The sequence below is a fragment of the Gobio gobio genome (assembly GCF_949357685.1).
Source record: "Gobio gobio genome assembly, chromosome: 14".
Taxonomy (NCBI): domain Eukaryota; kingdom Metazoa; phylum Chordata; class Actinopteri; order Cypriniformes; family Gobionidae; genus Gobio; species Gobio gobio.
The window spans coordinates 6,568,382-6,712,560 of record NC_137107.1 but is presented as its reverse complement, the minus strand read 5'-3'; the positions used below and the strand labels follow the sequence as shown (position 1 = coordinate 6,712,560).

Genomic DNA, 144,179 nt, shown 5'->3' with positions numbered 1-144,179 from the left:
CTCACAAAAGCAATCTCGATGATCATCTGCGCCGTCACTCTGGAGTGAGATCGTTCAGCTGTGATCAGTGTGAGAAAGCATTTGTTGGGGCATCAGATTTAAGACAACACCTTAAAGTTCATACTGGTGTGAAGCCTCACGTTTGCTCTTTTTGTGGAAAGAGTTTTTCACAACTGACCACTTTAAAAGTGCATGAGCGCATTCATACTGGTGTGAGACCTTATATGTGCTTTGACTGTGAGAAGATCTTCAGAACATCAGGCAACTTAAAAAGACACCAGAGAGTTCACACTGGAGAGAAACCGTACAAGTGCTCTTCATGTGGGAAGAGTTTCAGCTGCTCCTCTAGTCTACTGACTCATGAGAAAAAGTGTTGCCCAAAGTTTCCTAAGTGATCAAAGTTCATGTTCAGATCACTTTCATGTAAATAGTTTGATATTCTGATAAATCAAAAGATGGAATTTATGTGTTTTTATTATTAATGGCGTTCATTATATCTATACTTGCATTGCATGTAGAATTTGTTACAAGAATAAAGAAACAAAACGTTGAGTGGCTTAAGTCATGCGCACCTTTATTAATTAACAGTCTGTAAGCCCACAGGTCCAATACCGGTCTCCAATAGCTCAGGGAAGGTGTATCTGCGTGTCACTGTCTTTCCTTTTACACAACTGTAGCGTGGTCGCCCAGGTTTTTCAAAGTTTTAGTTCGGGCGCCAGACAGTTTAAATTACTGTCGAAAAAAAAAAAAAAACCTGACCCCACCCAGCATTTCAACACATTAAATCACTCTCAAAAAGTTCCGAAAATAAGTGTTATTATTCTTTCAGTTCAGTTCAAAACATATATAGCACGAACTCTTTTAGAAAATTTGCAATTCAAAACTTAAATGTCCTGATATTCTAGAACACAGTTTTCATACGACCAAAATAATAAATAAATAATTAATTAACCAAAAAGACAAAACAAAACAAACTTCTCCAACCAAAAATATTCAATTTAAAGTGATATATTCGTTAGGGTTCTGTTTGTATTGGGGCAAGGGTCGAACTTTAGTGAAGATGAGTGAGAGATCGGATCGAAGGAAGCTTTAAAAGCGTGGAAACAGTTTGATTTGAGCTCTCCTCTTGAGAGTCACGGGGGAGTTTGTTCAAGAATAAATATGCCAGCAGTCAAGTAACAAAAAAGGGGTAGAAAATCAAAATCCCTCAAACCCGCTCGGCGTGTGTCGTTGAAACCTGGGTAGGTCCGATTCCGATTCCGTTTCGATTGCCGAAAATTCTTCCTTGTGCAGAGGACATCCGAAGATTTCAGCACGATCTTCCTGGTGTACCCACAAAGGTTTTGCAGTTCAATCGAATCTGGTTAAACTTCAACGACAACTAATTATTCTCGGCAACTGCTCAGCAACTCCATTCCACCATTTCCACCGGGCTCTCACTTCCGCGACGCGCCTCCACTTCCTTCCCTTCACGGATGTTCATTTTTTTCTCCATTAGCGGACCACACCCTTTTCTTCCTCATTTAATTTTTATTTTCGTTCAGATAAATCATGAAGATAATTATCATAATGATTTGGTTAAAAAATGAGTTATTAGCTTGGATTATTCGTTAGTTGAAATGGATATGTGAAAGAAAACGGAAGTAGCATCAACCGTGTAATGCTCCATTACACACTCTTCCCCCCTTGGGAAAGTCAACTCATGGTTGGCATCAAAATCCAGGGAAATCATCCTCATCTGAGGATTCCAGAAAGAGATCTATAATTTTCTGTTTTTCTTTTCTTTCCAGATCTTCAGCTGTAGGGTAGCAGGGTTTGAGATTACACACATGAACATTCCTGACATCTTCCCCAGTGCTTTCTGTCACCACCTGATAGTTCACAGGTCCCAGTTTATGTACGATTCGGTAAGGTCCTTTCCATTTCTTAGCCAGTTTAGCAGTGAAATGATGTCGTGCACTTGACTGTGGAAAGTTCCTTACCCAGACTCGATCTTGAAATTTGTAAGATACTTCCCTTCGATTTTTATTATAGTTTCTCAGCTGGCGAAGGCGTGCTTTCTTAGCGCAGATTTCCGCGTTTTCCTGAAACTGTTTCAGTCGGTGGATAGTCTCATAGGGATCAGTGTCGGGATGAACAGCAATATCTGACTGAAGAATTTTATCCATAGGGCTCTGAAGTTTCCTCCCAATGTGCAGTTCTGCAGGTGTTATTCCGATGGTTTCTTGTACCGCAGAGTTCAATGCAAACCTGAATTCTGGAAGATAAAGATCCCATTTTTTGTGATTTTCTTCGACATAAGATGCCATCATGCATTTTAAAGTGCGATTCACCCGTTCAGTCATATTAGTCTGGGGGTGATACGCAGTGGTGAGTTTTGGAATGACTGCCCACTGTCTACAGAGTTCTTGAAATATGGCCGAAATAAACTGGGAACCACGGTCTGAAAGGATGTATGTTGGGACTCCCCATCGCGTAAATATTTCTGCTCTGAGGATACGTGCAATGTTTGGAGATGTTGCCGCACGCATGGGAAAAATCTCTACCCATCGGGTATGATAGTCCACAGTCACCAACACATATTCATTCTGTTGAGAGCTTCGGGGAAAAGGACCCATGATGTCAACTCCTACCATCTCATTAGGACTGTTAACAATGTTTTGCTGCATTTTCCCTGCAAGTTTTTTGTTGTCGTGTTTCAGGACCTGGCACTTTTCACAACTTTTGGTGAGCTTTTTCACGTCCGACCACATCCCCGGCCAGAACGCAACAGCATGAAGTCTTTTATAGGTTTTAAAAATTCCCAGATGGCCACTGAGAGGATTCTTGTGGTAAGCTTCAAACATCTGGAAGGTAAGTGAAGATGGAATGTAAATGCGGTAGTGAATTTGCTTATCATTCACCTGTGTCTTTCTGTACAACTTATCCTCCAAGACCGTATATTTCTCCTCAGCTTCTTTGTCTCCCTCAGCTACTGCCTTAAGCAATTTCTCAATTGCAGGATCCTTGTGTTGTTCTTCCCAAATGAGGTCGGCAGTGAGAGGAAGGTCATCCTTCTCTTTTTGCGAAGAAAACAGGACACACCCAGTGGTGGTAGGAATCCGGGAAAGAGCATCAGGAATAACATTGAGCTTACCCTTTCGGTACTCTACTATGAAGTCAAATTTCTGTAACCTTAGGGCCCATCTTAAAAGACGATTGGTGGTTTTCTGGGAAGTAAGAACCCACTGCAGGGCAGAATGATCAGTAATCACTGTGAACAATTTTTGTTCTAAATAGTGTTGCCACTTTTCAAGGGCCCACACAACCGCTAGGCACTCTTTTTCGGTAGCAGAATAGTTTGTTTCTGCCTTAGTTAATGTTCTGCTAGCATATGCTATCACTTGTTCCGTGTCTGGGCCTGTTTTCTGTGCAAGAACAGCTCCAAGACCGGTCTCGCTCGCATCAGTATAGACAGTGAACGGAAGGTTCTGCTTTGGATGGCCAAGTACTGGATGTGAAATTAAACATGCTTTAAGTTGATCAAAAGCCTGTTGGCATTCAGAAGACCAAATGAAAGGATGCCCCTTCTTCTTCAAGTCATTCAAAGGTTCTGCAATCTTGGAGAACCCTGGAACAAAACGGTGGTACCATCCAGACAACCCAAGAAACCTTTGCACCTCTTTGAGGTTTCTTGGGGCTGGATAAGCTTGAATGCTCTGCACTTTTCCAGGGTCTGCAGTGACACCTTTGATACTCACAATGTGTCCCAGAAACTTTATTTCCTCCAAGCAGAATTTGCTTTTCTTCATGTTGATAGTGAGGCCTGCTTGATTTAGTTTGTTAAACACCTTCTGAATGTCTAAGAAATGTTGGGACACCGAAGAGGAGTAGATGATAATATCATCTAAATAGACAAGACAACAATGTCCCCGTAAGTTTCCCAAGACCAACTCCATTAGCCTCTGGAAAGTAGCTGGAGCATTTTTTAACCCAAAGGGCATCACATTGAAGTGATAGAGGCCTGACGGAGTTATAAAAGCAGTCTTGAACTTGCTTTCCGGGGCCATGGATACTTGCCAATACCCACTGTTTAAGTCAATGGTAGTAAAGATGACGGAACCAGCAAGGGACTCTAGAATTTCTGCAATTGAAGGAAGAGGGTAAGCATCATTTTCAGTGAATGAGTTAAGTTTTCTATAGTCCACACAGAATCTATGTCCACCATCCTTTTTAGGGACCAACACTACAGGAGAAGACCAACCAGAACGTGATGGTTCAATAATACCGGAGGACAACATCTCCTCAAGCTGTTCTTTGATTATGGCCTGTTTTGTTGGAGACATCCGGTAGGGTTTTTGTTTTATGGGAACATTGGCTGTGGAATATATTTGATGCTGTAGTACATTTGTTCTGCCAGTTGTGTGGGTACACACCTCAGGGTTTGATTGTAGTAGCTCCCGTAGATGTGGCTTTACAAACTCAGGTAGTTGGGCAGTAGAAACAGCCTGTTCTATATAATCTTGCACATTTAGTCGGACTTCTTCTAAAGAACACATAGGCGGTGGAATGGAGCTGATGAGGCCAAGCTGATGTTTTTGTTCATAACTCCTTTTGCTGTTCTTTTTTCCAGATCCCTTCCATCCAGCTACAGATGCATTACCAGGTTGGAAGGGATGGACAACAGAAGGTGTATTTTTGAACCCATATACTTGATCTGCTACATTTATTTGTAGTTGGCTGCAAGAAATGAAGTCAAGGCCTAGGACAATTCCATATGCCAGAGCTTTTGCTGGAAGTACAGCTGCTGGGATGTTGATAATATTGCCATGTAAACCAATCCCTAAAGCAGTCCAACCCAGAGGTGACTCTGATTCCCCATTGGCTAAATACAAAGGTCCATGGGTCCAAGGCCTAAGACCTTCTTTTGAACTATTTAGTTCAGCCCAGAGATGTTCATGTAGTAAGGTATAGCTGGCTCCTGTATCAAGAATAGCCTTTCCATACCAAGACTTGATATGTATTGGTACAAGAAGTTGTGGTGGAACAGCCATTGAAAAAGGAGAAATGTCTTTATGATCTTGCTTGGAGGTCGTCACTGATGACGCTGAGAATTTACCGGAGTGTCTACTCATTTGTGAATTATCAGATTTTTGCTTGTTTTGATTGACAACCTGGGAAGAGGCAGAAGTATATTGCGGACATGAGCCAGGAGGATGTGAACCTTTGCAGCGCCAACACATAGGTGTTTTTTCTCCTTGCTGACTTCCAGGATATAATCCTTTCTGCATTGGATTTACCTTTCTCACATGAGAGTTACGTTCATACTCAAGCTGCTGATCATGGTCTCTTTCCAATTGATGACCAAGACGTACAAGCTCGTCCACATCATTTACCCTTCCACGGAGCTGACTAGCAAGATAAGGTTTTATATGTTTCACAATTAGCTTCACAATGTCTAACTCAGTGAGTTCCGGGTTCCATCTTGTGCAGAGAGCTCTATAGGAATATGCGAAATCTCTGATGGGTTCATTTTCTCCCTGTTTTTTAGTCCGAACACGTTCAGCAAGTTCGTCCTTATAGTCTTCAGCCAGAAATGCTGACACGAAAGAGTTCTTGAATTCTTCCCAAGATGTTACTTTGGTGCGAGTTATCTCCCACCAATCTCGAGCCGTGCCATGGAAAACTGTTCTGAAAGTAGCAAGAATGTCAGTGTCTGATAAGGGATGCAGCGCAAGGAAATCATCACACTTTGATAAATAAAGTAATGGATCAGGATCATCTCCTGGCCTGCCATAGGTAGGGAAGGTTAGTCTGATGTGATCAGTTTTGGAAACTGGAGTAAAACCAGAAACAGCAGGCATTACTGTTGAACTGCTTTGTGGAAAAGATGATGCTGGCAGAGTTATGTGCTTAATTTTGTCGTGTATTCCTTCTATTTCACTCTTGTGAGTTGCAGCGATTGAATTCACTTTCTCACTTACATCATCCACTTTTGTAGACAGGATTTTTAACATTGAAGTACAGTCACCCACGCATTGGATCAGTTCAACATTCTTTTTGTCAAACATTTTCTGTGTAACTTGTAGCTCATCTTGAAATTCAATTTGCATCTGTTTAATCATAAATCCAAGATCAGACACAATTGCAGCTTTGGCTTGATCCAATTCACTTGAAATCACTGTTTTATTGGCTTTCAGGATGGTGTCCATTTCATGGTCAAACTTGTCTTTACTGGATGATACAAGTGTGTAGAGGTTCTGAAGACTTTGTTCTGTTTGTTCAGTGAATTTGTTCAGTTTTGATTCCAGATGAAATCGACTACGTTGAACTTGTTTGGTCAACTCATTGAGAACTTTATCCTGTTTCTGTTGAAATTTGTCCATATGGTCATGGGCCTGGTCAGTAAGCCTACCCAATTCCCTTCCAGGAGTAGGAAGCACAAATGGAAGTTCACACTGAACAGAGTCAACTGAAACACCTTCTCGTGTGGAGAGCACCTCAAGAGGTTCATTTTGGTCTTCCCAACTTGGTTTTGCAGATACTGGGGATACCAGATCCATGTCCAGTGACTGTGGCAAGGAAGTTGGGGACGGAATATTTGTATGGGGCCTTTGACTTATAGTATGGAATGGAGTCAAGGCAGGCACATATACAGGGGTAGAAATGTCAGGGGGAAAATGTTCCAAGTCTAAGGAGGCAGAGAAAGCCGGGGCTGGGGGACGTATAGGGGTAGACATGTCAATGAAAAAAAAATAAAAAAAAAATTACAAAATACAAAAAATACAATACAATACAGAGTTTTCCAGACACCAAAATCTACTCAATGCAATATACACTCAATTATAATCGATCAGCAGGTAAGGCAAAGATACAACATGTACAATGAAATTGTTCTCAATACACACTTTGTATATAACACTTATAATTGTTCATTTTCAGGCAGGTGTTTTTTTTTTTTTTTTTTTTTTACCTGTTATTTCAGTACCAGTGTTCATAAATTAAATCATAAACCAAAAATCAAGACAGTTTAAATTCCATGTCCCGAGGGAAAAAAAAAATGTCCAGTTCCAGTTTAAGTTCAAGTTCAAGTTCAAGTTCAAGTTCAAATCCAAGTTCAAATCCAAGTTCAAATCCAAGTTCAAATCCAAGTTCAAATCCAAGTCCAAATCCAAGTCCCTGTTCGGGCGCCACTCTGTAGCGTGGTCGCCCAGGTTTTTCAAAGTTTTAGTTCGGGCGCCAGACAGTTTAAATTACTGTCGAAAAAAAAAAAAAAACCTGACCCCACCCAGCATTTCAACACATTAAATCACTCTCAAAAAGTTCCGAAAATAAGTGTTATTATTCTTTCAGTTCAGTTCAAAACATATATAGCACGAACTCTTTTAGAAAATTTGCAATTCAAAACTTAAATGTCCTGATATTCTAGAACACAGTTTTCATACGACCAAAATAATAAATAAATAATTAATTAACCAAAAAGACAAAACAAAACAAACTTCTCCAACCAAAAATATTCAATTTAAAGTGATATATTCGTTAGGGTTCTGTTTGTATTGGGGCAAGGGTCGAACTTTAGTGAAGATGAGTGAGAGATCGGATCGAAGGAAGCTTTAAAAGCGTGGAAACAGTTTGATTTGAGCTCTCCTCTTGAGAGTCACGGGGGAGTTTGTTCAAGAATAAATATGCCAGCAGTCAAGTAACAAAAAAGGGGTAGAAAATCAAAATCCCTCAAACCCGCTCGGCGTGTGTCGTTGAAACCTGGGTAGGTCCGATTCCGATTCCGTTTCGATTGCCGAAAATTCTTCCTTGTGCAGAGGACATCCGAAGATTTCAGCACGATCTTCCTGGTGTACCCACAAAGGTTTTGCAGTTCAATCGAATCTGGTTAAACTTCAACGACAACTAATTATTCTCGGCAACTGCTCAGCAACTCCATTCCACCATTTCCACCGGGCTCTCACTTCCGCGACGCGCCTCCACTTCCTTCCCTTCACGGATGTTCATTTTTTTCTCCATTAGCGGACCACACCCTTTTCTTCCTCATTTAATTTTTATTTTCGTTCAGATAAATCATGAAGATAATTATCATAATGATTTGGTTAAAAAATGAGTTATTAGCTTGGATTATTCGTTAGTTGAAATGGATATGTGAAAGAAAACGGAAGTAGCATCAACCGTGTAATGCTCCATTACACAACAAAACAGGATTTAAATACATTTCTTTGTATGCATTTACCTCTTTGTTTCATCGGACTCCATTAATGAAAAATGTTTTAAATGATTTTGTTAATCATTAACTTTAGATTCATATTTTATCTTTCAATTTAAATCGTTTATATTGTGTTATACTCAGTAATCAAGATTCCGATAACATTTAGAGTCTCGCACCGGCCGGGTTTACGATCTCTTTCACAAACTGGTCAGTCTTGGTAAAATCTGACAGATGTGATTAACTGATATTCTGGACCAGGGCCGTGCAGAGAGTTCTTCAGAGGCAGAGGCTCAAATGTAAAAAAGGGCCAATATGTAAATATATATATATATATATGTAAATATATATATATATATATATATATATATATATATATATATATATATATATATATATATATATATATATATATATATATATATATATATATATATATATATATAAAATATATATATTAATCAAAGAATCTTGAAATAGTATCACAGTTTCCATCATTGACATTAAATCCTCATATTAGAATGATTTCTGAATGATCATGTGACACTGAAGATGATGACAGTAATGATGCTGAAAATCCAGCTGTGATCACAGGCATAAATTATATTTTAAAATACAAAACCATTATTTTAATAATATTTTACAATATTGCTGTTTTTTATCAAATAAATGCAGGCTTGATGAACATAAGAGACTTTCATAATGCTGCATAATATTCAAAAATGGTAATATAATAAAGTCCTTTCACGTAACCATTTCGCCAGCCTACACTTCACATAATAGGCCTGTAGGTGCCGGTGGCACTTGGGTTTTGTTAACTTTGATAGTTTCATGAAATAGTAAACGGTGTATCAATATACATAAATACAAGTGAATTTAACCATAGGCGTCGATTTCGGGGGGGACGGGGGGGGGACGCGTACCCACCAGATTTCGTCATGAGTCATGAGTTTTTGGTTTTTTTTTAAACCTCGAGTTCAATTTTGCGGTGAAGCATTGCTGACACACACATATTATTTTTTCCACTCAATTGTGTCGTAATAACGATATCTTATGTCGTTTTAACTACATCTTTTCTCATAATAACAAAATCTTACGTCGTTTTAACGACATCTTTTGTTGTAAAAACGTTTGAAAAGCAGAAGCAAGCTCCGTAAAATAGGCTCTTCCGCTGCCTTTATCAGTGGCAGTGCCCATAACACGAAATTGTTGTAATGGATTGATGTAGCCTATACAGTTCTTAACAGCCATGGGTAGCAGGTGCCATGGACCGCTCATGATTTAGCGTAATGACGGACCCCGGTGCAGCCACAAATATCATAATTATCTATAGGCTAGGCCTACTGTAATTGAGACATTCAAGAAATGTATTAAAAAGAAAGACGCTTTCAGCCTTACTCAAAGTAGAGCCCTACATTTCTGCCCGAGCCCGACGGGCCCCGACTTTTTTACGCCCTAGGGCCGGGCTTCGGGCCAATTTTCCAGTCATAGCCTACCTCAGACGCGGGCCGGGCTTCGGGCTTTTTTAGGCTATAGGACGGCGCTATGCAACACGCATCGCCGCAAATGAGTAAAGCAAGCCAACACGCAAACTGCCACAAGTGAAACTGAAAATAAGCTAAGTTTTAGATGCTCAAAAGCACAATCATCTTCATTAAAATTAATGAGACTAAATGCTCTTACCAGTGTTTAGGTCGCTCGTTCTCATAATGCGGTCTTTGATGTTGAAAAGAGCTGATGAATAAAATACTCATATCGGTTGATTTCGTTGACATGAACTCCGTTAAATGTACATATAGCACGGGAATTGAAGATCGGATATATATTCATTTCGCGGAGAGGTGTAGCCTAAGGTAAGACAACCAGCATGTTTTTTATTTTTAATTATTTGTTTAGATTGTGTAGCCCGTTTTGTTTGCGCGCGCCGTTGCGATCTGCCTGCCTCATCTTGTCAAAAATGCCTTTTTACTGTGATGGTGGTGATAATAGGCTAAATGTTTAAACGATGCTTTAAGTGTTTTTTATGGATTTAATAAGCAAGACAAGTCAAGTGTTGATTTCAGAGGCTAAAGTGTTGGGTTAACTCACTGTCGGCCGCTGGCCGCTTGGTCGTCACTTTAAAAAGCAAAAACTTTAGTTTAACAAACATTAAATGCTTTAAACATTTTTCTAAATTAACTTAATAAAGAAACAAAACGAAATATATCTACTTTGACATTAAAAACAAAACTGAACTATTTTAATGGCTGTAACTAATGTGTAATAGGGAGGATAAAAAAAACACGGGCTCCAGTGGGACTCTGATAATGAAGTGGTAAAAAAAATTGCAAAAATGAAAAATATTACAGAATTCGCGGGGCGCTTTCGTCGGCATGAGTAAGATAGGCTATAAGACCCGCAATATGTCTCTCATCTGACATTTTTATTTATTTACATTAGTAAGCTGCAGGACATAGTCTTTCAAAACATGACCTGCGCGAAAGAGAAAAAAAAATGTACCCAGCACTTCTGAAAATGCACTTCTGAATGCGTCTCTGTCCCCAGCACATTTCAAACCAAACTGACGCCCATGAATTTAACACTTACCATTAATGCGACTTTTGCTGCTGCTGCTGCATGGTTTTGTGCAGGGATTTGTTTGTTAAAATCCATTTTGTCAGTGATGCAATTTATAAAATGAGACAAACCGCAGGAAATCGTTCCACAAACGTTAGTTCGTCTGTCCATGTAATTTTCAACCTTTATGAATAAGAACAGAAAATTACCTCCACTTCACATGCCCAATGGAATTTGAACTTGCTTTGCCAGATCACGATTGGTTGGTGTAGCCTATATACATGACAAACTGGCATTGGTGAATTGTGTAATACTTTAAAATATATAATATATAGATTTGTAATTAAATCAACACATTAGCTCTGATTATGGATGAAAAAAAAATATTGGTATACTTTTTTCCCGTAAGGCCACACACTCTCTGAAAGGACCATATTTGGCTCGAGAGCCGTTTCCGAGCAGAGGAAAATCAGCAGTCAATCAAAACGCACGCAACCCATAGCAACGCGTTATGGCAACGCCTCAACAGAAATTGTCCGACTTTTGAGCCGTTCGTTACTATTGTATACATTGTCTTTGTCATGTTATAATAATCACATTTATTTAGTTTTATTGACCACGATATTATCATTGATATTTGTCTGAGAGGGGCACTTTTGATTCATTTTGAAAAAGGGCAGGGGCTCGAGCACCCAAAGCAAATCTTGCATCATCCCTTTGACAAATTCTTTCAGCAACTCCTCCTCCTCCTCCAAAGAAAACCTCAGAAAAAGTGATGCAATTTATTGATTTGTTTGGTTATTATTGATTGACATGCTGAACCACATATTGCTATCAGCATGTTTCGTGATGCTTCGTGAGTTCACGTCAAAGGCCCAGGCGGAGGACAAAACCTTGTTGAATAAAGTCGCTATTTTGATTTTTTGTTGACTACCAATGGAGGCCTTTCTGAGCCATCGGATTTCAACAAAAATATCTTAATTTGTGTTCCTTAATTTGTGTCCCAGTCACTATTCGGGAAACTTCACCGGATGCCACCAGGGAGGCCTGACCTGGTGCCGCTTCCATGGGACACTTCAGCTTGGCCACCCCTGTCTGTTTGAGAACAGAGCCTCCAGACTAAGGTCCTGCGGACTGGCAGTATCCTCCTCAGGCCGGATCTCAGAGACGGGTATCCTGGAGAGCAAGACTCAGCGTAGTTTAGCATCAACTGAGCGAACGAACAAACGCGCCCAAAGTTAAGTGTTTCTTAAAGGGGCAGTACACTTCATTACAACATATATAAACTCCAAAAATATACAGACCAGCATAATTAAATCAAAAGACAATACAATGAAAATCAAAACAATATATTAAAAATAAGAGAATCAGAGTTTTTAATAATAAAGAAAAGATTTTGAGTGAAAATAATAATGTTGATTTTACACTCGTTACAAGTGCATATTTTAATGTAATGTGTTCTCACATGGCGATTTAAAATGGTAGTCCATGTATATAGCAAATAACTTTCATAAAACATCAGATTTATATTTAAATCAGGTTTATGTTTTTGCAAGCAAAAATAATCAGTGGTGAAAATTGTGAGTTACTTGATTCTGATTTCTGAAGTGTATTCTTTTTACAGAGAAAACATCCAATGAAATTAAAGCAGTACAATGGATGCGTCTTGAAAAGAAAGAACTCTGCTTTTTTAACGTAAAATTGTTAATGTACAACACTTTGAACCTTTTTTAATTAACCGCAAGGAAACATCTACAGAATGGTTCTCATAAATGTTACCAGATTATTGGTTGCTTTCTGTAATGAAGGATTAAGTTGCTAGTTTAAAGTTATGATCACTGTGGGGCATCTGTTAGAATGCACGAGTCTTTGTTCTCCATTTGTATTCTTTTATTCCAGCTTGCTTCTTTCAAGTTACAGGTGGATAGAAATGTGGTTCTACATAAGGAAATAATAATAAATAATAGATTTTCTTAGTACAGTCACAACAAAGATTATTCAGTAACAAAATACAGCAAATAGTTATTAGATTATCTTAATAGAAATGTTCAATAGGCAATAATATGCTCTTAAGGAAAAAACTAGATACAAACAATCTGACTGAGCATCAAACTGTACCACACATCCTCACTTAAACAGTAAATAGTCCTCCTTCTAGAGTAAACAACGATTACTAAACAATACACAACACAAATGTTAATATTAACTGTATGCATCGCAAACCGGCGGTAAACAGAAAATGCTGCGTCATTCAGTCATCCAATGGTGAACAGTAAATGTCCTGAATGCACGATAAAGTTGCTACTCCTCACGATACATAAACATGGAATGTATAAATATAATGATACTTACAGTTTTCTACACGCACAAATCCACCAAAACAAGATTTAACTGTATGAACAACGAGCTGGTTTCTTTCTGCCTGCCGCTCCACTACAAACTAAAAACAACTTCCGTCTGAGAACGTGAATAAATCAGTCAGTTGTACAATAATACAGTCTGTTAGCGCCCTCTGCTGGGCAGTCTTGCACTTTGCTTTCCAACAGCCGCCCCCAAATTTGCGGTTATTGGGGCAACCCTTTGTCCTGATCATCTAAAACAGCGGGAAGGCGGATCAGACGGCTAACAGGTCTGATATAGGTTCGATCGTTCACCTTAACTTCTACTGTACGTATCCGCCCATCTGCTCCTGTAAACACTTTGGTTACCTGTCCGATTGGCCATAATGCTCTGGGCAACTGAGGGTCTACTATGAGCACCACTGTGCTTGGTTTGAGGGGATCTGTGTCGTTCCGCCATTTCTCCCGTATTTGCAATGCTGGTAGGTAGTTTTTTAGGAATTGTGCCCAGAATCTATCAGCAAGGACTTGACAGGCCCTCCAGCGCCGCCGACTGAGTAGATTGGAATCATGGTATATGGTTTGTGGCAATGATGGATCTAGCCGCCCCATCAAAAGGAGATTCGGGGTAACTGGGTCTGGGTCAGCCACATCGGAGGAAACATAACCTAGGGGCTTGGAATTTAGAATTCCTTCGATTTCGATGAGAATGGTGTTGAGCATTTCCTCAGTCACGGTCTGGGCATTGAGCGTGGCATTTAAGGCTGTCTTTATAGAACGGATTTCCCTTTCCCAGGTACCTCCAAAGTGCGGTGCATTAGGGGGGTTGAAGAGAAACTTGATCTGGTGCTCAGCCAGTTGAGCTTGCAATGAAGGGTGCATGGCTTTGAAAGTGTCATTGAGTTCTCGCTCACCTCCTTTAAAATTAGTCCCTTGGTCGGACAGTAATTCAGCAGGTTTGTCCCTGCGAGAAACGAACCTCCTCAGAGCCATTAGAAAGGAGTCTGTATCTAGGCTAGTCAAGACTTCAATGTGCACTGCTCTTGTAGTTAAACATTTAAATAGGATCCCCCATCTCTTTTCGTTGCGGCGACCTATTTTGACTAAGAAGGGGCCAAAGTAGTCCACTCCAGTAGAGAAGAATGCAGGGCACTGCAGGCGGAGGCGGGCAGGAGGTAGATCTGCCATCTGAGGAATAACTGGGTGGGCTCTCCATCTCTGACATTCCAGACAGGCACGCTGCTCTTTCCGAACAGCTTTGCGGCCCCGAAGTATCCAGTACTTGCGCCGTAATTCCCCAAAAAGTCGTTCAGAACCAGGGTGTTTTAAGTTATTGTCAACATGCCGAATGAGCATCCTAGTAACTGAGTGCTTTGGGTCCAGAACAATTGGATGAATTATTTCTGGTTCTAGCTGGTTACATCTACGTAATCTTCCACCGACACGAATGATGTACACTTCTTTATCAAGTTCAGGTGCCAGCAGTGCTAGGCGACTCGATGATGGTACTGGTTTACAAGCAGTAAGACACTGAATCTCTTCAGGGAAACTCTCTTTTTGTGCAGCTTTTAAGATCTCTAATTCTGCTTTCTGATAAGTTTCAGCTGTGGGCCCTTGTGAATCAGATGAGGTTGCTTTGTGTAGGTATTCTGCAGTGGCCTTCACTAAGTCTGTAAAACACTGGAACTCTTTGGGGTCAGGAGGGGAGGGGCAGGTGTCTGTGACAATATTAAGGCAAGAAAGAGGTTTTCGCATTTCTTTTGAATCATCCTTTCTGGGGATAGTTGGGGTCTTTGGCCAGTCTTTAGGTGAGAGCCACAAAAAGGAAGGTCCTTTCGTCCATCTATTTTCACTTGCCAGTTCCAGTAGGATCTTCCCTCTTGTGATGTCATCAGCTGGGTTGTTCAAAGAGTCAACATAACGCCAGTCTTCGTTATTAGTCAGCTCCTGAATTTCAGCAACCCGTGTCCCTACGAATACCTTGAAGCGGCAGGTATCAGACTGGAGCCAGTTAAGAACAGTAGTTGAGTCTGTCCACAGAATAACTTGAGTGATGTTCAATGTTAATTCCCTCTGCAACACTTGGGCAAGTTGAGCACCAGTGAGAGCGGCACACAGCTCCAACCTGGGCACCGATAGCTGTTTCTTGGGAGCTACTCGCGATCGGGCAGTCATGAATGACACTTCAACTTGACCATGTGGATGCTCCGTCCGTAAATATCCAACACACCCATAGGCCCGCTCTGAAGCATCACAGAAGATATGTACTTCTTGGGTGCAACTGGGGTGGTCTAATTTGAAGCTTACATAACAACGAGGCAAACTGAGCTTTTCAAGATGTTGAAGTTCGCTCTCCCATACTTTCCAAGCTTCAAGAATATCACCAGGGAGCAGGGGGTCATCCCATTCTCTCTTATTATTCCACAGCAGTTGAACAAGAATCTTGGCCCTAGTTGTGAAGGGAGTGATGAACCCAAGTGGGTCATACTGACTGGCCAGCACCCTGTAAATATTCCTCATTGTTGTAGGGCTTGCTTCCTGCAGATGGGACTTGTATGTCAATGTGTCAGATCCACACCTCCAGCGTAGTCCCAGAGCAGGTTCTTGCGGATCCATTTGACTCTGGTTGAGCCACTGGTCACTATCTTGAGACAGTATTTCTGGGGGAAGGTGCCTTATGACATCTGGGACGTTACTTGCCCATTGCCTTAATTCGAAGCCTCCACTAGCCAGTAGCTCCCTCAACTTGTTGACTGATGCTTTAGCTGCTTCAGAGGAAGAGAAGCTCTGGAGCCAATTGTCCACATAAAAGTGTCTTTCGACAGCATTACGCACCTCATCTCCTTCTTGACTGTGATCAGTGATGTGCCGCTGCAGTGCATATGTTGCACAGCATGGGGAGCAAGTTGTCCCAAATGGCAAGACTTGCCATTCATACACACTAGGAGAGTTGTCTCTCTGCATATCACGCCACAGGAACCGTAGGAGTGGTCTGTCCTCAGGGAGTAGCCTCACCTGTTGAAACATACCTTTAATGTCACTGCTGACGGCTGTGGAATGTTCTCTAAATCGCAGCAAGACACCTAGCAGTGAAGCGCTCAAATTGGGACCAGGCAGGAGCAGTTCGTTCAAATTATTTCCCTGATGTGTGAAGGAGCAGTTGAACACAATTCTGTTCTTCTCATTGTGAGTCACCATGTGATGTGGGATGAACCATGACTCTCTAGATGACTCCAACATTTCCTGACTCACTTTTGTGGCATATCCTGCCTGTTCAAGTTTCTGAATTTCTGAGATGTATGCTGTGGCACGGTCTGGATCCCGAATGAGGCGCTTTTCTGTACCCCTTAGGTTAGCAAGGACTGAAGTTGGTGAAGCAGACAAAGTGGGCATGGACTTCACCCTTAGTAAAGGTGTGGCATATCGCTGTACTCCACTTATGTTCACTCGAACTGTCTTCGTCTGCAAAAGTTCTATTGCAGTCTGATCCTGTCTAGATCTGGTCACCAACTTCTCATTCTTGTATGGCAAGTGGTCGAGCTGCCAAAGCTTTTCCACATTATGGTGCAGTTCATCTGATGGAGATAGTGTTGCAGTAAACAAGCATGTCTGTGTTCCATTTCGCAGTGGTAAGCACTTAGCAGGGCCTTGAAGTGTCCAGCCAAGTCTGGTCTTTACCGCCACGGGCCCTCCAGGTGGTCCTAATCTTACTGGTTGGATTGGAGTTATCAAGTGTGGAAAGTCTGATCCAATGAGAAGGAGAGGTTGGGCACCTTTGATCTCTGGCAAGGGCAATTTTCTCAGGTATCTGTATTTGCGCTGCAATCGCTCAACCGGATATGTATGCTCCGCTAGACCCAATTGAGATGCAGTGAAAGCTCCCCCGATCTTATAGACCCTCTCAGGTTGGCTGGCTGGTGAGATAGTGAAGGACACAGATGAACCTTGTATCACTCGTAGGTCTTGTCACACTGTTCTTAGTGTGAGGCGCTCTGAAGGACCCTGGAGTCTCAACTCCACTGCTGCCTCCTGGAGAAGAATGGTTCGCTCTGATCCATCATCTAGGATAGCGTACGTTTCGAGGGTATGACTGCCGTTACGCAGGAGAACTTTGCTGACTTTGAGAAGGACTTGGTTGCATCCAGCCTTTCTGTCCAGATAAAGAATGTCAGTGGAGGAATTCACAAGTCCACAAAGTGTTTCAGCACTTGATTTCTCCCCTTTTGTCTGTTCTCCTGTTCTGGTGTTTACATCATGAAGAGCTCTCAGATGTTTGCCTTTGCAGGTGCTACAGCTGACCCTCAGATGACACTGTACTGCTTGGTGGCTGCGACCACATCTCCAACAGCGGTTGTTGCTTATCACCCACTGTTTCTGCTGCTGCTTAGTAAGATGAGAGAAGTTAGAACAGTCATCAAGATTGTGCAGATTATTACAGCAGTAAGGGCAGTACAATCTGGACTTCTCAGGCAACTGCAAAGGGGGCTTCGCTTCAGAAGATGCTTCTGATGTAGCTTGAGTAGAACCCAAGAGCACGGTCATTGGTCTGTTTCTTCCTTTACCATCTTTCCTGTGGTCTCTTTGCCTTTTAGCTGCCTCTTTGTTAGCCTCTATCTGATCAAGTGTATCTCCACCTTCTTGGATCTGTAACTCATACTCCAACCACTCTGCAAAGTCTAAAAGAGAGGGAACTCCTCTCTTTAGTGGATGAAGGTATCGCCTAAAGTTAGCTCTGAGCTCCTGGGGCAACTTACTGCTTAATCTGGCCACATGTGATCCACACTGAAGTTCAATGAGTCCTTCTTGTTTTAGCTGTTCTAGCATTCCAACCAGCGCCCTAACTCTCAGTGCAAATTTACGGAATCCCATTGAATCTCCTGGCCTGATAGTGGGCCCATCCATCAACTCTGCGATTCTCCTTAAAGCCAGTTGGTGAGGCTGGCCATATTGCTGAATGAGAGAGGCCATGGTGTCTGAGTAAGGGTACAGAGAATTACTGTAAGAGTCAGCGATTAACAGAGCTTCTTCAAATTTAAGGTGGTCCAGCAGAATTTGGTATTTGAACCTCTCAGTTGCATCAGGAGGGAGAATATTCTCCAAAGATATTCGCAGTCTTGCAAATTCTCTGGGGTCATCACACGTGAAGTCTGGGATTGAAGGCTTGGGGCCTCTATACGATCTCTCCTGGCTACGTGGTAGTGCATCAGTGAAGCTGTAATCTCTCTGAGGTGGCAATGGAGGGGTAGCAGTATTACTAGGATTTGACCATGACTCTGACTGCCCTGTGTCATCAACTGGCTGTTGATAGTTTGGTGTGGATGGAGTAGATGATCGCTTCAATTCTAGTTTGGAAAGGCGTTCCTTTAGCTCCTCCAGGACATCTATGACTCTGTGTTCAGGATTGGGCTGTTTTGGTCCCTTATCTGATGTCACAGGGGGAGGTGGTGGTGGCCAGTCTTCCTCCTCTTCTTCAATAGCTGATTGATTGACATACTGAGGTACAGCTACAGTTTGCTTCATTCTGACACTGGGAGAATGTTCTGGTTCTAATTGCAGAGAATGATGAAGTGACAAAGCATTACTCTTGTCCATTCGACGTTGCATATCCAACACAGTCTGGTGTAACCTCCTGTTATCCTCCTGCAACTGCTGAAGAACTTCTAGCATGCGCGGGGTATTCTGGGATTGTGTTGGAGTGCTCTCATAGAGGGGAACATATGAAGTTGAGGGCATTCTTTCCATGTCTTCTCTGCTCCAGTTGTGGGGAATGGTGCTCTTGGGGAGAGGCGTCATCTCGGCGGATCTCTCATAATATCTTCCACTATCTTTCATTCCCAAATAATGTTGACTGGGTTGGTCAAATACTACTGGACGTGGAAAATCAACCTCATATTCCTTTAGCCAGCCAGGAGGATTCCTTTGGCGGCGGGGACGAACATCATCTGGTCTGAAGTCTCTGTCTAATGGAGCACGAGCCATCTTCATCCACAGTAATCACAAATCCGGCTCGAAGGACCAATTTGTAATGAAGGATTAAGTTGCTAGTTTAAAGTTATGATCACTGTGGGGCATCTGTTAGAATGCACGAGTCTTTGTTCTCCATTTGTATTCTTTTATTCCAGCTTGCTTCTTTCAAGTTACAGGTGGATAGAAATGTGGTTCTACATAAGGAAATAATAATAAATAATAAATTTTCTTAGTACAGTCACAACAAAGATTATTCAGTAACAAAATACAGCAAATAGTTATTAGATTATCTTAATAGAAATGTTCAATATGCAATAATATGCTCTTAAGGAAAAAACTAGATACAAACAATCTGACTGAGCATCAAACTGTACCACACATCCTCACTTAAACAGTAAATAGTCCTCCTTCTAGAGTAAACAACGATTACTAAACAATACACAACACAAATGTTAATATTAACTGTATGCATCGCAAACCGGCGGTAAACAGAAAATGCTGCGTCATTCAGTCATCCAATGGTGAACAGTGTCCTGAATGCACGATAAAGTTGCTACTCCTCACGATACATAAACATGGAATGTATAAATATAATGATACTTACAGTTTTCTACACGCACAAATCCACCAAAACAAGATTTAACTGTATGAACAACGAGCTGGTTTCTTTCTGCCTGCCGCTCCACTACAAACTAAAAACAACTTCCGTCTGAGAACGTGAATAAATCAGTCAGTTGTACAATAATACAGTCTGTTAGCGCCCTCTGCTGGGCAGTCTTGCACTTTGCTTTCCAACACTTTCTCTAATATTACATGGCTATATTTTTAATGCTAGTAGTCAAAAATAAAACTGAATTCTGAAATACTGTTGATCTCAGGTTTTTTTGATCTTAATGAGAATCATCCATTTAAAGTAAGCTACATTTTTAATTTGCAGGGTATATAAAGTGGAATAACATTCACAGCATAATACTCACTACTCTTGAGTGCTTTTAAAAGGGCTACTTTTTACTCCTACTTTGAGTAGTATTTAGGACAGGTACTTTTACTCTACTTGCACTACATTTTTTGACAAGAAACAGTACTTTTACTTGAGTATGCTTTTTCAGTACTCTCTCCACCACTGGGAAAATGTAAAATTCATGTGTTTTTTCTGTAAGGGTATAACATTGTTCTCAACATTGACCAAGTGTTTAAGTGCAGACTACACAAAACAGTGTCATTTGTTCAGTTTTGTTTGTTTGTTTTGCTCTCTTATAATCACTGTATTAAAGGACTGTTCATCATTTATACTGATGTCATATTTTTAATAATAGGACTGCCCAGAATACATTTAAGGGGTGTAACGATATTGATTTTAAAATCAGTTGTTAACTCAGGGATGTGTTCAGTACAACAGTGGAAAAAACAACATCAAATGGACAAAATTAATACATTTAAACTTGGATCCATAATTTTTATTCAGGTTATCTTATGCATGTATGAATAAAGTGACCTTGTTTAAAAGTATTGTTGTTTTATATCAATCCAAACAAAACTCCATTATGAAAACAGCTCATATAAAATAAAATGATTGTAGCAAAAGAAAAACTTCACAATAGTGCTCTCACAACTTTCAAAAGGAGTAAAAAACAGAGAGAGATTGATAACAGCAGTCAGAAGAGATAATGATAACAGCAGTCAGAAGAGATAAAGATAGCATTTTTACAGCTGGACTAGAAACACCCTCACAGAACCTTAACTATTTTTTTAAAGGTAATATTATACAAATTGTATTATTATAAATGTGCATACATTAAAAAAAAAAAGAAAATATAAAAAGCTTAGCAGGATTCATGATGGTGATGACCGTTAAAACACGTCATAGTCCAGACTCTATAAGCTCCGCCCCTCACTTCAGCGGCGGGAGTTCTGCAGCGCCACAGATGTTCCTCTAGATGTCGCCATTTGCTTTTCACTTCGAGAAGTTTCATCGTGTCTCCATCATAACTGTAAATCTGGTTTATCCGACTGTGAGTATATTTATTTCAGTTTTTATCAGGAGAAATCTAAATCTGACAACTTATATCCTACATGCATTGAACTAGCTCGACAAGAACTGGAGTTTTTCGTCAAATCTTCATCTCTGATTTGCGATCGTTGTCTGTAATTTGCACACATTCACGCGTTTAATCGATGTCTGATTACAGCGATCAACCCTCATCAATATTCTCTCAGCTTCTCTCTGAACTGCTCTGAGAACTGATAGTTTAATAGCTAATGTAGAAATATAGAGCTCATTTCTGATAATAACACCACTATTGAGAAAATAAACACTTAATACCATGAAGAAATAACAGCTATAGTAGACAAACACAACACTCGTTTGATGTTTGGCATTATTTAATCATATCACCTCAACATTAAAGTTAGTTAAATCATAGAACTGGTTCTAAACTATGGTAACATGGGGTAAGATGAACCCCAGTCCTGACACACAATCTCAGCACTTTTGATGAATGGCTACACTATTTTTTTAATGTTGTAATTTCACCATTTATGAGATTTAGTTAAAACAGTTTTGAAGTCTAATTTTGTGTCTCTGAAAAAATAGTGATTTATTACATTTTATTATGTTGAAATATAGGTTAGTTGAGTGAGATCATTACATTTGATTTCACTGTGTTTCTATTATGACACATCTTCAATTAAAATATGGGCAGTTAAATATGTAAATATTCACAAGCCTGTAAATAATTGTACCTTTCAGATGAATCTCTTTTACTGGGATTCTGCTTTGTCTGTCATCCGTTATTCAATTATTCAACTAAATTGTCAAAATAAAAAGTTAAATAGAACAGTTGATTTAGTATTTTGCATGAATGGTGCTTTAAAATGTATATACATATTAAAATAATCATATTAAAAGTAATTTATAAATTCTGTAAAAGTTTATTTGTGTGCTTCTGACACCAGGGGCCAACTTACCCTTTAATAATTAGACATTTTGTGTATAACACCTTTATTAACAAATGTTTCTGTTTATTTCCTATAATAACACATTGGCTGATGCATCATCATCCTGCACATGATACACTTATATCTGAATATATTATAGTTATAATCCACATTGTTCTTAAGGGGGCATCTTCCCCCATGTTACCCTACTATTAGAGTAGATCATTTGCACCTGAGTAATATTATATTAATAATAATAACGATATATTCCCATCTTCCAACAGGAGAAGAAGAATCAAGCAGGAGGAATTACTCCAGGAGAAACTACAGACAGTAAAGATGGAGTTTGAGGAAGAATCACAAGGTTGGTGAATCACAATACATCTAAAACTAGATCCTAAACTCAGCAAAAAAAGAAACGTCCCCCAACTTTCTACTGCTTTTCCCCAGCAAATTTCTAATTATGTGTAAATATCTGTATGAACACAGTGTTTCCCACAAATATCGATTTCGATATATACAAATATTGGGCACAAATATCGATCAAGATCTTGATTCAGTATCAATTCATATGTATATAGCCTACTGTACAATTATTGCACAAATAGTAGGCCTATTTAGTACCAAAAAAATATCCTCGAAATATTCAATAAATATTATTAAACTAAAATATAGAACATTTATTTAATTGAAAAAGGGTTAAGGTGTATGGTCACATTTGACCACCAATGAGTGAGTGTGACCAATTAGTAAGGAATACCTGAGGGCTAAATACAAGAAAAACATTAACAATGTTAACAATGTTGCATCTCCATCACTCTCCATAATAAAATTATGCTGTAAATAAGGTTGACGTAATAAAAAATTGCTGCAAATACCTGTATAGTGAAGCTGTTGTGTATCCGCTTAAGCCACTCAAACGTATTGGCAGAGCTGGTTTGTGTGGAACTATTGAGAGCTCTGTGAACCACGTGACCAGTCATTATGCTTTAAATGCTACAGTGCATCTCTTCTTAAAGGGATAGTTCACCCAAAAATAAAAACGATCCCATGATTTACTCACCCTCAAGCCATCCTTGGTGTATATGATGTTCTTCTCCCAGACAAATACAATCTGAGTTTAAACACGCTAGACATAGGCAGAAGTACCGCCCCGTGTTTACAAAGCACTCGTGTGAAGACTAAAGCCCTATTCGCACGGGATTAGTATTATCTGGGGTGATTTGTAATAATATCAGAGAATGTCTGTGATCTTAATCCCGTGCGAATCGGCCATGTCTGTAATTTGTAAAGTAAAAATTCCCCCGCAAATGACCTACCATATTTTAGGGCTGTGCAATTAATCGAATTTCGATTTCGATTTCGATTTTGCCTCCCAACGATCACCAAAATAGTACAATCGAGAAAAAACGATTATTTTGCCTTGCTTTCTGAATGAAACGCGCACGCGCACATCCGCCCCTCCCGAACCCACAAATCTCTTTCAGGTCGTGAGCCTCGTGTGCATATCATCCGCTGGAATTTAAAAACTAGGCGCGAGTAAAGATGGCAGAAGGAGGGCAGTTACAGCAGCGTTTGGTGAGCAAAAAAGACAAAACCAACTCCATTGTCTGGGAACAGTTTGGCTTCGAGGAATCAGACGACGAGCAGAAACATGCTAAGATCTGCTACATGGTAGTGGCTGCAACGCAAGGGAACATCACGAATTTGTTTAACCACTTGAAAATTAAACAGAGTGACCTATGACAATCTAATAAAGAAACAAAAACTGACGAGAGCAGGGGAGCCGTGTAAACGTCCTTTTTTTCCTTCATATTTTTCAAATAATTCTCTCTTTGTAAACTTTGTTCAATGCATGCGAGATTGCGAGTGCTTAGGTTTAGAATGAGAAGCCGCGCGCGCTGTGAGAAAATGTGTCTCTGTGCGTTCATCCGAGAGCGCGCACACGTCTCTCAGCGCGCAAATATTGAGTTCTCTTTCAAGTCTTGCTCTTAAACGGACAAACTCACACAAAACGTATGTCAACATGTCCATCTTGATGAGTATCTTAGCAGACATAGTCTGTATATGCCTTAAGTGAACTTTATACAGTCGATAAAGAAGACGCGAGGTCTTAAAGGGGCAGTAGCCTTTACTGCTGTCTGTTTAATGTCAAACAACAAAAGACAAGGACATCACTCACCGCTATTGATTGAATAGCTTTTGTAAGTTTAATAGGATTAATCTTTAATTTATGCACTCAAATATGCAATTATATTTTACATTTGATACATTTCTGTACCTGAAAACTAATGTTAGACGTACATGAAAAGCATATCTAGCCGAACCCTATTGTTGATCTTATTTATTTGTGGTTATCATTTTTACGTGAATACTTTTATACTTTGATTCGAATATGTTATATTATTTATTTTAATAGTTCAAAAAGTACAACAAATTTTACAATTTCAATTGAATTGTTGAAAGGTGTATTTTTAATAAATACAACACATTCCCAAAGTCATGTGAAATAATCGTGTTACATAATCGTGATTTCAATATTGACCAAAATAATCGTGATTATGATTTTTTCCATAATCGAGCAGCCCTACCATATTTCGCCAAACACCGAGGTCCTGTGATAATATTAGTCCCGTGCAAATCGGCATCTCTGTGATTTGGCCAGGATTAGGCGGATCGTATATCATTTTTGCAAGGTTTTTGTTTCCTGTGCGCATTTCTATCTTTGTCTGTTATGAATTATTATACTTTCACTTTAGAATGAGCACCAATTTGGGAGTAAATTGCTTGAATGGTGTGTTTAATATTATTCTTAATGAAAAACACAAAAACAGAACAGTACAATGACAAACTCGCTTAAATGGGCACTTTTACATTTAGCTTTGAAACTGAATCTTCCGCCGTATATTGCTCAGTTCAGTTTTTAATTGTAGCTTCTGTTCTCTAACTGAACTAAATTATTTATTTTACTATAAAACAATCAAAATGATATCGATACGACTGTTTATAATTTCATACAGCTATATCTATAACGAAAAAACATTTACAAGTCTTGACATCATATCCGGGAGATAAGTCAGTAAATTCAAGTAAAATCACAGGCTTGCTTATCCTGTGCGAATGCGCCACGCAAAATTCAGATGTGGGAGAGTAATTTCTAAATCACACAAGGTCCCCAGATAATACTAATCCCAAATGAATAGGGCTAAATACAAACGCCCTTTAGCAAAAAAAAGGTAAAACAACGATGTCGGACGATTTTGCAGTTGAAAATGGAGTGTTTTATGGCAGGGGTCTTCAACGTTTTTCAGGGCAAGGACCCCTTAGGCGATAGAGACATGGAGCAGGGACCCCCGATACAAAATGTGTAAAACAGAGCTACATATTACGCATTATTAAAGAAAGGCTTTCAACAAAACTTAATGAAGTGGTCAAAATCATGTCTGATCCATGTCTCCCGACACATTGCACATCTTATGATCTTACTCATGCTGTTCACTTAACATAGATGAAATTAAAAAATAATATCATAGGCTTCAGCCTATTTAAACATAAATATGAAACTAAATATGCAATGTTTTCTTTAACTCTCAATCTGGGGTGCGTTTCCCAAAAGCATCGTTACCCAACTATGGTCGCAAGTTCCGTCGTTATCAACATAGTTCAACGAGTCAGTGTTTCCCGAAACCATCGCTCCAACGAACATTCGCAAACAGCGTCGCAAACCTGACGACAGCTCTCGACCTGTGGTTAGAAGCAGAGTTTCTTGTTTGCATGACATGTGGACTTAATAAATCCTTATCTTGAGCAAAATAAGCAAGCTGACATTCAGTACAATCTATATCTTTAATTTAGAATACATACAAATGTAATTTATGTCTTTTAGTCTGTCAAGAGATTTAAAGCACCGTTTTTGAAGAGTGCGCATGTGCGGACGTGCTCTAGTACGTAAGAACGAGCCTGTGATTGAATCTGAAAATAAAGCTAAATATCTCTGCTCTCTGAAGCAGACGTCTCCAAACTCATCCTTTCCAATCATCCCACTACATGTCCGCTTGATCCTATCCCCACTCACCTCCTTCAGGCCATTTCTTCTTCTGTTACTCCTGCACTCACTCACATTGTCAACACCTCTCTTCACACCGGGACTTTCCCCACAGCATTTAAGCTGGCTCGGGTAACCCCACTGCTTAAAAAACCCTCTCTAAACCCAGCACTTTTAGAAAACTACAGACCGGTATCCCTTCTACCTTTCATTGCAAAGACACTTGAGCGGGCTGTGTTTAATCAGCTCTCTACGTTTCTTGAACAGAACAATCTCCTGGACATCAACCAATCCGGTTTCAAAAGCGGCCACTCAACTGAAACTGCCCTGCTCTCAGTTACGGAGACACTGAGACAGGCAAGAGCAGCTTCCAAATCCACAGTACTTATCTTACTGGATTTGTCTGCTGCTTTTGACACAGTTAACCACCAGATCCTCCTGTCAACTCTCATGAAGATGGGCATCTCAGGAACTGCTCTCCAGTGGTTCAAGTCTTATCTCTCAGGTAGGTCCTTCAGGGTGTCATGGAGCGGTGAAGTGTCTAAGTCACATCATCTAGCCACTGGTGTTCCCCAGGGCTCAGTGCTTGGACCACTTCTCTTCTCCATCTACATGTCATCATTGGGATCGGTAATTCAGAAACATGGCTTTTCCTATCACTGCTATGCCGACGACACTCAACTCTACTTCTCATTTCAACCTGATGATCCATCGGTTGGTGTTCGTATCGCTGCCTGCCTAACAGACATTTCAGCCTGGATGAAGGAACATCACCTGCAACTCAACCTTGCAAAGACAGAACTGCTTGTGGTCTCAGCCAACCCAGCACTTCACCCCAATCTCTCCATTCAGCTAGGATCATCAACCATAACTCCGTCCAGGACAGCCAGGAACCTTGGGGTTGTGATTGATGATCAGCTAAAATTCACTGACCACATCACTGCAACAACCCGGTCCTGCAGATTTGCACTATTCAACATTAGGAAGATTAGACCCTTCCTATCAGATCATGCCACACAACTACTGGTCCAAGCTCTTGTTCTCTCCAGACTGGACTACTGTAATGCTCATCTAGTGGGCCTTCCGGCATGCACTACCAAACCCTTGCAACTGATCCAGAATGCAGCGGCGAGGTTGGTCTTTAATGAGCCGAAGAGAGCGCACGTCACGCCTCTCCTCATCAGTCTGCACTGGCTACCAATAGCCGCTCGCATTAAATTCAAGGCACTGGTGCTCGCCTTCAAAACATCCACTGGCTCTGCACCAATATACCTAAACTCGCTCGTTCAGACTTACACACCCTCCAGGAACTTGCGTTCTGCCAGTGAACGACGCCTCGTGGTGCCATACCAGAGAGGCATGAAATCGCTGTCACGGACCTTTTCCTGGACCGTTCCCACCTGGTGGAATGACCTGCCTATCTCAATTCGTGCGGCCGAGTCTGTAGCCATTTTCAAAAAACGTCTAAAGACACATCTTTTCCAGCAACACCTGACCGATCGAGAATAGCACTTATCATTCTATTCATTGTCTGTCTGTCTAATTTATTTAAAAAAAAAAAAAAAAAAAAAAAACATTATATATATATTTCTGTGCTAGACTAACTGAGACTGGTTACAGCACTTGCATATTGCTGATATTGTTGCCCTTCGACTGCTCTAGCTGCTTCTATTGCCCCATTTGTAAGTCGCTTTGGATAAAAGCGTCTGCTAAATGACTAAATGTAAATGTAAATGTATCTGAGAAAAATAAGAATTTGTCCTCAGATGCCATGTCTGTAATTTATAGCAAAAAATCTAGCATTAATTTGATCTCAAACTAATTCAATAAAATAAGTTAATACTCCACCACCTGCGTGACACCATTAACCAACGTGGTTGAATGATTATAAACTATAAATAGTCAAAAAAATTTGTGAACACTCACAATAACAACAAAACTTTATGCTTTTGTAAAATAAAGAAAATAAACAGCGTTCACCTGTCTCTGCGAGAATCTTTCTGAAACACGTCTCAAAGATGAACTGAAACTCAGCAAAATACTTATCACACAAACAGGAAACACACGGCTAAAGAACGCTTGGAATCGTTACTTTTAAATAAAACAATTCACATTTTAGAGTGAATTGTGGAGCGCGCTGGCATAGAGCGGAATATCCCTCATATGTTCTGATTGGTCGACGGTTTGGGAACACTAACTTTTTCAACTAAACATCGAAATAAATCTAATTAATAAACTAAATTAACCATTTAAACTAAATTACTGATCGAATTATTGATCTAAAGCCCACACTGTCACTGTATGATAATTGAAATGAACTGGTGACATCAGCGTTTTTTCCAGAATGGCTATACAGCTGAATAAAATTATGCTGCATTATTTTCCTGTTTAACACTGTAAAGCTGCTTTGAAACAATCTACATTGTTAAAAGCGCTATATAAATAAAGTTGACTTGACTTGACTTGACTTATCACTTGTTACTTATTTTATGTAATTATAAAAATAAAAAAAATACTGTGTCGTTTACACATGTAAGTGGTTCTTATGTTCAGTAAAACACTCAGATCTCGTTTATAGAGGTTTTTGGACTTTTGGAAAAAGGCCACCTTGGTTCCAAATGCCATAACTTTTAATTGCTGTGAGATATCAACACAAAATGTGGCTCAGATGTAGTTAACATGATTTTGCAAAGTCCAAACTTGATAAAGACTTTATACTAGTCAGAATGTCAATCAATAATAACCAAACAAATCAATAAATTGCATCACTTTTTCTGAGGGTTTCTCAGCAGTGATGTAACATAAGAACTTCCAAACATGATCAACATATATATTTTATCAAAATTTGACAGGTTTTCTATCAAATGAGACCATGCACTTGTATATTTCTTGTTTTGTTTTTTGTAGAGCTACAAGCCTTTACTTTTAAGCATGTCACTTAGATGTGAAATTTAAAAAATACCTTCAGGGGTGTAAGTGGTTAAACACTGTCCAATAAGGATCTGTAAAGCTGGATTTTACAAAATTATCTTTTAAATACAGTATCCTGAAAAGGGGATGTTTCGCGTCGAGTTTATCAGACTCAGTAGTAAACTGGATTTGTGCTAAATTGAGATTGAACCAAATTTCTTTTTGTTTCTCATTTGTTCCTCTTTTATTGAATATGTTGATTTTAGACCCGGTCGAAGTGAATGAAGACAAACAGCAGAAACCTCATCATCTCACAAATGAAGATGGAAACACAGTCGCTTCAAAGACTGAAGAGAATTTCACACAGAAACAAGCTGGAAAATCTGGAGTCAAAGGATCTTTCACCTGCTCTCAGTGTGGAACGAGTTGCAGACGTAAAGATAACCTAAATGTGCACATGAGGATTCACACTGGAGAGAAACCGTTCACATGCTCTCAGTGTGGAAAGAGTTTCAGACGTAAAGATAACCTAAATGTGCACATGAGGATTCACACTGGAGAGAAACCGTTCACATGCTCTCAGTGTGGAAAGAGTTTCACTCTCAAAAGATCTCTCGATGATCATCTGCCCCGTCACTCTGGAGTGAGATCATTCAGCTGTGATCAGTGTGAGAAAACATTTGTTGTGGCATCAGACTTAAGTAAACACCTTAAAGTTCATACTGATGTAAAGCCTCACTTTTGTTCTTTTTGTGGAAAGAGTTTTTCACAACTGAAGACTTTAAAAGTGCATGAGCGCATTCATACTGGTGTGAGACCTTATATGTGCTTTGACTGTGAGAAGACCTTCAGTACATCAGGCCACTTAAATCAACACCAGAGAATTCACACTGGAGAGAAACCGTACAAGTGCTCACATTGTGGGAAGAGTTTCTCTCAGTCAGGAAACCTGAAAGCTCATGAGAGAGTTCACACTGGAGAGAAGCCGCACTAGTGCTCTTCATGTGGGAAGAGTTTCAGCTGCTCCTCTAATCTACTGAGACATGAGAAAAAGTGTTGCCCAAAGGCGTCTAAGTGATCAAAGTTCATGTTCGGATCATTTTCATGTAAATAGTTTGCTATTCTGATCAATCAAAAGATGCTATTTATTGTAACTTAGCGACATCATCAGAGAATAAGTGTTAAGATGTGTTTTTATTATTAATGTCATTCATTATATTGCATTGCATAGAGTTTGTTACAAGAATAAAGAAACAAAACTTTGAGTGGCTTAAGTCATGAGTAATTTTTTTTTTAAATTAAGTAATATCACATGAGCAATGAGAATCACACGAGTGCAGTTTTGTCCTGAATAGCAAGACTGTAAACGTGATATTGATTTTATACAATAGTTCAATAAATAAGAAGTTAATATTGTGTTATATTTTAGACACAGAAGTGTCTTTTTGCTCAGTTTTGCCAATTAAAATATTACCTATAAAGTCACAGCAGAACTGTTGTGCGTCTCAGAGCAACACACAGCGGTTTCATTTCTGAATGAATCCGCATTTTGAGTGAATCTTTCAGGTGAACTAACCATTGAGCTCTGATGACGACACAGCTGTTCCACGATTGGCCGGATTCTCTGATGACAACAAGTGTGTTTAGTGTTTACTCTGCTGTAAGCAGGGCTGTACAGTGCGACATATATGTTGCACGTGCTACAAAAAAATCGGTCTGTGCGATGAATATTTTTACCCCAGTAGCACGCGTGCAATAGCCTACAGTTTAGCATGCGAGACAGAGCTCGTTTGAGTGAAGGCAGAATTTGTTTTGTGCTCGTGTGAGGTTAATCTGGGGCTGCACGATTGACTGAAATTAAACCAAAATCGAGATTTGTCTTTGTGAAATTATGAAAATCGCTTAAATTTTTAAATAAATAAATATATGTGTAGATGATGCGCAGCACTGTTCAGGGCGATCGGTTCGCAATAAACGCTGCTCTATCTCTGCATGCACTGTGAGATGGAGTCACTGGCATTTTAGTTCGAAAAGGGGCACGGTTTGCATGAAAAATTGCTAATGTAAAAGCTGTCAATCGCGGGCTCGGTGCGCACCGGGGTACGCGAGACTATCTGAAGGAGGTGGACCTCGAACTGTCCCGCGATTCACGTGAATGTGAAAGCAACACGGACTCGGGTGCGCACTTGTTCAGGAAGAAACGTAACCTGCATATGTGTTTCAGCATATTGAATGTTTAGTTCAATAAAACACATGTAAGGGATGATGGTGTTTGTAACGGAACAGCTGCGGTGATGAAATACTGGCAGTATGTATACTGGCCTAATCCTCCGGTCAGAGAAGACGCAGCAACTTCTTTCCTTTAGATGAATTTATTGGTCTCGTTACAACTTTACAGGGCACTGTAATATGTGTATGTGTGGTTTGTGATGCCTGCAGAAAATAACAACAGTAAAACAATATTAATACTAATTAAAGTTCAGTGGCATCAATGGTAAATAATGATAAAATAACATGAATTACAACAGATATGAACAGTGTGTAATACTGCAAATCGCCACTAAGGGTCAGTGTCGGATCATTAATCAACACCAAAGCTTCGCGCCAGAGGTAGATCACGTGACCAAGCTAAACTGAGAAAGCTCCGTCAACTACCGATCTGTAATTTGACACATTAACATCAAAATAATAACGGCCTCTATAAACAAACTACACAGCTAAATAAACAGTAGAATAAGGAAATAAATGTGAGGTAATTAACTACATATCCGGCCGTCTGTTTCACGGGGCTCAGCAACACATGCTAAATAGAAAGTTAACAAATAACATATTACCCCGGTAATATTAATAGATCACGCCACATCCAAATATATAAACAACATCTACTCATCATGTAACTTACATCATCACCGACGCACACTGTTGTACAAAGTAACAATGAAGACCACGGACTGTCAGTGAAAGGCCAACTATTGACTACACAGGAAATTTTCCCCGAACACACTGCGCATGCGCAAACAGTCCCTCAGTCTCTGCATGAAGCGGCTTGCTGTGACGTGACCTCCTCACAGCAGGGAATTCACAACAGCCGCCCCCACATTCATGGATGAATGTGTAGGAGAAGTACAAGTCCCTGCTGTTGTTAAAGGTCCCTGTTGCACACGTGGTCCTCTGGCATTTTGGGGAGAGATACCAACTTGGTAACTGGACGAGTGTAAACTGCCCCCTTGATTTTGACATCCGCTGAACGAACTGTCCCATCTCCACTGGGATGAAGTTTAATGACCTTTCCTATGGGCCAAAGTGCCCTAGGAATCTGGGAATCTACTACCATAACCACTTGGTCTGCATTGAGGTCAACAGTAGGGGTCCTCCACTTCTGGCGGCGCTGAAGGTCAGGAAGGTACCGGCGGGTGAATTGGCTCCAGAACCGGTCTGCCAGGATTTGGCTATATCTCCAACGGCGGCGGCCTAGAAGATCACTGGAACCGTATGCAGCCTGTGGAAGCGATGCGTCGTGCCGCCCCATCAGCAGCAAGTTAGGCGTTATAGGATCGGGGTCAGCCAGGTCCGAAGAGGAGTATCCCAAAGGCTTTGAGTTAAGTATGCCCTCTACTTCCACGAGGACAGTCGCCAACACCTCCTCTGATACGACTTGATCCCGCAACACGACTTGGAGGGAAGCTTTCACTGACCTTACTTCCCTCTCCCACACGCCACCGAAATGGGGTGAAAGAGGAGGATTGAATTTGAATGTTATACTTTGGTCGGCCAACTGTTGCTTCAATGTGGGATCGAGATCTTCCAGTGATTCTTTGAGCTCTCTATCTCCCCCCCGGAAGTTGGTACCTCGGTCACATAAGATCTCGTATGGCTTGCCTCGTCTTGAGATGAATCGGCGCAAGGCCAGTAAGAACGAGTCTGTGTCCATGTGTGGCAACAGATCCAGGTGGACACATCTTGAAGTAAGACATTTAAATATAATGCCCCATCGTTTCTCATGCCTTCTTCCGATTTTCACTGTATAAGGCCCAAAACAGTCGACTCCGGTGGACCAGAACGGGGGTTTGTTGATCCGGAGCCGCGCAGCAGGCAGATCGGCCATCATTGGTGTTACTGGGTTCCTCCGCCACAAACAGCATTCCGCACAGTGTTTCTGGTGTTTCTTAATTACCTGTCGACCGCGTAAGATCCAGTAATTTCTCCGGATCTCTGCAAAAGTTCTCTCAGTACCAGCGTGGTGCAGACGGTTGTCGTAATCCTTCACCAACAGATGCGTGATAGGATGATCAGGACTAATTACAACAGGGTGAAGACTGCCTTCAATCAGATTCTCCGCTTTGCGTAGTCGACCACCAACCCGAATGAGGCCTAATGCTTGGTCGTATTCAGGGCTTAGAGCACTTAAACGGCTGCCTGAATGGACTGGTTTGCCCTGTTTAAGTGCCTTTAATTCTTCCGGGAAACTATCGGATTGTATCCTTCTTAGCAGAGTAGTCTCCATCTCAATACGGTCGACGGCAGACATAGCTGGAGCAGCCGCCCCATGAAGGAACTGATATGTAGCCTGCAGTAGTTCAGGCCATGTATCATATTTAGCAGGATCGGGCTCATCACTGCTAACAATAGACATGTGGCCACAGAAGGTTTGAGCTCTCAACTCATCTGGTTCCTCTATGTGCACTGAGGGGTTCACTGGCCAGTGATCTGAGGACTGGTACAGGAATGAAGGCCCTTGACTCCAACAGTTTGGCTGGGACAATTCAAGGAGAGTCTTCCCACGAGTGATATCATCAGCGGGGTTCAAGTCAGTGTTAATGTATCTCCATGACCCGGGCTTGGTAAGGTCAAGTATTTCAGTAACTCTTGTACCAACGAATACTTTGTACTGGTTGGACTCTGACTGTATCCAGCTCAGTACAGTTGTTGAATCTGACCACAGCACTACGGATTGGATGGACAAAGTCAGCTCGGTCTGGAGCACTTTGGCCAGTGCAGCACATAATTCCAGTCGCGGTATCGTCTGTTGTCGCTTGGGTGCAACCCGCGACCTGGCCATAATGAATGACACAGTGATGCGTCCCTCTGGATCCTCCACTCGCAGGTAGGCGACTGATCCGTACGCCTTCTCCGAGGCATCACAAAAAATGTGAATCTGCCTCACTGATGAATCATTGTCAGCAGCTTCTGGAACATAACAACGGGGAAGAACTATGTTCTGCAATTGAGGGAGCTCACCTTCCCAGGCCTGCCACACTGGAAGTAACTCATCTGCAATAGGCTCGTCCCACTGTCTTTCTGTAGCCCACAAAGCTTGAACCAGGACTTTAGCCCGGGTAGTGAAGGGGATTATGTATCCAAGCGGGTCGTATTGTGAGGCAAGTACCCTATATACATTTCTCATGGTGGGCTGTTTAGGTGTCACAGGCTGACATTTATAACCCAGTGTGTCTGACGTACAATGCCAAACCAGGCCGAGAGTGGACTCCCTCGGGTCATCTCCTTCAGTGGTTAGCCAGAGCTCAGATGTTGTTGATCGTGCCTCAGTTGGGAGGTGAGATATTACCTCTGTCCTGTTGGATGCCCACTGCCTTATTTCAAATCCACCCTTCGCTAGGAGGGCTCTCAGGCGGTCGAGAAGATCCTTTGCCTGCTGTGGCGTGCGGAGCGATTTCAGGCAGTTATCCACATAGAACGAGGTAATTACCGTCTCCAGCAGGTCTTCGTTGCCGCTCTGGTGATCACGAACGTGACGCTGCACAGCGTATATGGCGCAGCACGGACTGCAAACTGTGCCAAATGGCAGGACACGCCACTCATAGATATCAGGTGACCTGTCTCTCTCCATGTCGCGCCAGAGGAAGCGGAGGAGTGGGCAGTCCTCAGGAAGGAGTCTGATCTGATGGAACATAGCCCGTATGTCTCCGCTGATAGCGACGGCATGTTCTCGAAACCTGAGCAGAACTCCCAATAGTGACGGTCCAAGGGAAGGCCCTGGTAGTAGGTCATCATTCAGAGCACTCTCCTGGTAGCGAAAGGAGCAGTTAAATACCACCCTTGCCTTTCCGTTATGATGTACTAAGTGGTGTGGAATGTACCAGGATTCGGCAGAGCGACTGGCCTCCTCACTGGTGATCCGCTCAGCATATCCCGCCTTCACTAGCTTGTGTATTTCCTGGTTGTAAACTTTAGCAAACTCAGGATTGGTAGATAGACGGCGTTCTGTAGAGCGAAGGAGGGGCATCACAGCAACAGGTGATGCGCAGGGCAGAGCTACTTTTCTCTTCCGAAGGAGAGGCGTTGCGTATCTTGAGACACCATCCACTATTACAGTGGTGCTCTTCTCATCCAGCATGGTGAGGGCTGTTTGATCTTGCTTGGATCGCGTCACCTCCCTCTCGCTTTTATATGGCAAAATGTCAAGCTGCCACAAGCGTTGAACATCTTTGTGTAGGTTGGAGCAAGGTGTGTCTACTGACATGTGAAGGAAGGAACTCTCACCGGGTGGATGTTGAAGAAAGTTAGTGGGTCCTTGCACTGCCCAGCCGAGTCGGGTGCAGACTGCTACTGGTGCTCCTATCGGTCCTGCCCGTACTGAGTGGATCGAAGTTATTAAATGAGGGTGGTCAGATCCAATCAGTAGCATTGGTTGCACCTTAGTGAATGTGTGTAGGGGGACTCCTTTCAGGTGGTTGTATTTCCTTGCTAATTTGTCACCTGGACATGACTGCTCAGCCAGCTGGAGTTCGGTTGCAGTGAAAGCTTGATTAATGGAGTGATAAGTGCGTGGTTGTGTGTCAGCGGACACCTCAAATGACACTGCCATTCCCTGGAGCTGCAATACATCTTGTCTGATGGTCTTCAATTTGAGTGACTCCACTTCCCCACTCAACCCAAGGTGTTTGACCGCAGCAGCCAAAATCACAGTGCGCTCAGAGCCGTCATCCAACACTGCATGTGTTTTTAGTGTTCTCTTGCCATAACGGAGCAGCACTGGTACCACTTTTAACATGACACGCCCTGAATGGCTGGCGTGATCCAGATACACTGCATTTGTTGGGGTACTGACAGTGAGGATGTTTAGTTGCGGGTCTTGGGCCACAACTTCGTGAAGTATCAGCAGGTGTTGTTTGTTGCACATGGAGCAGAGTTTCTTTAGAGTGCAGCTCTCTGGAGAGTGTCCACGCCCACATCTCCAACATTTCCCTTTGTCCTTTATCCAGGTGGCTTTCTCTTCGGTAGTAATTCTTTCAAACTCTGCACAGCCATTGAGGTAATGATCCTGGGTGGTCCTACAATATGGACAATAGGGCTTAAAACGTTCTCTCCCTTTACTTGTGGGCTGATCTTTCTTTGAACCCAACTGGAGGTTGGTCCGTTGTCGCTGTGGAGAGGTCTGCTGATGTTTGACTATTGTAGAGTCACTGCTGAAGTAAACAGAGGCTGGTTTGACCCACTGTGATTTACTTGCTTTATTCTCTCTCGGTGTGATACGACTGGGATCAGATGTGTTGGATTCTGCTGCACGTCGAGACACCTGGAGCACCTGAACCTTCATATCCATCCATTCAGCGAGGTCAGGTAAGGTGTATGTCTGGTCGCTCCCGCTGCGGATGATGCCTCTTTTAATACAGAATTCGGCAAAGCTATCCCTGTAGTTACCAGGCAACTTACCAAGTCTACGTGTGTCTACGTGGGAGCCGCACTGCAGTTCAGACTGAGCAGGACCGTCCATGCGACTTAGCATCCCCACCAGAGTGTTTACAGCTGAAGAAAAATCTTCGAAAGCCTTTATGTCGCCGGGTTTCACGGGAGGAGAGCTCAATATGGTCTTTAATTCTCCCTGTACCAACTGTCTTGGCTGGCCATATCTATGCTGCAGAGCGTCCATTGCACTGGAGTATGGTGTGGGGTCATGTATGTATCTCTTTGCCATTTGGTAGGCGCTAGGCAGTTTGAGATGATCAAGTAATACCTGGTATTTATAATCTTCAGTCAAATGTCGGTGTGGACCAAGTAAACTATCCAGTCCCCTTTTCAGCATGATGAAATCACTCTCCCTTCCAGAACTGAAGAGAGGCAGTTTGGGCTTGGGAATACCATATGAGGCTGCAATAGCCATTTCTGTCATGGTGAGTGTTGCAGGATTGTTATAGGGAGAAATGTATCCTGGTGCTGTAGGTGAGGCAGCCCTTTGAGTAAGCTGTGGGTAGTGTGCAGCTGAATGAAGTCCAGACTGGTATGACTGTGATTGAACTACAGGGAGATATCCGGTCTTGGGAAGTGAATAGGCTGCCCCTAGCTCAGTAGGTGGCTGATAAGGAGGGATAGAACGGGATGGTGTTCTTATCTCTGGTTGTTTGAGTGAAGCAGGTTGAAATCCAAGCAGTGGTCCAGGTTGAGGAGTTTTTTGATGCTGGACATATCGAGGATAAGTCTGCTGTTGTACAGTGGTGAGTAAGGGCTGAGGTATACCTTGAGACTGTGTAGGTGCATATGTCCGCAGGGCTGCATGCTGGTTTGGCAGATACACTGACGAGGGTGTCTGTTGAGCTGGTTGGTACCCTGACTGGACGTGCTGACCTGCATGCTGGATGGGCAGAAAAGGTGAATATGTTCGCTGGGTAAGCGGGGTGTCGTGAGCAGACTGAACTGCAGGCAGTTGTGGAAACTCTGGCTCTGGTCCAGTTAGGGTAGCTGAATGGCGAATAGACTCACTGAGGTCTAGTGGTTGTGCTGCTACCTGGACGGATGGCTGCAGAGCTCTAGTAGCCGGAGTTGTTGAGCTGAGTTCTCCATGCTGTATGGGCTGTGCTGTAAGTGGGTAAGGTTCACTGTTGTCTAAGAGCTGACAATAACCTTCATTAGCTGATTTCCAAATCATCCGATGATCCATGAGGGGCGATACTCTGGGCCATATCTCTTCACTGTGGTGAATATGAGGAAGGCTTGAGCTCCTGAGAGGATATGATAATTTGGATGGATGCTGTTGAGGGTGAACTTTACATTTAACACTGTCCATGGCTGACTGTAGTTGTTTCATCTGCCTAGTTATGTCTTTCATGCGGGCTTCCATCTCTTCCAGCATGAGATGGTCTGGAGGCTCTTCCTCTTGCGCTTCTATCATTTGATGTGTGGCATCACGTCTATGCAAATGGCTAGGGTTATCAATGACAAAGTCGCGAAGGTGCCTGGGGAGTTGGTGAGACCGGCTTGGGCGGGACACAACTGAAGGTTGTTCATCTGTTTGGTTGCTAGAAGTTGCCATGGCGCAGTTATACACACAATCCGGCTCGAAGGACCACTTGTAACGGAACAGCTGCGGTGATGAAATACTGGCAGTATGTATACTGGCCTAATCCTCCGGTCAGAGAAGACGCAGCAACTTCTTTCCTTTAGATGAATTTATTGGTCTCGTTACAACTTTACAGGGCACTGTAATATGTGTATGTGTGGTTTGTGATGCCTGCAGAAAATAACAACAGTAAAACAATATTAATACTAAATATAGCTGCAAGCAGCAATACCGGGGCCAAGCGCAAAGAAGAAGACAATACATGCCAAAATGGCTGGCAGTGTCAGATCAACTGGAGCAATGAGCAATTAATCACGTTTTAAGATGATTTTAAGCAAAAGGCTGAAAATGCATTGTAGTCTGAGAGTGTCAGACCAACTGCAACAATTAACAATTATACAGTTTAAGAAGATTAGGCAAAATGGCTGAAATATCATATATTGAGTCACTGATAATGTAAGTTAATGGTTTATCACTTTTGACCAATAGGTGGCACAGTTACGAAATTGATGTGGTGTGGTCAGAATAAGGGAACAATGACACATGCAAAGTTTGATGCCAATATGTCAAAGCATTGCAGAGATACAGCCTCAAGAGTAATTTTGGCATAATGGCTCAACTTCGTCGCTGCGGTTTACAAAAACGGTTTCATCTATTGATGCAAAATCCCTAACTTTTTGTTGACACAGTCTGAAGATGATACGATTCGATTTTGGTGGAAATTGGACAAACGGTCTAGGATGAGTTTGAAAAAGTAGGTTTTGATCAAATAAGAACATTGAGGACAGGAAGTTTGACCAAATATGGAAAAATTAGTATCTCTGTTCTCGGCATGAGCCAATGACTGTATTATGACCAGTTTCATTAAACTAGGCTAATTTAATCAAAAGTTATTAGCATGTTTGTAAATTTTGTTATAACCTCTGACCACAAGGTGGCACTGCCCCAAAACGTTTTGAGTACCTTCAAAGCATGGTGCGGAAGACATGATTTTTGGACAAACAGTTCAAAAGTTATAAGCAAAAATAGCCATTTTTTGTATCTCCGGACCAGTAGGTGGCGCTGCGCCGAAACGCTGCATGTTGCTTCAGGTCATGCTTGTGATGACATATACCAAGATTGGTTTGAATACGATAAAGCGTTGTGGAGATATAGGCTTATGAGTGTTTTTGCAACCGCTACGCAAAATTTGTGTGCGCGTTTATCGAAAACGATTTGACAAATCAACTTGATTTGCAAGATTTTTTGTCAGCATGGTCTGAAGATGATCTGGTTCAATTTTCGTGCAAATCGGACAAACCGTCTAGGACGAGTTCGTAAAAGTAGGTTTTTTGGAAAATTAAAAATGGCGGGGAAATTATCATGACCGAAAATGACATCATAGGTTGCAATTGAATCGGCATGAGCCAATGACTCTATTATGACCAGTTTCAATATACTAGGCTAATTTATTCAAAAGTTATTAGCATTTTTGTCAAGTTTGTTATATCTTTTGACCACAAGGTGGCACTGCCCTAAAACTTTTTGAGTACCTTCAGGGCATAGCAAGGAAGTCACATACCGAGTTTAGTAACAATATACTAATGCATTTGTAAAATATAGCATTTTTTGACAAAATTCAAAATGGCCGACAGCCAAAATGGCCGATATGGTAAAATTGAATATCAGACGACTCGGCATGCCGTCCTGAATGTAACGAGACCACTTTTATGATTTTTGGACAAACAGTTCAGAAGTTATAAGCAAAAATAGCAATTTTTCGTATCTCCGGACCAGTAGGTGGCGCTACGCCGAAACGCTGTATGTTGCCTCAAGTCATGCTTGTGATGACATGTACCAAGTTTGGTTTGAATACGATAAAGCGTTGCGAAGATATTGCCTTAAGAGTGTTTTTGCAACCGTCCTACCAGTCTGTGCTTTCCTTCCTGCAACAGGGGTTGGAGCGTAGGCTGTCGCTCTCCACCCTCAAGGTTTATGTTGCTGCAATATCCGCCTATCACGACCATGTAGAAGGTAAGACGGTTGGGAAGCACGACCTGGTCGTCAGGTTCCTTAGGGGGGCGAGAAGGTTAAATCCTCCTCGCCCTCCCCTCCATACCCTCTTGGGATCTTGCTCTGGTGCTCAGAGCACTTCAAGAATGCCCCATTTGAGCCTTTGCAGTCGGCAGAGCTAAAGATTCTGTCTATGAAGACTTTGCTGTTGGCTGCATTGGCCTCCATCAAGAGGGTAGGGGACCTGCAGGCATTTTCGGTCGACGAATCGTGCCTAGAGTTCGGGCCGGGTTATACCCACGTGGTGTTGAGACCCCGGCCTGGCTATGTGCCCAAGGTTCCTACCACTCCCTTCAGGGACCAGGTGGTGAACCTGCAAGCGCTGCCCCCGGAGGAGGCAGACCCAGCCCTAGCTTTGCTCTGTCCCGTCCGCGCTCTGCGGGTTTACGTGGATAGAACTCAAAGCTTCAGAACCTCAGATCAGCTCTTTGTCTGTCACGGAGGCCAGCAGAAGGGAAAGGCTGTCTCCAAGCAGAGGATGGCCCACTGGATAGTGGATGCCATCATCTTGGCTTACCAAGCACAAGGTGTGCCCTGTCCGCTCAGGGTGCGAGCACACTCTACTAGAAGTGTTGTATCCTCCTGGGCGCTGGCACGTGGCGCCTCGCTGTCAGACATCTGTAGAGCTGCGGGCTGGGCGACACCCAACACGTTCGCTAGATTCTATAGCCTACGTGTAGAGCTGGTCTCCTCCTGTGTTCTCACCTCAAACGGGTAGAAGCACTGAGAGGCCCCGGCTCTTGTCGGCTTGCTGCGCTACGGCGCTTATATTCTCCAGAAGCAAACTCTGTGAGTCCTCCACCGCCCTCGGTGCCGGACGTGGCGGAACGTCTGGCATCAGGCCCCTTGCCGCTGAATCCTTGAGAACCGGTATTGGGCTTGGGCCATATGAGTGACCCTTCGGGGATCCCATATTTTCTTCCACGGTCGCTCCTACGGGAAGCCCGTGTCTTTCCCTTGGGAGAGCCTTCCCTGCAGTGGGACTGAGCCCCCTTCTCCTGGCGGGCTACGGCTCAGCATTGTACTCCACATAACTCCTTCGGGGTACGATGTGGGCTCCGCAGGGTTCCCTTCTCTAGGGCACGCTTCCCAGTGTTATCCAATAATCACTCAGCGGGTCATGCGGAACGGCAGTGATGGACTTCCCGGTGTGAGCCCCGTCTCATCAGGTAAGAGAGCTCAGGTGGCTCACACAGGGCACTGGAAGGGGGCAGAGGCCATGGCGCTTTGGTAGGGATTCCTATTCGTCGGTACTCCGATGTGGCGTCGAGAGTGACCGACTGAATGGGAACGTCTCGGTTACGTCTACCTACCCGGCTCCTCAGCAAAAGGCTGATTTGATGCAATCACCTGTGTCTCATTTATACCCGCACGGCGTGGCATGAGCACCTGGTGCAATCATTGCATGCCAATGTGCATTGGCTCGTTTAGTTACACTCGAAGTAGAATGGCTCTCGCGAGCGAGATTCCTATTCGTCGGTACTCCGACGTGGCGAGACGTTTATGTCAATTATATATCGACTATCTCATTGACTTTTTATCTCATACTAGTGACATAGTATGTCATAATTTCGACTTATCTCATGACTAATTTCAGTTTATGTCATATTTATGGATGCTATATTTGTGGAGGCCACTGTATGACTACTTTATCTCATAATAAAGTGTTTGTGGCATGACTGTGGTTCATCTTCAACACGTGTGTTTATCTCCTTCTCTCTCCTCTCTCTCTCCTCTCTCAGATATCCCGGATCAGGTGATCCGTGTGTTCAAGGCGGATCAGCAGAGCTGCTTCCTCATCATCAGTAAGGACTCCACCGCCAGAGATGTGGTGTGTCAGGTGGTCAGTGAGTTCGGCCTGATCGCGGCGTCTGAGGCCTATTCTCTGTGTGAGGTGTCCGTCAGCCCTGAGGGCGTCATCAAGCAGCGCCGGCTGCCGGACCAGCTCTCCAAACTGGCGGACCGCATCCAGCTCAACGGCAGGTGAGCAGAACCAGCTCTAGAAGGGGCGGGGCTAACTCTGCCTGCTTTACTCTGATCAAGAGCTCATACACATGGACTGCAAACACACTCCTTCAGGATTAGAAGACGTTTCAGAACGTTTTTTTCGAGTATGGCCCTGTGTAACGTCATATGGGCACTTCTCGCGGATGAGCTCACATACACACACTCAAAAACACACACACACACACACACACACACACAAACACACACACACACACACACACACACTCAAACACACACACTCATGTTGGTGCAACAGCATTATGAGGACTCTCCATAGAGTCCTCATAATGTTTTTATACCGTACAAACCGTATTTTCTATCCCCCTACACTGCCCCTACCCCTAAACCTACCCATCACACACACACACACACACACACACACACACACACTGCCCCTACCCCTAAACCTACCCATCACACACACACACACACACACACACTGCCCCTACCCCTAAACCTACCCATCACACACACACACACACACACACACACTGCCCCTACCCCTAAACCTACCCATCACACACACACACACACACACACACACACACACACACACACACACACACACACACACACACACTGCCCCTACCCCTAAACCTACCCATCACACACACACACACATACTGCCCCTGCCCCTAAACCTACCCATCACACACACACACACACACACACACACACACACACACACACACTGCCCCTGCCCCTAAACCTACCCATAACACACACACACACACACACACACACACACACACACACACACACACACACACACTGCCCCTGCCCCTAAACCTACCCATCACACACACACACACACACACACATACACACTGCCCCTAAACCTACCCATCACACACACACACACACACACAGCCCCTAAACCTACCCATCACACACACACACACACACTGCCCCTGCCCCTAAACCTACCCATCACACACACACACACACACACACACACTGCCCCTGCCCCTAAACCTACCAATCACACACACACACACACACACACACACACACACACACACACACACACTGCCCCTGCCCCTGCCCCTAAACCTACCCATCACACACACACACACACACACACACACACACACACACTGCCCCTGCCCCTAAACCTACACATCACAGGAGACTGTGCAGTTCACTTTCTGTGAAAAAAACCTCATTCTGTGATTTATAAGCATTTTGAAAAGTGAGGACATGGGGAACGTCCTCATATTTCACCCTCTTTTTGTAATACCCATGTCATTATACACATTTGTGTCCTGATATTTCACAAAAACATGCCCACTCAAACACACACACACACTTTCTTCGGGTTATGGGAGCCATGTGCAGCGCTGGCGTTGTGTTTTTAGACACGAGATCAACAATGTCACTGAAGAAGTGTGTGTGTGTGTGTGTGTGTGTTTGAGTGTGTGTTTGAGTGTGTGTTTTGTGTGTGTGTTTTGTGTGTGTGTGTGTGTGTGTGTGTGTGTGTGTGTGTGTGTGTGTGTGTGTGTGTGTGTGTGTGTGTGTGTGTGTGTGTGTGTGTGTGTGTGTGTGTGTGTGTGTTTGATTGAGTGTGTGTGTGTGTGTGTGTGTGTGTGTGTGTTTTGTGTGTGTGTGTGTGTGTGTGTGTGTGTGTGTGTGTGTGTGTGTGTGTGTTTCTGTGTGTGTGTGTGTGTCTGTGTGTGTGTGTGTGTGTGTGTGTGTGTGTGACTCTTTAGCTCCGCCCACTGCACTCAGCTGTTTTCAGAAAGAATCGGGGCATAGAGGAGCCACAATAATGTACAGCGTGTGTAAATAATGATTTTTTAACCTAAAACCATGTAAACGCATAACATTAAACCAAACACACACAATAATGTCCTTTTCAGAGCCGCTATATGAGCCCTTTAGATGAGTGGTGACACTGTTTCCTGAGCTAACGATGACAGTGATCTGCTCTGCTTGAGTGTGTGTGTCTTCACAGTAATCCATTTAATCAGCATAACAGTGTCAATCAAATGCATAGATGCTAATCCAATCACTCAGGCAGTATTGCTCTAAACTTGTCATGGTAAATAGTCAGGAAGTGCATAAAGACAAAAGACTTAATGTCTCAAACACTTACACGGCCTGACGTAATCTCCTTAGAATTTCCTCAAGTTTACTTCAAAATGTAAAACACAAATATAGATAATGTTTTCAGTTATATTCTATTACATTAGAACCTATATATAACAATGTATAAATTTGTAATCCCACAACAGTAATCGTGTAATGTGTGTGTTTGCGCAGGTACTACCTGAAGAACAACATGGAGACGGAGACGCTGTGCTCGGACGAGGACGCCCAGGACCTGCTGAGGGAGAGTCAGATCGGGCTTCTTCAGCTCAGCACGGTGGAGGTGGCGGCGCAGCTCTCCATGAGGGACTTCAGCCTGTTCCGCAACATCGAGTCCACAGAGTACGTGGACGACCTCTTCAAGCGCGAGCCAGGGGGCGGCGGCGGCCATCTTAAGCAGTTCGAGGACATCATCAACCAGGAGACCTTCTGGGTGGCCACCGAGATCCTCCGCGAGCCCAACGCCCTCAAGCGCATGAAGATCATCAAGCACTTCATCAAGATCGCCCTGCACTGCCGCGAGTGCAAGAACTTCAACTCCATGTTCGCCATCATCAGGTGAGAAGAGCTATGGTCATAATGATCTGCCGTTTAAAGGAACACACCGATTTTTGGCTTATCCACCGTATCCCCCAGAGTTAGGCAAGTCTACACACACCATTCTCATCACCATAACTCTGTCTGACACACTCACCGCTAGCCTAGCTTAGCATAAAGACTGGAGGTATATGGCTCCAGCTAGCCTAGCTTAGCACATCAGGTGAGAAAAGATGAGCTGCTTTCTCGATGGTCATAATGATCTGCCATTTAAATTAGAGACACACAGGGTTCCCACGGGGTCTTAAAAAGTCTTAAAATGTCTAAAATTAAATTTTTTCAATTTAAGGCCTTAAAACGTCTTAAAAACGGCCAGATTTTCACCTGAGGTCTTAAATTTAATTTAGTTAGGTCTTAAAAAAAGTGTTTTCCTCGTTCATTTCCAGAAATGCTGGCTGCAGAAAGTTATTAACGTTACACTGGTAGCCATTTTTTGTATCTCCGGACCAGTAGGTGGCGCTGCGCCGAAACGCTGTATGTTGCCTCAAGTCATGCTTGTGATGACATGTACCAAGTTTGGTTTGAATACGATAAAGCGTTGCGGAGATATTGCCTTAAGAGTGTTTTTGCAACCGCTACGTAAAATTTGTGTGCGCGTTTTTCGAAAACGATTTGACAAATCAACTTGATTTGCAAGATTTTTTGTCAGCATGGTCTGAAGATGATATGGTTCAATTTCTGTGCAAATCGGATGAACCGTCTAGGACGAGTTCGCAAAAGTAGGTTTTTCGGAAAATTAAAAATGGCGGGGAAATTATCATGACCGAAAATGACATCATAGGTTGCAATTGAATCGGCATGAGCCAATGACTCTATTATGACCAGTTTCAATATACTAGGCTAATTTAATCAAAAGTTATTAGCATTTTTGTCAAGTTTGTTATATCTTTTGACCACAAGGTGGCACTGCCCTAAAACTTTTTGAGTACCTTCAGGGCATAGCATGGAAGTCACATACCGAGTTTAGTAACAATATACTTATGCATTTGTAAAATATAGCATTTTTTGACAAAATTCAAAATGGCCGATATGGTAAAATTGAATATCAGACGACTCGGCATGCCATCCTGAATGTAACGAGACCACTTTTATGATTTTTGGACAAACAGTTCAGAAGTTATAAGCAAAAATAGCAATTTTTCGTATCTCCGGACCAGTAGGTGGCGCTGTGCCGAAACGCTGTATGTTGCCTCAAGTCATGCTTGTGATGACATGTACTAAGTTTGGTTTGATCACGATAAAGCGTTGCGGAGATATTGCCTTAAGTGTGTTTTTGCAACCGCTACGTAAAATTTGTTTGCGCGTTTATCGCAAATGATTTGACGAATCAACTTGATTTGCAAGATTTTTTGTCAGCATGGTCTGAAGATGATCTGGTTCAATTTTCGTGCAAATCGGATGAACCGTCTAGGACGAGTTTGTAAAAGTAGGTTTTTCGGAAAATTCAATATGGCGCGAAATTTTTTATGACGGAAAATGACGTCATAGGGTGCAATCGAATCGTCTTGAGCCAAGGAATCAGAGGAAAAAAGAATTTTGTTTCTAGCCCTTATGGTTCAAAAGTTATTAGCATAAACATGAGTCAAATTTTGGACTTATGGTGGCGCTAGAGGGATTGAGTTTGAGACTCCAAATTTGCTACGGTGACATTTCAGACTGTCCTCTATTAGTGTGCCAAATTTCACAACTTTTTACCATACGGTTCTATGGGCTGCCATAGACTTTGTGGCGGAAGAAGAAGAAGAAGAAGAAGAAGAAGAAGAAGAAGATGAATAATAATAATAAGAACGGGAACGGTTTCAATAGGTGCCTTCGCACCTTCGGTGCTTGGCCCCTAATAATAAGAACGGGAACGGTTTCAATAGGTGCCTTCGCACCTTCGGTGCTTGGCCCCTAAATATAGCTGCAAGCAGCAATACCGGGGCCAAGCGCAAAGAAGAAGACAAGACATGCCAAAATGGCTGGCAGTGTCAGATCAACTGGAGCAATGAGCAATTAATCACGTTTTAAGATGATTTTAAGCAAAAGGCTGAAAATGCATTGTAGTCTGAGAGTGTCAGACCAACTGCAACAATTAACAATTATACAGTTTAACAAGATTAGGCAAAATGGCTGAAATATCATATATTGAGTCACTGATAATGTAAGTTAATGGTTTATCACTTTTGACCAATACTTTGACCAGTTACGAAATGTATGTGGTGTGGTCAGAATAAGGGAACAATGACACATGCAAAGTTTGATGCCAATATGTCAAAGCATTGCAGAGATACAGCCTCAAGAGTCATTTTGGCATAATGGCTCAACTTCGTCACTGCGGTTTACAAAAATGGTTTCATCTATTGATGCAAAATCCATAACTTTTTGTTGACACAGTCTGAAGATGATACGATTCGATTTTGGTGGAAATTGGACAAACGGTCTAGGATGAGTTTGAAAAAGTAGGTTTTGATCAAATAAGAACATTGAGGACAGGATGTTTGACCAAATATGGAAAAATTAGTATCTCTGTTCTCGGCATGAGCCAATGACTGTATTATGACCAGTTTCATTAAACTAGGCTAATTTAATCAAAAGTTATTAGCATGTTTGTAAATTTTGTTATAACCTCTGACCACAAGGTGGCACTGCCCCAAAACGTTTTGAGTACCTTCAAAGCATGGTGCGGAAGACATGATTTTTGGACAAACAGTTCAAAAGTTATAAGCAAAAATAGCCATTTTTTGTATCTCCGGACCAGTAGGTGGCGCTGCGCCGAAACGCTGCATGTTGCTTCAGGTCATGCTTGTGATGACATATACCAAGATTGGTTTGAATACGATAAAGCGTTGTGGAGATATAGGCTTATGAGTGTTTTTGCAACCGCTACGCAAATTTTGTGTGCGCGTTTATCGAAAACGATTTGACAAATCAACTTGATTTGCAAGATTTTTTGTCAGCATGGTCTGAAGATGATCTGGTTCAATTTTCGTGCAAATCGGACAAACCGTCTAGGACGAGTTCGTAAAAGTAGGTTTTTTGGAAAATTCAAAATGGCGGGAAATTATCATGACCAAAAATGACATCATAGGTTGCAATTAAATCGGCATGAGCCAATGACTCTATTATGACCAGTTTCAATATACTAGGCTAATTTAATCAAAAGTTATTAGCATTTTTGTCAAGTTTGTTATATCTTTTGACCACAAGGTGGCACTGCCCTAAAACTTTTTGAGTACCTTCAGGGCATAGCAAGGAAGTCACATACCGAGTTTAGTAACAATATACTAATGCATTTGTAAAATATAGCATTTTTTGACAAAATTCAAAATGGCCGACAGCCAAAATGGCCGATATGGTAAAATTGAATATCAGACGACTCGGCATGCCGTCCTGAATGTATCGAGACCACTTTTATGATTTTTGGACAAACAGTTCAGAAGTTATAAGCAAAAATAGCAATTTTTCGTATCTCCGGACCAGTAGGTGGCGCTGCGCCGAAACGCTGTATGTTGCCTCAAGTCATGCTTGTGATGACATGTACCAAGTTTGGTTTGAATACGATAAAGCGTTGCGGAGATATTGCCTTAAGAGTGTTTTTGCAACCACTACGTAAAATTTGTTTGCGCGTTTATCGCAAATGATTTGACGAATCAACTTGATTTGCAAGATTTTTTGTCAGCATGGTCTGAAGATGATTTGGTTCAATTTTCGTGCAAATCGGATGAACCGTCTAGGACGAGTTCGTAAAAGTAGGTTTTTCGGAAAATTCAAAATGGCGGGAAAATTTTTATGACGGAAAATGACGTCATAGGGTGCAATGGAATCGTCTTGAGCCAAGGAATCAGAGGAAAAAAGAATTTTGTTTCTAGCCCTTATGGTTCAAAAGTTATTAGCATAAACATGAGTAAAATTTTGGACTGATGGTGGCGCTAGAGGGATTGAGTTTGAGACTCCAAATTTGCTACGGTGACATTTCAGACTGTCCTCTATTAGTGTGCCAAATTTCACAACTTTTTACCATACGGTTCTATGGGCTGCCATTGACTTCGTGGCGGAAGAAGAAGAAGAAGATGAAATATAGCTGCAAGCAGCAATACCGGGGCCAAGCGCAAAGAAGAAGACAAGACATGCCAAAATGGCTGGCAGTGTCAGATCAACTGGAGCAATGAGCAATTAATCACGTTTTAAGATGATTTTAAGCAAAAGGCTGAAAATGCATTGTAGTCTGAGAGTGTCAGACCAACTGCAACAATTAACAATTATACAGTTTAAGAAGATTAGGCAAAATGGCTGAAATATCATATATTGAGTCACTGATAATGTAAGTTAATGGTTTATCACTTTTGACCAATAGGTGGCACAGATACGAAATTGATGTGGTGTGGTCAGAATAAGGGAACAATGACACATGCAAAGTTTGATGCCAATATGTATAAGCATTGCAGAGATACAGCCTCAAGAGTAATTTTGGCATGATGGCTCAACTTCGTCGCTGCGGTTTACAAAAACGGTTTCATCTATTGATGCAAAATCCCTAACTTTTTGTTGACACTGTCTGAAGATGATACGATTCGATTTTGGTGGAAATTGGACAAACGGTCTAGGATGAGTTTGAAAAAGTAGGTTTTGATCAAATAAGAACATTGAGGACAGGATGTTTGACCAAATATGGAAAAATTAGTATCTCTGTTCTCGGCATGAGCCAATGACTGTATTATGACCAGTTTCATTAACTTCTTAACCCGCATCGGATCGTGGACGGGGGGGTTGACGGAAGTGGGGGGGTGTGTACTTTTATTTACTTTTGTTTTATACAAAATATTCAATCAACTATCACAAACTATGCATCATTTGAAAGCTAAAACACTCAAGATTCATGTTCTGAACTTGTTTTTGCAATAAATACACCAGAGAGGAAAGGGTTAAATGAAACGCTAAAGGACCATCCATGTAAACATTAGCATAATATCAGCGTTACTCATCTTTCATCTCCTGTCGTTCAGATCAGATCGGACGAATCCAATAAACACCCGCATACATCTCTGTGTAAGAGTCCATTCTTCAAAATGCATCCCACTTTTTAATCCAAAACAACGAAAAAATAGGGAAAAAACTAAAAATCCTCCGTTGTTTGCAAGAGAGTTTTGAGTTAGCGTGATCAATCATGTCCATTTTCAATGAAATATCGATTCTATTCCGTGTCTGGCAAACTCCCCCTGCAAGAATAGCTTCTCCCACGTATTTTAAGCCCTCCCTCGTCTCTCTCCTTCAATCAGAGACTCTTCTGGGATGCATCATATAGAGGAAGTGCCTTACAGGCTTGGTGAGCTGTCAATCATTGCGCCCATGGTTTTCGTTGGATAAAGGCACTCGGTGCCCAGCCAATGCCTTTCCAACAAAGGTTTGATTGATGGACTTAGTAACCAATCAAAAGGCATTATCTTGCGCAGTTTGCGTAAGTAGGCTTTGGTGAATACTGTTTTTGCGCGCTGGCTGCGCGTTCTCCATGGCCAGCTGCAGTGGAGCGCGCTGTCTCTCACAGACGCTTCCCATCAGCTAAATGAGTTTTTTACACTTTGTAATCTCTGTAAATAGTTGCTTTAGTTTTTCAGTAACTGTTTATCCATTATAATTAGTAGTATATTGCAGTTTATTGCAGATTTATTTGAATGAAAAACTACTCTTTACAATAGCAAATGTTCTGAAATAAATGGCCTTTTTGAAATGACGCCTAGACTTTTCTTGACATAAAAGCTCACAGAAGCCACATTACTGAGAGAATCATCCTCATATTTGAATCATGACATGATTAGACATTCAGTTTTATATTTAAGTTATTTTCAGGCTCTTAACATTAAATTATAATATTTTTTTCCCTAAGTGAAAACAAAAAACAAAAAACGTGAGTCACTTACATGTATATTTACATGTATATTACTCTGTTCCCATATTACTTTGAGTTATTATGACTCTTGGGTAGCAATATTTCAAGTGTCTAGTTTAAAATAAGACCAGGTTTATGAATATAGACCATAGGGTTTAAGAGCTGCAGACATTTTCATTTGGGTATATCGTTTTCAAAGAATTCCTAAAAAATGGGGCGCTTGTTAAGAGGTTAAACTAGGCTAATTTAATCAAAAGTTATTAGCATGTTTGTAAATTTTGTTATAACCTCTGACCACAAGGTGGCACTGCCCCAAAACGTTTTGAGTACCTTCAAAGCATGGTGCGGAAGACATGATTTTTGGACAAACAGTTCAAAAGTTATACGCAAAAATAGCCATTTTTTGTATCTCCGGACCAGTAGGTGGCGCTGCGCCGAAACGCTGCATGTTGCTTCAAGTCATGCTTTTGATGACATATACCAAGATTGGTTTGAATACGATAAAGCGTTGTGGAGATATAGGCTTATGAGTGTTTTTGCAACCGCTACGCAAAATTTGTGTGCGCGTTTATCGAAAACAATTTGACAAATCAACTTGATTTGCAAGATTTTTTGTCAGCATGGTCTGAAGATGATCTGGTTCAATTTTCGTGCAAATCGGACAAACCGTCTAGGACGAGTTCGTAAAAGTAGGTTTTTTGGAAAATTAAAAATGGCGGGGAAATTATCATGACCGAAAATGACATCATAGGTTGCAATTGAATCGGCATGAGCCAATGACTCTATTATGACCAGTTTCAATATACTAGGCTAATTTAATCAAAAGTTATTAGCATTTTTGTCAAGTTTGTTATATCTTTTGACCACAAGGTGGCACTGCCCTAAAACTTTTTGAGTACCTTCAGGGCATAGCAAGGAAGTCACATACCGAGTTTAGTAACAATATACTAATGCATTTGTAAAATATAGCATTTTTTGACAAAATTCAAAATGGCCGACAGCCAAAATGGCCGATATGGTAAAATTGAATATCAGACGACTCGGCATGCCGTCCTGAATGTAACGAGACCACTTTTATGATTTTTGGACAAACAGTTCAGAAGTTATAAGCAAAAATTGCAATTTTTCGTATCTCCGGACCAGTAGGTGGCACTGCGCCGAAACGCTGTATGTTGCCTCAAGTCATGCTTGTGATGACATGTACCAAGTTTGGTTTGAATACGATAAAGCGTTGCGGAGATATTGCCTTAAGAGTGTTTTTGCAACCGCTACGTAAAATTTGTTTGCGCGTTTATCGCAAATGATTTGACGAATCAACTTGATTTGCAAGATTTTTTGTCAGCATGGTCTGAAGATGATCTGGTTAAATTTTCGTGCAAATCGGATGAACCGTCTAGGACGAGTTCGTAAAAGTAGGTTTTTTGGTTAATTAAAAATGGCGGGAAAATTACCATGGCGGAAAATGACGTCATAGGTTGCAATCGAATCGTCTTGAGCCAAGGAATCAGAGGAAAAAAGAATTTTGTTTCTAGCCCTTATGGTTCAAAAGTTATTAGCATAAACATGAGTCAAATTTTGGACTGATGGTGGCGCTAGAGGGATTGAGTTTGAGACTCCAAATTTGCTACGGTGACATGTCAGACTGTCCTCTATTAGTGTGCCAAATTTCACAACTTTTTACCATACGGTTCTATGGGCTGCCATAGACTTCGTGGCGGAAGAAGAAGAAGAAGAAGAAGAAGAAGAAGAAGAAGATGAATAATAATAATAAGAACGGGAACGGTTTCAATAGGTGCCTTCGCACCTTCGGTGCTTGGCCCCTAATAAATATAGCTGCAAGCAGCAATACCGGGGCCAAGCGCAAAGAAGAAGACAAGACATGCCAAAATGGCTGGCAGTGTCAGATCAACTGGAGCAATGAGCAATTAATCACGTTTTAAGATGATTTTAGGCAAAAGGCTGAAAAATGCATTGTAGTCTGAGAGTGTCAGACCAACTGCAACAATTAACAATTATACAGTTTAAGAAGATTAGGCAAAATGGCTGAAATATCATATATAGAGTCACTGATAATATAAGTTAATGGTTTATCACTTTTGACCAATAGGTGGCACAGTTACGAAATTGATGTGGTGTAGTCAGAATAAGGGAACAATGACACATGCAAAGTTTGATGCCAATATGTCAAAGCATTGCAGAGATACAGCCTCAAGAGTCATTTTGGCATCATGGCTCAACTTCGTCACTGCGGTTTACAAAAACGGTTTCATCTATTGATGCAAAATCCCTAACTTTTTGTTGACATAGTCTGAAGATGATACGATTCGATTTTGGTGGAAATTGGATAAACGGTCTAGGATGAGTTTGAAAAAGTAGGTTTTGATCAAATAAGAACATTGAGGACAGGATGTTTGACCAAATATGGCAAAATTAGTATCTATGTTCTCGGCATGAGCCAATAAATGTATTATGACCAGTTTCATTAAACTAGGCTAATTTAATCAAAAGTTATTAGCATGTTTGTAAATTTTGTTATAACCTCTGACCACAAGGTGGCACTGCCCCAAAACGTTTTGAGTACCTTCAAAGCATGGTGTGGAAGACCCATACCAAGTTTCGTAACGATAGACTAATGCGTTTGTAAAATATAGTATTTTAGCACATAATTCAAAATGGCCGAGAGCCAAAATGGCCGATATGGTAAAATTGAATATCAGACAACTCTGAATACCGTCCTGAATCTAACGAGACAACTTTTATGATTTTTGGACAAACAGTTCAAAAGTTATAAGCAAAAATAGCCATTTTTTGTATCTCCGGGCCAGTAGGTGGCGCTGCGCCGAAACGCTGCAAGTTGCCTCAAGTCATGCTTGTGATGACATGTACCAAGTTTGGTTTGAATACGATAAAGCATTGTGGAGATATAGCCTTATGAGTGTTTTTGCAACCGCTACGTAAAATTTGTGTGCACGTTTATCAAAAACGATTTGACGAATCAACTTGATTTGCAAGAACTTTTGTCAGCAAGGTCTGAAGATGATCTGGTTCAATTTCTGTGCAAATCGGACAAACCGTCTAGGACGAGTTCGCAAAAGTAGGTTTTTTGGAAAATTAAATATGGCGGGGAAATTATCATGACCGAAAATGACGTCATAGGATGCAATTGAATCGGCATGAGCCAATGAATGTATTATGACAAGTTTCATTATACTAAGCTAATTAAATCAAAAGTTATTAGCATTTTTGTCAAGTTTGTTATAACTTTTGACCACAAGGTGGCACTGCCCCAAAACTTTTTGAGTACCTTCAGGGCATGGATTGGAAGTCACATACCGAGTTTAGTAACAATACACTAATGCATTTGTAAAATATAGCATTTTAGCACATAATTCAAAATGGCCGACAGCCAAAATGGCCGATATGGTAAAATTGAATATCAGACGACTCGGCATGCCGTCCTGAATCTAACGAGACCACTTTTATGATTTTTGGACAAACGGTTCAAAAGTTATAAGCAAAAACAGCCATTTTTTGTATCTCCGGACCAGTAGGTGGCGCTGCGCCGAAACACTGCATGTTGCCTCAAGTCATACTTGTGATGACATGTACCAAGTTTGGTTTGAATACGATAAAGCGTTGCGGAGATATTGCCTTAAGTGTGTTTTTGCAACCGCTACGTAAAATTTGTTTGCGCGTTTATCGCAAATGATTTGACGAATCAACTTGATTTGCAAGATTTTTTGTCAGCGTGGTCTGAAGATGATCTGGTTCAATTTTCGTGCAAATCGGATGAACCGTCTAGGACGAGTTTGTAAAAGTAGGTTTTTCGAAAAATTCAAAATGGCGGGAACATTTTTATGACGGAAAATGACGTCATAGGGTGCAATCGAATCGTCTTGAGCAAAGGAATCAGAGGAAAAAAGAATTTTGTTTCTAGCCCTTATGGTTCAAAAGTTATTAGCATAAACATGAGTCACATTTTGGACTGATGGTGGCGCTAGAGGGATTGAGTTTGAGACTCCAAATTTGCTACGGTGACATTTCAGACTGTCCTCTATTAGTGTGCCAAGTTTCACAACTTTTTACCATACGGTTCTATGGGCTTCCATAGACTTCGTGGCGGAAGAAGAAGAAGAAGATGAATAATAATAATAAGAACGGGAACGGTTTCAATAGGTGCCTTCGCACCTTCGGTGCTTGGCCCCTAAATATAGCTGCAAGCAGCAATACCGGGGCCAAGCGCAAAGAAGAAGACAAGACATGCCAAAATGGCTGGCAGTGTCAGATCAACTGGAGCAATGAGCAATTAATCACGTTTTAAGATGATTTTAGGCAAAAGGCTGACAAATGCATTGTAGTCTGACAGTGTCAGACCAACTGCAACAATGAACAATTATACAGTTTAAGAAGATTAGGCAAAATGGCTGAAATATCATATATAGAGTCACTGATAATATAAGTTGATGGTTTTTCACTTTTGACCAATAGGTGGCGCAGTTACGAAATTGATATGGTGTGGTCAGAATAAGGGAACAATGACACATGCAAAGTTTGATACCAATATGTCAAAGCATTGCAGAGATACAGCCTCAAGAGTCATTTTGGCATCATGTCTCAAATTCGTCGCTGCGGTTTACAAAAACGGTTTCATCTATTGATGCAAAATCCCTAACTTTTTGTTGACACAGTCTGAAGATGATACGATTCGATTTTGGTGGAAATCGGACAAACGGTCTAGGATGAGTTTGAAAAAGTAGATTTTGATCAAATAAGAACATTGAGGACAGGATGTTTGACCAAATATGGCAAAATTAGTATCTATCAGTTTAAGAAGATTAGGCAAAATGGCTGAAATATCATATATAGAGTCACTGATAATATAAGTTAATGGTTTATCACTTTTGACCAATAGGTGGCACAGTTACGAAATTTATGTGGTGTGGTCAGAATAAGGGAACAATGACACATGCAAAGTTTAATGCCAATATGTCAAAGCATTGCAGAGATACAGCCTCAAGAGTCATTTTGGCATCATGCCTCAACTTCGTCGCTGCGGTTTACAAAAACGGTTTCATCTATTGATGCAAAATCCCTAACTTTTTATTGACACAGTCTGAAGATGATACGATTTGATTTTGGTAGAAATTGGACAAACGGTCTAGGATGAGTTTGAAAAAGTAGGTTTTGATCAAATAAGAATATTGAGGACAGTATGTTTGACCAAATATGGTAAAATTAGTATCTATATTCTCGGCATAAGCCAATAAATGTATTATGACCAGTTTCATTAAACTAGGCTAATTTAATCAAAAGTTATTAGCATTTTTGTAAATTTTGTTATAACCTTTGACCACAAGGTGGCACTGCCCCAAAACTTTTTGAGTACCTTCAAAGCATGGTGCGGAAGACATACCACATTTCATAACGATAGACTAATGCGTTTGTATTTTAGCACATAATTCAAAATGGCCGACAGCCAAAATGGCCGATATGGTAAAATTGAATATCAGACGACTCGGCATGCCGTCCTGAATCTAATGAGACAACTTTTATGATTTTTGGACAAACGGTTAAAAAAATGATAAAAGCAAAAATATCCATTCTTTGTATCTCCGGACCAGTAGGTGGCACTGCGCCGAAACGCAGCATGTTGCCTCAGGTCATGCTTGTGATGACATGTACCAAGATTGGTTTGAATACGATAAAGCATTGCGGAGATATTGCCTTATGAGTGTTTTTGCAACCGCTACGCAAAATTTGTGTGCGCGTTTATCGAAAACGATTAGACAAATCAACTTGATTTGCAAGATTTTTTGTCAGCATGGTCTGAAGATGATATGGTTCAATTTCTGTGCAAATCGGACAAACCGTCTAGGACGAGTTCGCAAAAGTAGGTTTTTTGGAAAATTAAAAATGGCGGGGAAATTATCATGACCGAAAATGACGTCATAGGGTGCAATTGAATCGGTATGAGCCAATGAATGTATTATGACCAGTTTCATTAAACTAAGCTAATTTAATCAAAAGTTATTAGCATTTTTGTAAATTTTGTTATAACCTTTGACCACAAGGTGGCACTGCCCCAACACTTTTTGAGTACCTTCAAAGCATGGTGCGGAAGACACATACCAAGTTTCATAACGATAGACTAATGAGTTTGTAAAATATAGCATTTTAGCACATAATTCAAAATGGCCGAAAGCCAAAATGGCCGATATGGTAAAATTGAATATGCAAGTTGAATATGCAAGTGCAAATAATTGTGGTGGTGCAAACTTTTTTTTCATTTCTACAAATTGTAATTACTGTGCCTGCTGTGAGCTGATACACTGACTGAACCACCATTCTATAATTAACAAATTCAACTTCATCTTCACACTCTAAACTTTAAAGCAGGCTTTAGGTTGTTTAATTAGTTACTTCCTTTCACTGTGCTTTGTGCACATGACAGAGAGCTAAATGCAGCACGCAAAATGTAAATCCACATCTCGGCGGACATGTCGTGGACGACCAACACCTCCAGCCTGGTCAAGAAGGCTCACCAGCGCCTCTTCTTCCTGAGGACACTGAGGAAGAATCAGCTCTCCTCGGCTATCCTGGTGAACTTCTACCGCTGCGCAATAGAAAGCATCCTGACCAACTGTGTGGCAGTGTGGTATGGGAGCTGCTCTGTTGCGGAGCGCAAGGCACTGCAGCGGGTGGTGAAAACTGCCCAGCGCATCACAGGGACTCCACTGCCTGCCATCGAACACATCCAGAGGAAACGCTGTCTGCATCGAGCTCGCAGCATCCTCAAGGACTCCTCTCACCCAGCCCACAGACTGTTTTCTCTCCTGCCCTCCGGCAGGCGTTTCAGGATCCACCGGACCAGGACCAGCAGACTTAAGAACAGTTTTTTCCCCAGAGCTGTCTCTTTACTGAACTCAAACCCCAGCTGATCCACTTCCCTCATAAACTGCTAACTCTCCTACCTCACACCTACATTCACTTTGTTATTTGCACTACCGACTGTTTATTACAGTAACAACTGTTTACTTATGCATTTTGCACTAAAATACCTTAACTGGATTATGCTCATTTGCACTGCCGACTGTTATTTACAGTACCTACTGTTTACATTTGCATTTTGCACCATACTTCTAACTGTAATATGCAATCACTTTCCACTGCACTTTTACACTTTCTTGGATAGCTTCTGTCCATAATTTATTGCACTAACTTAATCCACTGCTATATTCCTCGTTTAGCCTAACATATCATTGTATAACTCTATCTGTAAAATTCTGTTTATAGTAATAGCCATCTGTATATTATATTCATAGTACATATTCACCTGTAAATTCTGTTTATAGCAATATAGCCATCTGTATATTTATTCACTGTACATATTCACCTGTAAATTCTGTTCTGTTTATAGTAATAACCATCTCTCTATTTATATATATTTATATATATTCAGTACATTTCCATGTCCTGCACTTATGCAACCTTTGTATATCCTGCACTTGCTGCTATTGCACTTCTGGTTAGACCTAAACTGCATTTCGTTGCCTTGTACTTGTGTAATGACAATAAAGTTGAATCTAATCTAAAGAGCTGAAAGAATTTTACTTGCCCGACCAGACATAAGTAGTCTGATTAACTGTTGAATAACAAACATAACTAAAGAATAACCAAAACGCAATAATGATTCAGATTGTATTTAATTTAGTGTAAGTGATAGTGGATAATAATGTATGTAGGGCCTACTATAATGTTACTGACGGTAACAAGGTTGCCCTGTTGAGGCTGGTGCAGCCTCTCAAGGAGAAATTAAAACAAATCAACAGCACACACAAAGATTGAAAATGTGATAGTTTCATATAGTGTTAATTTTGTCACCTATTTTTTATTCAGTCTTAGTCTTAGTCTTGTGCCAAATGTCCTTGTTAGTTTTAGTCATATTTAGTCATTTAGATATCTTTTTTTGTTAGTCAAGTTTTAGTCGACTAAAAGTCTCGTCATTTTAGTCTAGTTTTAGTCAAAAAACAACTCAAGGTATCTTAGTCAAGTTTTAGTCTACTAAAAGTCTCGTCATTTTAGTCTAGTTTTAGTCAAAGGAAAACTCTGCATACAACCTGCATAATGTATGTGCCACAACACCACAGCTAACTGGATGATTTACAGTGTAGATGCCTAAAATCAGCATTAGCTTATGAGACGATGGGCACAAATATTGATTTCGATCTTGATTCAGTATGAATTACATATGTATAGGCCTATAGCCTACTGTACATATAAGGAAAACAAGTTTGCCTTTTAGCACTATTTTAAACTTTTTTGGGGGTTATATTATATTTGCTTGCATTCACTATTCACTATTATTAACATCTTAAAATGTAACAAATAAGTAAGCAGTTATAATCTGCAATACTTTTTGGAGCAACTAGACTACATGTATATTTATTAAAGAGCCATACAGGCACCAGTAAAGGCATTACAAGTGAAACTTTTTATTGTTCCAGCCACAAAATGGCTCTAATTTGCCTCTTTGCATTGGAATTCTCTATTTTAACCTTGATTAATACACTAATTGTAATATAAATAATACAAATATTAGAAGAAAAATGTTTTAAGTGGTCATTAATGGACCATAAGTATTGCACAAATAGTATTTAGTACCAAAAGATCACCTCCAAATATTCAATAAATATTATTGAACTAAAATATAGGCTATTTATTTAAAAAAATTGTTAAGATGTACGGTCACATTTGACCATCAATGAGTATAAGTGTGACTTAATTAGAATACCTGAGGGCTAAATACAAGAAAAACATTAACATTAATGTTAACAATGTTGCATCTCCACTACCACTCTCCATAATAAAATGATACTGTAAATGTGGCTGACGTAATAATTAATGCACACTATATGCTGTAGGCTACTGTTTACCAAAAATTGATGCAAACACCTGTGTAGTGAAGCTGTTGTGTAACTTGCGCGGCTGTTGTGTAACTTGCGCAGAAGTATTGAGCGCTCCGTGAACCACGTGACTGACCGCGCGCGCCGCAGCTAGATGACAGGAGGAGAATGAGAGAGACCTGTAGCCTACTCGAGCAACAGCGCGAACTCTTTCGGAATATTTTGAACTGCTGAATTTTCATCTCATGATGAAAAAGTAGAGACGATTGTAGACGAAAATGAAGAGAGATTTTATCTTAGTTTTTATTTTATGCAAAACATTTTAGTCTCGTCCTTTTTCGTCAACAATAGTGCATGTTAATTTAGTCTTAGTCGGCGTTTTTGGACATTGATGCAGTCTCGTCATCGTCTCGTCTTCGTCAGGGAAAAAAAGGTTGTTGACGAACATATTTAGTCTCGTCTCGTCTGACGAAATTAACACTAGTTTCATACAACAGTTTAATAAACAGTTCAAATGAAGTGAATTACATTTTAGACACAATATGTACTTGTTCTTTTTCAGCAGAAAAAAATAGTTAGAAACAAATCACAGCAGCATGTCATGACAGCACCTTATCATTAGTGATTACCCTTTCATAAACAACTGCCTCATTCAATGAATCAGCCGTTTGAACAAATCGTTTGAATAAATGACTCAATGACTCACCCATTAAGATGGTCACCTTCCGCCACCTACTGGATGTTTATGTTCATGTGTAAATTATTTAATTTGATTGGCAACAGCCCTATAGTTAATAATTATTCTAATAGACACTTTTATTCTAATTCTTTTAATGTATTGATTAAATTAAAGAATTGAAAATAAAAATGCATTTAATAACATTAGAGGGGAATGGCCTTCATAAAAAATGGTGAGAATATTGATTAAAAAAATGGTATTTATAAAATAAACATTATATTTTCATCACACACAGACACACACAAACACACAATATATATATATAAACATGTTAGTTGTGGTAATCCTACATTTTTGCTGGTGCTCCTAAATTTTTAATTGGGAGCACTAATGCTACCAAGTAAAAAAAAAAATATTTCAAACACTGACTAATATTAATTATACATGTATTAATATACAATACTAACACAAAAGTGTTTGACATGCTTAATGAAATATAATAACAATCTAAATGAAACATATTAGTCGAGAAGACAAAGTCTTCTTGACTAATATGAAAAATGCATTGTATGTGTCAATATGTCATTGCAAAAATTTAGCCTCAAGAGGCCTTTTCAATATAAGAATGGACCACATGCGGTGCTGTTTTGAAACCGTTTAAGCAGCTTAAAGGCATGGTGCTGATGGCATATACCAAGTTTCGTAATGATACACCAATTCATTTGTAAAGCATAGCATTTTATATCATAATACTGCATTGTAGTCAATGGGAATTTCATGTTTTGTTCTATTATAGCGCCACCAAGTGGCACAATCCTACCATTTTTTTTACGTGTCCTCGTAGTGAGCCCATACATGTCTGTATCAATTTTGGTGAAAATATCTCATTTGGTTTTGGAGTTATAGACATTTATATGAAAAAACACATGAAAAATGACTGACACCTGACTTTGATTGGATTTTACACCCCCTTACTATCAATATTTTGACATTTGGGCATTATTGTATATTTATCGACCTATGTTTTCGAACTTCTGATGCTGGTTTCGTCTCGATCGGACTAGCGGTTTCGAAGATATCAGCTAATGTTTTTAAAGTGCTAAATTACAACGCTGCACAAATAATACGCCGAAACCTGGCAAGTCTGGTATCGTTGGACTCGGCAAGGATTCAGGAGACAAAAAAAGTTACTCTCATGAAAATAAGTCAATCTCACCTAAAGTTATAAGCATTTGAAAAAAAAAAATCTCCACTAGGTGGCGCTGTTTCGAAACTTCTTGGGCTCATTCAGGGCACCGTGTTGATGACCCATACCGAGTTTCGTAACAATCCGTTCATGTGTTCATAAAATACAGCATTTTAGCACATAATTCAAAATGGCCGACAGCCAAAATGGCCGATATGGTAAAATTGAATATCAGACGACTCGGCATGCCGTCCTGAATGTAACGAGACCACTTTTATGATTTTTGGACAAACAGTTCAGAAGTTATAAGCAAAAATTACAAATTTTCGTATCTCCGGACCAGTAGGTGGCGCTGCGCCGAAACGCTGTATGTTGCCTCAAGTTATGCTTGTGATGACATGTACCAAGTTTGGTTTGAATACAATAAAGCGTTGCGGAGATATTGCCTTAAGTGTGTTTTTGCAACCGCTACGTAAAATTTGTTTGCGCGTTTATCGCAAATGATTTGACGAATCAACTCGATTTGCAAGTTTTTTTGTCAGCATGGTCTGAAGATGATCTGGTTCAATTTTCGTGCAAATCGGATGAACCGTCTAGGACGAGTTCGTAAAAGTAGGTTTTTCGGAAAATTAAAAATGGCGGGAAAATTTTTATGACGGAAAATGACGTCATATGGTGCAATCGAATCGTCTTGAGCCAAGGAATCAGGGGAAAAAAGAATTTTGTTTGTAGCCCTTATGGTTCAAAAGTTATTAGCATAAACATGAGTCACATTTTGGACTGATGGTGGCGCTATAGGGATTGAGTTAGAGACTCCAAACTTGCTATGGAAACACTTGAGACCGTCCTCTATAAGTGAGCCAAATTTCATAACTTTTTACCATACGGTTCTATGGGCTGCCATAGACTTCGTGGCGGAAGAAGAAGAAGAAGAAGATGAATAATAAATATAGCTGCAAGCAGCAATACCGGGGCCAAGCGCAAAGAAGAAGACAAGACATGCCAAAATGGCTGGCAGTGTCAGATCAACTGGAGCAATGAGCAATTAATCACGTTTTAAGATGATTTTAAGCAAAAGGCTGAAAATGCATTGTAGTCTGAGAGTGTCAGACCAACTGCAACAATTAACAATTATACAGTTTAAGAAGATTAGGCAAAATGGCTGAAATATCATATATTGAGTCACTGATAATGTAAGTTAATGGTTTATCACTTTTGACCAATAGGTGGCACAGATACGAAATTGATGCGGTGTGGTCAGAATAAGGGAACAATGACACATGCAAAGTTTGATGCCAATATGTCAAAGCATTGCAGAGATACAGCCTCAAGAGTAATTTTGGCATAATGACTCAACTTCGTCGCTGCGGTTTACAAAAACGGTTTCATCTATTGATGCAAAATCCCTAACTTTTTGTTGACACAGTCTGAAGATGATACGATTCAAATTTGGTGGAAATTGGACAAACGGTCTAGGATGAGTTTGAAAAAGTAGGTTTTGATCAAATAAGAACATTGAGGACAGGATGTTTGACCAAATATGGAAAAATTAGTATCTCTGTTCTCGGCATGAGCCAATGACTGTATTATGACCAGTTTCATTAAACTAGGCTAATTTAATCAAAAGTTATTAGCATGTTTGTAAATTTAGTTATAACCTCTGACCACAAGGTGGCACTGCCCCAAAACGTTTTGAGTACCTTCAAAGCATGGTGCGGAAGACATGATTTTTGGACAAACAGTTCAAAAGTTATAAGCAAAAATAGCCATTTTTTGTATCTCCGGACCAGTAGGTGGCGCTGCGCCGAAACGCTGCATGTTGCTTCAGGTCATGCTTGTGATGACATATACCAAGATTGGTTTGAATACGATAAAGCGTTGTGGAGATATAGGCTTATGAGTGTTTTTGCAACCGCTACGCAAAATTTGTGTGCGCGTTTATCGAAAACGATTTGACAAATCAACTTGATTTGCAAGATTTTTTGTCAGCATGGTCTGAAGATGATCTGGTTCAATTTTCGTGCAAATCGGACAAACCGTCTAGGACGAGTTCGTAAAAGTAGGTTTTTTGGAAAATTAAAAATGGCGGGGAAATTATCATGACCGAAAATGACATCATAGGTTGCAATTGAATCGGCATGAGCCAATGACTCTATTATGACCAGTTTCAATATACTAGGCTAATTTATTCAAAAGTTATTAGCATTTTTGTCAAGTTTGTTATATCTTTTGACCACAAGGTGGCACTGCCCTAAAACTTTTTGAGTACCTTCAGGGCATAGCAAGGAAGTCACATACTGAGTTTAGTAACAATATACTAATGCATTTGTAAAATATAGCATTTTTTGACAAAATTCAAAATGGCCGACAGCCAAAATGGCCGATATGGTAAAATTGAATATCAAACGACTCGGCATGCGGTCCTGAATGTAACGAGACCACTTTTATGATTTTTGGACAAACAGTTCAGAAGTTATAAGCAAAAATAGCAATTTTTCGTATCTCCGGACCAGTAGGTGGCGCTGCGCCGAAACGCTGTATGTTGCCTCAAGTCATGCTTGTGATGACATGTACCAAGTTTGGTTTAAATACGATAAAGCGTTGCGGAGATATTGCCTTAAGTGTGTTTTTGCAACCGCTACGTAAAATTTGTTTGCGCGTTTATCGCAAATGATTTGACGAATCAACTTGATTTGCAAGATTTTTTGTCAGCATGGTCTGAAGATGATCTGGTTCAATTTTCGTGCAAATCGGACGAACCGTCTAGGACGAGTTCGTAAAAGTAGGTTTTTCGGAAAATTCAAAATGGCGGGAAAATTTTTATGACGGAAAATGACGTCATATGGTGCAATCGAATCGTCTTGAGCCAAGGAATCAGAGGAAAAAAGAATTTTGTTTCTAGCCCTTATGGTTCAAAAGTTATTAGCATAAACATGAGTCAACTTTTGGACTGATGGTGGCGCTAGAGGGATTGAGTTTGAGACTCCAAATTTGCTATGGAGACACTTCAGACCGTCCTCTATACGTGTGCCAAATTTCATAACTTTTTACCATACGGTTCTATGGGCTGCCATAGACTTCGTGGCGGAAGAAGAAGAAGAAGATGAAATATAGCTGCAAGCAGCAATACCGGGGCCAAGCGCAAAGAAGAAGACAAGACATGCCAAAATGGCTGGCAGTGTCAGATCAACTGGAGCAATGAGCAATTAATCACGTTTTAAGATGATTTTAAGCAAAAGGCTGAAAATGCATTGTAGTCTGAGAGTGTCAGACCAACTGCAACAATTAACAATTATACAGTTTAACAAGATTAGGCAAAATGGCTGAAATATCATATATTGAGTCACTGATAATGTAAGTTAATGGTTTATCACTTTTGACCAATACTTTGACCAGTTACGAAATGTATGTGGTGTGGTCAGAATAAGGGAACAATGACACATGCAAAGTTTGATGCCAATATGTCAAAGCATTGCAGAGATACAGCCTCAAGAGTCATTTTGGCATAATGGCTCAACTTCGTCACTGCGGTTTACAAAAATGGTTTCATCTATTGATGCAAAATCCCTAACTTTTTTTTGACACAGTCTGAAGATGATACGATTCGATTTTGGTGGAAATTGGACAAACGGTCTAGGATGAGTTTGAAAAAGTAGGTTTTGATCAAATAAGAACATTGAGGACAGGATGTTTGACCAAATATGGAAAAATTAGTATCTCTGTTCTCGGCATGAGCCAATGACTGTATTATGACCAGTTTCATTAAACTAGGCTAATTTAATCAAAAGTTATTAGCATGTTTGTAAATTTTGTTATAACCTCTGACCACAAGGTGGCACTGCCCCAAAACGTTTTGAGTACCTTCAAAGCATGGTGCGGAAGACATGATTTTTGGACAAACAGTTCAAAAGTTATAAGCAAAAATAGCCATTTTTTGTATCTCCGGACCAGTAGGTGGCGCTGCGCCGAAACGCTGCATGTTGCTTCAGGTCATGCTTGTGATGACATATACCAAGATTGGTTTGAATACGATAAAGCGTTGTGGAGATATAGGCTTATGAGTGTTTTTGCAACCGCTACGCAAATTTTGTGTGCGCGTTTATCGAAAACGATTTGACAAATCAACTTGATTTGCAAGATTTTTTGTCAGCATGGTCTGAAGATGATCTGGTTCAATTTTCGTGCAAATCGGACAAACCGTCTAGGACGAGTTCGTAAAAGTAGGTTTTTTGGAAAATTAAAAATGGCGGGGAAATTATCAAGACCAAAAATGACATCATAGGTTGCAATTAAATCGGCATGAGCCAATGACTCTATTATGACCAGTTTCAATATACTAGGCTAATTTAATCAAAAGTTATTAGCATTTTTGTCAAGTTTGTTATATCTTTTGACCACAAGGTGGCACTGCCCTAAAACTTTTTGAGTACCTTCAGGGCATAGCAAGGAAGTCACATACCGAGTTTAGTAACAATATACTAATGCATTTGTAAAATATAGCATTTTTTGACAAAATTCAAAATGGCCGACAGCCAAAATGGCCGATATGGTAAAATTGAATATCAGACGACTCGGCATGCCGTCCTGAATGTATCGAGACCACTTTTATGATTTTTGGACAAACAGTTCAGAAGTTATAAGCAAAAATAGCAATTTTTCGTATCTCCGGACCAGTAGGTGGCGCTGCGCCGAAACGCTGTATGTTGCCTCAAGTCATGCTTGTGATGACATGTACCAAGTTTGGTTTGAATACGATAAAGCGTTGCGGAGATATTGCCTTAAGAGTGTTTTTGCAACCACTACGTAAAATTTGTTTGCGCGTTTATCGCAAATGATTTGACGAATCAACTTGATTTGCAAGATTTTTTGTCAGCATGGTCTGAAGATGATCTGGTTCAATTTTCGTGCAAATCGGATGAACCGTCTAGGACGAGTTCGTAAAAGTAGGTTTTTCGGAAAATTCAAAATGGCGGGAAAATTTTTATGACGGAAAATGACGTCATAGGGTGCAATGGAATCGTCTTGAGCCAAGGAATCAGAGGAAAAAAGAATTTTGTTTCTAGCCCTTATGGTTCAAAAGTTATTAGCATAAACATGAGTAAAATTTTGGACTGATGGTGGCGCTAGAGGGATTGAGTTTGAGACTCCAAATTTGCTACGGTGACATTTCAGACTGTCCTCTATTAGTGTGCCAAATTTCACAACTTTTTACCATACGGTTCTATGGGCTGCCATTGACTTCGTGGCGGAAGAAGAAGAAGAAGATGAATAATAATAATAAGAACGGGAACGGTTTCAATAGGTGCCTTCGCACCTTCGGTGCTTGGCCCCTAAATATAGCTGCAAGCAGCAATACCGGGGCCAAGCGCAAAGAAGAAGACAAGACATGCCAAAATGGCTGGCAGTGTCAGATCAACTGGAGCAATGAGCAATTAATCACATTTTAAGATGATTTTAGGCAAAAGGCTGAAAAACGCATTGTAGTCTGAGAGTGTCAGACCAACTGCAACAATTAACAATTATACAGTTTAAGAAGATTAGGCAAAATGGCTGAAATATCATATATTGAGTCACTGATAATGTAAGTTAATGGTTTATCACTTTTGACCAATAGGTGGCACAGATACGAAATTGATGTGGTGTGGTCAGAATAAGGGAACAATGACACATGCAAAGTTTGATGCCAATATGTCAAAGCATTGCAGAGATACAGCCTCAAGAGTAATTTTGGCATAATGGCTCAACTTCGTCGCTGCGGTTTACAAAAACGGTTTCATCTATTGATGCAAAATCCCTAACTTTTTGTTGACACAGTCTGAAGATGATACGATTCGATTTTGGTGGAAATTGGACAAACGGTCTAGGATGAGTTTGAAAAAGTAGGTTTTGATCAAATAAGAACATTGAGGACAGGATGTTTGACCAAATATGGAAAAATTTGTATCTCTGTTCTCGGCATGAGCCAATGACTGTATTATGACCAGTTTCATTAAACTAGGCTAATTTAATCAAAAGTTATTAGCATGTTTGTAAATTTTGTTATAACCTCTGACCACAAGGTGGCACTGCCCCAAAACGTTTTGAGTACCTTCAAAGCATGGTGCGGAAGACATGATTTTTGGACAAACAGTTCAAAAGTTATAAGCAAAAATAGCCATTTTTTGTATCTCCGGACCAGTAGGTGGCGCTGCGCCGAAACGCTGCATGTTGCTTCAGGTCATGCTTGTGATGACATATACCAAGATTGGTTTGAATACGATAAAGCGTTGTGGAGATATAGGCTTATGAGTGTTTTTGCAACCGCTACGCAAAATTTGTGTGCGCGTTTATCGAAAACGATTTGACAAATCAACTTGATTTGCAAGATTTTTTGTCAGCATGGTCTGAAGATGATCTGGTTCAATTTTCGTGCAAATCGGACAAACCGTCTAGGACGAGTTCGTAAAAGTAGGTTTTTTGGAAAATTAAAAATGGCGGGGAAATTATCATGACCGAAAATGACATCATAGGTTGCAATTGAATCGGCATGAGCCAATGACTCTATTATGACCAGTTTCAATATACTAGGCTAATTTAATTAAAAGTTATTAGCATTTTTGTCAAGTTTGTTATATCTTTTGACCACAAGGTGGCACTGCCCTAAAACTTTTTGAGTACCTTCAGGGCATAGCAAGGAAGTCACATACCGAGTTTAGTAACAATATACTAATGCATTTGTAAAATATCGCATTTTTTGACAAAATTCAAAATGGCCGACAGCCAAAATGGCCGATATGGTAAAATTGAATATCAGACGACTCGGCATGCCGTCCTGAATGTAACGAGACCACTTTTATGATTTTTGGACAAACAGTTCAGAAGTTATAAGCAAAAATAGCAATTTTTCGTATCTCCGGACCAGTAGGTGGCGCTGCGCCGAAACGCTGTATGTTGCCTCAAGTCATGCTTGTGATGACATGTACCAAGTTTGGTTTAAATACGATAAAGCGTTGCGGAGATATTGCCTTAAGAGTGTTTTTGCAACCGCTACGTAAAATTTGTTTGCGCGTTTATCGCAAATGATTTGACGAATCAACTTGATTTGCAAGATTTTTTGTCAGCATGGTCTGAAGATGATCTGGATCAATTTTCGTGCAAATCGGATGAACCGTCTAGGACGAGTTCGTAAAAGTAGGTTTTTCGGAAAATTAAAAATGGCGGGAAAATTTTTATGACGGAAAATGACGTCATAGGGTGCAATCGAATCGCCTTGAGCCAAGGAATCAGAGGAAAAAAGAATTTTGTTTCTAGCCCTTATGGTTCAAAAGTTATTAGCATAAACATGAGTCAAATTTTGGACTGATGGTGGCGCTAGAGGGATTGAGTTTGAGACTCCAAATTTGCTACGGTGACATTTCAGACTGTCCTCTATTAGTGTGCCAAATTTCACAACTTTTTACCATACGGTTCTATGGGCTGCCATAGACTTCGTGGCGGAAGAAGAAGAAGAAGAAGATGAATAAATATAGCTGCAAGCAGCAATACCGGGGCCAAGCGCAAAGAAGAAGACAAGACATGCCAAACTGGCTGGCAGTGTCAGATCAACTGGAGCAATGAGCAATTAATCACGTTTTAAGATGATTTTAGGCAAAAGGCTGAAAAATGCATTGTAGTCTGAGAGTGTCAGACCAACTGCAACAATTAACAATTATACAGTTTAAGAAGATTAGGCAAAATGGCTGAAATATCATATATAGAGTCACTGATAATATAAGTTAATGGTTTATCACTTTTGACCAATAGGTGGCACAGTTACGAAATTGATGTGGTGTGGTCAGAATAAGGGAACAATGACACATGCAAAGTTTGATGCCAATATGTCAAAGCATTGCAGAGATACAGCCTCAAGAGTAATTTTGGCATAATGGCTCAACTTCGTCGCTGCGGTTTACAAAAACGGTTTCATCTATTGATGCAAAATCCCTAACTTTTTGTTGACACAGTCTGAAGATGATACGATTCGATTTTGGTGGAAATTGGACAAACGGTCTAGGATGAGTTTGAAAAAGTAGGTTTTGATCAAATAAGAACATTGAGGACAGGATGTTTGACCAAATATGGAAAAATTTGTATCTCTGTTCTCGGCATGAGCCAATGACTGTATTATGACCAGTTTCATTAAACTAGGCTAATTTAATCAAAAGTTATTAGCATGTTTGTAAATTTTGTTATAACCTCTGACCACAAGGTGGCACTGCCCCAAAACGTTTTGAGTACCTTCAAAGCATGGTGCGGAAGACATGATTTTTGGACAAACAGTTCAAAAGTTATAAGCAAAAATAGCCATTTTTTGTATCTCCGGACCAGTAGGTGGCGCTGCGCCGAAACGCTGCATGTTGCTTCAGGTCATGCTTGTGATGACATATACCAAGATTGGTTTGAATACGATAAAGCGTTGTGGAGATATAGGCTTATGAGTGTTTTTGCAACCGCTACGCAAAATTTGTGTGCGCGTTTATCGAAAACGATTTGACAAATCAACTTGATTTGCAAGATTTTTTGTCAGCATGGTCTGAAGATGATCTGGTTCAATTTTCGTGCAAATCAGACAAACCGTCTAGGACGAGTTCGTAAAAGTAGGTTTTTTGGAAAATTAAAAATGGCGGGGAAATTATCATGACCGAAAATGACATCATAGGTTGCAATTGAATCGGCATGAGCCAATGACTCTATTATGACCAGTTTCAATATACTAGGCTAATTTAATTAAAAGTTATTAGCATTTTTGTCAAGTTTGTTATATCTTTTGACCACAAGGTGGCACTGCCCTAAAACTTTTTGAGTACCTTCAGGGCATAGCAAGGAAGTCACATACCGAGTTTAGTAACAATATACTAATGCATTTGTAAAATATCGCATTTTTTGACAAAATTCAAAATGGCCGACAGCCAAAATGGCCGATATGGTAAAATTGAATATCAGACGACTCGGCATGCCGTCCTGAATGTAACGAGACCACTTTTATGATTTTTGGACAAACAGTTCAGAAGTTATAAGCAAAAATAGCAATTTTTCGTATCTCCGGACCAGTAGGTGGCGCTGCGCCGAAACGCTGTATGTTGCCTCAAGTCATGCTTGTGATGACATGTACCAAGTTTGGTTTAAATACGATAAAGCGTTGCGGAGATATTGCCTTAAGAGTGTTTTTGCAACCGCTACGTAAAATTTGTTTGCGCGTTTATCGCAAATGATTTGACGAATCAACTTGATTTGCAAGATTTTTTGTCAGCATGGTCTGAAGATGATCTGGATCAATTTTCGTGCAAATCGGATGAACCGTCTAGGACGAGTTCGTAAAAGTAGGTTTTTCGGAAAATTAAAAATGGCGGGAAAATTTTTATGACGGAAAATGACGTCATAGGGTGCAATGGAATCGTCTTGAGCCAAGGAATCAGAGGAAAAAAGAATTTTGTTTCTAGCCCTTATGGTTCAAAAGTTATTAGCATAAACATGAGTCAAATTTTGGACTGATGGTGGCGCTAGAGGGATTGAGTTTGAGACTCCAAATTTGCTACGGTGACATTTCAGACTGTCCTCTATTAGTGTGCCAAATTTCACAACTTTTTACCATACGGTTCTATGGGCTGCCATAGACTTCGTGGCGGAAGAAGAAGAAGAAGAAGATGAATAAATATAGCTGCAAGCAGCAATACCGGGGCCAAGCGCAAAGAAGAAGACAAGACATGCCAAACTGGCTGGCAGTGTCAGATCAACTGGAGCAATGAGCAATTAATCACGTTTTAAGATGATTTTAGGCAAAAGGCTGAAAAATGCATTGTAGTCTGAGAGTGTCAGACCAACTGCAACAATTAACAATTATACAGTTTAAGAAGATTAGGCAAAATGGCTGAAATATCATATATAGAGTCACTGATAATATAAGTTAATGGTTTATCACTTTTGACCAATAGGTGGCACAGTTACGAAATTGATGTGGTGTAGTCAGAATAAGGGAACAATGACACATGCAAAGTTTGATGCCAATATGTCAAAGCATTGCAGAGATACAGCCTCAAGAGTCATTTTGGCATCATGGCTCAACTTCGTCACTGCGGTTTACAAAAACGGTTTCATCTATTGATGCAAAATCCCTAACTTTTTGTTGACATAGTCTGAAGATGATACGATTCGATTTTGGTGGAAATTGGATAAACGGTCTAGGATGAGTTTGAAAAAGTAGGTTTTGATCAAATAAGAACATTGAGGACAGGATGTTTGACCAAATATGGCAAAATTAGTATCTATGTTCTCGGCATGAGCCAATAAATGTATTATGACCAGTTTCATTAAACTAGGCTAATTTAATCAAACGTTATTAGCATGTTTGTAAATTTTGTTATAACCTCTGACCACAAGGTGGCACTGCCCCAAAACTTTTTGAGTACCTTCAAAGCATGGTGCGGAAGACCCATACCAAGTTTCGTAACGATAGACTAATGCGTTTGTAAAATATAGTATTTTAGCACATAATTCAAAATGGCCGAGAGCCAAAATGGCCGATATGGTAAAATTGAATATCAGACAACTCTGAATACCGTCCTGAATCTAACGAGACAACTTTTATGATTTTTGGACAAACAGTTCAAAAGTTATAAGCAAAAATAGCCATTTTTTGTATCTCCGGACCAGTAGGTGGCGCTGCGCCGAAACGCTGCAAGTTGCCTCAAGTCATGCTTGTGATGACATGTACCAAGTTTGGATTGAACACGATAAAGCATTGCGGAGATATAGCCTTATGAGTGTTTTTGCAACCGCTACGTAAAATTTGTGTGCACGTTTATCAAAAACGATTTGACGAATCAACTTGATTTGCAAGATTTTTTGTCAGCATGGTCTGAAGATGATCTGGTTCAATTTTCGTGCAAATCGGACAAACCGTCTAGGACGAGTTCGCAAAAGTAGGTTTTTTGGAAAATTAAATATGGCGGGGAAATTATCATGACCGAAAATGACGTCATAGGATGCAATTGAATCGGCATGAGCCAATGAATGTATTATGACCAGTTTCATTATACTAAGCTAATTAAATCAAAAGTTATTCGCATTTTTGTCAAGTTTGTTATAACTTTTGACCACAAGGTGGCACTGCCCCAAAACTTTTTGAGTACCTTCAGGGCATGGAGTGGAAGTCACATACCGAGTTTAGTAACAATACACTAATGCATTTGTAAAATATAGCATTTTAGCACATAATTCAAAATGGCCGACAGCCAAAATGGCCGATATGGCAAAATTGAATATCAGACGACTCGGCATGCCGTCCTGAATCTAACGAGACCACTTTTATGATTTTTGGACAAACGGTTCAAAAGTTAAAAGCAAAAACAGCCATTTTTTGTATCTCCGGACCAGTAGGTGGCGCTGCGCCGAAACACTGCATGTTGCCTCAAGTCATGCTTGTGATGACATGTACCAAGTTTGGTTTGAATACGATAAAGCGTTGTGGAGATATAGGCTTATGAGTGTTTTTGCAACCGCTACGCAAAATTTGTGTGCGCGTTTTTCGAAAACGATTTGACAAATCAACTTGATTTGCAAGATTTTTTGTCAGCATGGTCTGAAGATGATATGGTTCAATTTCTGTGCAAATCGGACAAACCGTCTAGGACGAGTTCGCAAAAGTAGGTTTTTTGGAAAATTAAAAATGGCGGGGAAATTATCATGACCGAAAATGACATCATAGGTTGCAATTGAATCGGCATGAGCCAATGACTCTATTATGACCAGTTTCAATATACTAGGCTAATTTAATCAAAAGTTATTAGCATTTTTGTCAAGTTTGTTATATCTTTTGACCACAAGGTGGCACTGCCCTAAAACTTTTTGAGTACCTTCAGGGCATAGCATGGAAGTCACATACCGAGTTTAGTAACAATACACTAATGCATTTGTAAAATATAGCATTTTTTGACAAAATTCAAAATGGCCGACAGCCAAAATGGCCGATATGGTAAAATTGAATATCAAACGACTCGGCATGCCGTCCTGAATGTAACGAGACCACTTTTATGATTTTTGGACAAACAGTTCAGAAGTTATAAGCAAAAATAGCAATTTTTCGTATCTCCGGACCAGTAGGTGGCGCTGCGCCGAAACGCTGTATGTTGCCTCAAGTCATGCTTGTGATGACATGTACCAAGTTTGGTTTAAATACGATAAAGCGTTGCGGAGATATTGCCTTAAGAGTGTTTTTGCAACCGCTACGTAAAATTTGTTTGCGCGTTTATCGCAAATGATTTGACGAATCAACTTGATTTGCAAGATTTTTTGTCAGCATGGTCTGAAGATGATCTGGATCAATTTTCGTGCAAATCAGATGAACCGTCTAGGACGAGTTCGTAAAAGTAGGTTTTTCGGAAAATTAAAAATGGCGGGAAAATTTTTATGACGGAAAATGACGTCATAGGGTGCAATCGAATCGCCTTGAGCCAAGGAATCAGAGGAAAAAAGAATTTTGTTTCTAGCCCTTATGGTTCAAAAGTTATTAGCATAAACATGAGTCAAAATTTGGACTGATGGTGGCGCTAGAGGGATTGAGTTTGAGACTCCAAATTTGCTACGGTGACATTTCAGACTGTCCTCTATTAGTGTGCCAAATTTCACAACTTTTTACCATACGGTTCTATGGGCTGCCATAGACTTCGTGGCGGAAGAAGAAGAAGAAGATGAATAATAATAATAAGAACGGGAACGGTTTCAATAGGTGCCTTCGCACCTTCGGTGCTTGGCCCCTAAATATAGCTGCAAGCAGCAATACCGGGGCCAAGCGCAAAGAAGAAGACAAGACATGCCAAAATGGCTGGCAGTGTCAGATCAACTGGAGCAATGAGCAATTAATCACGTTTTAAGATGATTTTAAGCAAAAGGCTGAAAATGCATTGTAGTCTGAGAGTGTCAGACCAACTGCAACAATTAACAATTATACAGTTTAACAAGATTAGGCAAAATGGCTGAAATATCATATATTGAGTCACTGATAATGTAAGTTAATGGTTTATCACTTTTGACCAATACTTTGACCAGTTACGAAATGTATGTGGTGTGGTCAGAATAAGGGAACAATGACACATGCAAAGTTTGATGCCAATATGTCAAAGCATTGCAGAGATACAGCCTCAAGAGTCATTTTGGCATAATGGCTCAACTTCGTCACTGCGGTTTACAAAAATGGTTTCATCTATTGATGCAAAATCCATAACTTTTTGTTGACACAGTCTGAAGATGATACGATTCGATTTTGGTGGAAATTGGACAAACGGTCTAGGATGAGTTTGAAAAAGTAGGTTTTGATCAAATAAGAACATTGAGGACAGGATGTTTGACCAAATATGGAAAAATTAGTATCTCTGTTCTCGGCATGAGCCAATGACTGTATTATGACCAGTTTCATTAAACTAGGCTAATTTAATCAAAAGTTATTAGCATGTTTGTAAATTTTGTTATAACCTCTGACCACAAGGTGGCACTGCCCCAAAACGTTTTGAGTACCTTCAAAGCATGGTGCGGAAGACATGATTTTTGGACAAACAGTTCAAAAGTTATAAGCAAAAATAGCCATTTTTTGTATCTCCGGACCAGTAGGTGGCGCTGCGCCGAAACGCTGCATGTTGCTTCAGGTCATGCTTGTGATGACATATACCAAGATTGGTTTGAATACGATAAAGCGTTGTGGAGATATAGGCTTATGAGTGTTTTTGCAACCGCTACGCAAAATTTGTGTGCGCGTTTATCGAAAACGATTTGACAAATCAACTTGATTTGCAAGATTTTTTGTCAGCATGGTCTGAAGATGATCTGGTTCAATTTTCGTGCAAATCGGACAAACCGTCTAGGACGAGTTCGTAAAAGTAGGTTTTTTGGAAAATTAAAAATGGCGGGGAAATTATCATGACCGAAAATGACATCATAGGTTGCAATTGAATCGGCATGAGCCAATGACTCTATTATGACCAGTTTCAATATACTAGGCTAATTTAATTAAAAGTTATTAGCATTTTTGTCAAGTTTGTTATATCTTTTGACCACAAGGTGGCACTGCCCTAAAACTTTTTGAGTACCTTCAGGGCATAGCAAGGAAGTCACATACCGAGTTTAGTAACAATATACTAATGCATTTGTAAAATATCGCATTTTTTGACAAAATTCAAAATGGCCGACAGCCAAAATGGCCGATATGGTAAAATTGAATATCAGACGACTCGGCATGCCGTCCTGAATGTAACGAGACCACTTTTATGATTTTTGGACAAACAGTTCAGAAGTTATAAGCAAAAATAGCAATTTTTCGTATCTCCGGACCAGTAGGTGGCGCTGCGCCGAAACGCTGTATGTTGCCTCAAGTCATGCTTGTGATGACATGTACCAAGTTTGGTTTAAATACGATAAAGCGTTGCGGAGATATTGCCTTAAGAGTGTTTTTGCAACCGCTACGTAAAATTTGTTTGCGCGTTTATCGCAAATGATTTGACGAATCAACTTGATTTGCAAGATTTTTTGTCAGCATGGTCTGAAGATGATCTGGATCAATTTTCGTGCAAATCGGATGAACCGTCTAGGACGAGTTCGTAAAAGTAGGTTTTTCGGAAAATTAAAAATGGCGGGAAAATTTTTATGACGGAAAATGACGTCATAGGGTGCAATCGAATCGCCTTGAGCCAAGGAATCAGAGGAAAAAAGAATTTTGTTTCTAGCCCTTATGGTTCAAAAGTTATTAGCATAAACATGAGTCAAATTTTGGACTGATGGTGGCGCTAGAGGGATTGAGTTTGAGACTCCAAATTTGCTACGGTGACATTTCAGACTGTCCTCTATTAGTGTGCCAAATTTCACAACTTTTTACCATACGGTTCTATGGGCTGCCATAGACTTCGTGGCGGAAGAAGAAGAAGAAGAAGATGAATAAATATAGCTGCAAGCAGCAATACCGGGGCCAAGCGCAAAGAAGAAGACAAGACATGCCAAACTGGCTGGCAGTGTCAGATCAACTGGAGCAATGAGCAATTAATCACGTTTTAAGATGATTTTAGGCAAAAGGCTGAAAAATGCATTGTAGTCTGAGAGTGTCAGACCAACTGCAACAATTAACAATTATACAGTTTAAGAAGATTAGGCAAAATGGCTGAAATATCATATATAGAGTCACTGATAATATAAGTTAATGGTTTATCACTTTTGACCAATAGGTGGCACAGTTACGAAATTGATGTGGTGTGGTCAGAATAAGGGAACAATGACACATGCAAAGTTTGATGCCAATATGTCAAAGCATTGCAGAGATACAGCCTCAAGAGTAATTTTGGCATAATGGCTCAACTTCGTCGCTGCGGTTTACAAAAACGGTTTCATCTATTGATGCAAAATCCCTAACTTTTTGTTGACACAGTCTGAAGATGATACGATTCGATTTTGGTGGAAATTGGACAAACGGTCTAGGATGAGTTTGAAAAAGTAGGTTTTGATCAAATAAGAACATTGAGGACAGGATGTTTGACCAAATATGGAAAAATTTGTATCTCTGTTCTCGGCATGAGCCAATGACTGTATTATGACCAGTTTCATTAAACTAGGCTAATTTAATCAAAAGTTATTAGCATGTTTGTAAATTTTGTTATAACCTCTGACCACAAGGTGGCACTGCCCCAAAACGTTTTGAGTACCTTCAAAGCATGGTGCGGAAGACATGATTTTTGGACAAACAGTTCAAAAGTTATAAGCAAAAATAGCCATTTTTTGTATCTCCGGACCAGTAGGTGGCGCTGCGCCGAAACGCTGCATGTTGCTTCAGGTCATGCTTGTGATGACATATACCAAGATTGGTTTGAATACGATAAAGCGTTGTGGAGATATAGGCTTATGAGTGTTTTTGCAACCGCTACGCAAAATTTGTGTGCGCGTTTATCGAAAACGATTTGACAAATCAACTTGATTTGCAAGATTTTTTGTCAGCATGGTCTGAAGATGATCTGGTTCAATTTTCGTGCAAATCGGACAAACCGTCTAGGACGAGTTCGTAAAAGTAGGTTTTTTGGAAAATTAAAAATGGCGGGGAAATTATCATGACCGAAAATGACATCATAGGTTGCAATTGAATCGGCATGAGCCAATGACTCTATTATGACCAGTTTCAATATACTAGGCTAATTTAATTAAAAGTTATTAGCATTTTTGTCAAGTTTGTTATATCTTTTGACCACAAGGTGGCACTGCCCTAAAACTTTTTGAGTACCTTCAGGGCATAGCAAGGAAGTCACATACCGAGTTTAGTAACAATATACTAATGCATTTGTAAAATATCGCATTTTTTGACAAAATTCAAAATGGCCGACAGCCAAAATGGCCGATATGGTAAAATTGAATATCAGACGACTCGGCATGCCGTCCTGAATGTAACGAGACCACTTTTATGATTTTTGGACAAACAGTTCAGAAGTTATAAGCAAAAATAGCAATTTTTCGTATCTCCGGACCAGTAGGTGGCGCTGCGCCGAAACGCTGTATGTTGCCTCAAGTCATGCTTGTGATGACATGTACCAAGTTTGGTTTAAATACGATAAAGCGTTGCGGAGATATTGCCTTAAGAGTGTTTTTGCAACCGCTACGTAAAATTTGTTTGCGCGTTTATCGCAAATGATTTGACGAATCAACTTGATTTGCAAGATTTTTTGTCAGCATGGTCTGAAGATGATCTGGATCAATTTTCGTGCAAATCGGATGAACCGTCTAGGACGAGTTCGTAAAAGTAGGTTTTTCGGAAAATTAAAAATGGCGGGAAAATTTTTATGACGGAAAATGACGTCATATGGTGCAATGGAATCGTCTTGAGCCAAGGAATCAGAGGAAAAAAAGAATTTTGTTTCTAGCCCTTATGGTTCAAAAGTTATTAGCATAAACATGAGTCAAATTTTGGACTGATGGTGGCGCTAGAGGGATTGAGTTTGAGACTCCAAATTTGCTACGGTGACATTTCAGACTGTCCTCTATTAGTGTGCCAAATTTCACAACTTTTTACCATACGGTTCTATGGGCTGCCATAGACTTCGTGGCGGAAGAAGAAGAAGAAGAAGATGAATAAATATAGCTGCAAGCAGCAATACCGGGGCCAAGCGCAAAGAAGAAGACAAGACATGCCAAACTGGCTGGCAGTGTCAGATCAACTGGAGCAATGAGCAATTAATCACGTTTTAAGATGATTTTAGGCAAAAGGCTGAAAAATGCATTGTAGTCTGAGAGTGTCAGACCAACTGCAACAATTAACAATTATACAGTTTAAGAAGATTAGGCAAAATGGCTGAAATATCATATATAGAGTCACTGATAATATAAGTTAATGGTTTATCACTTTTGACCAATAGGTGGCACAGTTACGAAATTGATGTGGTGTAGTCAGAATAAGGGAACAATGACACATGCAAAGTTTGATGCCAATATGTCAAAGCATTGCAGAGATACAGCCTCAAGAGTCATTTTGGCATCATGGCTCAACTTCGTCACTGCGGTTTACAAAAACGGTTTCATCTATTGATGCAAAATCCCTAACTTTTTGTTGACATAGTCTGAAGATGATACGATTCGATTTTGGTGGAAATTGGATAAACGGTCTAGGATGAGTTTGAAAAAGTAGGTTTTGATCAAATAAGAACATTGAGGACAGGATGTTTGACCAAATATGGCAAAATTAGTATCTATGTTCTCGGCATGAGCCAATAAATGTATTATGACCAGTTTCATTAAACTAGGCTAATTTAATCAAACGTTATTAGCATGTTTGTAAATTTTGTTATAACCTCTGACCACAAGGTGGCACTGCCCCAAAACTTTTTGAGTACCTTCAAAGCATGGTGCGGAAGACCCATACCAAGTTTCGTAACGATAGACTAATGCGTTTGTAAAATATAGTATTTTAGCACATAATTCAAAATGGCCGAGAGCCAAAATGGCCGATATGGTAAAATTGAATATCAGACAACTCTGAATACCGTCCTGAATCTAACGAGACAACTTTTATGATTTTTGGACAAACAGTTCAAAAGTTATAAGCAAAAATAGCCATTTTTTGTATCTCCGGACCAGTAGGTGGCGCTGCGCCGAAACGCTGCAAGTTGCCTCAAGTCATGCTTGTGATGACATGTACCAAGTTTGGATTGAACACGATAAAGCATTGCGGAGATATAGCCTTATGAGTGTTTTTGCAACCGCTACGTAAAATTTGTGTGCACGTTTATCAAAAACGATTTGACGAATCAACTTGATTTGCAAGATTTTTTGTCAGCATGGTCTGAAGATGATCTGGTTCAATTTTCGTGCAAATCGGACAAACCGTCTAGGACGAGTTCGCAAAAGTAGGTTTTTTGGAAAATTAAATATGGCGGGGAAATTATCATGACCGAAAATGACGTCATAGGATGCAATTGAATCGGCATGAGCCAATGAATGTATTATGACCAGTTTCATTATACTAAGCTAATTAAATCAAAAGTTATTCGCATTTTTGTCAAGTTTGTTATAACTTTTGACCACAAGGTGGCACTGCCCCAAAACTTTTTGAGTACCTTCAGGGCATGGAGTGGAAGTCACATACCGAGTTTAGTAACAATACACTAATGCATTTGTAAAATATAGCATTTTAGCACATAATTCAAAATGGCCGACAGCCAAAATGGCCGATATGGCAAAATTGAATATCAGACGACTCGGCATGCCGTCCTGAATCTAACGAGACCACTTTTATGATTTTTGGACAAACGGTTCAAAAGTTAAAAGCAAAAACAGCCATTTTTTGTATCTCCGGACCAGTAGGTGGCGCTGCGCCGAAACACTGCATGTTGCCTCAAGTCATGCTTGTGATGACATGTACCAAGTTTGGTTTGAATACGATAAAGCGTTGTGGAGATATAGGCTTATGAGTGTTTTTGCAACCGCTACGCAAAATTTGTGTGCGCGTTTTTCGAAAACGATTTGACAAATCAACTTGATTTGCAAGATTTTTTGTCAGCATGGTCTGAAGATGATATGGTTCAATTTCTGTGCAAATCGGACAAACCGTCTAGGACGAGTTCGCAAAAGTAGGTTTTTTGGAAAATTAAAAATGGCGGGGAAATTATCATGACCGAAAATGACATCATAGGTTGCAATTGAATCGGCATGAGCCAATGACTCTATTATGACCAGTTTCAATATACTAGGCTAATTTAATCAAAAGTTATTAGCATTTTTGTCAAGTTTGTTATATCTTTTGACCACAAGGTGGCACTGCCCTAAAACTTTTTGAGTACCTTCAGGGCATAGCATGGAAGTCACATACCGAGTTTAGTAACAATACACTAATGCATTTGTAAAATATAGCATTTTTTGACAAAATTCAAAATGGCCGACAGCCAAAATGGCCGATATGGTAAAATTGAATATCAAACGACTCGGCATGCCGTCCTGAATGTAACGAGACCACTTTTATGATTTTTGGACAAACAGTTCAGAAGTTATAAGCAAAAATAGCAATTTTTCGTATCTCCGGACCAGTAGGTGGCGCTGCGCCGAAACGCTGTATGTTGCCTCAAGTCATGCTTGTGATGACATGTACCAAGTTTGGTTTAAATACGATAAAGCGTTGCGGAGATATTGCCTTAAGAGTGTTTTTGCAACCGCTACGTAAAATTTGTTTGCGCGTTTATCGCAAATGATTTGACGAATCAACTTGATTTGCAAGATTTTTTGTCAGCATGGTCTGAAGATGATCTGGATCAATTTTCGTGCAAATCAGATGAACCGTCTAGGACGAGTTCGTAAAAGTAGGTTTTTCGGAAAATTAAAAATGGCGGGAAAATTTTTATGACGGAAAATGACGTCATAGGGTGCAATCGAATCGCCTTGAGCCAAGGAATCAGAGGAAAAAAGAATTTTGTTTCTAGCCCTTATGGTTCAAAAGTTATTAGCATAAACATGAGTCAAAATTTGGACTGATGGTGGCGCTAGAGGGATTGAGTTTGAGACTCCAAATTTGCTACGGTGACATTTCAGACTGTCCTCTATTAGTGTGCCAAATTTCACAACTTTTTACCATACGGTTCTATGGGCTGCCATAGACTTCGTGGCGGAAGAAGAAGAAGAAGATGAATAATAATAATAAGAACGGGAACGGTTTCAATAGGTGCCTTCGCACCTTCGGTGCTTGGCCCCTAAATATAGCTGCAAGCAGCAATACCGGGGCCAAGCGCAAAGAAGAAGACAAGACATGCCAAAATGGCTGGCAGTGTCAGATCAACTGGAGCAATGAGCAATTAATCACGTTTTAAGATGATTTTAAGCAAAAGGCTGAAAATGCATTGTAGTCTGAGAGTGTCAGACCAACTGCAACAATTAACAATTATACAGTTTAACAAGATTAGGCAAAATGGCTGAAATATCATATATTGAGTCACTGATAATGTAAGTTAATGGTTTATCACTTTTGACCAATACTTTGACCAGTTACGAAATGTATGTGGTGTGGTCAGAATAAGGGAACAATGACACATGCAAAGTTTGATGCCAATATGTCAAAGCATTGCAGAGATACAGCCTCAAGAGTCATTTTGGCATAATGGCTCAACTTCGTCACTGCGGTTTACAAAAATGGTTTCATCTATTGATGCAAAATCCATAACTTTTTGTTGACACAGTCTGAAGATGATACGATTCGATTTTGGTGGAAATTGGACAAACGGTCTAGGATGAGTTTGAAAAAGTAGGTTTTGATCAAATAAGAACATTGAGGACAGGATGTTTGACCAAATATGGAAAAATTAGTATCTCTGTTCTCGGCATGAGCCAATGACTGTATTATGACCAGTTTCATTAAACTAGGCTAATTTAATCAAAAGTTATTAGCATGTTTGTAAATTTTGTTATAACCTCTGACCACAAGGTGGCACTGCCCCAAAACGTTTTGAGTACCTTCAAAGCATGGTGCGGAAGACATGATTTTTGGACAAACAGTTCAAAAGTTATAAGCAAAAATAGCCATTTTTTGTATCTCCGGACCAGTAGGTGGCGCTGCGCCGAAACGCTGCATGTTGCTTCAGGTCATGCTTGTGATGACATATACCAAGATTGGTTTGAATACGATAAAGCGTTGTGGAGATATAGGCTTATGAGTGTTTTTGCAACCGCTACGCAAATTTTGTGTGCGCGTTTATCGAAAACGATTTGCAAGATTTTTTGTCAGCATGGTCTGAAGATGATCTGGTTCAATTTTTGTGCAAATCGGACAAACCGTCTAGGACGAGTTCGTAAAAGTAGGTTTTTTGGAAAATTAAAAATGGCGGGGAAATTATCATGACCAAAAATGACATCATAGGTTGCAATTGAATCGGCATGAGCCAATGACTCTATTATGACCAGTTTCAATATACTAGGCTAATTTAATCAAAAGTTATTAGCATTTTTGTCAAGTTTGTTATATCTTTTGACCACAAGGTGGCACTGCCCTAAAACTTTTTGAGTACCTTCAGGGCATAGCAAGGAAGTCACATACCGAGTTTAGTAACAATATACTAATGCATTTGTAAAATATAGCATTTTTTGACAAAATTCAAAATGGCCGACAGCCAAAATGGCCGATATGGTAAAATTGAATATCAGACGACTCGGCATGCCGTCCTGAATGTATCGAGACCACTTTTATGATTTTTGGACAAACAGTTCAGAAGTTATAAGCAAAAATAGCAATTTTTCGTATCTCCGGACCAGTAGGTGGCGCTGCGCCGAAACGCTGTATGTTGCCTCAAGTCATGCTTGTGATGACATGTACCAAGTTTGGTTTGAATACGATAAAGCGTTGCGGAGATATTGCCTTAAGAGTGTTTTTGCAACCACTACGTAAAATTTGTTTGCGCGTTTATCGCAAATGATTTGACGAATCAACTTGATTTGCAAGATTTTTTGTCAGCATGGTCTGAAGATGATCTGGTTCAATTTTCGTGCAAATCGGATGAACCGTCTAGGACGAGTTCGTAAAAGTAGGTTTTTCGGAAAATTCAAAATGGCGGGAAAATTTTTATGACGGAAAATGACGTCATAGGGTGCAATGGAATCGTCTTGAGCCAAGGAATCAGAGGAAAAAAGAATTTTGTTTCTAGCCCTTATGGTTCAAAAGTTATTAGCATAAACATGAGTAAAATTTTGGACTGATGGTGGCGCTAGAGGGATTGAGTTTGAGACTCCAAATTTGCTACGGTGACATTTCAGACTGTCCTCTATTAGTGTGCCAAATTTCACAACTTTTTACCATACGGTTCTATGGGCTGCCATTGACTTTGTGGCGGAAGAAGAAGAAGAAGATGAATAATAAATATAGCTGCAAGCAGCAATACCGGGGCCAAGCGCAAAGAAGAAGACAAGACATGCCAAAATGGCTGGCAGTGTCAGATCAACTGGAGCAATGAGCAATTAATCACGTTTTAAGATGATTTTAGGCAAAAGGCTGAAAAATGCATTGTAGTCTGAGAGTGTCAGACCAACTGCAACAATTAACAATTATACAGTTTAAGAAGATTAGGCAAAATGGCTGAAATATCATTTATAGAGTCACTGATAATATAAGTTAATGGTTTATCACTTTTGACCAATAGGTGGCACAGTTACGAAATTGATGTGGTGTAGTCAGAATAAGGGAACAATGACATGCAAAGTTTGATGCCAATATGTCAAAGCATTGCAGAGATACAGCCTCAAGAGTCATTTTGGTATCATGGCTCAACTTCGTCACTGCGGTTTACAAAAACGGTTTCATCTATTGATGCAAAATCCCTAACTTTTTGTTGACATAGTCTGAAGATGATACGATTCGATTTTGGTGGAAATTGGATAAACGGTCTAGGATGAGTTTGAAAAAGTAGGTTTTGATCAAATAAGAACATTGAGGACAGGATGTTTGACCAAATATGGCAAAATTAGTATCTATGTTCTCGGCATGAGCCAATAAATGTATTATGACCAGTTTCATTAAACTAGGCTAATTTAATCAAAAGTTATTAGCATGTTTGTAAATTTTGTTATAACCTCTGACCACAAGGTGGCACTGCCCCAAAACTTTTTGAGTACCTTCAAAGCATGGTGCGGAAGACCCATACCAAGTTTCGTAACGATAGACTAATGCGTTTGTAAAATATAGTATTTTAGCACATAATTCAAAATGGCCGAGAGCCAAAATGGCCGATATGGTAAAATTGAATATCAGACAACTCTGAATACCGTCCTGAATCTAACGAGATAACTTTTATGATTTTTGGACAAACAGTTCAAAAGTTATAAGCAAAAATAGCCATTTTTTGTATCTCCGGACCAGTAGGTGGCGCTGCGCAGAAACGCTGCAAGTTGCCTCAAGTCATGCTTGTGATGACATGTACCAAGTTTGGATTGAACACGATAAAGCATTGTGGAGATATAGCCTTATGAGTGTTTTTGCAACCGCTACGTAAAATTTGTGTGCACGTTTATCAAAAACGATTTGACGAATCAACTTGATTTGCAAGATTTTTTGTCAGCATGGTCTGAAGATGATCTGGTTCAATTTTCGTGCAAATCGGACAAACCGTCTAGGACGAGTTCGCAAAAGTAGGTTTTTTGGAAAATTAAATATGGCGGGGAAATTATCATGACCGAAAATGACGTCATAGGATGCAATTGAATCGGCATGAGCCAATGAATGTATTATGACCAGTTTCATTATACTAAGCTAATTAAATCAAAAGTTATTAGCATTTTTGTCAAGTTTGTTATAACTTTTGACCACAAGGTGGCACTGCCCCAAAACTTTTTGAGTACCTTCAGGGCATGGAGTGGAAGTCACATACCGAGTTTAGTAACAATACACTAATGCATTTGTAAAATATAGCATTTTAGCACATAATTCAAAATGGCCGACAGCCAAAATGGCCGATATGGAAAAATTGAATATCAGACGACTCGGCATGCCGTCCTGAATCTAACGAGACAACTTTTATGATTTTTGGACAAACGGTTCAAAAGTTATAAGCAAAAACAGCCATTTTTTGTATCTCCGGACCAGTAGGTGGCGCTGTGCCGAGACACTGCATGTTGCCTCAAGTCATGCTTGTGATGACATGTACCAAGTTTGGTTTGAATACGATAAAGCGTTGCGGAGATATTGCCTTAAGAGTGCTTTTGCAACCGCTACGTAAAATTTGTTTGCGTGTTTATCGCAAATGATTTGACGAATCAACTTGATTTGCAAGATTTTTTGTCAGCATGGTCTGAAGATGATCTGGTTCAATTTTCGTGCAAATCGGATGAACCGTCTAGGACGAGTTCGCAAAAGTAGGTTTTTCGGTTAATTAAAAATGGCGGGAAAATTATTATGACGGAAAATGACCTCATAGGGTGCAATCGAATTGTCTTGAGCCAAGGAATCAGAGGAAAAAAGAATTTCGTTTCTAGCCCTTATGGTTCAAAAGTTATTAGCATAAACATGAGTCTAATTTTGGACTGATGGTGGCGCTAGAGGGATTGAGTTAGAGACTCAAAATTTGCTAAGGAGACATTTCAGACTGTCCTCTATTAGTGTGCCAAATTTCATAACTTTTTACCATACGGTTCTATGGGCTGCCATAGACTTCGTGGCGGAAGAAGAAGAAGATGAAATATAGCTGCAAGCAGCAATACCGGGGCCAAGCGCAAAGAAGAAGACAAGACATGCCAAAATGGTTGGCAGTGTCAGATCAACTGGAGCAATGAGCAATTAATCACGTTTTAAGATGATTTTAGGCAAAAGGCTGAAAAATGCATTGTAGTCTGAGAGTGTCAGACCAACTGCAACAATTAACAATTATACAGTTTAAGAAGATTAGGCAAAATGGCTGAAATATCATATATAGAGTCACTGATAATATAAGTTAATGGTTTATCACTTTTGACCAATAGGTGGCACAGTTACGAAATTGATGTGGTGTAGTCAGAATAAGGGAACAATGACACATGCAAAGTTTGATGCCAATATGTCAAAGCATTGCAGAGATACAGCCTCAAGAGTCATTTTGGCATCATGGCTCAACTTCGTCACTGCGGTTTACAAAAACGGTTTCATCTATTGATGCAAAATCCCTAACTTTTTGTTGACATAGTCTGAAGATGATACGATTCGATTTTGGTGGAAATTGGATAAACGGTCTAGGATGAGTTTGAAAAAGTAGGTTTTGATCAAATAAGAACATTGAGGACAGGATGTTTGACCAAATATGGCAAAATTAGTATCTATGTTCTCGGCATGAGCCAATAAATGTATTATGACCAGTTTCATTAAACTAGGCTAATTTAATCAAAAGTTATTAGCATGTTTGTAAATTTTGTTATAACCTCTGACCACAAGGTGGCACTGCCCCAAAACTTTTTGAGTACCTTCAAAGCATGGTGCGGAAGACCCATACCAAGTTTCGTAACGATAGACTAATGCGTTTGTAAAATATAGTATTTTAGCACATAATTCAAAATGGCCGAGAGCCAAAATGGCCGATATGGTAAAATTGAATATCAGACAACTCTGAATACCGTCCTGAATCTAACGAGACAACTTTTATGATTTTTGGACAAACAGTTCAAAAGTTATAAGCAAAAATAGCCATTTTTTGTATCTCCGGGCCAGTAGGTGGCGCTGCGCCGAAACGCTGCAAGTTGCCTCAAGTCATGCTTGTGATGACATGTACCAAGTTTGGTTTGAATACGATAAAGCATTGTGGAGATATAGCCTTATGAGTGTTTTTGCAACCGCTACGTAAAATTTGTGTGCACGTTTATCAAAAACGATTTGACAAATCAACTTGATTTGCAAGATTTTTTGTCAGCAAGGTCTGAAGATGATCTGGTTCAATTTCTGTGCAAATCGGACAAACCGTCTAGGACGAGTTCGCAAAAGTAGGTTTTTTGGAAAATTAAATATGGCGGGGAAATTATCATGACCGAAAATGACGTCATAGGATGCAATTGAATCGGCATGAGCCAATGAATGTATTATGACAAGTTTCATTATACTAAGCTAATTAAATCAAAAGTTATTAGCATTTTTGTCAAGTTTGTTATAACTTTTGACCACAAGGTGGCACTGCCCCAAAACTTTTTGAGTACCTTCAGGGCATGGAGTGGAAGTCACATACCGAGTTTAGTAACAATACACTAATGCATTTGTAAAATATAGCATTTTAGCACATAATTCAAAATGGCCGACAGCCAAAATGGCCGATATGGTAAAATTGAATATCAGACGACTCGGCATGCCGTCCTGAATCTAACGAGACCACTTTTATGATTTTTGGACAAACGGTTCAAAAGTTATAAGCAAAAACAGCCATTTTTTGTATCTCCGGACCAGTAGGTGGCGCTGCGCCGAAACACTGCATGTTGCCTCAAGTCATGCTTGTGATGACATGTACCAAGTTTGGTTTGAATACGATAAAGCGTTGCGGAGATATTGCCTTAAGTGTGTTTTTGCAACCGCTACGTAAAATTTGTTTGCGCGTTTATCGCAAATGATTTGACGAATCAACTTGATTTGCAAGATTTTTTGTCAGCATGGTCTGAAGATGATCTGGTTCAATTTTCGTGCAAATCGGATGAACCGTCTAGGACGAGTTCGTAAAAGTAGGTTTTTCGAAAAATTCAAAATGGCGGGAAAATTTTTATGACGGAAAATGACGTCATAGGGTGCAATCGAATCGTCTTGAGCAAAGGAATCAGAGGAAAAAAGAATTTTGTTTCTAGCCCTTATGGTTCAAAAGTTATTAGCATAAACATGAGTCACATTTTGGACTGATGGTGGCGCTAGAGGGATTGAGTTTGAGACTCCAAATTTGCTACGGTGACATTTCAGACTGTCCTCTATTAGTGTGCCAAGTTTCACAACTTTTTACCATACGGTTCTATGGGCTGCCATAGACTTCGTGGCGGAAGAAGAAGAAGAAGATGAATAATAATAATAAGAACGGGAACGGTTTCAATAGGTGCCTTCGCACCTTCGGTGCTTGGCCCCTAATAATAAGAACGGGAACGGTTTCAATAGGTGCCTTCGCACCTTCGGTGCTTGGCCCCTAATAATAATAGGAACGGGAACGGTTTCAATAGGTGCCTTCGCACCTTCGGTGCTTGGCCCCTAATAATAAGAACGGGAACGGTTTCAATAGGTGCCTTCGCACCTTCGGTGCTTGGCCCCTAATAATAATAGGAACGGGAACGGTTTCAATAGGTGCCTTCGCACCTTCGGTGCTTGGCCCCTAATAATAAGAACGGGAACAGTTTCAATAGGTGCCTTCGCACCTTCGGTGCTTGGCCCCTAATTAAAGTTCAGTGGCATCAATGGTAAATAATGATAAAATAACATGAATTACAACAGATATGAACAGTGTGTAATACTGCAAATCGCCACTAAGGGTCAGTGTCGGATCATTAATCAACACCAAAGCTTCGCGCCAGAGGTAGATCACGTGACCAAGCTAAACTGAGAAAGCTCCGTCAACTACCGATCTGTAATTTGACACATTAACATCAAAACAATAACGGCCTCTATAAACAAACCACACAGCTAAATAAACAGTAGAATAAGGAAATAAATGTGAGGTAATTAACTACATATCCGGCCGTCTGTTTCACGGGGCTCAGCAACACATGCTAAATAGAAAGTTAACAAATAACATATTACCCCGGTAATATTAATAGATCACGCCACATCCAAATATATAAACAACATCTACTCATCATGTAACTTACATCATCACCGACGCACACTGTTGTACAAAGTAACAATGAAGACCACGGACTGTCAGTGAAAGGCCAACTATTGACTACACAGGAAATTTTCCCCGAACACACTGCGCATGCGCAAACAGTCCCTCAGTCTCTGCATGAAGCGGCTTGCTGTGACGTGACCTCCTCACAGCAGGGAATTCACAACAGTGTTGATGATTTACCTTGGATACGCGTGTCTTCGTGCATATGCGTGCAATCAGGGCAACAAATGAACTTCATGCGACGCACATACAGTAAACCCAAGAGTCGTTTACTCAGCTGCGCATAATAGCACCAAATTAATAAAAACACAATATATTTACGGCAGTGTGTTTTCTATCATCCGCCGTGCACATTTTTGATGACGTAAGATGAACAAGTGCACCAGGGTTCGATAGAATCAAGTTGAGTGTGAAACCAGACCAGCGCTGCGGGGGACACCGGGAACAATCGCGTTTGGACATGACCACAGCAAACGTGCCCAGTGTTAAAGCCCCCTTAATGTGCATTAGAAAAAAGCATCAACCTCTTTCCAAACTTGTAATGAGAAGCGTTTACAAACCTGTTGTCCAACAAAAGAGAACACTTAATCGAGTGTTTGAAATAAGCTACTTTTGTAATCTGACAGGCTTCACATCACAGAATGAGACAGAAATTATATTGGGGGGGGGGGGGGGGTTATTTTAACTGTTCAAGAGGGAAATGGCCTGTGGGAAGAAACTGTTCCTGTGCCTAGATGTTCTAGTGGCCAGTGATCGGAGTCGCCGTCCTGATGGTAAACAGGCGGTGTCCAGGTTGAGCGGAGTCTGTGATGATTTTCCCTGCTCTCTTCCTCACTCTGGAAGAGTACAGGTCCTGGAGGGTTGGCAGGGAGGCACCAATAATCCTCTCCGCAGTCTGGATTGTGCGTTGTAGTCTCCTGATGTCAGATTTGGTAACTGAACCAAACCCGACAGTGATGGAAGTGCATAAAACAGACTCAATGACAGCCGAGTAGAACTGAATCAGAAGCTCCTGTGGGAGTTTGAACTTCCTCAGCTGACGAAGGAAGTACAGTCTCTGCTGGGCCTTTTTCACAATGGAGTCAATGCGATTGTCCCACTTCAGGTCCTGAGAGATGGTGGTGCCCAGGAACCTGAATGACTCCACTGCTTCCACAGTGCTGTTCATGATGGTGAGTGGGGGAGAGCTGGTCTGTTCCTCCTGATGTCCACTATCATCTCCACCGTTTTGAGCGTGGGTCTTTAGAACTGCAGTCATTGGTGTACAGGGAGAAGAGCAGTGGGGAGAGAACGCACCCCTGGGGGACGCCAGTGATGGGAGTGTGAGTTTCCCCAGCTCGTTTCACGAGCTGTTGTCGGTCTGTCAGGAAGCTGGAGATCCACTGACAGATTGAGGATGGCATGGAGAGCTGGGTCAGTTTAGCTGAGAGAAGATCAGGCATGATGGTATTGAAGGCCGAACTGAAGTCCACAAATAAGATCATTGCATAAGTCCCAGGTCTGTCGAGATGTTGCAGGATATAATGCACTCCCATGTTGACTGCATCATCCACAGACCTGTTTGCTCTGTAGGCAAATTGAAGAGGATCCAGCAAGGGTCCAGTGATGTCCTTCAGGTGGGCCAGAACCAGTCTTTCAAACGACTTCATGACCACAGACGTGAGAGCGACAGGTCTGTAGTCATTAAGTCCAGTGATTTTGGGATTTTTGGGGACGGAAATGATAGTGGAGCGTTTGAAGCAACAGGGAACTTCACACTGCTCCAATGATCTGTTGAAGATCTGCGTAAAGACTGGGGCCAGTTGGTCAGCGCAGGCTTTCAAACAGGCAGATGAGATGCTGTCTGGGCCTGAAGCTTTCCTAGTTTCCACACAGACCTTAAGCTCAGATTGGATGGCGGTTGCAGGAGGTGATGGGGGACGTGTGAAGTGCAGATCAGAGCGGGTGTGTGGTGTGAGACTGGGCTTTTCAAACCTGCAGTAGAATGCATTCAGATCCTCAGCCAGTTGTTGATTCTCTACAGATCGGGGGGCTTGTGTTCCTCAGGCCTGCAGCAGATCAATCCGATCACGTATAAACTCCAGTTACCTCCTCAATACCGGATTCACCCCACTTTCCACGTGTCCCTTCTGAAACCTCACTTCCCTTCTGTTTCTGTTTCCCCAGAGCCTGGCGTTACCCCTGAGCCTCCTCCTCTCCTCGTTGACGACGGCGCAGCATACCAGGTCCAGGACATCTTGGACTCCCGGCGTCGTGGTGGTCAACTCCAATACCTAGTGGATTGGGAGGGGTACGGCCCAGAGGAACGATCTTGGGTACCCAGGCATGACATCCTTGACCCGAACCTACTGGAGACATTCCACGCTACCCGCCCTGACCGGCCGGCACCTCGGGGTAGAGGTCGACCACCACGGCGTCGGGGTCCTCGTCCCTCAGGAGATGGCCGTGGAGGGGGGGGGGGTAATGTTACAAGCACGCCAGGCTCCACCCTCTCACAACCACAACGATCCCAATCACCTGAGTACTGAGCACACACACCTGCACGTCATCATCACAGCAATCACCACCTGCACTTAAGCCCCACGCTCACACTCCGTCACTGTCCGGTATCGTTTGCACATGCTACTACTCATGCTTGCTTCCTCGGACTCACCTGACAACTTACCTGATCTCCTTCGTCTCCTGAGCGTCTCCTCGTCTCGTCCTGTCTCCTGGTCCTCGTCTCCTTCGATTCATTGTCCCGCTGTTCTACTATCAAGAAACGTATCGTATCACCTTCATATCCAGCAATCACCTGAACTGCCATATCTGACTCTCACCTCATCTGCTCACATCATGGTTCTGCAAATAAACTCTGCTTTCACCCGCCTCTGTTATCCGTGTCACCTCTGTTTGTAACATGCATAGAGTCATTTTTTTTAATTATCAAAGTCATAAAAAGGTTTCAATAAGCAATATCACATGAGAAACGAGAATCACACGAGTGCGGTTTTGTCCTGAATAGCAAGAGTGCAAATGTGATATTGATTTTATACAACAGTTCAATAAATAAGAAGTTAATATTGTGTTATATTTTAGACAGTACTGTCTGTTTTTGCTCAGTTTTGCCAATGAAAATATTACCTATAAAGTCACAGCAGAACTGTTGTGCGTCTCAGAGCAACACACAGCGGTGTTTTTAGTTTTCTCATAGTGTTTTTGGAGTTGTGAGATCCTTCTGACGTTTGCCGCTGGCTCTGATGTCTCTGCAGTGGTTAAACACGAGATATGATTCGTCTTGTTTATATCTAATGGCCGATCTTTGGTCTCATGAATCTATAATTTGTTTCCTGCCAAAAAAATTTGTCTGGGGGCAAAATTAAATTTCATAACTTTATTTTTTAGGCTATTTGAGCTATTTTTAAGCCATTGTAGCCTAGCCTACTAGCGCTGACTTTGTTTGACTGAATTGTTTGCTTTATTTATTGTATAGCTTCTTATACCTTTTACTTATACTTTTATAGTGGCTATTATTGATCACACATAAACTGACATTTACCAAAAAGAGACTGGGTTCTGTTTTATGTCATATTTAATTTTATTACATTGATAATCATATATATGCACACTTATTGTCTGAACCACATATTAATGTTTAATAATTGTTTTAATGTAAACGAAAATAGGCAGGGTTGTGTTTTATTTCGTTTTGTTATAAATATCCATGCAGTTAAGATAATCATTATAGGCTATGCGTTGCCTGAACCACATTTGTGTGGCTATAATATGTTTAATATATATTTTTTATGAAAATGAACAGAGCCAGAGTGGCTAAAAAACACACCAGAGAATTCATACTGGAGAGAAACCGTACAAATGCTAAAAAGGTGAAGTCTGATCATTTAAGGTCAAAATAATAGTTCAGAAATGGCAACAATTTATGAAAGGATGTGTTTTGTTTATTTTGAGGAGTTAATCTCATTAATTGTGCATATATGATGCATTAAGAACATGTTGAAAAGCATGAAATCAATCAGTTGTGATGTGAAGCCATCTGTGGGCATCACTGCCTGCTGCTGTGCCAGCTACATTAAACATGTTTTGTGTGCCCATTTGCTTGAATAGCAAAAGAAAAACGCCACAATAGTGATTTCACAACTTTCAAAAAGAGGGAAAAAATAGAGTGAGATTGATAACGGCAGTGAAAAGAGAGAAATATGTAAATTTTTACCCTCACTCCCATAGACACTATTAGAAACACCCTCACAGCAGCGGTAACTTGTTTTTGTAATTTGATACAAAGTATTGGTGTTATAAATGTACATAACATTTTTTTTAAATGAAAATACAAAATACGTTGCAGGGTTTACAATATTGATGACCTTAAAAGTGTCATCACGGTCTGTGAAAAGGGAAACACACTCACAGCAGTATTTAACTATTTTATTTTTATTTTTTTAAAGATCATACAAAGTCTATTGCTATAAATTTGCATAATGACATTATTTTCACACAAATGAAAAATATAAAAAAAACTTTGCAATGCTGATAACCGTTAAAACACGTCATCACAGTCCAGACTCTATAAGCTCCGCCCCTCACTTCAGCGGCGGGAGTTCTGCAGTGCCACAGATGTTCCTCTAGATGTCGCCATTTGCTTTTACCTCGTGAAGTTTCATCGTGTCTCCATCATAACTGTAAATCTGGTTTATCCGACTGTGAGTACATTTATTTCAGTTTTTATCAGGAGAAATCTAAATCTGACAACTTATATCCTACATGCATTGAACTAGCTCGACAAGAACTGGAGTTTTTCGTTAAATCTTCATCTCTGATTTGCGATTGTTGTCTGTAATTTGCACACATTCACGCGTTTAATCGATGTCTGATTACAGCATGTAGAAATGTAGAAATATAGAGCTCATTTCTGATAATAACACCACTATTGAGAAAATAAACACTTAATACCATGAAGAAATAACAGCTATAGTAGACAAACACAACACTCGTTTGATGTTTGGCATCATTTAATCATATCACCTCAACATTAAAGTTAGTAAAATCATATAACTGGTTCTAAACAATGGTGACATGGGGTAAGATGAACCCCCGTCCTGACACACAATCTCAGCACTTTTGATGAATAACTATTTTTTAATTTAGTAATTTCACCATTTATGACATTTAGTTGAAACAATTTTGAAGTTTTGAAGATCTAATTTTGTGTCTCTGGAAAATAGTGAAAAACATTTATGTTGATTATCAAAGTTGAATGAGGGATTTGTGGACACATTAATGTTCTTTTTATTCGTAGAGTAAAAGTTATAGCTTTTATTTTGAAGTAAAAAGATAAAAGTTGACCCTTGGGGTAAGATGAGCAACCCAGAATTAGCATAGTAGACTAGACGCCAAGTGGCCTGTTGTTACTAGTGTTATTATTTTTTAAATGTAAACAATATAATTAATGGAGTTATTATTCAGTATTCCATGAATTAGATGTACATTTCAGACATCGTCACTTTCATTAAAACCTTTAGTTTAGTTGAGTGAAATTAGGGCTGCACGATTATGACAAAAATCATAATTGTCGATTATTTCCTTTGAAATTGTACAATTATTAGTTACGATTATATAGCATTAAGCCTCAAAAGTCAAAAATAAATACAAGTAAAAATGCATGGTATTATGATGTTTTACTAAAGATAAAAACAATAGGGAATAAACTTGTGTTTTTTTTCTTTCTACAGGTTATCTTAAGTACACAGAATAATATACAGTAAGTGGACTTTTTTTGTAATTGCGATTACATTTTATTGAACAATTACATAACTGTGGCACCCGTAATTGTAATCACGTTTACAAATTCAATTAATTGTGAAATTAAGAATTAAGTATCATTACATTTGATTTCACTGTGTAAATATTATGACATATCTTAAATTAAAATATGGATTAAATTAACATGCATAAGTCTGTACATAATTTTACCTTTCAGATGAAACTCTTTTACTGGGATTCTGCTTTGTCTGTCATCAGTTATTCAATTATTCAACTAAATTGTTTAAATAATATGTTAAATAGAACAGTTGATTTAGTATTTTACATTAATGATGCTTTTAAATATATATAAATATTACAATAATTTTATCAAAAGTAATTGATAAATTCTGTAAAGTTTATTTGTGTGCTTCTGACACCAGGGGCCATCTTACCCTTTAATAATTAGACATTTTGTGCTATAACACCTTTATTAACAAATGTTTCTTATTTCCTATAATAACACTTTGGCTGATGCATCATCATCCTGCACATGATACACTTATATCTGAATATGTTATGGTTTAAAAGTAAATCCACATTGTTCATGAGGGGGCATCTTCCCCCATTTTACCATACTATTAGAGTAAAACATCTGCACCTGAGTAATATTATATTAATAATAATAACAATATATTCTCATCTTCCCACAGGAGAAGAAGAATCAAGCAGGAGGAATTACTCCAGGAGAAACTACAGACAGTAAAGATGGAGTTTGAGGAAGAATCACAAGGTTGGTGTATCACAATACATCTAAAACTAGATCCCATGATTTACTCACCCTCAAGCCATCCTAGATGTATATGACGTTCTTCTTCCAGACAAATACAATCGTAGTTCTATTAAAAAATGTTCTGGCTAATCCAAGCATTATAATGGCAATGAATGACCACCTTCCGTATTCAACTTACGCAGAAAGTGTAACGCCTCCCGCAGTTCAAAACACTTGCGTTAGGGCTGGACGATTAATCGAAAAGTAATCGAAACCGAAATGTATAACCTCTAACCCACGTAATTTCCCCATGTCGGTTATTTCGGTTTTAGTCACGTGACTCCGCCCCGTCAGTCACATCAAGTGCAGTTTGCAGGCACACAGAAAAATTCAGGAGTATTTATCTTTGATTATACAATCTGGATGCTCAGAATTACTATGGTAATTGTATGTTTTACACAGTTTATACAGATAAGTTAATAGTTGTTCTTATATGCGCTGATACACACACACAGACGGCTGAAGCTGTGACACAGAGCCGAGGTGTGTCGAGTCTCTGACAGCACACACCCTGAGGCCAGATCACTTTCACTTGCGTCCTCACAAAACTTTGTCAATTGTATGTGTTTTAATGCCTGCCCGTTTGAACATTGAAGCGATTTTAGACCATCGGATGCGTGTCATTATATTGAGCTATACTGCGCTGATATATTGTGACACACTCGCAGGCAGTAGCTCACACATCACGTGAAGATCGCGCGCAGAGAGGAGCAGAAACTCATTGTCAACGCTGTCCTGTGATTCATCACTAAAGTAGCTTAGAAACTCAACCGTTATAGCATAGATTTTTATCTACCTTTGAAGTAACTACACACCACAGCTTCATAATTAATAGAGACGCTAATTCACACACACAATCACATTCAAATAAATGTAGGCTAATGTAGGCCTACTGTGCTAATTGATCTATCTGATGTAACAGTTATAACAAACAGAAATCTGTAAGAAATGTTACAACCCATGGACAATAACTGCTGAAGCTGTTTCCTTCAAGTATTTTAAAATCAACAAGAAATGCACTTTTTCTTTAGAAAAAAAATATCCCACCTCTAATAGTTAAACATATTTATGGTACAAACCTTAGCAGTGAACTATAAGGGCAAAAAAAAGGAAAGCAAAAAAGAGAAGCAAAATAATCGTTTAATAAAAACACACGGCCTACAGGCTCATCCCCAATCCAGCGCTCCAGAGCGCCTCACAATCAATGAATAGCGCACATTTATGCCAGGATATTGTTTATGAACTAATGCTGATGAATAATGACAATGTTTACTTTACGATGTTTATATAGTAATATGTTTTAGACGGTTGTAACAATGCATATTTTATCTCCTGAACTTGAATGAGCTCCTGCAACTGCAATAGTAAGGCACAGACATTTCAAAATAAGAGTCAATGTGTATTTCGAGCTTGTTTATCATTAAAAGTCACGCATTATATATTCGTTTTTGCTTACACAATAAATTGTATTTAATTTCATTCCCATTTAATTCATAGTCAGGGGGAAAGACCAGTATTAGACACACATTCAATAAAGTATCAGGGTTATAATAGTTCACTAAAACCATTTAAAAAAACTTAATTACTTGAAATTAAATAATTAAAAAAATAAAAAAATTACTTATTTGAAGCTTTGGCTTAACCTGATATGGCCTACTAACTAAAACAGAAATACAAAGTCATAAAAACTATATAGATGTTTTTAAAAAACAGACAAAAAAGTGATTTGGGAGCTCTCTTTCGTGTATTTTTAATGTCAAAAACAAAATGAGGTCAATGTCAGTTCAAGTGACAGTCGGTTATGTAATGCTTAAATCAGTGTTTCCCAACCACGATCCTGGAGGCACACCAACACTGCACATTTTGCATGTGTCCCTAATCAAACACACCTGATTCAAATGATGATCTTATTAGTGGAGACTCAAAGACCTGAAATGGGCGTGGCAGATAAGGGGGAGGGAGGGGGGGGGCAATGATTTTGTCTGAGCTATGAATAAAAAAATTAAAAATAATATAATTAATATTTTCTCATTTAATTTGTCTTATCCTTTTAGTGTAGCATGAGTAAAGCCGATTGTTTTAAGGATGACTAAAAGGATGATTAATTTTCTTAGGCTGCTCTACCTCAGTTGTCTAACAGTGCTCGTCAATGTCATAATGATCGAGATGGCCAATCAAATTAAAGAAGGCGGGGCTTACTGTCACACTGTCACTGTCACACGCAACGAGAGTTTGTGGAAGATGTAATCAGATGCAAGTCTCAGACAACTGTTTTATGATAGAAATGTTCAGCTACCGACAGTAATAGACTGCAAACTACTCAACTTTTTGTGATATTTCGCTATTTTGAATTGAAAAAATGCAATCATGATTAATGTAATTAATAAATGAATGTGACGACGAGTCAAACATTTTTGCATTTTCTACATAGCCCTATTAGACATACGAATAAGAGTGAACTCTTTTAAAATAAAATATTTGAAAATAGTTTAAATTGATTACTTCAAAAACTAGGCTACAATTAGACCTAGAACTTTAACATTCATATTTATTTATTTATTCCCTTAAATCCCTTTAATCCTTTAATTATTAAATTCCTTTATTATTATTATTATTATCAGGGTGCGATTTGTGAAGAAAAAAAAACGAAGGGGGATGCTTTTTACACACCTGAAAACTTGTCGCTTTTCGGCGACAATCTGCGTTTTCTTGGGCAATTGGGTCATTTACGTGAATTGCGTAGAACCAGAGAGTTTTTGTTTTGGGGGGGGGGGGGGGGGGGGGCGGGGGGTTCGGTGAACGTGTGTAACGTTACCGGACGGTTTCCGGGTGCAATCTTTAACAGTTCACAGTCGGCTTGTTTTAAGCGCGGAACACACTTCATTCCGATTTCCCACACGAACATAAAGTATTCAGTCCATTTTATCACGAAATTCAAAAATAAATGCCGTTTTGACGCTCTATGTGGCGTGACTGGTCACTGATCAAGCGCACGCACGTGAACGCGATCATCTGTGAAGGTGATCGATCATCTCTTACTAAAGAATAAACATGAATGACCATCTGAAAGTATGTTGAGGATACATTACAACGCTTCGTTTACTAACGTAACCTTGGTTCCCTGAGAAGAGGGAACGAGTATTGCGTTTAGCTAAACGCTAGGGGAATTCTCTTTCCTCGAGATTTTGAAGGAAATTTTTATCCTAAAAATACCATGTAAAACGCAGTGCTGTCAGCAGGAAGCAGCTGCGTGCTGATTGGCTGTGCCGCTGCAACTGCAGGAACCTATGGCGAGCCCGCTAGGCGGGAAGGACCAATCAGGTCCCTCTAATATTCCCGCCACAAGGGGCAGTAGAATTTGCATAGCCGAGGGTATAAAAGACCCTGTCTCGCCAGGTTCGTCAGGTTAATCGACTGAAGCGACTCCCTGAGCAAGCGAAGCACGGCAAGCAAACGCAATACTCGTTCCCTCTTCTCAGGGAACCGAGGTTACATTAGTAACCGAAGCGTTCCCTTTTGAGAGTACTCCCGTATTGCGTTTAGCTAAACGCTAGGGGACCTAATGCAAAACGCTGTGCTCGCTTAACGGCTCTGAAAGCCTGGAGACACCATACCCAGGCCGACCTAAGTGGGCCTGTAAATATGATATTATAGAAGTCCCCAATATGAGCCAGACCATTTAGTATTTTAGTATTTTATGCATTTGGCAGACGCTTTTATCCAAAGCGACTTACAGTGCCAATCCCCCTGGAGCAACATGGAGTAAAGTGCCTTGCTCAAGGACACACTAGTTCCATGGTTTAACCCACTGGACCACCATCTCTCATTTAATGAGAATAACACGCAAAGATACGTGTAGTATATATATATGTATAGACCAGACATAGTCGGGCCAAAGAATATTGAATGACCAGACAATTTGAGTCATATAAGGAATGTGCTTATGACTTATACAAATACTTAACCCAGACCAGACTGTCGAGCCTTAAGGGGTTAATATGTATTACACAGCGAGAAGCCCAGCCTGTAAGGCAGGGACATCCAAATTATAAAACCTGATAAAAGTGGACGGGGAGGCCCAGCCTGCCGCCGCACAGATATCATTCAGAGAAATGCCAGTGGACCAGTATGCCTCTAGTAGAATGGGCTTTGATGCCTATAGGGCAGCTGAGATCTTTGGACTCATAAGCCAGCGAGATAGCATCCACTATCCATCGTGACAAGGTCTGCTTTGTAACCGTGCACCAAAGCACACAAAGAGCTGTTCAGTTTGCCTGAAAGCAGCGGAACGCTCTATGTATATTCTCAGCGCTCTGACAGGACAGAGCAAATTAGCATCTTCCTCATCTAACGATGATGAGAGTGCTGAAAGTGAAATGACCTGTGCTCTGAATGAAGTTGAAAGCACCTTAGGTACATATCCATGTCTTGGTTTGAGGACGACTTTAGAGTCGTTTGGCCCAAATTCCAGACAAGAGGCGCTCACTGAGAGCGCGTGCAGATCACCCACTCGCTTAACTGATGCGATCGCTAGCAGAAAAGCGGTCTTTAGTGATAGGAGCTTTAAGCTCACCGAATGCAGAGGCTCGAATGTTGAGCCTTTCATAGCATCCAGGACCGTGGACAGGTCCCATATAGGGACTGAAGGGGGGTGAGGTGGGTGAAGCCTTCTAGCCCCTTTAAGGAAGCGTACGATAAGATCGTTCTTCCCCAGTGACAGTCCGTTCACTTGAATGTGATATGCTGCTATAGCAGCCACATAAACTTTGAGCGTGGAGGGGGAACGACCCGCGTCCAGTAGCTCTTGTAAAAAAGTGAGCACTTCTGACACTTCACAATAATGTGGGGTCAGGCTTCGTGCTTTACACCAGTCCGAAAAGACTGACCATTTGCCTGAATAGAGCCGCCTGGTCGCGGGGGCTCTAGCTTCAGAAATAGTGTTTAATACATTTTCAGAGAGGTTCTCATGTACCCGTTGATGGGCCAGACAGTAAGCGCCCATAGATTGGGACGGGGATGCCAGATCTGCCGTTTCGCCTGCATGAGGAGGTTTCTCCTCAGCGGAATTGGCCACAGGGCTGTATCTGACATCCGACTTAGCAGTGACTTAGCAACTTAGCGACTTAGCAACCCGTCAAAATAAAAGTTCGGTTTAACGTGAAGAGATTGACTTCAGATTGTAGCCTACAGTAAATTTAGCTACATCTCTATATAATAATAATCAATACGTCTCTACTAATAATAATAATTATGAAATAAATAATACTAATTATATAATTATTAATGGTTGCTTATTTTTCACTTGATCTTTCATTTATAAACAATGTTTACTTTTAAACAGCATACAGCCTTTACATGTTTATGTATTATTTACTTATGATTATCATCATATATAATAAAACATTTATTTAAAAAAAAAAATAGTGGTATTGTACCGACTACTGGAACTACTACTATACTCTTTCAGGTGTAAAACAGTTTGGATAGTTGTTAATATGAGAATTATGATGCATTATTTAAGAGTTTTAAGAATTATATAACATGAGTAGCTCTCTTTGACTTTCTTTTTTAAAAAGTAGCTCTCAAATGAAAAAAGGTTGGAGACCCTTGACTTAGACAAAGCATCGCGGTTGGTTTGCAAGCTGTGTGACACAAACGTGAAATACTCTGGAAATACTACCAAATGTCAGTGTCAAGCTAAAAAAGCTGTCAAAGAAACTGTTCAGAACAGGCCACTTGCTGCAATTTTTAAAACTCCATTGTTAATTGCAATACTGCACTTTATTTGCTTTTCAAAGGCTTGTAAGCTTGTTTCGATAAATGGAACTAATTTTCTCAACACATCTTTGATTCATTTTGTCCAGCATTTGCAAGCTGTAGACTCTCTGTCCCGTCAGAGACATATATTGTGTAATTGATGATTTTAGTTTTCAGTTCAGTTAATTCAATCCAAGTAAATGAAACACTCACAAGATGTCACAAAAATCACTCTGTCCCCTTTAAATCTTTCAGAAAATTATGTAAGTGTATCGAATTATATCGAATCGAATCGTATCACTGGCTGAATATCGTGATATATATCATATCGTGAGCTAAATATCGTGTATCGTATCGTATCGTGAGATTAGTGTATCGCTACAGTCCTAGCTATTTGTATGTGGAAATAGGCATCCTCTAGATCTACGGTGAAAAACCAATCTCCTGGGTGAATGTGCGCAAGGATTTGTTTCATTTACAACATTTTGAACGGGCGCTTCTTAAGGGCCTTGTTCAGATGTCTGAGATCTAGAATGGGCCTGAGACCACTGAGTCCTTTTTTTGGTACAAGGAAGTAACGACTGTAAAAGCCTGACTCGCTCTGTGAGGGGTGTACGGCTTCCACCGCCCCTTTCATTAACAGTTTTGATATTTCGGTTCGAAGCACATGACTTGTGTCGCTTCTCACCGTTGTCTCTTCCACGGCGCGAAAGCGCGGTGATCTGCGAGCAAACTGTAGCGAGTAACCTTGTTCTATTATGTTCAATACCCATTTTGAAATGCCGGGAATGGCCTGCCAGGCCTCGGCCTTCGAAGCCAGGGGCTGAATTCATTTTTGGGTCCTGTCGCTGAGTAACAGGGACTCGGTGGCCCAATAATTTTGTGTTAAAGTGGCACTCATCGGAGCGCGTTTGTTCATGGGCTCTCTGATTGCGAGAGAATTGTTTCCCGCCGCCTGAGTGCAGGGGGCCGGGGGACATAGAATATTGGTGTTTGTGTACAGGCGAGCGCGTTTGTTTGCGGGCTCGTTGGCTGTGTATGTAATGTGCCCAGCCACCTGATTGAAGGGAGCTGGGGAACGTTTTGGAAGAGAGCGAGGTGGTATTATCCACCTTCTCTTTGTGCCTCTGGCTAGGACGGCTTCGGCGGCTCGGGTTTCGACACATTGCTGGGTCGGGACCTCAACGCTCCGGCGGTCTGCTGCGGCTCGTAGAGCGGGAACGCTGTCCAGGCTTAGAAGCCTTGCGAGGCTGGGCTCCTGGGGCTGAGACCAGTCAATACCGAGGTCGTCCACGGCCTTAATGAGCAGGCGCATAAGCTCAGCATCCACTGAGGTTTTAACGCCCATGGCAGTCCGCGTCGAAGTGTCGTGCTCCGAGACGGTGTCCGACCACCTGCTTTCAGATGCAGCAAGCGAAAGGCTGTCATCCTCCTCCTCTTCTGGTCCGCCGAAGGAAACAGTAGCAGCCGCCAGACGAGGGAAATGGCCGGCGCGTGGTCTCGTCCGAGACATGAGACGCAGATGATGTGCCGATCCTCGTCCGGGAGAAAACCTCTACACGAGGCACAGGAGGAACGAGACATTTGAAACAGCGTCTCAGCTCTTTTCGTGAGTGTGTAGCAACGGCAAAAACACAGATTGGTATTAAAGGATATGTGCCGGATGGCGCAGCTGGAAGGCAGGCTGAAGGCGGAGAGTCCGACGTCCTCAAGGCTGCAGGGAGTTCTGCTGGATGCGTGTCAAAGGCAGGCTTCAATCCAGAGCTCAGCGAGGTGAGTCGCTGAAGAAGAAATAATCTGACGAACCTGGCGAGACAGGGTCTTTTATACCCTTGGCTATACAAATTCTGCTGCCCCTTGTGGCGAGAATATTAGAGGGACCTGATTGGTCCTTCCCGCCTAGCGGGCTCGGCATAGGTTCCTGCAGTTGCAGCGGCACAGCCAATTAGCACGCAGCTGCTTCCTGCTGACAGCTGTGCAGTTGCACTGCGTTTTACATGGTATTTTTAGGATAAAAATGTGCTTCAAAATCTCGAGGAAAGGAAATTCCCCTAGCATTTAGCTAAACGCAATACGAGAGTACTCTCGAAAGGGAACTTACTGTCATGTAAATATGTGGTGTAATCGCTAAATCAGTGTTTCAACGGCGGAAAGACGTCAATTTAACTGCTTGTAAACTAAACAATGTCATGTAACGTTAGCATCACATTTACCTCAGGCAGTCATTCAGTGTCCACAGAATTGTATTCATTAGAGAGATGAACTCTTTCACTATGCTCTATATTAGCGTATATATTCATTATATTCTACTTAACCTGTTAGTGATGTCTTGATTATTTCATTCATGTTAAATAAACCTGTCATGAAAATGACAGACACTGTGTATAAATTATTATATTTCAACAACGAATTGGAGAAAAAACTATTTTATAATTAGATTTAGAAGTTAATGCAAAAACTGCCTAATGTGAAGTTTACATGTTTGCATACAATGTGTTATTTGAGTGTTGATTATTATACCTAAAAATAAATTGCAACTGAATTTAAGCTAATAGTTTGGGCTCTATTTTGTTGCTAATAGTTTGGGCTCTATTTTGTTGCTAATAGTTTGGGCTCTATTTTGTTAACCTTTAATATTAATGTGCAAGTAAGGGCTCCCTATATAGTTCACAGAAATATCTTCAATAAACTTTTAGATATAATTAAATTCATTCAAGGACAGACACTTTTATTCTTCTTCAGTAAACCACTGTTAAATTTAGTAATTTTGTAAAACTGCTGTACCGAACTCGTACCGAACCGTGATTTCAAAACCGAGGTACCGAACCGTCAGTTTTGTGTACAGTTACACCCCTAGTGTCAGTCTTTTATTTTTTGTCATGCGTCACAACAGTTCCTTGAGTTCCAGGCGTTTCCGTGTTGTAAATAAAATAATTTTTTAAATATTAAATGTGTCATTCTCTTTAAGTCACGCTCAGAAATGTGTCATTTGCATATTAACCCCACCCCCCCACCCCGCGACACTGTCACCTTTTTTACTCTGAGGAGTTTGCAGGTCTGTTTTTTCTCCCTTTTAAATAAGTTTCAGCCGATCCCTTACGTATTCAATTTATGGAAAAAGTGTTGAAAGTACCTTTGCCTATCGAAAGATTTTTTAAATTTTACTCAGATTTTATTGGTCTGAAAGAAGAAAGACGTATACACATAGGATGACTTGAGGGTGAGTAAATCATGGGCTAATTTTCATTTTTGGGTGAACTATCCCTTTAACCCAGAATGCAAGCACAGGCATTTAAGCTCATGCAGTTGTGCTCTAGTCTAGTCAAGTCGACTTTATTTATATAGCGCTTTTTACAATGCAGATTGTTTCAGAGCAGCTTCACAGTGTTAAACAGGAAAATAATGCAACAGAATTTGATTCGGCCGTATAGCCGCTCCGGAGAAAACGGTGATGTCATCAGCTCATTTCAACTATCATACAGTGACAATGCGGGCAGATCAGTAATTTAGTTTATATGGTTAATTTAGTTTAGTTAATTTCTCCTCCATGGACTGCCACCTTAACGTGGTGGAGGGGTTTGAGTACCCGAATGACCCTAGGAGCTATGTTGTCCGGGGCTATATGCCCCTGGTAGGGTCTCCCAAGGCAAACAGGTCCTAGGTGACGGGTCAGACTAAGAGCAGTTCAAAAACCCCTTATGATGACAAAAAGAAGGAGGACCGTGACGTCGCCCGGTATGGCGCAGCCGGGGCCCCACCCTGGAGCCAGGCCTGGGGTTGAGGCTCGTATGCGAGCGCCTGGTGGCCGGGCCTTCCCCCACGGGGTCCGGCCGGGCTCAGCCCGAAGGAGCGACGTGGGGACACCTTCCCGTGGGCCCACCACTCACGGGAGGGACCGTAAGGGGCCGGTGCAAAGCGAATCGGGCAGCAGTCGAAGGCGGGGGCCTAGACGACCCGATCCCTGGACACGGAAACTGGCTCTTGGGACATGGAATGTCACCTCGCTGGCGGGGAAAGAGCCTGAGCTTGTGCGTGAGGTTGAGAGGTAGAGATAGTCGGAATCACCTCCACGCATGGCTTGGGCTCTGGAACCACACTCCTCGATAGGGGATGGACTCTTTACCACTCTGGAGTTGCCCATGGTGAGAGGCGGCGGGCTGTTTACCCCGGTGAACGAGAGGGTCGTTTCCCTGCGGCTTCGGCTCGGGGATAGGTCTCTCACTGTTGTGTGTGCCTACGGGCCGAACGGCAGTGCAGAGTACCCGACCTTCTTGGGGTCTCTGGGAGGGGTGCTGGAGAGTGCTCCGACTGGGGACTCCGTCGTTCTACTGGGGGACTTCAACGCCCACGTGGGCAATGACAGTGAAACCTGGAGGGGCGTGATTGGGAGGAACGGCCCCCCTGATCTGAACCCGAGTGGTGTTCAGTTATTGGACTTCTGTGCTAGTTACAGTTTGTCCATAACGAACACCATGTTCAAGCATAAGGGTGTCCATCAGTGCACATGGCACCAGGACACCCTAGGTCGTAGGTCAATGATCGACTTTGTGGTCGTTTCATCTGATCTGCGGCCGTATGTCTTGGACACTCGGGTGAAGAGAGGGGCGGAGCTGTCAACTGATCACCACCTGGTGGTGAGTTGGATCCGATGGCGGGGGAGGAAGCTGGATAGACTCGGTAGACCCAAACGTACTGTGAGGGTCTGCTGGGAATGTTTGGCCGAGTCTCCTGTCAGAGAGATCTTCAACTCCTGCCTCCGGCAGAGCTTCGACCGGATCCCGAGGGAGGCTGGAGATATTGAGTCCGAGTGGACCATGTTCTCCACCTCCATTGTCAAAGCGGCTGCTCGGAGCTGTGGACGCAAGGTCTCCGGTGCCTGTCGAGGCGGCAATCCCCGAACCCGGTGGTGGACACCGGAAGTAAGGGATGCCGTCAAGCTGAAGAAGGAGTCCTATCGGGCCTGGCTGGCTTGTGGGACTCCTGAGGCAGCTGACAGGTACCGACAGGCTAAACGGACTGCAGCCCGGGTGGTCGTGGAGGCAAAAACTCGGGCCTGGGAGGAGTTCGGTGAGGCCATGGAAAAAGACTATCGGCTGGCCTCGAAGAGATTCTGGCAAACCGTCCGGCGCCTCAGGAGGGGGAAGCAGTGCCCTACCAACGCTGTTTACAGTGGCGATGGGCGGCTGTTGACCTCGACTGGGGATGTTGTCGGACGGTGGAAGGAATACTTCGAGGATCTCCTCAATCCCGCCGTCACGTCTTCCATTGTGGAAGCAGAGGCTGGGGGCTCAGAGGAGGACTCGTCCATCACCCGGGCTGAAGTCACAGAGGTGGTCAAGAAACTCCTCGGTGGCAAGGCACCGGGGGTGGATGAGATCCGCCCTGAGTACCTCAAGTCTCTGGATGTTGTGGGGCTGTCTTGGCTGACACGCCTCTGCAGCATCGCGTGGCGGTCGGGGACAGTGCCTCTGGGATGGCAGACCGGGGTGGTGGTCCCTCTTTTTAAGAAGGGGGACCGGAGGGTGTGTTCCAACTATAGGGGGATCACACTTCTCAGCCTCCCCGGGAAAGTCTATGCCAGGGTACTGGAGAGGAGAATCCGGCCGATAGTGGAACCTCGGATTCAGGAGGAACAGTGTGGTTTTCGTCCTGGTCGCGGAACACTGGACCAGCTCTATACTCTCTACAGGGTGCTGGAGGGTTCATGGGAGTTTGCCCAACCAGTCCACATTTGTTTTGTGGATTTGGAGAAGGCATTCGACTGTGTCCCTCGCGGCGTCCTGTGGAGGGTGCTGGGGGAATATGGGGTCCGGGGTCCTTTACTGAGGGCTGTCCGGTCCCTGTATGACCGAAGCAGGAGTTTGGTCCGCATTGCCGGCAGTAAGTCAGACTTGTTCCCGGTGCATGTTGGACTCCGGCAGGGCTGCCCTTTGTCGCCGGTTCTGTTCATAATTTTTATGGACAGAATTTCTAGGCGCAGCCAAGGGCCGGAGGGTGTCAGGTTTGGGGACCACACGGTTTCGTCTCTGCTCTTTGCGGATGACGTTGTCGTGTTTGCCCCTTCTAACCAGGACCTTCAGCATGCATTGGGACGGTTTGCAGCCGAGTGTGAAGCGGCTGGGATGGGGATCAGCACCTCCAAATCCGAGGCCATGGTCCTCAGTCGGAAAAGGGTGGCTTGCCCACTCCAGGTTGGTGGAGAGTTCCTGCCCCAAGTGGAGGAGTTTAAGTATCTAGGGGTCTTGTTCACGAGTGAGGGGAGGATGGAACGGGAGATTGACAGACGGATCGGTGCAGCTTCTGCAGTAATGCGGTCGATGTACCGGTCTGTCGTGGTGAAGAAAGAGCTAAGCCGTAAGGCGAAGCTCTCGATTTACCGGTCAATCTACGTTCCTACTCTCACCTATGGTCATGAGCTTTGGGTCATGACCGAAAGGACAAGATCCCGGATACAGGCGGCCGAAATGAGCTTTCTCCGCAGGGTGGCTGGGCGCTCCCTTAGAGATAGGGTGAGGAGCTCAGTCACTCGGGAGGAACTCGGAGTAGAGCCGCTGCTCCTCCACATCGAGAGGGGACAGCTGAGGTGGCTCGGGCATCTGTTCCGGATGCCTCCTGAGCGCCTTCCCGGGAAGGTGTTTCGGGCATGTCCAACCGGGAGGAGGCCCCGGGGAAGACCAAGGACACGCTGGAGGGACTATGTCTCCCGGCTGGCCTTGGAACGCCTCGGTGTCCCCCCGGAAGAGCTAGAGGAAGTGTCTAGGGAGAGGGAAGTCTGGGCATCTCTGCTTAGACTGCTGCCCCCGCGACCCGGCCCCGGATAAGCGGAAGAAGATGGATGGATGGATGGAATTTAGTTTACTAATTAGATTTATTTGGATATTTAGTTGAAAATGTAGTGTCCCCAACTGAGCAAGCCAAGCCAAAGGCGACAGTGGCTAGGAAACCAAAACTCCATCAGGGGCATAATGGAGAAAAATAAACCTTGGGAGAAACCAGGCTCAGTCGGGGGGGCAGTTCTCCTCTGGCCAATTAACAAACAGCGTATGATTATTGTTCTGGCAACTTTACAGGTCAGGGGTCATATTAGATCGGAATATTCAAAAGATCGGAGGCAACACGCTGGAGACGTATTTATTGAGGATGACGTATCGATTAAACAATTATTAAATTGCAATATTCGAAAGATCTGAGTCATCACGCCGGAGACGAGAATACTCATTTGCAGGAACACTTAGGCTAAGAAGAAGCAAATATATTTATTAAGTATAACGAGGTTGGGTTCCTATTCAACCGTCTATCCTATTAAAATGGTCAAATGTAAAGTGGGCAGGGACGATGTGTAGAGAGCAATCGGACACTCTCTTAACGCTGGACGCTCTTGGATTGGGCTGATCTCCCTGACAGGTCTTGATTTACCGTGCTCCGTAGAATAGGAGAACACGCTGAAAATGTGCTGAAGAATCATCACTCATCGACCAGGATCTTATCACTTGTTACTTATTTTATGTAATTATTTTATATATAAAAAATGTTGGCGTTTACACATGTAAGTAGTTCTTATGTTCAGTAAAACACCGGACTTTTGGAAAAAGGCTACCTTGGTTCCAAATGCCATAACTTTTGATTGCTGTGAGATATCAACCCAGAATTTGGCTCAGATGTAGTTAACATGATTTTTCAAAGTCCAAACTTGATAAAGACTTTATACTAGTCAGCATGTCAATCAATAATAACCAAACAAATCAATAAATTGCATCACTTTTTCTGAGGGTTTCTCAGCAGTGATGTAACATAAAAACTTCCAAACATGATCAAAATTTTCTTTTAAATACAGTATCCTGAAAAGGGGATGTTTCTTTTTTGCTGAGTTTATCAGACTCAGAAGTAAACTGGATTTGTGCTAAATTGAAAATGAACCATATTTCTTTTTGTTTTTCATTTGTATTTGTTCTTCTTTTATTGAATATGTTGATTTTAGACCCAGTGGAAGTGAATGAAGACAAACAGCAGAAACCTCATCATCTCACAAATGAAGATGGAAACACAGTCGCTTCAAAGACTGAAGAGAATTTCACACAGAAAAAAGCTGGAAAATCTGGAGTCGAAGGATCTTTCACCTGCTCTCAGTGTGGAACGAGTTTCAGACGTAAAGAAAACCTAAACAGACACATGAGGATTCACACTGGAGAGAAACCGTTCACCTGCTCTCAGTGTGGAACGAGTTTCAGACGTAAAGAAAACCTAAATGTGCACATGAGGATTCACACTGGAGAGAAACCGTTCACCTGCTCTCAGTGTGGAAAGAGTTTCAGTCAGAAAAGCAATCTCGATGATCATCTGCACCGTCACTCTGGAGTGAGATCATTCAGCTGTGATCAGTGTGAGAAAGCATTTGTTGGGGCATCAGACTTAAGACAACACCTTAAAGTTCATACTGGTGTGAAGCCTCACGTTTGTTCTTTTTGTGGAAAGAGTTTTTCACAACTGACCACTTTAAAAGTGCATGAGCGCATTCATACTGGTGCGAGACCTTACATGTGCTTTGACTGTGAGAAGACCTTCAGTACATCAGGCAACTTAAATCAACACCAGAGAGTTCACACTGGAGAGAAGCCGCACCAGTGCTCTTCATCTGGGAAGAGTTTCTCTGATTCAGGAAACCTGAAAACACACCAGAGAGTTCACACTGGAGAGAAGCCGCACCAGTGCTCTTCATGTGGGAAGAGTTTCAGCCAATCATCTAATCTACTGAGACATGAGAAAAAGTGTTGCCCAAAGTTTCCTAAGTGATCAAAGTTCTTGTTCAGATCACTTTCATGTAAATAGTTTGATATTCTGATAAATCAAAAGATGGAATTTATGTGTTTTTATTATTAATGGCGTTCATTATATCTATACTTGCATTGCATGTAGAATTTGTTACAAGAATAAAGAAACAAAACGTTGAGTGGCTTAAGTCATGCGCACCTTTTTTAATTAACAGTCTGTAAGCCCACAGGTCCAATACCGGTCTCCAATAGCACAGGGAAGGTGTATCTGCGTGTCACTGTCTTTCCTTTTACACAACAAAACAGGATTTAAATACATTTCTTTGTATGCATTTACCTCTTTGTTTCATCTGACTCCATTAATGAAAAATGTTTTAAATGATTTTGTTAATCATTAACTTTAGATTAATTTAAATTGTTTATATTGTGTTATACTCAGTAATCAAGATTCTGATAACATTTAGAGTCTCGCACCGGCCGGGTTTACGATCTCTTTCACAAACTCGTCAGTCTTGGTAAAATCTGACAGAGATGATTAACTGATATTCTGGACCAGGGCCGTGCAGAGAGTTCTTCAGAGGCAGGGGCTCAAATGTAAAAAAGGGGCAATATGTAAATATATATATATATATATATATATATATATATATATATATATATATATATATATATATATATATATATATATATATATATATTAATCAAAGAATCTTGAAATAGTATCACAGTTTCCATCATTGACATTAAATCCTCATATTAGAATGATTTCTGAATGATCATGTGACACTGAAGAGTGGAGTAATGATGCTGAAAATCCAGCTGCGATCACAGGCATAAATTATATTTTAAAATAGAAAACCATTATTTTAATAATATTTCACAATATTGCTGTTTTTTTATCAAATAAATGCAGGCTTGATGAACATAAGAGACTTTCATAATGCTGCATAATATTCAAAAATGGTAATATAATAAAATCCTTTCACGTAACCATTTCGCCAGCCTACACTTCACATAATAGGCCTGTAGGTGCCGGTGGCACTTGGTTTTTGTTAACTTTGATAGTTTCATGAAATAGTAAACAGTGTATCAATATACATAAATACAAGTGAATTTAACACTTACCATTAATGCGACTTTTGCTGCTGCTGCTGCATGGTTTTGTGCAGGGATTTGTTTGTTAAAATCCATTTTGTCAGTGATGCAATTTATAAAATGAGACAAACCGCAGGAAATCGTTCCACAAACGTTAGTTCGTCTGTCCATGTAATTTTCAACCGATTTATGAATAAGAACAGAAAATTACCGCTCCACTTCACATGCCCAGTGGAATTTGAACTTGCTTTGCCAGATCACGATTGGTTGGTGTAGCCTATATACATGTCAAACGGGCATTGGTGAATTGTGTAATACTTTAAAATATATAATATATAGATTTGTAATTAAATCAACACATTAGCTCTGATTATGGATGAAAAAAAAATATTGGTTTACTTTTTTCTGTAAGGCCACACACTCTCTGAAAGGACCATATTTGGCTCGAGAGCCGTTTCCGAACAGAGGAAAATCAGCTGTCAATCAAAACGCACGCAACCCATAGCAAAGCGTTATGGCAACGCCTCAACAGAAATTATCCGACTTTTGAGCCGTTCGTTACTATTGTATACATTGTCATGTTATAATAATCACATTTATTTCGTTTTATTGACCACGATATTATCATTGATATTTGTCTGAGAGGGGCACTTTTGATTCATTTTGAAAAAGGGCAGGGGCTCGAGCCCCCAAAGCAAATCTGCATCATCCCTTTGACAAATTCTTTCAGCAACTCCTCCTCCTCCCCGTCTCCAAAGAAAACCTCAGAAAAAGTGATGCAATTTATTGATTTGTTTGGTTATTATTGGTTGACATGCTGAACCACATATTGCTATCAGCATGTGTCGTGGAGCTTCGTGAGTTCACGTCAAAGGCCCAGGCGGAAGACAAAACCTTGTTGAATAAGGTCGCTATTTTGATTTTTTGTTGACTACCAATGGAGGCCTTTCTGAGCCATCGGATTTCAACAAAAATATCTTAATTTGTGTTCCTTAATTTGTGTCCCAGTCACTATTCGGGAAACTTCACCGGATGCCACGAGGGAGGCCTGACCTGGTGCCGCTTCCATGGGACACTTCGGCTTGGCCACCCCTGTCTGTTTGAGAACAGAGCCTCCAGACTAAGGTCCTGCGGACTGGCAGTGTCCTCCTCAGGCCGGATCTCAGAGACGGGTATCCTGGAGAGCAAGACTCAGCGTAGTTTAGCATCAACTGAGCGAACGAACTAACGCGTCCAAAGTTAAGTGTTTCTTAAAGGGGCAGTACACTTCATTACAACATATATAAAACTCCAAAACTATACATACCAGCATAATTAAATCAAAAGACAATACAATGAAAATCAAAGAAAAGATTTTGAGTGAAATAATAATGTTGATTTTTCACTCATTACAAGTGCATATTTTAATGCAATGTGTTCAAACATGCCGATTAAAAATGGTAGTCCATGTATATAGCAAATAACTTTCATAAAACATCAGATTTATATTTAAATCAGGTTTATGTTTTTGCAAGCAAAAATAATCAGTGGTGAAAATTGTGAGTTACTGGATTCTGATTTCTGAAGTGTATTCTTTTACAGAGAAAACATCCAATGAAATTAAAGCAGTACAATGGATGCGTCTTGAAAAGAAAGAACTCTGCTTTTTTAACGTAAAATTGTTAATGTACAACACTTTGAACCTTTTTTAATTAACCGCAAGGAAACATCTACAGAATGGTTCTCATAAATGTTACCAGATTATTGGTTGCTTTCTCTAATATTACATGGCTGTATTTTTAATGCTAGTAGTCAAAAATAAAACTGAATTCTGAAATACTGTTGGTGATCTCAGGTTTTTTTGATCTTAATGAGAATCATCCATTTAAAGTAAGCTACATTTTTAATTTGCAGGGTATATAAAGTGGAATAACATTCACAGCATAATACTCACTACTCACTACTCTTGAGTACTTTTAAAAGGGCTACTTTTTACTCCTACTTTGAGTAGTATTTAGGACAGGTACTTTTACTCTACTTGCACTACATTTTTTGACAAGTAACAGTACTTTTACTTGAGTATGCTTTTTCAGTACTCTCTCCACCACTGGGAAAATGTAAAATCCATGTGTTTTTTCTGTAAGGGTATAACATTGTTCTCAACATTGACCAAGTGTTTAAGTGCAGACTACACAAAACAGTGTCATTTGTTCAGTTTTGTCTGTTTGTTTTGCTCTCTTATAATCACTGTATTAAAGGACTGTTCATCATTTATACTGATGTCATATTTTTAATAATAGGACTGCCCAGAATACATTTAAGGGGTGTAACGATATTGATTTTAAAATCAGTTGTTAACTCAGGGATGTTTTCAGTACAACAGTGGAAAAAACAACATCAAATGGAGAAAATTAATACATTTAAGCTTGGATCCATAATTTTTATTCAGGTTATCTTATGCATGTATGAATAAAGTGACCTTGTTTAAAAGTATTATTGTTTTTATATCAATCCAAACAAAACTCCATTGTGAAAACAGCTCATATAAAATAAAATGATTGTAGTAAAAGAAAAACTCCACAATAGTGTTCTCACAACTTTCAAAAGGAGTAAAAAACAGAGAGAGATTGATAACGGCAGTCAGAAGAGATAAAGATAGCATTTTTACAGCTGGATTAGAAACACCCTCACAGAACCTTAACTATTTTTTTAAAGGTAATATTATACAAATTGTATTATTATAAATGTGCATACATTAAAAAAAAAGAAAATATAAAAAGCTTAGCAGGATTCATGATGGTGATGATCGTTAATACACGTCATAGTCCAGACTCTATAAGCTCCGCCCCTCACTTCAGCGGCGGGAGTTCTGCAGCGCCACAGATGTTCCTCTAGATGTCGCCATTTGCTTTTCACTTCGAGAAGTTTCATCGTGTCTCCATCATAACTGTAAATCTGGTTTATCCGACTGTGAGTACATTTATTTCATTTTTTATCAGGAGAAATCTAAATCTGACAACTTAAATCCTACATGCATTGAACTAGCTCGACAAGAACTGGAGTTTTCGTCAAATCTTAATCTCTTATTTGCGACCGTTGTCTGTAATTTGCACACATTCACGCGTTTAATCGATGTCTGATTACAGCGATCAACCCTCATCAATATTCTCTCAGCTTCTCTCTGAACTGCTCTGAGAACTGATAGTTTAATAGCTAATGTAGAAATATAGAGCTCATTTCTGATAATAACACCACTATTGAGAAAATTAACACTAAATACCATGAAGAAATAACAACTCTAGTAGACAAACACAACACTCGTTTGTTGTTTGGCATTATTTAATCATATCACCTCAACATTAAAGTTAGTAAAATCATAGAACTGGTTCTAAACTATGGTAACATGGGGTAAGATGAACCTCCTGACACACAATCTCAGCACTTTTGACGAATGGCTACACTATTTTTTTAATGTTGTAATTTCAATATTTATGAGATTTAATTGAAACAGTTTTGAAGTCTAATTTTGTGTCTCTGGAAAATAGTGATTTATTACATTTTATTATGTTGAAATATAGGTTAGTTGAGTGAGATCATTACATTTGATTTCACTGTGTTTCTATTATGACACATCTTCAAATAAAATATGGGCAGTTAAATATGTAAATATTCATAAGCCTGTAAATAATGTTACCTTTCAGATGAATCTCTTTTACTGGGATTCTGCTTTGTCTGTCATCCGATATTCAATTATTCAAATAAATTGTCAAAATAAAAAGTTAAATAGAACAGTTGATTTAGTATTTTGCATGAATGGTGCTTTAAAATATATATAAATATTAAAATAATCATATTAAAAGTAATTTATAAATTCTGTAAAAGTTTATTTGTGTGCTTCTGACACCAGGGGCCATCTTACCCTTTAATAATTAGACATTTTGTGTATAACACCTTTATTAACAAATGTTTCTGTTTATTTCCTATAATAACACATTGGCTGATGCATCATCATCCTGCACATGATACACTTATATCTGAATATATTATAGTTATAATCCACATTGTTCATGAGGGGGCATCTTCCCCCATGTTACCCTACTATTAGAGTAGATCATTTGCACCTGAGTAATATTATATTAATAATAATAACAATATATTCCCATCTTCCCACAGGAGAAGAAGAATCAAGCAGGAGGAATTACTCCAGGAGAAACTACAGACAGTAAAGATGGAGTTTGAGGAAGAATCACAAGGTTGGTGTATCACAATACATCTAAAACTAGATCCTAAACTCAGCAAAAAAAGAAACATCCCCCAACTTTCAACTGCTTTTCCCCAGCAAATTTCTAATTATGTGTAAATATCTGTATGAACACAGTGTTTCCCACAAATATCGATTTCGATATATACAAATATTGGGCACAAATATCGATTAAGATCTTGATTCAGTATCAATTCATATGTATATAGCCTACTGTACAATTATTGCACAAATAGTAGGCCTATTTACCAAAAAAAATCCTCGAAATATTCAATAAATATTATTAAACTAAAATATAGAACATTTATTTAATTGAAAAAGGGTTAAGGTGTATGGTCACATTTGACCACCAATGAGTGAGTGTGACCAATTAGTAAGGAATACCTGAGGGCTTAATACAAGAAAAACATTAACATTAATGATAACAATGTTGCATCTCCATCACCCTCCATAATAAAATGATCCTGTAAATAAGGTTGACGTAATAAAAAATTGCTGCAAATACCTGTATAGTGAAGCTGTTGTGTATCCGCTTAAGCCACTCAAACGTATTGACAGAGCTGGTTTGTGTGGAACTATTGAGAGCTCCGTGAACCACGTGACCAGTCATTATGCTTTAAATGCTACAGTGCATCTCTTCTTAAAGGGATAGTTCACCCAAAAATTAAAACGATCCCATGATTTACTCACCCTCAAGCCATCCTAGGTGTATATGATGTTCTTCTTCCAGACAAATACAATCAGAGTTTAAACACGCTAGACGTAGGCAGAAGTACCGCCCCGTGTTTACAAAGCACTCGTGTGAAGACTAAAGCCCTATTCGCACGGGATTAGTATTATCTGGGGACCTCTGGTGATTTGTAATAATTGAAGAGAATGTCTGATCTTAATCCCGTGCGAATTGGCCATGTCTGTAATTTGTAAAGTAAAAATTCCCCCGCAAATTACCTACCATATTTCACTGTGATAATATTAGTCCCGTGCGAATCGGCATCTCTGTGATTTGGCCAGGATTAGGCGGATCGTATATAATTTTTGCAAGGTTTTTGTTTCCTGTGCGCATTTCTATCTCTATCTTTCACGAAGAATGGAGCTAGGCTGCATATAATGCGCACCGTTATGAACTCCCGTGCGGCCGCGCGGATTATACTTTCACTTTAGAATGAGCACCAATTTGGGAGTAAATTGCTTGAATGGTGTGTTTAATATTATTCTTAATGAAAAACACAAAAACAGAACAGTACAATGACAAACTCGCTTAAATGGGCGCTTTTACATTTAGCTTTGAAACTGAATCTTCCGCTGTATATTGCTCAGTTCAGTTTTTAACTGTAACATCTGTTCTCTAACTGAACTAAATTATTTCTATTCTGCCCTAGATGCGTGTTCCGTCTACGCAACACTGACAGATAGCTAACAGGAGTCAGAAAAAGGGGCAGACGCAGAAGTAAAGTTGAGATTTTTACTATAATGTTCTTTCCTCTTCTTTCTCTTTTTTGTAAAACTGAAACATGAAAAGACCACAGATGTCTTATTACAAAATGTTCTTAAAATAAACAAATGAATTTCCATTGTTTACAATATTCTCTTAACACGTATATCAAAGGCTACATACAGCTCTGCATACTGTTATTGCTGTTAACAAATTAGCATCACTGTAGAATAGTTCGTTTTTAAACTCAAACTTATGAATTACAAATATATATATATGCACATACATTGTATAATACTGAAAAAGGGTAATAACTTACAGGCAAAGCCTTTCCAAGGCACAAAACGTAAAATAAATAGAGAGAAGCGATCTCTTGTCCAACCGCATGGAAAGAATCTGGAACACTGCGGTTATTTCCTAGTTAACCTCTAACCTAAGAGCCACATGACCTAAACCAACCACTAAGAAAACAGCTCAATGTCCTTTTGCTGTTACACCAAACCGCCACAAGATGGTGCCAAGATATAATAAATAAATGTGCCATGACACTCCCCGCCTGGTATTGTTTGGATACCACTATAACAAATCGAGATAAAGGAATGATCACACAAGTAGACCCCACAAAGTATCAGTCCTCTGTTTGCATGAGAAGGACCGTTTCCGTTATAGGACTGAGGAATGTCTTGATTGTCCCATTCCTTGCAACTCTTAGTTCAACTGTTCTCACTTTTCCATCACTGCTGGCGAAAATCTTAGTCACAAGAGCCATAGGCCATTCGTTGCGCTTGGCTTGAGCATCCTTGAGAAGGACCACATCGCCCTCTCTTAGATTTCGTCGTTCCTTTTGCCATTTACTTCGACTTTGAAGTGTTGCGAGGTATTCTCGCCTCCATCTACTCCAGAAAGCATTGGCAAGATGCTGCACCCTTCTCCATTGCAGTCTGTGGAGGTCGGTCTCCTTGAAATAGCCTGGAGGTGGGACGAGTGCATGACTCTTTTGAGTTAGAAGCATGGCTGGCGTCAACAAGAAAGGTGAGTCTGGGTCTGTTGATATAGGAACAAGAGGTCTTGAATTGACAAGTCCTGTAACCTCTGCCATCAGAGTAGATAACACTTCATGTGTCAAGCAAGAAGGACTGATCTGTTGGAGCATGGAATCCAGTATGCGCCTGGAGACCCCTATCATCCGCTCCCAGGCTCCTCCCATGTGGGATGCGTGAGGTGGATTGAAGACCCAGGAACAACCTTCACCACTCAGGTACCTCTTCACACTAGGCTTTTGAGAATCTGTTAACACAATTTCCAGCTCCTTACAGGCTCCTACAAAATTAGTCCCACAGTCAGAACGAATTTGTTTAGCAGGTCCTCGCAGAGCAAAAAACCTTCTCAAGGCATTTATGAAGGTAGATGAATCCATGCAGTCAATCAGCTCGACGTGTATGGCACGAGTGCTCATACAGGTGAAAAGAACAGCCCATCTCTTACTTTGAGCTTGTCCTCCTCGTGTACGCCTTGCGACGACTGTCCAAGGTCCAAAAACATCCAGACCAACATACGTGAAGGGGGGTTCCATGCTTAAGCGATCGATGGGTAAGTCTGCCATCTTCTGCTCAGTTACCTTTCCACGAAGCTTGTTGCACATGATGCACCTGTGTAGAGTGCTGTTTATAAGCTTCCTAACACCAATAATCCAGTACCCTGCATTGTGGATAGAAGATTCAGTAAACACACGTCCCTGATGCTTGACTCGTTCATGGTAATGCTTCACAAGCAGTTTTGCAGCATGACTGCATCCTGGGACGATCAAAGGAAACTTCTCTTCGAGGTCCAGAGTTGCATTCTTAAGCCGACCTCCTATCCTGAGAAGTCCTCTACTATCTACGTAAGGATTCAGTTTTTTCAGAGCGCTGTGCCTAGGGATGTCGTTACTTTCAGCAATGCAGGTAAGCTCTTCTTGGTAGGCTTCCCTCTGAACGCTTCTGATTACAACTTCCTCTGCTTGCGACAACTCTTTCGCTGTACAAGGCTTAGCACAATAGTGCCACGATCTACAAGATCTTTCTCTGTCATCAGATGACTTGTAAGTCTGAGCGACATGTATGAGAGAAGATATGGCTCCGATTAATGACCTCCAAGAAGAGAATCGCTCGAATCTTTGACATTCGAGATAAGAATCGTCGGTGGATAGAGTAGTAGCGAGAGGACGAACCTCTGTGTCCAACTCTGGCCCAATGAGGTCGAATTCCTTTTCCTCCACAGATGGATTCTGATCCACTTGCGACAGGAAGGCAGGTCCTGTAAGCCAGGTGGTGGTACTCCAACAGGGCTGCTGGAACGGAGCGGGTGCCGTGGTCTGCAGGGTTATGCTTCGTAGAGACATAGTGCCATTGTGTTGGGCTTGACACTTTGCGGATACGCTGCACTCTGTTGGCTACGTATACGTAGAAACGCCTTGTCTGGTTAAAAATGTATCCCAGGATAACTCTGCTATCTGTGTAAAATTCCACAGCATCTAGAGTAAAGTCCAGCTCATTCATTATCGTCTCTGCTAACTCTGCAGCAAGAACCGCAGCTCCTAGTTCCAGCCTGGGAATGGTATGAGCAGCTTGCGGAGCCAACTTCGTCTTCCCTAGAACGAACCCCGTATTACATGCTCCTTCACTGTTGATGACACGAAGATATGCCACTGCTGCAATCGCTCTGACAGAAGCATCTGAGAAAATGTGGAGTTCCTTTCTCAGAGCCGTAGAGAGAGTAGTATGAACATATGGTCTGGGAATCTCAAGCTGTTTAAGATCTTGCAGAGATAACCTCCACGCATTCCATACTTCTTCCTTATCTTCAGGGAGAGGAGAGTCCCAGTCAAGAGCCTCACCTGAGAGTTCCCGTAACGAATTTCCCTTCAATGATGATAGGGGCAACGAACCCAAGAGGATCGAAGAGACTGTTGACAGTAGCAAGTATCCCTCTGCGAGTAAAGGGCTTCCTAATGTCTGTTACACGAAAAGTGTATGTGTCCCTCTTCACAAGCCAGCTAAGTCCGAGACTACGTTGGATGGGCGTAGGGTCGACTTCCAAGTTCAGATCTTTGAAACCCTTCGCATGATCTTCGGTCGGGAATGCGTCCATTACTTCCTTGCTATTAGAAGCGAACTTGTGCAGTCTCAAATTTGAAGTAGCTAGCATTTCTTTTGTTAGTGTCAACAGGTTGATTGCTTCTGCAGCTGTGGGTGTTGACAAAAGACCATCATCGACGTAGAATTCTCTCTCTACAAAGTGTTTGGCGTCTGAACCATACTCCTCCATGCCATAAGCCGCTGCGCGTCAGAGACCATAAATGGCTACAGCAGGAGATGGACTATTTCCGAACACATGCACCCTCATGCGGTATTCGATGATTTTTTCGCTGGTGTTGTTGTCCTTGAACCAAAGGAATCGAAGGAAGTCTCTATCTTCCGCTTTCACGATGAAGCTGTGAAACATCTGCTCGATGTCTGCAGTTACAGCTACCAGCTCCCTTCTGAAACGTAGTAAGACTCCCAAGAGGCTGTTATTTAAATCTGGACCAGAGAGAAGAACATCGTTCAAGGAGATGCCCTGTGTTTGTGCACTGGAGTCGAAGACAACTCTGATCTGACCGGGCTTCTGCGGATGGTACACCCCAAACATAGGTAAATACCAACATTCCTGGCCTTCTCGAAGAGGAGGGGCTGCTTCGGCATGGTCACGATCAAAGATGTTCTGCATGAAGGTAACAAAATGAGACTTCATCTGAGGCTTCTTTTCCAGTGTGCGCAAAAGGGAGTTTAGGCGTGTCAGTACCTGCGCTCTATTATTAGGAAGTCGCTGGCGAGGTGTTCTGAATGGGAGTGGTGCAACCCAACTATTGCTCTCGTCCATGAACATCTCTTTGTGCATGATGTCCAGAAAGCTCCTGTCTTCAATGGACAAACCTACTTTGTTATCATCCTTTGATCTCTCAAAGATGGTATCCCCTATAGCGTAGTCATCAGAGATGAAGGTGTCACACGCTAGAGAGATCTCAGGCAGAGGCTTGGCATCAAACTTCTCCTTGACGCTGAATTTGTTGGGACATGGAGGAAGTAGAGAAGGACGTCCATTATCAAGTACATGGGTGCGGTAAGTACTTAGTTCTGCAGACCTGTGTACAGCTCCTAAGCAAACATCTCCTACTACGACCCATCCTAGGTCTAGTCTTTGTGCATAGGGTGCATTATTAGGCCCATTACATTGCTCCCGTACTTTATGAACCTGAAGGATGTCACGACCCAAAAGAAGTAAGATTTGGGCTTCTGGATCCAAAGGAGGAATGCTATGAGCGATGTGCTTCAGGTGAGTGTGCCAGTGTGCAGCATCAGGAGTCGGTATCTCGGCCCTGTCATCCGGCATGTTGTTGCATTCGATCAAAGTTGGCAATTTCACCTTCATCTCTCCATCCAAAGACTCTATAGTGAAACCTGTGGCTCTTCTGCCTGCTGTCTTTGTCACACCTGCACAGGTACGTAGGGTGTATGTTGAGCTCTCTCCTTTGATACGCAGCAAGTCAAAAAACTTGGTTCTAGCAAGTGATCTATTGCTCTGATCATCCAGGATCACATAAAGCTTGATTGCTTCCTCTGGGTGGCCTTCTGGGTAAACCTTAGCCAGGTAAATCTTCGAACAAGACCGTGAACCTTTCCCATAACCACAGACTGTGTCTATCTCTCCCTCCCCGCCATACTCGTAGAAGGTAGAAAGTGACGGTCCTGGGTGAAGTGCTGCGACATGAGCATCACTGCCACATTCCTTACATTTGATAGCTGCTTTACAGTCCCTGGCCAGATAAGTGGTAGTAGCACAGCACCTGTAGCAAACCCCTTTCTCCTTTAGGAATGTCTTGCGCTCATCTAAAGGTTTGCTCCTAAAGCCTCTGCAGCGTTTGAGAGGATGGGGCTTCTTATGAATCGGGCAGGTTTTATCCACATCATCCAACTCACAGTTTGAGCTGCGTATCTGACTCATAGCACCTGATGACACTTCTGTCTTGTGAGTGTAGACTGGGCTTTTCACTTGTCTCTTGAATGGCTGCTCCGGTTTCAAAACACTTTGGATTCCTGAAGACAGAGCAAAACTTGGATCGTTGCGTGTTCGAGCCTCTTTGCAGATGAAATCACAGAAGAACGAGAATGGAGGAAAAGCAACTTGATGTGAAGTTTTATACTGAGAACCTTGAGCCATCCACTTCTCCTGAAGACTGTATGGTAGCTTATCTACGATGGGGGCCACACCTCGTGCGGTGTCAAGATAAGTAAGTCCGGGTAGATAGCCTTCATGTTTCGCTGATTCCACTTCCTGAAGAAGATCTCCGAGTTCCCGAAGCTTTTTCACATCTTTGCCGCTGATCTTTGGAAAGCTATCTATCCTATCAAAGAGAGATTTCTCAATAATCTCTGGAGAGCCATAGCAATCTTCCAAACGCTCCCAAGCCTTTCTTAAGCCTGTGTCAGGATTACCTGTATGCACAGCTCTGATCCTTCGCACATGATGTGAAGATTGTTCTCCTAACCATTTTGATAGAAGGTCTAACTGCTCCACCGCTGACAGGTGCAAACCTTCAATAGCGTTGACAAATGATGACTTCCACGCCCAATAATTCTCAGGACGATCATCGAGCCAAGTACCTGGCGATCTCACTCACGTTCGTGTCGTTGTTAAACGATGGCTGTGGTGTTGTCTTATATGGCGAAGACGTGAATGGTGGCACTTGGGATTTATGGCAAGGTGTTTGCCCGGACTTCTGAGGCTGCTGTGTCATACTCTCAATAACAGGTTTATTGAAGGAATCCCTGACGTCCCAAGCTGTAAAGCGATGCTGTCTTGGGGGTGACTCAGACCTCAACACATGAACAATGGGCTTTAGAGGTGGTTGATATGATTCATCTTCAACAGAAGGAGACAATCCTAGTCGAGACTGGTTCATGACGTAATCACGAGTGCGATCAGAAACTTCCCTCACATCAGAAATCCTTTCTCCGAGCTCACTTTCTGCTGCTGCCTCCAACACTTTCGCCTCAGCGATGGCTGCTGCCACTTCACTCTCATGCTTTAGAACTGATAGCGATGCCTCCATGCGAGCCTCTGTCACTTTCAGTTGAGCCTTTTCAATCAGGATTTCAGATTCTTTTTTAAGGAATTCAGTCTTGGCCCGTGCAGCTTCCAACTTAGCGTAAGCTTTTGCCGCAGCAATGCTAGCCGTTGAGCTTCTCGATCTGTTAGTTGAAGCAGAGGCTATAGATCTGGTTTCTAATGCTTGGCTTCGCTCTGTAGTTTCCTCAGCCTCCGTAGCTTTCTCCGCCATCATGAATTGCTAATGCAGACTAGTAGCGCACAGTGTGATGATGAAAGAAGAATGGAGTTCGAGCTTGCTTTCCTTGAACTGAAGTGCCCGCCGTGCAGCTGCCTTTTTACTATTCTGCCCTAGATGCGTGTTCCGTCTACGCAAAACTGACAGATAGCTAACAGGAGTCAGAAAAATTGGCAGACGCAGAAGTAAAGTTGAGATTTTTACTGTAATGTTCTTTCCTCTTCTTTCTCTTTTTTGTAAAACTGAAACATGAAAAGACCACAGATGTCTTATTACAAAATGTTCTTAAAATAAACAAATGAATTTCCATTGTTTACAATATTCTCTTAACACGTATATCAAAGGCTACATACTAGGGCTGCACGATTAATCGAAAAAAAATCACGATCTCGATTCAAACATAAATGCGATCTCATTTCTTAATGTTGGCGATTCACTTCCGTGTATTTCCCTCAGATCATTCTGCGTTCACGCGTTATTGGTCACACCAGAGCTTGTCACACTCACACAATAACAAAACACTAACCAATCAATCATAAATCTCCACTTCTCTCCTCTCCCTCATTGGCCATGTTTCGCTGTTACTGACGTGTAACAAGACTGCAGAGCAGACCTAAACGGAGTCAGATTTGTAGCGGTAAGAGGTAAAAATTAACCGCAAACTGTGCACGCGCGCACGGCAGAGAGGGAGAGAGCGAGAGACCTTGCGTGTGTGTGCTGGTGTGCACCTAATGAAGCGCATGTAAGACAGAGAGCGTCCTGATTGGCTTGTTTCGGTAAGTCAACCAATCAATTGTCAGTGTGGGCGGGCTTTTATCTATTCTCCCGAACCGAAATCAGTTCAGTGTATCTAGAAACTGGAGCGCCATGGCAGAGGGAGAGTGCCCCAAAAAACGAAAGTATAAAGTATAAACATAATGACAATCTTGCACGCTGTACAGTTTGATGTACAATGACTTTTTTCAGGTTGGGATGTCTGTAACACTGTCTTAGTACATTAAGCCACGTTAAGCGTTTTCTTAAAAAAAAAAAATGTATTTATAGTTTTCATTTTTTACAAAAACGCAAAAACAAAATGAATCAACGAAATAAGACAACAAAAACCCTCTCTCCACAAGGCAAGATATTAAATAATCATAAAAATAGAAATAAACAGTAATAAGCATATATTTACATCTAGTCTGTCTACATTTGTTTCTACATTTTAATTTAATTGTATCTAATTACTTTTATTTAAAATTGATTCATTTTTTTTTAAAGTATAAGAAAAAATGAGAATCGTGTAAGAGAATCGTGATCTCAATTCCCATGGAGAAAAATCGTGATTCACATTTTAGCAAGAATCGTGCAGCCCTACTACATACAGCTCTGCATACTGTTATTGCTGTTAACTAATTAGCATCACTGTAGAATAGTTCGTTTTTAAACTCAAACTTATGAATTACAAATATATATATATATGCACATACATTGTATAATACTGAAAAAGGGTAATAACTTACAGGCAAAGCCTTTCCAAGGCACAAAACGTAAAATAAACAGAGAGAAGCGATCTCTTGTCCAACCGCATGGAAAGAATCTGGAACACTGTGGTTATTTCCTAGTTAACCTCTAACCTAAGAGCCACATGACCTAAACCAACCACTAAGAAAACAGCTCAATGTCCTTTTGCTGTTACACCAAACCGCCACAAGATGGTGCCAAGATATAATAAATAAATGTGCCATGACAATTTCTATTACTATAAAACAATCAAAATTATATCGATACGACTGTTTATAATTTCATACAGCTATATCTATAACGAAAAAACATTTACAAGTCTTGACATCATATCCGGGAGATAAGGCAGTAAATTCGAGTAAAATCACAGGCTTGCTTATCCCGTGCGAATGCGCCACGCAAAATTCAGATGTGGGGGAGTAATTTCTAAATCACACGAGGTCCCCAGATAATACTAATCCCGGATGAATAGGGCTAAATACAAACGCCCTTTAGCAAAAAAAAGGTAAAACAACGATGTCGGACGATTTTGAAGTTGAAGATGGAGTGTTTTATGGCAGGGGTCTTCAACGTTTTTCAGGGCAAGGACCCCTTAGGCGATAGAGACATGGAGCAGGGACCCCCGATACAAAATGTGTAAAACAGAGCTACATATTACGCATTATTAAAGAAAGGCTTTCAACAAAACTTAAAGGGTTAGTTCACCCAAAAATGAAAATTCTGTCATTAATTACTCACCCTCATGTCGTTCGACACCCGTAAGACCTCCGTTCATATTCGGAACACAAATGAAGATATTTTTGTTGAAAGCTGATGGCTGAGAAAGGCTTCAGATAGGCCTCCATTGGCATTCAGTACATTTACACTCCCAAGACCCTTAAAAGGCTCTTAAAACGTCGTTACAAAGTCCATCTCACCACAGTTACTCTACAATAATTTTACGATGCGCCGACAATAGTTTTTGTGCACAAAAAAAAATCTAAATAACACCTTTATCCAACTTGTTCTTGACTTCCGTGTGTGCCTTCACGACGCATGCGCGAGAATATGACGCAGATCCGGCGTTCGGACACATGACCCAGAAGCGATTTGTTTACAAGCAGAGGAAGACGCGCGTATCTAAGCTGTTGAATTCTACATTGATCGTGCTTTAGATCTCGGCGTAGTTCTCAAAATGGGGTTAGAGTGTGCATTTCATGGATTCCCGAACCCCGGCGCTACGTCTCGGCCTCGGGCTTGCAGTTTCGGGTCTGTGGACTGGGCCCCAACTACAATGGCATATCAGTTGCCTGGAGTTGTTAGCAGTTCGTCTTGCACTCAGCCGCCTCAAGGGGCCGCTCAGAGGCAAGCATGTTCTGGTCCGTACGGACAGCACTGCGGCCGCTGCGTACATCAACAAAGAGGGTGGTCTACGCTCCCGTCGCTTGTCACAACTCGCCCGCCATCTCCTCTTGTGGAGTCAGAAGCATCTGAGGTTGCTTCGTGCCATTCACATTCCGGGCCTGTTCAATCGTGCAGCCGACGAGCTCTCACATCAGCAGGTGCTTCCCGGAGAGTGGACACTCCACCCCCAGGTGGCCTAGCTGATCTGGAGTCGCTTCGGGCCCGCTCAGGTAGACCTGTTTGCCGCCCCGGACACGACCCACTGCCAGTTGTTTAATTCCCTGACCGAGGGGACCCTCGGCTCGGATGCTCTGGCACACAGCTGGCCCCGGGACCTACGTAAATATGCGTTTCCCCCAGTGAGCCTTCTTGCACAGTTCCTGTGCAAGGTCAGGGAGGACGAGGAGCAGGTCCTAGTGGTGGCTCCATATTGGCCCAACCGGACTTGGTTCCTGGAACTGACATCCGCTAAATCCGCCTCGCCCTCCCTCTATACCCTCTTGGGACTTAACTCTGGTGCTTAACGCACTGCAGAGGGCGCCCTTTGAGCCTTTGCTGTCAGCTGAGTTAAAAGTCCTGTCACTAAAGACAGTACTCCTGACTGCATTGGCCTCTATCAAGAGGGTAGGGGACCTGCAGGCATTTTCGGTCGACGAATCGTGCCTGGTAACTCTCATGTAATCCTGAGACCCCGGCCTGGATACTTGACCAAGGTTCCCACCACTCCCTTCCGGGACCAGGTGGTGAGCCTGCAAGCGCTGCCTTCGGAGGAGGCAGACCCAGCCCTAGCTTTTCTCTGACCGGTCCGCTCCCTGCGGACCTACGTAGACAGAACGCAAAGCTTCAGGACCTCAGAGCAGCTCTTCGTCTATTATGGAGGACAGCAGAAGGGAAAGGCTGTCTCCAAGCGGAGGATGGCCCACTGGATAGTGGATGCCATCGTCTTGGCGTATGAAACCCAAGACGTGCCCTGCCCGCTCGGGTTAAGAGCCCACTCCACTAGGGGTATAGCTTCTTCCTGGGCGTTGGCTCGTGGCGCCTCGCTGACAGATATCTGTAGAGCTGTGGGCTGGGCGACACCCAACACGTTTCCCGTGTGCTCGCTTCCCATTGTCAGTAACACCGGAGTGCCCGTTCTAGTGTCGGCTTGCTGCGCCATTCCCTTCCCATGGAACGGATACGTGCGCTTATTTTGCTCCAGTCGAGTTCCCCTAGGGATAGGCGAACCCTGTCGAGTCCTCCGCAACCCGCAGCAGTCGGGCCTGAGCCACTAAGTTCGGCTCCTCAGTGAAAAACAATAGTGCGCTGCTCTCACTTCCTGTTTATACCCGCGGTGCGGGGCGGAGCGCGAGATGCAAATCTCGCACGCCAATGGCCATTGACCCATTCTCTATATCTCGAAGCTGATAGGGGCTCCCTGAAGTGATCCCCAATTCGTCGGTTACGTCCAATGTACGTCTCCGTTCCCTCCTTCAGGGAATGAGGGTTACCATACGTAACCGAGACGTTCTCACCGTCACATCCCTAACGGGTAAAAAGGCGAATACATTTTGTTTCTTTTATTCTATTTTCCACTATGTCAAACCAACACAGCTTTACCCAGAATGCAAGCTCAGGCATTTAAGCTCATGCAGTTGTGCTCTAGACAGAGAATACTCAGTTGCAGGAACATTTAGGCTAAGAAGAAGCAAATATATTTATTAAGTATAATGAGGTTGGGTTCCTATTCAACTGTCTATCCTATTAAAAATGACTAGGCTATAATATAATTGTAAAAAGCAAGAGTATTATATTTCGCCAGATTTTATTGAGTAAAGCGCAAATGAGAACCGTTTCGAGGGGGATGCGGGGTTTGCGAGAAAAAAACAACAATGAATATTCAAATTCCAAAATTGAAAACCGAATACCAACCCACTGAATGAATATTTGAATTTTCGGGTCCAGCCCTAATTGCCGCCCAGTATGGCTGCACTGCCTGCACCGTTTGTAGTTACGCCCCTGTGGAGTGACAAGACATGTTTATTTGGTGAGACATGCTTACTTCCACGATCATAACGTTACGTCATTTGAAAGTTTAACTAATGGAAACTGGATCTCGGGTGAGGGGGGTGGGTGGGTAAAGTGGGCAGGGACGATGTGTAGAGAGCAATCGGACACTCTCTTAACGCTGGACGCTCTTGGATTGGGCTGATCTCCCTGACAGGTCTTGATTTACCGTGCTCCGTAGAATAGGAGAACACGCTGAAAATGTGCTGAAGAATCATCACCCATCGACCAGGATCTTATCACTTGTTACTTATTTTATGTAAAAAAAAAAATGTATTGTGACGTTTACACATGTAAGTAGTTCTTCTGTTCAGTAAAACACTTTTGGACTTTTGGAAAAAGGCTACCTTGGTTCCAAATGCAATAACTTTTGATTGATGTGAGATATCAACCCAAAATTTGGCTCAGATGTAGTTAACATGATTTTGCAAAGTCCAAACTTGATAAAGACTTTATACTAGGGGTGCACCGATCCGATATTAGGATCGGATATCGGCCGCGATACTGACAAAATAGCTGGATCGGGGATCGGAAAAATGAACAGATCCACAAGCCGATCCAGGTGAATCCATGTAGAATAGATGCTGCGCTTGTGACTGAGTGACAGAGAGAACGATGAGAGCTCCTCCCCCGCGCACACTCTCTGGGTCTTCAGAATAATCAGTGTTAGCTGTTAGCTCTCTCATATTTCACACATTAATCCAAATCAAAAGGTCGAAACTGAACCGAAACCATGTTGCACGTGACACATTCGGATAATCCTTGAATTATCGCTGGTTGTTTTGCATTAACAAACATTGACTCTTCTCTGACCAGCTGACATAAAGCATACTTTCAATAAACGGGAGACAAATCATATCCAGTTATGAAGTGTTTTCTGTGTGTTGACATCTTTCGCGATGTTCTAACAGACGGGATTCGCACACAACGCGTCTGCTAATGTCCGATTCGTTACCTAATGACTCCCTTGAACCGAATCATTTTAACGACTGGTTAGAAGAACTGATCTGTCCAACACTGAACTCATGAATCAGTTTATTAATTTACTCAGAACGCATCTGAAATGAGAACACAAGTGTGCTTACCCAATTAAGCAAGAATTACTTTTAATTATCAACAGTATTTCAGCTTATTTCTGTTGACAATGTGTAGTAAAATAAATAGGCCAACAATCATTTAGACAGGAGTGAGGTGAAACCAGAACAAAGTTATTAGCTAGCTGATCATTTTTATTAAATTGCATATGGCAGAAAATTAGACTATTTGTTAATTTGTAATGCTACTTTTTAATATTGATATGATTATATAACACAACAATGATCTGTAGTGTAAAAAATGTTTGGCAACTGTCAGATTACTATTGTATGTTTGACTGTTTTTTGTTTCCACTGCTACATTTTATTTTTTTAAAGAAGTTTGATTACATTCTATTTTAGATTTGAATGCACAATTGTTTTTTAAATAAATAAGAATTAAACACTTTACATACATCTGTTATTTTGTCTTAGTTATGATTAGTTAGTAAAGTCTGGTGCCTTTAGTCTCTTAAAGGAAGGTATAAGGTGGAAGATATACAGTTTATTATTAATTCAACAATAGTATCGGATCGGTATCGGGTATCGACAGATACACAAAGCCCAGGCATCGGTATCGGTATCGGGACTGAAAAAGTCGGATCGGTGCACCCCTACTTTATACTAGTCAGAATGTCAATCAATAATAACCAAACAAATCAATAAATTGCATCACTTTTTCTGAGGGTTTCTCAGCAGTGATGTAACATAAGAACTTCCAAACATGATCAAAATATATATTTTTTCAAAATTTGAAAGGTTTTCTATCAAATGAGACCATGCACTTGTATATTTCTTGTTTTGTTTTTTTGTAGAGTTACAAGCCTTTACTTTTAAGCATGTCACTTAGATGTGAAATTTAAAAAATGCCTTCAGGGGTGTAAGTGGTTAAACACTGTCCAATAAGGATCTGTAAAGCTGGATTTTACTAAATTATCTTTTAAATACAGTATCCTGAAAAGGGGATGTTTCTTTTTTGCTGAGTTTATCAGACTCAGTAGTAAACTGGATTTGTGCTAAATTGAAATTGAACCATATTTCTTTTTGTTTCTCATTTGCTCCTCTTTTATTGAATATGTTGATTTTAGACCCGGTGGAAGTGAATGAAGACAAACAGCAGAAACCTCATCATCTCACAAATGAAGATGGAAACACAGTCGCTTCAAAGACTGAAGAGAATTTCACACAGAAACAAGCTGGAAAATCTGGACTCGAAGGATCTTTCACCTGCTCTCAGTGTGGAACGAGTGTCAGACGTAAAGATCACCTAAATGTGCACATGAGGATTCACACTGGAGAGAAACCGTTCACATGCTCTCAGTGTGGAAAGAGTTTCAGTCAGAAAAGCTCTCTCACAGATCATCTGCGCCGTCACTCTGGAGTGAAATCATTCAGCTGTGATCAGTGTGAGAAAGCATTTGTTGTGGCATCAGGCTTAAAAGAACACCTTAAAGTTCATACTGGTGTGAAGCCTCACGTTTGTTCTTTTTGTGGAAAGAGTTTTTCACAACTGATCACTTTAAAAGTGCATGAGCACATTCATACTGGTGTGAGACCTTACATGTGCTTTGACTGTGAAAAGACCTTCAGTACATCAGACCACTTAAAAAGACACCAGAGAGTTCACACTGGAGAGAAACCGTACAAGTGCTCACACTGTGGGAAGAGTTTCTCTGAATTAGGAAACCTGAAAAAACATGAGAGAGTTCACACTGGAGAGAAGCCGCACCAGTGCTCTTCATGTGGGAAGAGTTTCTCTCAATCAGCATCATTGAAAGCTCATGAGAGAGTTCACACTGGAGAGAAGCCGCACCAGTGCTCTTCATGTGGGAAGAGTTTCTCTCAATCAGCATCATTGAAAGCTCATGAGAGAGTTCACACTGGAGAGAAACCGTACAAGTGCTCACACTGTGGGAAGAGTTTCTCTCAGTCAGGAAACCTGAAAAAACATGAGAGAGTTCACACTGGAGAGAAGCCGCACCAGTGCTCTTCATGTAGGAAGAGTTTCACCAAATCATCTATTCTACTGAGACATGAGAAAAAGTGTTGCCCAAAGTAAGTAGTTAGTGTTGCCTAAATAAGCAAAGTTCATGTTCAGATCACTTTCATGTAAATAGTTTGTTACAAGAATAAAGAAACAAAACTTTGAGTGGCTTAAGTCATGAGTATTTTTTTTTAACACTCAAAAGACCTTCGGGACAAAAGTGGGCAAAATCGTTTTTTTATTTAATTTTAAAAATACTTCCCTTAATCTGAGTGGTACAAGACTTGGCTACTTTTTCTAAGTTTGCCACCTGAACACAAAAAAAAAGAAATTGACTCGATTTTATAATGTTAAGTGGTTGAAAAAACCCCCTCCATAATTGGGCCTTCGTGGACAAAAATGGGCACCCATAGGAATGAATGGGAATTTAATAGATTTCAGAGCTTTTTTTTTTTATTTGTCCAAAAAAATTAAATAAATCCAACACAATGCAGATCATACATACACATAAATGAAGAGGCAAGTCTGTACAACATTCTGAATGTGGCTTTAAAAGGTACAGTTATATGTTTTGTACCCCATGAAACAAAATTGTAGCACAACAAAATTTGGACGAAGTGAAGCACTGTGAATACTTTCTGGATGCACTGTATAAATGTCAGCAATTAACCAATCAGAATCTGAGTATCATTCGTTCAGTCGTTTTTTGATTTAATATTGAAAGTGGAAAAATGAGAAAACAGCTCGTTTTTAGTTTTTTCATTTTTCGTTCAGAGATAGAAAAATTAATAAACAGTTTGAATATTCGATTTCTACACGTGGGCGGGAATTATACGCCCCTTTCTGCTGATTGGTTAGCAGAAGATCAAACTATACTGTCATCAGGGCTGCGTTCAACCCCGACAAAACGTTGCAAAATGTTTTTTAAACGATGCTGTTCTGACGACGCAAGAGTTGCAACTATGGCAGCTGAGAAGGCCATTCTTTGTGTTCTTTTTGAGGAATTTTTGGAGCCTGATGAAATCGATATAAATACGTGTTTAATACTGCAAAATACATGCAATCACTGGCCCTGCCGTCCAGAATAAAAGATAACATCCCAGTCCCCTTTTTATCTCCTGGTAATCAATTCTAATTTAAATCATTTTATTTCTAGTTCTTACTTTTTTAATAGCTTGTATTTTCTTTCTCATTTTTATGTAAAGCACTCAATTACCATATATGAAATTTGGTATATAAATAAACTTGCCTTGCAATGAAGCTAAAAATATAAATAAATACATCATCAAGTTGATATATATATATATATATATATATATATATATATATATATATATATATATATATATATATATATATATATATATAATATATATATATATATCAACTTGATGATGTATTTATTTATATTTTATATATAAATAATATATATATATATCAACTTGATGATGTATTTATTTATTATATATACGAGTTTTATAGTATGTATATATATATATATATATATATATATATATATATATATATATATATACTATAAAACTCTTACGCCAATCATGTATTCTAATAACTTCAATTGTTGCGTATACTGAGCTGCAGACAGACCGGTATCCCAGAATGCATCTTGCACCAACAAGCAAGCGTCAGTAGCGGAAGAGAAACCCAGCGTAATTTAAAAATACTACTTTTAAATGTCACAAAATGTAGTTTTAAGACTTTTCCAGGCGAGAATCTGTGGTTTATTTATAAAGAGAGCGCCTTTTTGAAAATTGTATCTGCCATTTTTGGAGTTGTGAGATCCTTCTGGCATTTGCCGCTGGCTCTGATGTCTCTGCAGTGGTTAAACATGAGATATGATTCGTCTTGTTTATATCTAACGGCCGATCTTTGGTCTCATGAATCTATGATCTATTCCCTGCCAAATAGTTTTGGCTGGGGGTCAAAATTAAATTTCATAACTTTATTTTTTAGGCTATTTGAGCTATTTTTAAGCCATTGTAGCCTAGCTGTCACGGTTCATCAATTCTCTGTCTCCTTCTCTCTATGTTTGTGCGGTTGTGTTGGGGGCGTGGTCTCTGATTACCGAGCTCATCACCTCCACCTGCCACACCTCATTAACCAGCCTTCATATACCTGCCTCTCACCCTCACTGTTTGTCAGATCGTTTCAGGCTGTTTCCCGGTGCTGGTCGTGTGTGTTTGTTCCCCTCTGGTTCCTGAGTGATCTCTCCGTTCCGGTTTCTGGATTCCACCGATCTGGGTTGTCCGCTGCTTCCCTGCGTCACCACCCGTGCCTGTTCTACTTGTTTGAGTTTGTGTCTTCTCCTGAGGATTGCCTGTACCGGATGAGGATCAGCTGGACGATATCGCTATCTACTTCCTGCCTCGATGTCATCGTGTTTATTGTAGTCTACCGACAATTTCTGTTTATACTCTCAACGAGTACGATAATAAAAGAGTTTGCTTAATCGCTATTGGATTCATCTGTCTCTCTTCCAGTTAACCTGACAGAACGATCTGACCATATCATGGATCCAGCGAGGATGGCAGAGCTGCAGGATTACTTGACCACAAGCAATCAGAGAATGGAGCGGCAGGACCAACAGGTGACCGCCACGGCTCAGGCGATGCAGGCACTGGTGGCGCAGGTGTCCGAGCTCTCGTCCCAGATTCAAGAACTAAGATCGCCCACTGCGCCCACACCGCCAACCGTTCCCCAACCACCTATCAACAGCAACGGCCAGCACGAGCCCCGGATACCCACGCCAGAGCGTTACGCGGGTGAGGCTGAGCTATGCAGACCTTTTTTAACGAGATGTGCACTATTTTTCACGTTGCAACCCGTTTCCTTTTCTACAGAGATTTCCAAAGTCGCTCTGGTGATTAATCTATTGACGGGGCGTGCGGCACGTTGGGGAACGGCGGTCTACGAGAACAACGAACCGTGCTGTTCCTCGTTCCTGGCACTCTCGGCAGAGATGAAACGGGTCTTTGAACGGACAGCGGTAGGTCGTGAGGCGGCTCGGAAACTCGCCGAACTCCACCAAGGCAGTAGATCCGTCTCCGACTACCTCATTGATTTTCGGACTTTGGCCGCAGAGTGCAGGTGGAACGAGGAGGCGCAGTGGGATCGATTCCTGCATGGGCTGGCTGACCGTGTCCAACAGGAGATTTATGCTATGGATCTACCGTCTAACCTCAATGGACTAATGGAATTAGCGATTCGCGTGGACTCGCGACTTGAGCTACGAGACCGACGTATCCGTTCGAGAGGAACCCCTGTGTTTCATGAGTTTCTTGGGGCTGACACGATCAGCCCACCCAACGATCCCGAGCCCATGCAGGTGGGCAGAGCTCGGCTTTCCCGGGAGGAGAGAAAGCGTCGGAGGACAGGAGGACTATGTCTGTACTGTGGTGCGGCGGGGCATTTCCTCAACCACTGTCCATTAAAAGATCGAGCCCGACAGTAGGTCAGAGGTTACTGTCGGGTGGGGCTTCGTTGGGGAAATCCTCGTCGGCCACCCTCCTCCCGGGAAGATTGCAGTGGGCAACCGGATCCCACCACTGCCAAGCTCTCGTGGATTCCGGAGCGGAGGGTAACTTCATTGACTGTTCTCTAGCAACACAGCTCCAGATTCCTATCACTCCCCTGTCCAACACCATCACGGTTCACGCACTCAACGGTCAAGCACTTCCCAACATCACTCACATCACTGACACGATCACATTGACTATCTCTGGCAACCACACGGAATCCATCAGTTTCCTCCTCATAGACTCACCTCACGCACCCATCGTCCTCGGTCATCCCTGGTTGGCGAAGCATAATCCCAGGGTTGACTGGGGACACAACTCGGTTGCAGTTTGGAGTAATCAGTGCTATGCCTCTTGTCTTGTGTCTGCTCGTTCGTCTGTGTCTAGTTTTGTGTTTCAGGAGGAGACGGTGAATTTATCTAACGTGCAAGAGGAGTATCTCGACCTGAAGGAAGTGTTCAGTAAGTCCCGGGCTGCTTCTCTTCCTCCTCATCGTCCCTATGACTGTGCGATAGATCTACTGCCAGGCAAGTCTCCGCCCAAGGGCAAGTTATACTCACTTTCTACTCCTGAGAGGGAGGCCATGGAGAAATACATTTCTGATTCTCTAGCTTCCGGGTTCATTCGTCCTTCCTCATCTCCAGCGGGGGCGGGGTTCTTTTTCGTGGGTAAGAAGGATGGATCTCTGCGGCCTTGTATTGACTACTGAGGGTTGAATAACATCACGGTAAAGAATACTTATCCTTTGCCGTTGATGTCTTCAGCCTTCGAGAGGCTACAGGGAGCATCCATATTCACGAAATTGGATCTACGTAAAGCTTATCATTTGGTGTGCATAAGGGAGGGGGGTGAATGGAAGACTTCTTTTAATACCCCCAGGGGCCATTTTGAATACTCGGTCATGCCCTTCGGGCTGTCCAACTCCCCAGCAGTCTTCCAGGCACTAGTCAACGACGTGCTGGGAGACATGGTCGATCAGTTTCTTTATGTTTACCTGGATGACATATTGATTTTTTCTTCTTCTCTCCAGGAACATGTCCAGCACGTCAGACTAGTGCTCCAGAGGTTGCTAGAGAATGGGCTTTTTGTCAAGGCGGAGAAATGCGCGTTTCATGCACTGTCAGTTTCGTTTCTGGGTTATATCGTTTCATCCGAGGGAATGCGCATGGATCCTGACAAAGTTAAGGCTGTGATAGATTGGCCAAGCCCAGATTCTCGTAAGGCCCTGCAGAGGTTTCTGGGTTTCGCCAATTTTTATCGCCGTTTTATTCCCAACTTTAGCCAACTAGCCGCGCCTCTGACTGCGTTGACCTCCTCCAGAACGGTGTTCAGGTGGTCTGGTGCAGCCGAGACTGCATTTGTCAAACTTAAGAGCCGCTTCGTTTCGGCTCCCATTCTCGTTACCCCTGATTCATCACGCCAGTTCGTGGTGGAGGTGGACGCGTCTGAGGTGGGGGTAGGAGCAGTTCTTTCCCAGCGCTCTCCCTCGGATGACAAGATGCATCCTTGCGCGTTTTTTTTCTCATCGTTTGTCACCTGCCGAACGCAACTATGACATTGGCAACAGGGAATTGTTGGCAGTTAAGCTTGCATTGGAGGAGTGGCGGCATTGGCTAGAGGGATCGGGGGTTCCTTTTATCGTATGGACCGATCACAAGAATCTAGAGTACATCAGATCAGCTAAAAGACTCAACTCTAGGCAGGCTTGGTGGTCCCTTTTTTTCGGACGTTTTGACTTTTCTCTTTCGTACCGCCCGGGTTCTAAAAACATCAAACCCGATGCTTTGTCGCGCGTTTTTGACCGCTCCGAACGCCCATCTACTCCCGAGTGCATTTTACCAGACAGACTGAGGGTCTCTACACTCATATGGGAGGTCGAATCGAAGGTTAAGTCAGCCTTAGAAGGGGTAACGCCTCCGCCCGGCGGACCACCGAGTCGGTTATTTGTGCCTGAGGGAGTTCGGTCCGACGTAGTCCGATGGGGTCACTGCTCCAATGTAGCTTGTCACCCAGGAGTTAATAGAACCACGTTTCTGGTCAAGCAACGATTCTGGTGGCCAGGGATGGCTCGTGACATCCGGGATTCTGTTTTGGCCTGTTCAGTCTGTGCCATGGGTAAGTCGTCTAATCGCCCTCCCAATGGGTTACTCCAACCGCTGTCGGTTCCTTCGAGACCCTGGTCCCACATCGCTCTTGATTTTATTACCTCCCGCCCTCCCAGGGCAAGACGGTGGTTTTAACCGTCGTGGACCAGTTCTCGAAAATGGTTCATTTTATTCCCTTGCCTAAATTACCTTCTGCCAAGGAGACAGCGGTAGCTGTCGTTGACCACGTCTTTCGTTTACATGGCCTTCCGATGGACGTGGTTTCCGACAGGGGGCCCCAATTTGTGTCCAAATTTTGGCGGGAATTTTGTAGATTACTGGGGGCGACGGTTAGTCTGTCTTCGGGTTTCCATCCCCAGAGTAATGGTCAGACTGAGCGGGCCAACCAGGATCTTGAGAGAGGTTTACGATGTTTGGTTTCCAAGAATCCTTCATCCTGGAGCCAACAAATCTCATGGATTGAGTACGTACATAATTCGTTGCCAGTGTCAGGTACGGGCCTTTCACCGTTTGAGTGTACACTGCATGAAAAGTGGGATTTTCGACCCCGTAAACGCCTCTATACTCCTGGAAATCTCCCTAATTTTCGGCAGTTTTCGACAATTTAGAGGCAGCGAACGTCGCGTTCGTCTGTGCCACAAATTGTCGTAAACGAACCATGACGTAGGTGGAGAGCCCCCCGCTGAGAGACCGCGCGGAGGTGCGACGCCTCTAATTTGCATATGAATAGCAGCGAAACCAGAGAGTCAACGGCCAGACTTGAATTTACTCACTCACTATTGGCTGAAGCCACTACATTTAAAAAGGAAAAATCCCTCGTGATTGGTTGGCAGATCACTGCAAACCAATCATTATTGGTCCCTCTGGCTCATTATAAATGTAAACCCCAATAATAATAATAAATATATAATTTATGTTCTAATAATTTGTTTCATATTAATGTTATTGTGCTATGAAGTATTCATACCATCAAGGAATATATGGGAAAATTATACGGACCGTGCCGTTTATTAAAAGAAAGAGCTTCATTTATAAGCATACAGCTGTTCATTCAAAGAAAGGGCTTCATTTATAAAACACAGCGGTTTACTCAAAGAAAGAGCTTTATTGTTAAACACACAACTATGTACAGTGCAGCAGTAATGTCTCGTAATGTAAAGTTCGTCGAGCTCCAGGCTGCGAGAGGGCGGTGGCCGCACAATCCATCCAGACACCCCGTCAACAATGCCGTCTTCCTCATCAAACATGAGTTCAATGGTCGCGGACTTCCAAATGTCCACCTCATCCAGCACACTCTCGCTTCCAGCAACTGTAATACAATCCATAAAGACAATAAGCAACCTGAAAAATACTCACATTGACAAAAAACGGATCTAATATAATAAATCTTACCCTTTTTCTTCTTGATCGACTCCGAGCTAAACTTCGCAGTTTCCGCACCGGCGTGTCGATTCATAATACGTCTTACAGGCAGCTGGAAAACAATTACATGAGACTGGTATTAATAAAAACAGTCACGGTAAAATTAAACAAGGAATGAGAAACACATTAGAAGTTACTTACACACAATTTCGTCATGATCAGCGGTTAAATCTGGACTCGCGGAAATCGCTCCAAGCAGATAAGAGCTCACGGCTTCGTTATGAGGCGAGGATAACGTTAGTCTGTGAAAACAAAATGTGCAGTTTTAAGCTCGGATCTATTAACGCATCCATTTCCTTATACAGCTGAATAAAAGCATATTCTTTAAATCGTAACGTTACATTACCCATGCTGTGGTTCATAGCGCCTGCAGTTTGCCTCAGAGTTATGAAGACGAAGACAGCCTCCTGAAAATGAGTCCAAAAAGTTCGTTGCGTCCATGCAGAGATTGAGTTGAAGACGGAGTCCTGTCATTGTTTATCACGAAAAAGGAAAGCAGCAAAAAACATAAAAAAAAGTTTAAAGCTCGTCTTCTACGCGTCATGGCCATGACCTCGACCTCGACCTCGCACCTCATTGGACTAGGGCTCTAATATGGAACACGCCCGGGGCCAAATCTCTTTATACGAAACGCGTGACTTATGACCTTCAACACGCCCTGTTTTCCGCTTCAACGCAGCAATTTTTTATGTGTTTCTTTTGTATGTGTAGACACGCACATTCTGGTCGTGTAACAGGCATACACACACAGTCGACGCACAGTTTTAACATGTTAAGAAGACACATTTGAACGTGTTTCTTAACGCGCACATTCTGTACATGTCGAAGTGTAATATTTTTTTTTAAAAAGCAGACTTACCTTTAGATGTAGCCTAGGCTACATACATATTAATATAAGATATTAATTAATTGCTTAACTGACTACTGTGCTAGAGTAAAGTAGCCTAATGTTACAATGTATATTAAGTAAATGCTTAATATTATACAATTATTATAATTTATCTATATGGGTTATTGTTTGTTTTTTAAAGTTAGGCTATATATAATTTCTAAAAGTATAGGCCAATTTACACAGCACATATTTATAACTGAAAACACACACAACTTTATTCACTTTCACATAATAATGTTTTTGTAATTTGATGTTTAGTTTGTTTATACTGTTCTGTCTCTGTTTTGTTTCCAGGAACATCTGATGAGTGCTATAATAAAATGACTTCATTATATTTAAAATATGTTTTGATATTCATTTTATTTATATTATTAATATTTTATTTACCCATAAACGTGTCTTTAGGAAGCCATAAGTTATAGAGACAAGAATAACTTTTGCCATTTAAATGCCACATTCATTTACTGAGGACCCATACAGCCAATGATCATGTGTGAAAACACTTATACATAAATTGATCACTTAGAAATCAAAACTAAGGTTTGAGAAAGAAAGAATATGCATACAACAAAATATATTGTTTCATAGAAGCTTCAGTAACAAGTTCAAAACAAATTCTGCTGTAAACCGGCTCTAACAAGCCAATATAGTGTCAATATTCAGCTCAAGTGACTTCAGTGTTGATTCAGTTCAGCTGATTTCAGTTCAACTGTAAATTCCTCAGTTGTGCATATTTGTGTGTAGTTAGATATATGCAAAAACAACATTTTTGGAAATAGTTAAAAGTTTTGCACAAAGTGTTGCTTTTGCAAGAGATGTCTGATGTTTTGTGTGTAGAGTTACAAGAAATGGAGCCATATTTTCAGAAATTGTGTGTAAGCAATTAGATAAAACTGTAAATGAATCCAGTTTATTTTAGTTCAGGACTCATAGTCCAGGTGTTAGTAATCTGTGCTTAATCTTTGTTCCAGGCAACAATTTTTTAACTCACTATTAAATAGATTAAGGCCTACTCTTGGCATAATTTAAACCCTGTCCAGGAAACCACCTCTTGAAAATCTGCATTGATAATTCATAAAATGTGGTGTGAGCTCAATGTAAATGACAATTACAGAAAAACACAATCTGACTTAACTATAAACAAACAAACTTGTACTTTTCACATTTATGATTAATAGCCATTTAAAAAATCATTCACAGTGCAGGGTGGAAAAATTAATGTTGGTATGTAAACTGTATGCTTTACTTGATTTATTTGTGTGCTTTGGTTCCTTGTCTGGTTGCATCACATAACCTCTCTAAAGGTTGAAGACATGAACTGCTGTCCTGTATTTTTTTTTTTTTTTTTTTTTACATAACATTGGTTATTGCTAATGACATACAGAGTAATTAATCTACACTGTGAGCCCGGACAAGTTGAATCTACTTAAAAAATTGGAGCAAACTGGTTGCCCTAAAAATTTAGTAATGTGAACTAAAACGAGTACATTTAACTTAAATTTAAGTTAACATTTTAACTTAAACTTTAAACTTGTTTTAGTCAAAAAAATTCAGAACCAAGATAAAACTCCCCCTGCTGCTGCTGATTTGCATTTGTGTAGCTCACAGCATGTTCATTTACATGATAAAGCCTCCCCTAGAATTAAGGGGAGGGGGGGTCATGGGGGGACAACTGCCAAGCAAGGCCCACGTCAATTTCCGACAATTTACGGCAGTTTTCGGTGTTGCCTGCAAATTGCCGTGCACAGTCGTAAACCTGAAGTTCCACGGCAATCTACAGTGCCACATACTGACAAAAATCCCACTTTTCATGCAGTGGTAGTTTAGGGTACCAGCCACCAATTTTTCCAAGCCTGTAATCCGAAGTCGCGGTCCCCTCCGCTCACGCCTTTGTCCAGAGGTGTCGTAACACATGGAGCAGAGCCCGTGAGACTCTGCTCCAGGTGGGCAGACGCACCAAGGCCCAAGCCGATCGCCACCGGTCTAAGCCTCCCATCTACGTCGTGGGTCAGAAAGTGTGTCTTTCCTCTAAGAATATTCCTCTTCGCTCCGTAAGTAATAAACTGGCTCCCAAATTCATTGGCCCGTTTACTGTCTCTAAAATCATTAGTCCGGTGGCAGTCCGCCTCAAACTACCTCCTGCGTACGGGAGGATTCACCCCGCCTTTCATGTTTCCAAATTAAAGCCCGTTTTTCATGCTCGTATTAATCCGCCTACTCCGGTTCCTTCCCCGCCGCGTCTCGTAGACGGGGAACCAACTTATACGGTAAATCGTATTCTGGACTCTAGACGGAGGGGACGCGGATTTCAGTACTTGGTGGACTGGGAAGGTTACGGTCCGGAGGAGAGAAGTTGGGTTCCTGCTAGGGACATACTGGATCACTCCCTTATTGATGATTACAATCAACAGGTAGGTCCTCCTGGGAGCTCCAGGAGGAGCTCCTAGGGGGAGGGGTACTGTCACGGTTCATCAATTCTCTGTCTCCTTCTCTCTATGTTTGTGCGGTTGTGTTGGGGGCGTGGTCTCTGATTACCGAGCTCATCACCTCCACCTGCCACACCTCATTAACCAGCCTTCATATACCTGCCTCTCACCCTCACTGTTTGTCAGATCGTTTCAGGCCATGATTCCACCGATCTGGGTTGTCCGCTGCTTCCCTGCGTCACCACCCGTGCCTGTTCTACTTGTTTGAGTTTGTGTCTTCTCCTGAGGATTGCCTGTACCGGATGAGGATCAGCTGGACGATATCGCTATCTACTTCCTGCCTCGATGTCATCGTGTTTATTGTAGTCTACGGACTATTTCTGTTTATACTCTCAACGAGTACGATAATAAAAGAGTTTGCTTAATCGCTATTGGATTCATCTGTCTCTCTTCCAGTTAACCTGACACTAGCCTACTAGCGCTGACTTTGTTTGACTGAATTGTTTGCTTTATTTATTGTAAACTTTTTTATACCTTTTACTTATACTTTTATAATGGCTATTATTGATCACACATAAACTGACATTTACCAAAAAGAGACTGGGTTCTGTTTTATGTCATATTTAATTTTATTACATTGATAATCATATATATATGCACACTTATTGTCTGAACCACATATTAATGTTTAATAATTGTTTTAATATAAACGAAAATAGGCAGGGTTGTGTTTTATATTTCGTTTTGTTATAAATATCCATGCAGTTAAGATAATCATTGTAGGCTATGCGTTGCCTGAACCACATTTGTGTGGCTATAATATGTTTAATATATATTTTTAATGAAAATGAAAAGCCAGAGTGGCTAAAAAACACACCAGAGAATTCACACTGGAGAGAAACCGTACAAATGCTAAAAAGGTGAAGTCTGATCATTTAAGGTCAAAATAATAGTTCAGAAATGGCAACAATTTATGAAAGGATGTGTTTTGTTTATTTTGAGGAGTTAATCTCATTAATTGTGCATATATGATGCATTAAGAACATGTTGAAAAGCATGAAATCAATCAGTTGTGATGTGAAGCCATCTGTGGGCATCACTGCCTGCTGCTGTGCCAGCTACATTAAACATGTTTTGTGTGCCCATTTGCTTAAATAGCAAAAGAAAAACGCCACAATAGTGATTTCACAACTTTCAAAAAGAGGGAAAAAATAGAGTGAGATTGATAACGGCAGTGAAAAGAGATAAATATGTAAATGTTTACCCTCACTCCCATAGACACTATTAGAAACACCCTCACAGCAGCGGTAACTTGTTTTTGTAATTTGATACAAAGTATTAGTGTTATAAATGTACATAACATTTTTTAAATGAAAATACAAAATACGTTGCAGGGTTTACAATATTGATAACCTTAAACGTGTCATCACAGTCTGTGAAAAGGGAAACACCCTCACAGCAGTATTTAACTATTTTTTTATTTTTATTTTAAGATCATACAAAGTCTATTGCTATAAATGTGCATAATGACATTATTTTCACACAAATGAAAAATATTAAAAAAAAACTTTGCAATGCTGATAACCGTTAAAATGCGTCATCACAGTCCAGACTCTATAAGCTCCGCCCCTCACTTCAGCGGCGGGAGTTCTGCAGCGCCACAGATGTTCCTCTAGATGTCGCCATTTGCTTTTACCTCGTGAAGTTTCATGAGAGGCGGTATTAACATTAAGTGACATGGCATCTGACGCACAGAGGCCATTGGCACATGTCGCTATGCTTAGTGACACACCCTGTGGCACTTCCGGTTCTCAGTGGCATGTGCCAGTGGAGAGTGGCATGTGTCACTGACATTGTCGCGAAACACTGACACACCCGGTGGCACTTCCGGTTCTCAGTGGCATGTGCCAGTGGAGAGTGGCATGTGTCACTGACATTGTCGCGAAACACTGACTCTGACAGTGACAGTGAGTCGCGGAACATCTCGCTGTATGTTGTGACACTCAGCAGTGACTGACAGATGAGCTGAGCAGCTGTTCTGGTGTATTTGTGCCACAAAAACCTAAACAAACTATTTTCGAGATATGTTTGAAATAAATGTCAATTGAACGTTTTAAAAGATCGTAATATATGACGTGTTGGTTTGTGACAATCTCTGCCACTG

The 144,179-nt window shown here is 41.1% G+C and overlaps 1 protein-coding gene across 1 annotated transcript; it reads left to right on the top strand.

Annotated features, from left to right (window-relative positions):
• Positions 1-41,942: 41,942 nt before the first annotated feature.
• On the top strand, positions 41,943-112,840 carry LOC307137834 (rap guanine nucleotide exchange factor 6-like; the record flags this gene model as incomplete). The annotated part of the gene is made up of 3 exons (XM_079835806.1): positions 41,943-42,275; positions 44,562-44,945; positions 112,621-112,840. The coding sequence occupies exons 1-3, from the start codon at positions 41,968-41,970 to the stop codon at positions 112,838-112,840; spliced, it is 912 nt and encodes a 303-aa protein (XP_079691932.1). The 5' UTR covers positions 41,943-41,967.
• Between the last annotated feature and the right edge of the window lie 31,339 nt (positions 112,841-144,179).